General features: G+C 47.3%; 2 protein-coding genes across 2 annotated transcripts; one reads left to right on the top strand and one right to left on the bottom strand.

Moving 5' to 3' along the window:
• Positions 1–9,374: 9,374 nt before the first annotated feature.
• On the bottom strand, positions 9,375–78,594 carry LOC140721097 (NACHT, LRR and PYD domains-containing protein 12-like). The gene is made up of 12 exons (XM_073035962.1): positions 78,486–78,594; positions 62,790–62,877; positions 59,009–59,175; positions 56,219–56,390; positions 56,055–56,120; positions 55,284–55,412; positions 46,995–48,744; positions 16,148–16,229; positions 11,333–11,671; positions 11,007–11,165; positions 10,676–10,857; positions 9,375–9,432 (listed from the first exon to the last, which is right to left on the bottom strand). Exons 2-12 carry the CDS (start codon positions 62,797–62,799, stop codon positions 9,375–9,377), a joined length of 3,114 nt encoding a protein of 1,037 aa, XP_072892063.1. The 5' UTR covers positions 62,800–62,877; positions 78,486–78,594.
• Positions 78,595–90,854: 12,260 nt separating this feature from the next.
• LOC140721072 (NACHT, LRR and PYD domains-containing protein 3-like) lies at positions 90,855–117,095 on the top strand. Its single transcript, XM_073035936.1, has 9 exons — positions 90,855–90,925; positions 101,241–101,333; positions 102,215–102,381; positions 103,258–103,429; positions 103,530–103,580; positions 109,595–111,332; positions 112,438–112,524; positions 116,006–116,173; positions 116,338–117,095. Exons 2-9 carry the CDS (start codon positions 101,273–101,275, stop codon positions 116,423–116,425), a joined length of 2,532 nt encoding a protein of 843 aa, XP_072892037.1. The 5' UTR covers positions 90,855–90,925; positions 101,241–101,272; the 3' UTR covers positions 116,426–117,095.
• The last annotated feature ends 27,084 nt before the right edge of the window (positions 117,096–144,179 follow it).

Below are 144,179 nucleotides of genomic sequence, written 5' to 3' on the forward strand. Positions count from 1 at the left end.
CTCACCTCCCACCCCTGTCACTATTTCCACCTTCCCACCTCCCTCCTCACCTGGATCCACCTCTCACTCCCCAGCTCTTGCCCCATCCCCACCCCTCACCTCTTTTCTCTGACTATTTCCCGTCCACTCTCAGTCCAGAGGGAGGGTCTCAGCCCGAAATGTTGACGGTCCATTTCCCTCCACAGATGCTGCCCGACCCACTGAGTTCCTCCGACAATTTGTCCTTTGGTCTGTATAACCCGTGTTAGTGTGGGGATCGGGATTTTACACCATATTCCAGGTACAATCTCAACAAAGCACAAATAATTGTCACTTTGCCCGGACCATCGGCCCCGCTTGCAGGGCAACAGTCTGCCGGTGTTTGCCCCCCAATGTGGTGAATCCCTCTGCTGGACACCACCGTGGGCTCAGACATTTCCACAGATGAGCCCCTCCTGTCCCCACCGGGACAAACATCCTGTCCGCCCCCTCTCACACCATCTTCATCCTTTCAATAAAATCCCCCCAGGGAACCGGCATCAAACCGACGGGCCGAGCGGTCTCCTCCCACCTCTCAGCGATACATCAGACTCCGGCCGCAGGAGACGCTTCACAAACGTCCCAACTTCCCTCGGAGGGAAATGGAAATAAATCAGAAAGCGGACATTTACTTTGAGGTTTTCTCCGCTCTGAGGAGGCGGTCGGCGCTTGAGCGGGAGACGGACTCAGCGGGGTAACGCCCACTCGGCTTGTCCTCCTCCGCCACTGGTTGTAACCTGTGATTGGCATCGCTTCGCACCAATTAGAATAGCGCAGCTCCCGAATCCTCTGTTGACAGCGGTGCGGGGGGGTGGGGGGGGGGGGCTGGTCGCGTGATTATTAGCCCAGCCGTTAAACCGATAAAGCTCGAGCACAGCAGCGCGTGGGTGACGTAAGACACCGCGCACGTGAGGGCAGATCCCGGTATGGGGAGCCCATGTGTGACGTCAGGCGCGTGGGGGGAGGAGCTGTGTGACGTCACCCGTGAGAGGTGGCATTCAAAAGCACCTTAATGGACCTTTCAGTGGGACAACAACATTAATCACGGGTTTCATCACTGAATCCAGTGTTGTGGGATGTAAAGTCCTCTGTTATGTGTCCGGCTGTGCCGTGTTGTTGGTGGAGTGGGCAGCGTGGTGTTTGTCTCGATTCGGGTCACAACACCAGAATTGCCAGCGGGGGTCCACACACAGTGTATTAGTCAACAGAAAACCTCTCGTCCCTGCAGTTTTTGTCTCCTGGTAAACTCAACACCCTGACAGTGTGGACCATAGATACCCCTTCCTCTCAGAGTCAGGGAATCACTCAGACAGCTGATCGCTGAGAGGAATTATATTTATTGGTCATTAATGTTCGCCCAGATTCGTTTGGACGGATTTGATGTGGAGTTCGGGGTGTCAAAGTGAAAGGGCCGGACGGTCGAACTCTCTCCGTTGTCCAAACATCCTTCCAGGTGAGGCGACACTTCACCTGTGAATCTTCCGGGGTCGCCCGTTGTGTCCGCTGCTCCTGATGCGGCCGCCTCTGCACTGGTGACACCGGCTCCTCCGCAGTTGTGCGGGCTAGGGTTGTCTCGATGTTATTGTTCCCTTTTGTGCGGGAGGGGGGCGCGTTGTGGATTGATGATCGGGATACCGTTCTTTTTTTAAGCTGGGGGTCGGGTTGGAGTTTGATTTTTCTATCTGAACGACTTTCATGCTCTTTCTTTGTTTCTTGGCGAAGAAAAAAACTCAACCGTTCACCTGCTCCGTGTGTGCGAAGAGACTCATTCAGTTAACCCACCTTGTGATGCTCCGGTGAGTTCACAATAAATACAGGCCACATTTCTGTCCGGAGTGAGCAAAGAGTTTTACTCAATCATCCCAGCTGCTGCAACACCAGCAACTTCACATCAGGGAGGAAGTTCAAATCAGCTCTGTGTTAAATGTTTAACCATCACGGTGACTGAAGGCAGCTGCAGGTTCATGAGGGACTGTTACTGTCAGATTCTGCAGTTCTTGCGGCTGCTCATCGCACCCAGGACTGAACCCTGGTCACTGAGCATTGGAGGAGTCTGTTCTGCTGATGTTAGCCTTAAACTAGACTGGTGTTTAATATTGTGGATCTGTGATAGATAAATCACTTCTGTATCAAATTTCGCGTCTCACTGGAGTGGCCACTCGGCCCATCTTGTCCCTGCAACGTTTCTGTTCCATATCAGTATATGAAAATATATCCCTGCCGTTCCCTTCTTGCTCTCCCTGAGATGACATGTTGCAACTAGTCACCACTCTATGGGATAGGAGATTTGTTACGTACCCCGTAACTGGGTGTTTAAACAGCAGAGAAAGAAGAATCCGTTGGAGTCTGTTGGTACCAAACTAAAGGTGGACTTTAGTTATTAATAAAAATAAGCAAAACCATATCAATAAAGCAAATATACATATAAAACAAGTTAGCAGTAATAAACCTAAAAGTGTAGGAATAATAATAAGCAATAATAAACAAGCTCTATTGATGTCTAAGGGTAAATGAATTGTCATAGAAAAATATAAAGTTCAGTTCAGTTCATGAGTGCTGATGTAGTTATGGTTGTTGTATTGAGAGAGAGAGAGAGAGAGAGAGAGAGAGAGAGAGAGAGAGAGAGAGAGAGAGAGAGAGAGAGAGAGAGAGAGAGAGAGAGAGAGAGCGAGCGAGCAAGATGTAACAACTACCGCAGCCAAACCTTCCTTTGCTTTCTTAATCCGTCGTACCGTTGTGGTCATTCAGTTATGACCCCTCTGGTCTTCAGCTAGACCGTTCTTCTGTGGTGGACTCGTCACTCTGGCATGAGTGGACATGCACACAAGCCCCCACCAGCCCTGTTTTTACACTGATGGCCTTAATGACCGACCACCTGGTTCGGTCTTCGAAGCCCCCACCTTTCCTGTGGGTTCCAACACTCAATCAATGTCCACTGGCGTGTCTGGAGGGTGTCTCTCCAGACCTGTCTTTTATCCCTACTCCCGGGGACTCAGCTATCCATCACTCCTGAATGACTGTGTCCATCAAATCAGGCCACTCCTTCAGTCCACTGAGGAATGTTTATGAGCAAAATAGTAGAAGATAAATAACCCTTGCAGAAGTCATAATACAGTAAATCAACAGTCTCTCCCTCCTCTCTTATCTGTAGCGAATGTTCTTGCCTGTTTTTCGTCTCATTCTCATGGTCAGCATAGCAACAGTAATAGTTCGTGTTTCTCGGGGGGGGGGGGGGGTGGATGGTTAACTCTTCACCCCATTGTCCATCAGATCTGTTCAACACTCATAACAGATTTCCCTTGAATTTCATAGAATCATAGAAATCTACAACACATTACAGACGCTTTGGTCCACAGTGTTGTGCCAATCATGTAACTTACTCTAGAAACTGCTTAGAATTACCCTACCGCATCGCCCTCTATTTTCCTAAGCTCCATGTACCTATCTAAGAGTCTCTTAAAAGACCCGATTGTATCCGGCTCTACCACCGTCACTGGCATTCCACACACACACCACTCTTTGCTTAAAAAACTTAGCTCTGCCATCTCCTCTGTACCTACTTCCAAGCAGCTTAAACCTATTCCCCCTCGTGTTAGACATTTCAGCCCTGGGGAAAAGCCTTTGGCTACCCACACGACCAATGCCTCTCATCATCTTATACACCTGCATGAATTTCCTGCATGATTTTCCCCAGGCTGAATAAGACGATGAGCTCACTGTGGTTGTGACGTTCCTCAGGGCTCCGGACGAAGTTGGTTAAACTCCTTCTTCCCCGCTCTTTTCAACGTTTTGGGTCATTTTCACCAATTTTAAAGGACTGTGCCTCAGACAGCTGGGTTGTTGCAATTGTTACGGACCAGCAGCAACAGATCACTAATGGAGTCTGGTTTCGATGTCAAAACCACTAGCTTTATTAGTATTGTGACGGGGTCCTGAATTACCCCTATGAACTGTGTTTTTGAAAAGAGAGAAGGAGTTGTTGTTCAACACCGAACACATTGTTGGAGAGAGGGAGAGGTGGGGGGGGAGGGGAGAGAGAGAGAGAGAGAGAGAGAGAGAGAGAGAGAGAGAGAGAGAGAGAGAGAGAGAGAGAGAGAGAGAGAGAGAGAGAGAGAGAGAGAGAGAGAGAGAGAGAGAGAGAGAGAGAGAGAGAGAGAGAGAGAGAGAGAGAGAGAGAGTTATGGTTTCTCTGCAAGCTTGTTTACATTTTTACAAGGACACTGTCAGCTTCTGTGTTACAGAGAGAGAAGGGAGGAACTGTTTGATGGACAGCTGGGGCTCAGCACGGAGAGATAAGTAGGAGGTCCGCTGATAGACCACCAGACACATGGTTTTGGACACTGAATGAGCTTTGTTGTGTCCACAGAAAAAAGTGGACTTTGGAAGATCGATCAGGAGCATCGATCAGTGGCTCTCGCAGTGTGAAAAGGCTGTGTGGGAGTTATTCGTGTGCCCATCCCTCGCCTGGGTTAATAACTCCACCACAGAAGAACGGTCCCGTTTGTAGTGGTCACAGTCGGTGACTTCCAAAGGATTTCAGAGGACGACGGGACTATCGACGGCGTCAGCTTACCTGAAGACTCAATACTCTCCGTCTCTCTCACTCCATCACTACTCGACTCAATCCCTCGAACCGAACCGTCATTCAATGTCTGTAGTGAGATGCTGAAGATGTTCTATAGGTCAGTTGTGGAGAGCGCCCTCTTCTTTGTGGTGGCGTGTTGGGGAGGAAGCATTAAGAAGAGGGACGCCTCACGTCTTAATAAGCTGGTAAGGAAGGCGGGCTCTGTCGTGGGCAAAGTACTGGAGAGTTTAACATCGGTAGCTGAGCGAAGGGCGCTGAGTAGGCTACGGTCAATTATGGATAACTCTGAACATCCTCTACATAGCACCATCCAGAGACAGAGAAGCAGTTTCAGCGACAGGTTACTATCGATGCAATGCTCCTCAGACAGGATGAAGAGGTCAATACTCCCCAATGCCATTAGGCTTTACAATTCTACCGCCAGGACTTAAGAACTTTTTAAAAGCTATTATTAATGCTTTTTGAGATAGTGATTTAGATGCATATCATATTTTTACTGAGTTAAGTATTGTATGTAATTAGTTTTGCTACAACAAGTGTATGGGACATTGGAAAAAAGTTGAATTTCCCCATGGGGATGAATAAAGTATCTATCTATTGTTAGGGTTAATTTGCGACTGCCAGTTCAGGTCAGCGAGTCCTTTGTCTCTAAACTGCTAGTGTCACGTGATTCAGTAAAACAGGGAACTCGTGAAGAAATGGCATCGGACCAAGGACACAAGTGTCCAGCATTACCAAATATGTGTAGCGAGGGTTGGGCTAAGGGAAAGGGGTATAAATAAGAAAAGAATGTAAGGGGAGGGCAGAAAGCGCCTTCCCAGGGTCTTGTCTCCTCGCTGTGCCAGTTACGCTTCTGCATTAAAGCCAAGTTTTGTAATATTCCGGTGTTGGTTGTCTCTCTTCCTAAACGAACACAGGGCAGAATTTAAAGCATAACAATTGGTGACCCCGACGTGGGGAGGGAAGAGACAACAGGCTGGCGGATCCGACAGCAGACAACTTGCGGCCGCACCCCGACTAAGGTCAGGAAGTGCCTGTTATATCAAAGACTTCAACTAGATAGTTAAATTACTGAGTTAGATCTTGTCTGCCGACGGATCCTCACCAACCCCAAATTACCTCGGGAAAGATTATTCCCGGTGCAGAATCGTGACTGGTAAGTACTAACTTTGTCTTGTTTTGGTAAGTACTAACTTTGTCTTGTTTGTTTGTAGAAGAATCCTCCGCCGCCCACGAGGGGCATAAAAGTCTTCTGAGTGATGGTACCCGCCGCCCAGAGGGGCATAAAAGTCTCAGGAGTGAGGAGGATAAAAGTGTTGCCAGGTACACCACAGTGCACAGAGATACTGACACAGAGAACCTTAGACTGGTTGTTAAGAGGAGAAATCTCCCACGCGAAGGTCAGGTTTTGAAAGGCGACTGTCCCACGTTTGATTTTCTCCGTGCACTGGGGAGCCATGGAACACTTCAACTTTAAGTTACCAAAACTCAGACATTTGTGTGTTGAGTAACAGAGTATATGAGAGTTTTTAGAAATATGGTAAAATTGATAACTGTGCTTGTCTGGAAGCTAAAGATAATGAAAAGAAAAGTATCTCTGATTTCAAATCATTGTTAAAGGAAGCAGAGAAGGAAAATTTCCAGAAAATGATTTATTGAAACAGTTGTGGGAAGCTATTGCTGAGGCAGAAAAGTGTGCCTCTGTTGCTCAGCAACTACTTAATGATAAACGGCGGGAGGGCAGTGGTGGTGCCTCCTGGGATGATGTTTGGTGGGGAACGGGGTGGACCAGACGGAAAGCTGACCAGGAGCCTGATAGAACTCCGGGCGTTGGCCAACGAGCTGAAAGAGCAGTCCGGGGTAAACAACCCAGTGGTAGATTGGCTGAATAAGACCTTTGGTAAGTGGGGAGCGTTCCTGGGACAGTTGGCGTTAGGACTGTCTATTTCAATTGCTATTTTTATCACGTGTGGTTGTTGTTGCATACCCTGTATCAGGACCCTAGTCGTCCGGACTATAGATCGAGCTTTGACTGGAAAGGATGGACCTCCACCGGCGTACCAAACGCCGGTGTTCCCGGTGGAGGGAGAGGACACGGCCCTCCCTGAAAGCGGACACGCTATGGGAGGACACGGACTGGAATGGACCATGGCAAAGGGGGGATTGTGAATTTGTTCTTGAATAAGTTTTCAGAAATGTTGCGTGCTACTTGTAAAAATTGCTGATGCTTAGGGAACCCCTACCCATACTTTGTGACCCTAGGTCGGACAAATCAGGAAATGCAAAAAGGGAGGGCATACCAAAGAGTGCCGGGGGGACGCTCACCTCCCTTCCTGGTCCCGACAGCCGCGGAAAAGCTTGTAAGGGATGTGGCCTCGGGGAGGCCAAGGGAGGGAATGTTAGCGTTAATTTGCGACTGCCAGTTCAGGTCAGCGTGATATTAGCAGACAGAAATACAAGGGAGGGAGCGAAACAAGGGATCCTTTGTCTCTAAACTGCAAGTGTCACGTGATTCAGTAAAAACTGGGAATTCGTGAAAAAATTGATATCAGACCAATTAGAAGGGCAAAAGTGTCCAATATTACCAAATATGTATAACAAAGTTCAGCATTATCAGATATGTGTAGTGGGGGTTGGGCTAAGGGAAAAAGGGGTATAAATAAGAAAAGAATGTAAGGGGAGGGGAGAACGCGCCTTCCCAGCGGGGTCTTGTCTCCTCGCTGTGCCAGTTACGCTTCTGCATTAAAGCCAAGTTTTGTAATATTCCGGTGTTGGTTGTCTCTCTTCCTAAACGAACACAGGGCAGAATTTAAAGCCCAACAGTCTGAACCCGGGTGTGTGTGATGGGACGATGTGGGGGTAGCTTCACTCTGTGACTGTGCCGGGGGAGTGTCTGATGGACGGTGTGGAGGGAGCTTCATTCTATGTCTGACCCCAGGAGTGTGTGCTGGTACAATGCAGAGGGAGATTCACTCTGTGTCTCACCCTGGGAGTGTGTGATGGGACGGTGTTGAGGGAGATTCACTCTGTGTCTGACCCCGGGAGTGTGTGATGGGACAGTGCGGAGGGAGATTCACTCTGTGTCTGACCCCGGGAGTGTGTGTGACGTGACGGTGCGGAGGGAGCTTCACCCTGTGTCTGACCCCGGGAGTGTGTGATGGGACGGTGCGGAGGGAGATTCACTCTGTGTCTGACCCCGGGAGTGTGTGATGGGACGGTGTGGAGGGAGATTCACTCTGTGTCTGGCCCCGGGGGTGTGTGATGGGACGGTGTGGAGGGAGATTGTCTCTGTGTCTGACCCCGGGAGTGTGTGATGGGACGATGTGGAGGGAGATTCACACTGTGTCTGACCCCGGGAGTGTGTGATGGGACAGTGTGGAGGGAGATTCACTCTGTGTCTGACCCCGGGAGTGTGTGTGATGTGACGGTGTGGAGGGAGATTCACTCTGAGTCTGACCCCGGGAGAGTGTGATGGGACGGTGCCGTGGGAGATTCACTGTGTGTCTGACCCCGGGAGAGTGTGATGGGACGGTGCGGACGGAGATTCTATCTGTGCATGACCGGGGAGTGTGTGATCCGACGGTGTGGAGGTAGATTCACTCTGTGTCTGACCCGGGGAGTGTGTGATGGGACGGTGCGGAGGGAGATTCACTCTGTGTCTGACCCCGGGAGTGTGTGATGGGACGGTGCGGAGGGAGATTCACTTTCTGTCTGACCCCGGGAGTGTGTCATGGGACGGTGCTGAGGGAGCTTCACTCTGTGTCTGACCCCGGGAGTGTGTGATGGGACGGTGCTGAGGGAGCTTCACCCTGTGTCTGACCCCGGGAGTGTGTGATGGGACGGTGCGGAGGGAGAATCATTCTGTGTCTAACCCCGGGAGTGTGTGATGGGACGGTGTGGAGGGAGATTCACTCTGTGTCTGACCCCGGGATTGTGTGATGGGACGATGTGGAGGGAGATTCACTCTGTGTCTGTCCCCGGGAGTGTGTGATGGGACAGTGTGGAGGGAGATTCACTCTGTGTCTGACCCCGGGAGTGTGTGATGGGACAGTGTGGAGGGACATTCAGTCTGTGTCTGAACCCGGGTGTGTGTGATGGGACAGGCCATCTTGGCCCTTCTCTTCCGTGCTAAACACTCACTCTCTACCATGTCCCACTGACCTGCACTCACCCCATAACCATCCATTCCTCTCCTGTCCATATACCTATCCAATTTTTTTTTAAATGACAAAATTAAACCCGACTACAGCTACCACTCTCTGAGTAAAGAAGTTCTCCCTCGTGTTACCCCTAAACTTGACTCTCAACTCATGTTCTCTTGTTTGAATCTCCCCTACTTTCAATGGAAAAATCTTTTCTACGTCAACTCTATCTATCCCCCTCATAATTTTAAATACCTCTATTAAACCACCCCCCCTTCAACCTTCTACGCTCAGAAGAATAAAGACCTAACTTGTTCAACCTTTCCCTGTAACTTAGGTGCTGAAACCCAGGTAACATTCTAGTTAATCTTCTCTGTACTCTCTCTGTTTTGGTGACATCTTTCCTATAATTCGGTGACCAGAACTGTACACAATACTCCAAATTCGGCCTGATCAATGCCTTTTCCAATTGTAACATTACATCCCAACTCCTCGACTGAATGCTCTGATTTATAAAGGCCAGCATACCAAAAGGTTTCTTCAGCACCCTATCCACATGAGATTCCACCTTCAGGTAACTATGCACCATTATTCCGAGATCACTCTGTTCTACTGCATTCCTCAATGCCCTACCATTTCAGTTCATCGGGTGCTGGGGGCAGCAGTAACCCCATGTCACTGATTCTCCTATAATGAGACCAAAGTCAGACACCAAGACACTAAGTTACAGCGGTTTATTGATATCATCATGACAAATGTAAATCGACTCACTCACAGTCACACACAATTAACTGACCGGCGACAACGAGTGACAGTTTCAATAATCAGTCCCGTTTCTCACCGTCACTCTGCATCGGGGAACCGATGATTATAAAATCGCACTTCAGGGCCGTGTCCGGGATCGCTGCAGATCCAGGGTCACTGCCGAGGGATTTGTCAATTTCACATCATTATATCGGCCAGACTACCGAATGCACCGTCCTCAGCAAAGGGAGCAAAAGGATTCTCTCCCGGGATAACCCCCCCCCCCCCCCACCCCGGGACACCGGTGTCCCAGACTGAGCCCCGGACCCCCGGGCTCTTCCTGTCTGGGTAATTCCCCGGGGTGTCACGTGGGAGTCTCGAACACGCACATCCGGCGGAAGCTGCCCCGCCGGACAACAGGCGGAAACACGTCACTGCGGACCGCTGCAAGCGACGCACACAGCGCGGGGCCCGAGCCGGTTCCGTTAAAACCGTTGGGAATCAGTCCCGGCGCGCGGCCGTTAAAGGTAAAGGCGGGAGTTAAAGGGGAGGGCGGGGAGTCGGCCAAATGTCGCCATCCCGCGGGCGGGGATGTTCACACATTCAGATGTTCACAGATCCACACTCAGTCCGGGTCTGACTCCCCACAGAGATCTCAGTTCCTTCATCCCGGTCCGACTGAACTCATTCCCGTCCAACCTGAAACAGATGGGAGAATAAAGATGAAATAAACGGATTACACAACAGTGTCAGTGACAGGGGACCGGGGTTAATGTTTCAACAACACTCACAGACAAATATCACCAGAAAACCCGCGGATCCGCTGATATTTTATCACATTGAACATTAACACAAACACTCACCGGATCCACTCCAGACTCGGGAGGGTCAGTATGAGGCGGCGGAGAGCGGGGACAGATCGGTCTGTCAGAGAGTTTAATATCAGGTTCAGCACCGTCAGTGATGGGTTTGTACTGAGAATGGAGACGATATCCTCGGCACCAGAATCTGTGAGACCGACATCCCACAGCCTGGAGATGAGAGAGAGTGAGGGTGAAGGACACAGAGAGACAGGAGACGGTACAAATTCCCAGTGTTTATCAGTAACACAATTACTGATCACATTAATGTTCAGTGTCAGACACCCAGTGACTGTAAACACAATCTCCCACAGTCTGGTACTTACCCCAGTTTCTGTATTTTACACTCTGGGTTCCTCAGAGCCGCAGACACCAGTTTCACTCCTGAATCTCCCAGGTTATTATAACTCAGGTCCAGCTCCATCAGTGATGGGTTTGTACTGAGAGCGGAGGCGAGATCCTCGGCACCAGAATCTGTGAGACCCACCTTGTTCAACCTGGAGATGAGAGAGAGTGAGGGTGAAGGACACAGAGAGACAGGAGATGGTACAAATCCCCAGTGTTTATCAGTAACACAATTACTGATCACATTAATGTTCAGTGTCAGACACCCAGTGACTGTAAACACAATCTCCCACAGTCTGGTACTTACCCCAGTGTCTGTATTTTACACTCCGGGTTCCTCAGAGCCGCAGACACCAGTTTCACTCCTGAATCCCCCAGTTTATTATGACTCAGGTCCAGCTCCGTCAGTGATGGGTTTGTACTGAGAGCGGAGACGAGATCCTCGGCACCAGAATCTGTGAGACCGACATGCCTCAGCCTGGAGATGAGAGAGAGTGAGGGTGAAGGACACAGAGAGACAGGAGACGGTTCAAATCCCCAGTGTTTATCAGTAACACAATTACTGATCACATTCATGTTCAGTGTCAGACACCCAGTGACTGTAAACACAATCTCCCACAGTCTGGTACTTACCCCAGTGTCTGTATTTTACACTCCGGGTTCCTCAGAGCCGCAGACACCAGTTTCACTCCTGAATCCCCCAGTTTATTATGACTCAGGTCCAGCTCCGTCAGTGATGGGTTTGTACTGAGAGCGGAGGCGAGATCCTCGGCACCAGAATCTGTGAGACCGACACTCCTCAGACTGGAGATGAGAGAGAGTGAGGGTGAAGGACACAGAGAGACAGGAGACGGTACAAATCCCCAGTGTTTATCAGTAACACAATTACTGATTTTTTTCTTCAGCACGACTGCGCAAGTCGGCCAGTGAGAACAGTGAGAAGAGTTTAAAAGGAAGACAGATTTACAGAGCGAGCGTCAGAGGAGCGGGAGACAGAGTAGGAAGGCTTTGGCTCGACGGGGCTTCGGCGATAAAGGGTCGAGGCGAGGTAGGTTATCTGTTTACAATACAGACAGAGAGTATGTGTGTGAGGCTGGTTTTCTGTGCTCGGTGTCAGATGTGGGAGATCCTGGAGACTCCCAGCCTCCTGGACGGCAACATCTGCACCCGGTGTGTCGAGCTGTAGCTCCTTAGGGACCGAGTTAGGGAACTGGAGATGCAGCTCGATGACCTTCGTCTGGTCAGGGAGAGCGAGGAGGTGATAGAGAGGAGTTACAGGCAGGTGGTCACACCGGGGCCACGGGAGACTGAAGAAGTGGGTCACAGTCAGGAGAGGGAAGGGCAATAAGCAGATACTAGAGAGTACCCCAGTGGCTGTACTCCTTGACAATAAGGTCTCCTGTTCGAGTACTGCCGGAGGGGGGTGGCCTATGGGGTTGGGGAGCATCAGTGTCAGTGTCTCTGGCACGGAGTCTGGCCCTGTGGCTCAGGAGGGCAGGGAAAGGAAGAGGAAGGCAGCAGAGATAGGGGACTATAGTCAGGGGGTCAGACAGACGATTCTGTGGTGGCAGGAAGGAAATTCGGATGGTAGTTTGCCTCATAGGTGCCAGGGTATGGGATGTTTCTGATCATGTCCAAGATATCCTGTGGTGAGAGAGAGAACAGCCAGAGGTCGTGGTACATCTTGGTACCAGTGACATAGGTAGGAAAAGGGAAGAGGTCCTGAAAGTAGACTACAGGGAGTTAGGAAGGAAGTTGAGAAGCAGGACCTCAGAGGTAGTGATCTTGGAATTACTGCCTGTGCCACGTGACAGTGAGAATAAGATTAGGATGAGGTGGAGGATAAACACATTGACTGAGGGATTGGAGCAGGAGGCAGGGATTCAGATTTCTGGATCATTGGGACCTCTTTTGGGGCAGGAGTGACCTGTACAAAAAGGATGGGTTGCACTTGAATCCCTGGAGGACCAATATCCTGGCAGGAAGGTTTGCTAAGGCTACTGGGGAGAGTTTAAACTAGAATTGCTGGGGGGAGGGAACCAAATTGATGTGATGGAGGAGAGGAAGGTCGGCTCACAAATAGAGAGAATTTGGAGACAGTGTGAAAGGGAGGATACGCGGGTGAAAGAGAAGGAGGCACTCAGTCCGATGGTTTGAGATGTGTCTATTTTAATGCAAGGAGTATGATGAATAAAACGGATGAGCTTAGAGCGTGGATCAGCTCTCGGAGATATGATGTGGTGGCCATTACAGAGACTAGGATGGTGCAGGGGCAGGAATGGCTACTTCACGTGCCAGGATTTAATTGTTTCAGAAAGGACAGGGAGGGAGGCAAAAGAGGTGGGGACGTGGCACTGTTGATCAGAGGTAGTGTCATGGCTACAGAAAAGGAGGACACTACGGCATCTCTGGGTGGAATTTAGGAACAGGAAGGGGTCAATAACACTACTGGGTGTTTTGTATAGACCACCCAACAGTAACAGGGACATCGAGGAGCAGATAGGGAGACAGATTCTGGAAAGGAGTTTTAATAACAGGGTTGTTGAGGTGTGAGATTTTAATTTCCCAAATATTGATTGGTATCTCCCTAGAGTGAGGGGTTTAGATGGAGCGGAGTTTGTTAGGTGTGTTCAGGAAGGTTTTCTGACACAATATGTAGATAAGCCTACAAGAGGAGAGGTTGTACTTGATCTGCTATTGGGAAATGAACCTGGTCAGGTGTCAGGTCTCTCAGTGGGAGAGCATTTTGGAGATAGTGATCACAATTTTGTCTCTTTTACCACACCTTTAGAGAGGTATGGGTCAGTTAAGTTAGGGAAACCTTTAATTGGAGAAAGGGGAACTATGGGGCTATCAGGTTGGAACTTGTAAGCATGAATTGGAAACAGATGTTGTCAGAGAATAGTACCGAAGCAATGTAGAAAATGTTCAAGGGATATTTACATGGGGTTCTGAGAAGGTGCGTTCCAATGAGACATGGAAAGGATGGTAGGGGACAAGATCTGTGATGTACAAAGGCTGTTGTAAATCTAGTCAAGAAGAAAAGAAGAGCTTACAAAAGGTTCAAAAACAAGGTAGTGATATGAATCTGGAAGATTATAAGGCTAGCAGGAAGGAGCTTAAGAATGAAATCAGGAGAGCTGGAAGGGGCCATGAGAAGGCCTTGGCGGACAGGATTAAGGAAAACCCTAAAGCATTCTGCAAGTATGTGAAGAGCAAGAGGATAAGATGTAAGAGGATAGGACGAATCAAGTGTGACAATGGAAAAGAGCGTATTGAACCGGAGGAAATAGCGGAGATATTTAATGAACCATTTGCTTCAGTATTCATGACGGAAAAGGATCTTGGCAATTGTAGGGATGACTTGCAGTGGACTGAAAAGCTTGAGAATGTAGATATTAAGAAATATGTGGTGGAGCTTTTGGAAAGCATCAAGTTGGATAAGTCACCGCGACCGGAAAAGGTGTACACCAGGCGACTGTTGGAAGCGAGGGAAGAGATTGCTGAGCCTCTGGCGATGATCTTTGCATCATCAATGAGGACATGAGAGTTTCCGGAGGATTGGAGGGTTGCGAATCTCGTTCACTTATTCAAGAAAGGGAGTAGGGTTAGCCCAGGAAATTATAGACCAGTGAGTCTTACTTCAGTGGTTGGTAAGTTGATGGAGAAGATCCTGAGAGGTAGGATTTATGAACATCTGGAGAGGCAAAATATGATTAGGAATAGTCAGCATGGCTTTGTCCAAGGCAGGTTGTGCCTTACGAGTCTGAATGATTTTGTTGAGGATGTGACTAAACACATTGATGAAGGAAGGAAGAAGATGCAGTGTATATTGATTTCAGCAAGGCATTTGATAAGGTACACCATGCAAGACTTATTGAGAAAGTAAGGAGGCATGGGATCCAAGGGGACATTGCTTTGTGGATCCAGAACTGGCTTGCCCACAGAAGACAAAGAGTGGTTGTAGACGGGTCATATTCTGCATGGAGGCCGGTGACCAGTGGAGTGCCTCAGAGATCTGTTCTGGGACCCCAAGTCTTTGTGACTTTTATAAATGACCTGGATGAGGAAGTGGAGGGATGGGTTAGTAAATATGATGATGACACAAAGCTTGGGGGTGTTGTGAATAGTGTGGAGGGCTGTCAGAGTTTACAATGGGACATTGATAGGATGCAAAACTGGGCTGAGAAGTGGCAGATGGAGTTCAACCCAAATAAGTGTGAAGTAGTTTACTTTGGTAGGTCAAATATGATGGCAGAATATAGTATTAATGGTAAGACTCTTAGCAGTGTGGAGGATCAGAGGGATCTTGGGGTCCGAGTACATAGGACACTCAAAGATGCTATGCAGGTTGACTCTGTAGTTAAAAGGGCGTACAGTGTATTGGCCTTCATCAGTCGTGGGATTGAGTTTAAGAATCGAGAGGTAATGTTTAACAGTTGAGAGATTATGAGGGGGGATAGATCGAGTTGACGTGGATAGACTTTTTCCATTGAGAGTAGGGGAGATTCAAACAAAAGGACATGATTTGAGAGTTAGGGGGCAAAAGTTTAAGGGTAACACGAGGGGGAATTTCTTTACTCAGAGAGTGGTAGCTGTGTGGAGCGAGCTTCCAGTAGAAGTGGTAGAGGCAGGTTGGGTATTGTCATTTAAAGTAAAATTGGATAGGTATATGGACAGGAAAGGAATGGAGGGTTATGGGCTGAGTGCCGGTCAGTGGGACTAGGTGAGAGTAAGCGTTCGGCACGGACTAGAAGGGCCAAGATGGCCTGTTTCCGTGCTGTAATTGTTATATAGTTATATGTTGCAGCTATACAGGACCCTGGTCAGACCCTACTTGGAATACTGTGCTCAATTCTGGTCGCCTCACTATAGGAAGGACGTGGAAACCATAGAAAGGGTGCAGAGGAGATTTACAAGGATGTTGCCTGGATTGTGGTGCATGCCTTATGAGAATAGGTTGAGTGAACTTGGCCTTTTCTCTTGGAGTGACGGAGAATGAGAGGTGATTTGGTAGAGATGTACATGATAATGAGAGGCATTGATCATGTAGATAGTCAGAGGCTTTTCCCCAGGGCTGAACTGGCTAACATGAGAGGGCATAGTTTTAAGGTGCTTGGAAGTAGGTACAGAGGAGAGGTCAGGGGTAAGTTTTTTTACACAGAGAGTGGTGAGTGCGTGGAATGGGCTGCTGGCGGCGGTGGTGGAGGCGGAAATGATCGGATCTTTAACCTCCAGGAAGGCTACATGGAGCTTAGAAACATGGAGGGCTATGGGTAAAACCGAGGTAATTCTAAAGTAGAAACATGTTCAGCACAGCGTTGTGGGCCGAAGGGCCTGGATTGTGCTGTAGATTTTCTATGTTTCTTTGTTTCTACTGATCACATTAATGTTCAGTGTCAGACACCCAGTGACTGTAAACACAATCTCCCACAGTCTGGTACTTACCCCAGTTTCTGTATTTTACACTCCGGGTTCCTCAGAGCCGCAGACACCAGTTTCACTCCTGAATCTCCCAGGTCATTCCCCCCAAGTCTAAACACAAAGAGACAGATTGATGAACAAAGTGATTCAAACCGTGGGTCTGGGGGAATTTCTCTCACTTGGATATTTCAGGAAACATTAAACCCTTCAGTAAATCACTGATCGGAGTTCCCATCACTATCAGTGTCCCTCACTGACCAGCTCCAGTGTATTCACCGAATGTCGGTAATTTCGTCTGTCGGTGTGACTCTGTAAACTCCACATATTCTGTCCCATTCCCCGATGGCTAAACAAAATGTTCCTGACAGAAAAGCAGAAATGTCAATGGGACACAGTGAAATAGACCCACCCGAGCTAAAGGGATGGGGAAGAGAGATCCCACAAGAAGAGTGGGGGATGGGAACAGAGGCCCCACACGAGAAAGGGAGATGGTGAATAGAGATCCCACAGGAGGAAGGGGGATGGGGGAGAGAGATCCCGCAGGAGGAAGGGGAATGGGGGAGAGGGATCCCATAGGATGAAGGGGGATGGGGGAGAGAGATCCCACAGGAGGAAGGGAGATGGGGAAGAGAGATCCCACAGGAGGAAGGGGGAGGGGAAAGAGAGATCCCACAGGAGTTCGGATGGACGAGAGATCTGAAAGTAGGAAGGGGGATGGGGAAGAGAGATCCCACAGGAGGAAGGGGGATGGGGAAGAGAGATCCCACAGGAGGGGGGATGTGGTAGAGAGATCCCACAGGTGGAAGGGGGAAGGGGAAGTGATAGTTCCCTGAAGAGGAAGGAAGATGTGGAAGGGAGACCCACAAGAAGGGTGGGGTATGACAACAGAAGCCCCACAGAAGAAAGGTGGATGGGGAATAGAGATCCCACAAGAGGAAGGGGGATGGGGAAGGGAGATCCCACAGGTGGAAGGGGGACGGGGAAGACAGATCCCACAGGAGGAGGGGGGATGGGGAAGTGAGATCCCACAGGAGGAAGGGGGATGGGGAAGAGAGATCCCACAGGAGGAAGGGGGATGGGGAAGTGAGATCCCACAGGAGGAAGGGGGATGGGGAAGAGAGATCCCACAGGAGGAAGGGGGACGGGGAAGGGACATTGCACAGGAGGAAGGTTGAAGGGGAAGGGAGATCTCACAGGTAGATTGCTACCCATGCCCCGTGCTAGTGAGGCTAGAAATAGGAAGATAATGCAGCTGAATACGTGGCTGAGGGGATGGTGCATGAGGGTGGGGTTCATGTTTCTGGACAATTGGGCTTTCTTCCAGGAGAGGTGCGACCAGTTCGAATTGGACAGTTTGCACCTGAACTTGAGGGGACTAACATCCTTGCCGGTAGGTTAGGCAAGTTCTGCTCAGGGGGTTTTAAACCAGATTGTAAGCGGAGGGTGCAGTGTGGTAGAGCTGATAGTGATGTGGAGGAGGATACGGGTCATGTGAGGACTGCTTGTATAGACAGATATCAAATGTTTGTACGTGATAGAAATGTTCTCAGGTACATCTATTTCCATACGAGGAGTATTGTAGGTAAGGCAGATGAGTTTAGGTTGTGGATTGGCACATGATGATATCGACATCATTGCTATTAGTAAGACTTGGTTGCAGGAGGGGCAGGACTAATAACTATATAAACATATAACAATTACAGCACGGAAACAGGCCATTTCGGCCCTTCTAGTCTGTGCCGAATGCTTACACTCACCTAGTCCCACTGACCCGTACTCAGCCCATAACCCTCCATTCCTTTCCTGTCCATATACCTATCCAATTTTACTTTAAATGACAATACCGAACCTGCCTCTACCACTTCTACTGGAAGCTCGTTCCACACAGCGACCACTCTCTGAGTAAAGAAATTACCCGTCATATTACCCTTAAACGTTTGCCCCCTAACTCTCAACTGATGTCCTTTTGTTTGAATCTCCACTATTCTCAATGGAAAAAGCCTATCCACGTCAACTCTATCTATCCCCCTCATAAGTTTAAATACCTCTATCGTCCCCCCTCAACCTTCTATGCTCCAAAGAATAAAGACCTAACTTGTTCAATCTTTCTGTGTAACTTAGGTGCTGAAACCCAGGTAACATTCTAGTAAATCTCTGTACTCTCTCTATTTTATTGACATCTTTCCTATAATTCGGTGACCAGAACTGTACACAATACTCCAAATTTGGCCTTACCAATGCCTTGTACAATTTTAGCATTACATCCCAACTCCTATACTCAATGCTCTGATTTATAAAGGCCAACATACCAAAAGCTTTCTTCACCACCCTATCCACATGAGATTCCACCTTCAGGGAACTATGCACCATTATTCCTAGATCACCCTGTTCTACTGCATTCTTCAATGCCCTACAATTTACCATGTATGTCCTATTTGGATTATTCCTACTAAAATGCAGTACCTCACACTTATCAGCATTAAACTCCATCTGCCATTGTTCAGCCCACTCCTCTAACTGTTCTAAATCTCTCTGCAAACTTTTAAAACCTACTTCATTATCCACAACGCCACCTACCTTAGTATCATCTGCATACTTACCAATCCAATTTACCACCCCATCATCCAGATCATTAATGTATATGACAAACAACATTAGACCCAGTACAGATCCCTGAGGCCCACCACTAGTCACCGGCCTCCAACCTGACAGTTATCCACCACTACTCTCTGGCATCTCTCATCCAGACACTGTTGAATCCATTTTACTGCTTCAGTATTAATACCTAACGATCAAATCTTCCTAATTAACCTTCTGTGCGGAACCTTGTCAAGGGCCTTAATGAAGTCCATATAGACAACATCCACTGCTTTACCCTCGTCAACTTTACTTGTAACCTCTGCAAAAAATTCAATAAGGTATGTCAAACATGACCTTCCATGCACAAATCCATGATGACTGTTCCTAATCAGACCCTGTCTATCCAGATAATTATATATACCATCTCTAAGAATACCTTCCATTAATTTACCCACCACTGACGTCAAACTGGCAGGCCTATAATTGCTAGGTTTACTCTGGGAACCCTTTTTAAACAATGGAACCACATGAGCAATACGCCAATCCTTTGGCACCATCTCCGTTTCTAATAACATTTGAAATATTTCTGTCAGAGCCCCTGCTATTTCTACACTAACCTCCCTCATGGTCCTAGGGAATATCCTGTCAGGATCCAGAGATTTATACACTTTTATATTCCTTAAAAGTGCCAGCTTCATGTTCCGGGGTTCTGTTGTTTCAGACGTGATGGGGGTAGGGATGAAAGGAGAAGGAGTGGCATTACTAGTCAGGGAGAATATCACAGCTGTGCGTAGACGGGACAGCCCGGAGGGCTCGTCTACAGAGGCCATATGGGTGGAGAGTGAGGAACGGGGAAAATGTGAGCACACGAATAGGGTTGTATTATAGACCACCCAATAGTCAGAGAGAATTGGAGGAGTAAACCTGTAGAGAGTTAGCAGACCGATGTAAGAAACAGAAAGTTGTAATCGTAGAGGATTTTAAATTTCCACATATTGACGGGGACTCCCACTCTGAGAAAGGGTTAGATGGCGTGGAGTTTGTCAAATGTGTTCAGGAAAGTTTTCTAAATCAATATATTGAGGTACCAACGAGAGAGGGTGCAGTACCTGATCTCCTATTAGGGAACCAGACAGGTCAGGTGACAGAAGTATGTGTAAGCAAACATTTTGGGTCCAGTGACCATAATGTCATTAGTTTCAAGATAATTATGGATAAGGATAGGACTGGTCCACCAGTTAAGGTTCTGAATTGGAGAAGGACCAATTTTGTGGAAAAGAGGGAGGATATGCGAAGTGTGGATTGGGATAAGTTGTTTTCTGGCAAGGATGTGTTCAGTAAGTGGAAGGCCTTCAAGGGTGAAATTTTGAGAGTGCAGAGTTTGCATGTTCCTGCCAGGATTAAAGTCAAAGTTAACAGGCATAGGGAACCTTGGTTTTCAAGGGATATTGGCGATCTGGTTAAGTAGGTGTTTAGCAGGAATAGGCAACAAGGAACAATTGAGGTACTTGAAGAGTATAGAAAATGTAAGCGAATACTAAAGAAGGAAATCAGAAAGGCAAAAAGAAGACATGAGGTTGCTTTGGCAGATAATGTGAAGGTAAACCCAAAGGGTTCCTACAAGTATATTGAGAGTAAAAGGATAGTAAAGGACAAAATTGTTCCCCTAGAAGATCAGAGTGGTCGTCTATGTGTGGAGCCTCACGAGATGGGGGAGATCTTAAACAGGTTTTTTGCATCAGTGTTTACACAGGAAACTGGCATAGCGGATATGGAATTAAGGCAAACAAACAGTGGTGTCATGGAACATATAGAGTTTAAAGAGGACGAGCTGCTTGCTGCCTTACAGTGAGTAAAGGTCGATAAATCCCCCGGGCCTGACATGATATCTCCTCGGACCTTGAGAGAGACTAGTGTAGAAATTGCAGGGGCCCTGGCAGAAATATTTAAAATGTCCTCAGCCACGGGTGCAGTGCCGGAGGATTGGAGGGTAGTTCATGTTGTTCCGTTGTTTGAAAAAGGCTCCAAAAGTACACCAGGTAATTACAGGCCAGTGTGCCTGACATCAGTAGTAGGTAAATTATCAGAAGGTGTTCGGAGAGATCGGATATACAAGGATTTGGACAACCAAGGGCTGATTAAAGATAGTCAACATGGCTTTGTGTGTGGTAGATCATGTTTAATGAATCTTGTAGTGTTTTTCGAGGAGGTTACCAAAAATGCATATGAAGGAAAGGCTGTGGATGTTGTCTGCATGAACTTTAGTAAGGCCTTTGACAAGGTCCCACGTAAGAGGTTAGTTCAGAAAGTTCAGACACTAGGTATCCATGGAGAGGTTGTAAACTGGATTCGAATTGGCTGTGAGGGAGAAGACAGAGAGTGGTAGTGGATGATTGCTTCTCAGACTGGAGACCTGTGACTAGTGCTATGCCTCAGGGATCTGTGCTGGGACCATTGTTGTTTGTTGTCTATATCAATGATGTAGATGATAATTTGATAAATTGGATCAGCAGGTTTGTGGATGACACTAAGATAGAGGCGTTGTGGACAGCGAGGAAGGCTTTCAAAGCTTGCAGAGGGATCTGGACCAACTGGAAAAATGGGCCAGAAAATGGCAGATGGAATTTAATGCAGACAAGTGTGAGGTGTTCCATTTTGGAAGGACAAATCAAGGTAGGACATACACAATAACGGTAGGGCACTGAAGAGTGCGGAGGAACAGAGGGATCTGGGGGTTCAGATACATAAGCCCCTGAAAGTGGCGTCACAGGTGGACAGGGTTGTAAAAAAGGCTTTTGGCATCCTGGCATTCATAAATCAAAGTACTGAGTATAGGAGTTGGAATATTATGGTGAGGTTGTATAAGGCATTGGTGAGGCCAAATTTGGAGTATTGTGTGCAGCTCTGATCACCGAACTGTAGGAAGGATATCAGTAAGTTTGAAAAAGTGCAGAGAAGATTTACTAGGATGTTGCTGGGTGTGCAGGAGTTGAGTTACAAGGAAAGATTGAACAGGTTAGGACTTTATTCCTTGGAGCGTAGAAGAATGAGGGGAGATTTGATAGAGGTTTACAAAATTATGAGGGTATAGACAGGGTAAATGCGAATAGGCATAGATTAGGAGAGATACAAATGAGAAGACATGGCTTCAGTGTGAAAGGGGAAAGGTTTAGGGGGAGCATTAGGAGGAACTTCTTCACTCAGAGGGTGGTGAGAGTGTGGAACGAGCTGTCATCTGATGTAGAAAATATGGACTCACTCTTAAGCTTTAAGAATAAATTGGATAGATACATGGATGGGAGAGGACTGGAGGGTTATGGACTGGGTGCAGGTCAATGGGACTAGCGGAATAAGGTTTTGGTACAGACTAGAAGGACTGAATGGCTTGTTTTCTGTGCTGTAGTGGTCTATGATTTTATGATTCTATGGGGAGGAGAGATCCCACAGGCGAAATGGGGATGGGAAAGAGAGATCACAAAGGAGGAAGGGGATGGGGAAGTGAGATCCCACAGGAGGAAGAGGGATGGGGAAGAGAGAACCCACGGGAGGAAGGGGGATGGGGAAGAGAGACCTCACACGATGAAGGGGGATGGGGAAGAGAGACCCCACAAGAGGAAGGGGGATGGGGAAAAGTGATCCCAACGCAGGAAGGGGGATGGGGAAGAGAGATCCCACAGGAGGAAGGGGGATGGGGAAGAGAGACCCCACAGGAGGAAGGGGGATGGGGAAAAGCGATCCCACCGGAGGAAGGGGGATGGGGAAGAGAGAACCCACGGGAGGAAGGGGGATGGGGAAAAGCGATCCCACCGGAGGAAGGGGGATGGGGAAGAGAGATACCACAGGAGGAAGGGGGATGGGGAAGAGAGACCCCACCGGAGGAAAGGGGATGGGGAAGAGAGACCCCACAGGAGTAAGGGGGATGGGGAAGAGAGATCTCACAGGAGGGAGATGGGGAAGGGATGTCCCACAGGAGGATGTGGGAAGGGGAAGAGAGATCCCACAGGAGGAAGGGGGATGGGGAAGAGAGATCCCACAGGAGGAAGGGGAATGGGGAAGAGAGATCCCACAGGAGGAAGGGGGATGGGGAAGAGAGACCCCACAGGAGGAAGGGGGATGGGGAAAAGAGACCCCACCGGAGGAAAGGGGGTGGGGAAGAGAGACCCCACAGGAGTAAGGGGGATGGGGAAGAGAGATCTCACAGGAGGGAGATGGGGAAGGGATGTCCCACAGGAGGATGTGGGAAGGGGAAGAGAGAACTCGCAGGGTGAAAGGGGATGGGGAAAAGCGATCCCACCGGAGGAAGGGGGATGGGGAAGAGAGATCCCACAGGAGGAAGGGGGATGGGGAAGAGAGATCTCACAGGAGGGAGATGGGGAAGGGATGTCCCACAGGAGGATGTGGGAAGGGGAAGAGAGAACTCGCAGGGTGAAAGGGGATGGGGAAGAGAGATCCCACAGGAGGAAGGGGGATGGGGAAGAGAGACCCCACAGGAGGAACGGGAATGGGGAAAAGCGATCCCACCGGAGGAATGGGGATGGGGAAGAGAGATCTCACAGGAGGGAGATGGGGAAGGGATGTCCCACAGGAGGATGTGGGAAGGGGAAGAGAGATCCCACAGGAGGAAGGGGGATGGCGAAGAGAGATCCCACAGGAAGAAGGGGATGGTGAAGTGAGGTCCCATGGGAGGAAGGGGAGAGAAGAGAGAGGGATTAAACAGGATGAAGGGGGAAGGGGTTGAGAGATCGGCCAGGAGGAGGGATGTGGAAGAGATGTCCCGCAGGAGGAGGGGGGTGTGAAAGAGAGATCCCACAGGATGAAGGGGGATGGGGATTAGGGAAACCACAGGAGGAAGGGGGATGGGGAAGAGAGATCCCACAGGAGGAAGGGGGATGGGGAAGAGAGATCCCACAGGAGGAAGGGGATGGCGAAGAGATATCCCACAGGAGGAAGGGGGACGGGGAAGAGAGATCCCATGGGTGGAAGGGGGAAGGAGAAAGAGGGATTAACCAGGATGAAGGGGGATGGGGTTGAGAGATCGGCCAGGAGGAGGAGGGATGTGGAAGACAGTTCCCACAGGAGGATGTGGGATTGGGAAGAGAAATCTCACAGGAGGAAGGGGGATGGGGAAGAGAAATTACACAGGACAATGGGGCATGCCAAAGAGCGATCCGGCAGGAAGTGGCAGGTATTCGAAACAAGGCCCTACAGGAGTAAGGGGATGGGGAAGAGAGTTCCCAGAGGAGGAAAGGGGATGGCTAAAAGAGATCTCAGAGGAGGAAGGGGGATGAGGAAGGAAGATCCCACAGGTGGATGGGGGATGGGGAAGAGACATTCCTCAGGAGGGAGGGGGTTGGGGAAGAGAGGTCCCACAGGAGGAAGCGGGATGGGGAAGAGAGATCCCTCAGGAGGAAAGGGGATGGGGAAGAGAGATCCCACAGGAGGAAGGGGGATGGGGAAAAGAGATCCCACAGGAGGAAGGGGGATGAGGAAGGAAGATCCCACAGGTGGATGGGGGATGGGGAAGAGAGATCCCACAGCAGGATGTTGATGGGGAGCAGAGAGTGCACAGGTGGAAGGGGATGGGGAATAGAGATCCCACAGAAGTAAGGGGATTGGGGAGAAAGATGGTGGGGAGGAGATATCCCACAGTTGGAAGGAGAATGGGGAAGAGAGATCTGACAGGAGGATGTGGGATGGGGAAGAGAGATACATGTGGAGGGACAAGACAGATCCCACAGGAAGAGGGGGCTTTATGATGACCCACAGGAGGAAATGGGATGGGGAAGAGCAATCCCTCGGAAGGAAGGGGGGTGGTGACAATAGATCCCACAGAAGGAATGGGAATGGGGAATACAGATCCCATAGGATGATCAGGCATGGGGACGAGAGATGAGACAGGAGGAAGTGGGTGGGGAAGCGAGATCATACAGGAGGTTGGGGGATGAGTAGGAGAGATCCCATAGGAGGAAGAGTGATGGGGAAAATAAATGCCACGGGAGAAAGGGGGACGGGGAAGAGAGATCCCATCCGATGTAGGGGATTGGGAAGAGAGATCCCACAGAACGAAGGGGGATGGGGAAGAGAGATCCCATCCGATGTAGGGGATTGGGAAGAGAGATCCCACTGTATGAAATGGGATATTGAAGAGAGATCCCACAGGAAGAAAGGGGTGGGGAGTTTAAATCCCATAGGAAGAAACGAGTTGGGGAAGACAGATCCAACAGATGGAAGTGGGATGGGAACAGAGGCCCCAGAGGGTGAAAGGGGATGCGGAAGAGAGATCCCACAGGAGCATGAGGGGTGGAGAAGAGAGATTCCACTGTAGGAATGGGGATGGGGAAGAGAGATTCATCAGGAGGAAGGGAGTTGGTGATGAGAGATCCCACAGGAGGAAGTTGTATAGGGAACAGAGAGCCCACAGGAGAAAGGGAGATGGGTAGAGAGATCTCACAGCAGGAAGAGGGATGGGGAAGGGAGAGCCCACAGGAGAAAGGGAGATGGGTAGAGAGATCTCACAGCAGGAAGAGGGATGGGGAAGGGAGATCCCACAGGCGGCATGGGAGTGTGGAAGAGAGATCCCACAAGCAGGATGAGGCATGGGGAAGAGAGATCCCACAGGAGGAAGGGGGATGGGGAAGAGAGATCCCACAGGAGGATGTGGGATGGGGAAGAGAGATCCCACAGGAGGAAGGGGGATGGGGTAGAGAGATCCCACAGGAGGAAGGGGGATGGGGAAGAGAGATCCCACAGGAGGAAGGGGATATAGAGAGAGATTAAACAGGATGAAGCGGGAAGGGGTTGAGAGATTGGCTAGGAGGAGGAGGGATGTGGAAGAGAGTTCCCACAGGAGGATGTGGGATTGGGAAGAGAAATCTCACAGGAGGAAGGGGGTTGGGGAAGTGAAATTCCACAGGACAATGGGGCATGCCAAAGAGAGATCTGACAGGAAGAAGTCGGTGGGGGAGAGAGATCCCAGAGGAGGAAGGTGTATGGAGAAGAGACAACCCACAGCAGGAAGGGGGATGGGGATGAGAGATCCCACAGCAGGACGTAATGGGGAAGGGAGATCCCACAGAAGGAAGGGGAATGGGGAAGAGGGATCCCACGGCAGGAAGGGGGATGGGGATGAGAGATCCCACAGAAGGAAGCGGGATGGGGAAGAGAGATCCAACAGGAGGAAGGGGGATGGGTAATAGAGATCCAACAGAAGGAAGGGGGATGGGGAAGAGAGATCCAACAGGAGGAAGGGGGATGGGGAATAGAGATCCAACAGAAGGAAGGGGGATGGGGGAGAGAGATTCCACACGAGGAAGGGGGATGCTGAGGAGAGATCCAACAGCAGGAAGGTGGAGTGGGAACAGAGAGCCCAGAGGATGAAAGGGGGATGGAAACGTGAGATCCCACAGGTGGATTGCTACCCGTGCCACGTGCTAGTGAGGCTAGAAATAGGAAATTAATGCAGCTAAATACGTGGCTGAGGGGATGGTGCATGAGGGTGGGGTTCATGTTTCTGGACAATTGGGCTTTCTTCCAGGGGAGGTGGGACCAGTTCGAATTGGGCAGTTTGCACCTGAACTGGAGGGGACTAACATCCTAGCCGGTAGGTTAGCAAGTTCTGCTCCGGGGGTTTTAAACTAGTTTGCAGGGGGAGGGGGCAGAGTGTTAGAGCAGATAGTGAGGTGGAGGAGGATAAGGGTCATGCGAGGACTGCTTGTATAGACAGATATCAATGGTTTGTACGTGATAGAAATGTTCTCAGGTACATCTATTTTGATGCAAGGAGTATTGTAGGTAAGGCAGATGAGTTTAGGGCGTGGATTGGCACATGATGATATCGACATTATTGCTATTAGTAAGACTTGGTTTGCAGGAGGGGCAGGACTGGCAGCTTCATGTTCTGGGTTTCCGTTGTTTCAGAGGTGATAGGGCGGAGGGATGAAAGGGGGAGAAGTGGCATTACCAGTCAGGGAGAATATCACAGCTGTGTGTAGATGGGACAGCCCGGAGGACTCGTCTACAGAGGCCGTATGGGTGGAGCTGAGGAACGGGAAAGGTGTGACCACACGAATAGGGTTGTATTATAGACCACCCAATAGTCACAGAGAATCGGAGGAGCAAATCTGTAGAGAGTTAGCAGACCAATGTAAGAAACAGAAAGTTGTAATCGTAGGGGATTTTAACTTTCCACATATTGACTGGGACGCCCACTCTGAGAAAGGGTTAGATGGCGTGGAGTTTGTCAAATGTGTTCAGGAAAGTTTTCTAAATCAATATATTGAGGTACCAACGAGAGAGGGTGCAGTACCTGATCCCCTATTAGGGAACCAGACAGGTCAGGTGACAGAAGTATATGTAAGCAAACATTTTGGGTCCAGTGACCATAAAGTCATTAGTTTCAAGATAATTATGGATAAGGATAGGACTGGTCCAACAGTTAAGGTTCTGAATTGGAGAAGGGATTTCCAATTTTGTGGAAATGAGAGAGGATCTGGGAAGAGTGGATTGGGATAAGTTGTTTTCTGGCAAGGATGTGTTCTGTAAGTGGAACGCCTTCAAGGGTGAAATTTTGAGAGTGCAGAGTTTGCATGTTCCTGCCAGGATTAAAGGCAAAGTGAACAGGCATAGGGAACCTTGGTTTACAAGGGATATTGGTGATCTGGTTAAGTAGGTGTTCAGCAGGTATAGGCAACAAGGGACAAATGAGGTACTTGAAGGGTGTAGAAAATGTAAGGGAATACTAAAGAAGGAAATCAGGAAGGCAAAAAGACATAAGGTTGCTTTGGCAGATAATGTGAAGGTAAACCCGAAGGGTTTCTACAAGTATATTGAGAGTAAAAGGATAGTAAAGGACAAAATTGGTCCCCAGGAAGATCAGAGTGGTCGTCTATGTGTGGAGCCTCACGAGATGGGGGAGATCTTAAACAGTTTTTTGCATCAGTGTTAACACAGAAAACTGGCATAGCGGATATGGAATTAAGGCAAACAAACAGTAGTGTCATGGAACATATAGAGATTAAAGAGGAGGTGTTGCCTTACAGTGAATACAGGTAGATAAATCCCCCGGGCCTGACATGATTTTTTCTCGGACCTTGAGAGAGACTAATGTAGAAATTGCAGGGGCCCTGGCAGAAATATTTAAAATGTCCTCAGCCACGGGTGCAGTGCCGGAGGATTGGAGGGTAGCTCATGTTGTTCCGTTGTTTGAAAAAGGCTCCAAAAGTACACCAGGTAATTACAGGCCAGTGAGCCTGACATCAGTAGTAGGTAAATTATCAGAAGGTGTTCTGAGAGATCGGATATACAAGGATTTGGACAACCAAGGGCTGATTAAAGATAGTCAGTATGGCTTTGTGTGTGGTAGAACGTGTTTAATGAATCTTGTAGTGTTTTTCGAGGCGGTTACCAAGAATGCATATGAAGGAAAGTCTGTGGATGTTGTCTACATTGACTTTTGTAAGGCCTTTGACAAGGTCCCACATAAAAGGTTAGTTCTAAAGGTCCAGACACTAGGTATCCATGAAGAGGTTGTAAACTGGATTCGAATTGGCTGGGTGGGAGAAGACAGAGAGTGGTAGTGGATGATTGCTTCTCAGACTGGAGACCTGTGACTAGTGGTATGCCTCAGGGATCTGTGCTGGGACCATTGTTGTTTGTTGTCTATATCAATGATTTAGATGATAATTTGATAAATTGGATCAGCAGGTTTGTGGATGACACTAAGATGGATGCGTTGTGGACAGCGAGGAAGGCTTTCAAAGCTTGCAGAGGGATCTGGACCAACTGGAAAAATGGGCCAGAAAATGGCAGATGGAATTTAATGCAGACAAGTGTGAGGTGTTCCATTTTGGAAGGACAAATCAAGGTACGACATACACAATAACGGTAGGGCACTGAACAGTGTGGAGGAACAGTGGGATCTGGGTTTTAGATATGTAAGTCCCTGAAAGTGGCGTCACAGGTGGACAGGGTTGTAAAAAAGGCTTTTGGCATCCTGGCATTCATAAATCAAAGTACTGAGTATAGGAGTTGGAATATTATGGTGAGGTTGTATAAGGCATTGGTGAGGCCAAATTTGGAGTATTGTGTGCAGCTCTGATCACCGAACTGTAGGAAGGATATCAGTAAGTTTGAAAAAGTGCAGAGAAGACTTACTAGGATGTTGCTGGGTGTTCAGGAGTTGAGTTATAAGGAAAGATTGAACAGGTTAGGACTTTATTCCTTGGAGCGTAGAAGAATGAGGGGAGATTTGATAGAGGTTTACAAAATTATGAGGGTATAGACAGGGTAAATGCGAATAGGCATAGATTAGGAGAGATACAAATGAGAAGACATGGCTTCAGTGTGAAAGGGGAAAGGTTTAGGGGGAGCATTAGGAGGAACTTCTTCACTCAGAGGGTGGTGAGAGTGTGGAACGAGCTGCCATCTGATTTGGAAAATATGGACTCACTCTTAAGCTTTAAGAATAAAGTGGATAGATACATGGATGGGAGAGGACTGGAGGGTTATGGACTGGGTGCAGGTCAATGGGACTAGCGGAATAAGGTTTTGGTACAGACTAGAAGGACTGAATGGCTTGTTTTCTGTGCTGTAGTGGTCTATGATTTTATGATTCTATGGGGAGGAGAGTTCCCATAGGCGAAATGGGGATGGGAAAGAGAGATCACAAAGGAGGAAGGGGATGGGGAAGTGAGATCCCACAGGAGGAAGAGGAATGGGGAAGAGAGAACCCATGGGAGGAAGGGGGATGGGGAAAAGCGATCCCACCGGAGGAAGGGGGATGGGGAAGAGTGATCCCACCGGAGGAAGGGGGATGGGGAAGAGAGATCCCACAGGAGGAAAGGGGATGGGGAAGAGAGATCCCACAGGAGGAAGGGGGATGGGGAAGAGAGACCTCACAGGATGAAGGGGGATGGGGAAGAGAGACCCCACAAGAGGAAGGGGGATGGGGAAAAGTGATCCCACCGCAGGAAGGGGGATGGGGAAGAGAGATCCCACAGGAGAAAGGGGGATGGGGAAGAGAGACCCCACAGGAGGAAGGGGGATGGGGAAAAGCGATCCCACCGGAGGAAGGGGGATCGGGAAGAGAGATCCCACAGGAGGAAGGGGGATGGGGAAGAGAGACCCCACAGGAGGAAGGGGGATGGGGAAAAGCGATCCCACCGGAGGAAGGGGGACGGGGAAGAGAGATTCCACAGGAGGAAGGGGGATGGGGAAGAGAGACCCCACCGGAGGAAAGGGGATGGGGAAGAGAGACCCCACAGGAGAAAGGGGGATGGGGAAGAGAGATCTCACAGGAGGGAGATGGGGAAGGGATGTCCCACAGGACGATGTGGGAAGGGGAAGAGAGAACTCGCAGGGTGAAAGGGGATGGGGAAGAGAGATGCCACAGGAGGAAGGGGTATGGGGAAGAGAGACCCCACAGGAGGAAGTGGGATGGGGGAGAGAGATCCCACAGGAGGAAGGGGGATGGGGAAGAGAGACCCCACAGGAGGAAGGGGGATGGGGAAAAGCGATCCCACCGGAGGAAGGGGGATGGGGAAGAGAGATCCCACAGGAGGAAGGGGGATGGGGAAGAGAGACCTCACCGGAGGAAAGGGGATGGGGAAGAGAGACCCCACAGGAGTAAGGGGGATGAGGAAGCGAGATCTCACAGGAGGGAGATGGGGAAGGTTTGTCCCACAGGAGGATGTGGGAAGGGGAAGAGAGATCCCACAGGAGAAAGGGGGATGGGGAAGAGAGACCCCACAGGAGGAAGGGGGATGGGGAAAAGCGATCCCACCGGAGGAAGGGGTTTGGGGAATAGAGATCCCACAGGAGGAAGGGGGATGGGGAAGAGAGACCTCACCGGAGGAAAGGGGATGGGGAAGAGAGACCCCACAGGAGTAAGGGGGATGAGGAAGAGAGATCCCACAGGAGGAAGGGGGATGGCGAAGAGAGATCCCACAGGAAGAAGGGGATGGTGAAGGGAGGTCCCATGGGAGGAAGGGGAGAGAAGAGAGAGGGATTAAACAGGATGAAGGGGGAAGGGGTTGAGAGATCGGCCAAGGAGGAGGGATGTGGAAGAGATTTCCCGCAGGAGGAGGGGGGTGTGAAAGAGAGATCCCACAAGATGAAGGGGGATGGGGATTGGGGAAACCACAGGAGGAAGGGGGATGGGGAAGAGAGATCCCACAGGAGGAATGGGGATGGGGAAGAGAGATCCCACAGGAGGAATGGGATGGCGAAGAGAGATCCCACAGGAGGAAGGGGGACGGGGAAGAGAGATCCCATGGGAGGAAGGGGGAAGGAGAGAGAGGGATTAACCAGGATGAAGGGGGATGGGGTTGAGAGATCGGCCAGGAGGAGGAGGGATGTGGAAGACAGTTCCCACAGGAGGATGTGGGATTGAGAAGAGAAATCTCACAGGAGGAAGGGGGATGGGGAAGAGAAATTACACAGGACAATGGGGCATGCCAAAGAGCGATCCGACAGGAATTGGCAGGTATTCGAAACAAGGCCCTGCAGGAGTAAGGGGATGGGGAAAAGAGATCCCACAGGAGGAAGGTGGATGGGGCAGAGAAATCCCACAGGAGGAAGGGGGATGGGGAAGAGAGTTCCCAGAGGAGGAAAGGGGATGGGGAAAAGAGATCCCAGAGGAGGAAGGGGGATGGGGAAAAGAGATCCCACAGGAGGAAGGGGGATTAGGAAAAGAGATCTCACAGGAGGAAGGGGGATGAGGAAGGAAGTTCCCTCAGGTGGATGGGGAATGGGGAATAGACATTCCTCAGGAGGGAGGGGGTTGGGGAAGAGAGAACCCACAGGAGGAAGCAGGATGGCGAAGAGAGATCCCTCAGGAGGAAAGGGGATGGGGAAGAGAGATCCCACAGGAGGAAGGGGGATGAGGAAAAGAGATCCCAGAGGAGGAAGGGGGATGGGGAAAAGAGATCCCACAGGAGGAAGGGGGATGAGGAAGGAAGATCCCACAGGTGGATGGGGGATGGGGAAGAGAGAACCCACGGGAGGAAGGGGGATGGGGAAAAGCGATCCCACCGGAGGAAGGGGGATGGGGAAGAGTGATCCCACCGGAGGAAGGGGGATGGGGAAGAGAGATCCCACAGGAGGAAGGGGGATGGGGAAGAGAGATCCCACAGGAGGAAGGGGGATGGGGAAGAGAGACCTCACAGGATGAAGGGGGATGGGGAAGAGAGAACCCACAAGAGGAAGCGGGATGGGGAAAAGTGATCCCACCGCAGGAAGGGGGATCGGGAAGAGAGATCCCACAGGAGGAAGGGGGATGGGGAAGAGAGACCCCACAGGTGGAAGGGGGATGGGGAAAAGCGATCCCACCGGAGGAAGGGGGATGGGGAAGAGAGATTCCACAGGAGGAAGGGGGATGGGGAAGAGAGATCCCACAGGAGGAAGGGGGATGGGGAAGAGAGATCCCACAGGAGGAAGGGGGATGGGGAAGAGAGACCTCACAGGATGAAGGGGGATGGGGAAGAGAGACCCCACAAGAGGAAGGGGGATGGGGAAGAGAGACCCCACAGGAGGAAGGGGGATGGGGAAGAGAGACCCCACAGGAGGAAGGGGGATGGGGAAAAGCGATCCCACCGGAGGATGTGGGAAGGGGAAGAGAGATCCCACAGGAGGAAGGGGGATGGGGAAGAGAGATCCCACAGGAGGAAGGGGGATGGGGAAGAGAGACCCCACCGGAGGAAAGGGGATGGGGAAGAGAGACCCCACAGGAGTAAGCGGGATGAGGAAGCGAGATCTCACAGGAGGGAGATGGGGAAGGTTTGTCCCACAGGAGGATGTGGGAAGGGGAAGAGAGATCCCACAGGAGGAAGGGGGATGGGGAAGAGAGACCCCACAGGAGGAAGGGGGATGGGGAAAAGCGATCCCACCGGAGGAAGGGGTTTGGGGAATAGAGATCCCACAGGAGGAAGGGGGATGGGGAAGAGAGACCTCACCGGAGGAAAGGGGATGGGGAAGAGAGACCCCACAGGAGTAAGGGGGATGAGGAAGAGAGATCCCACAGGAGGAAGGGGGATGGCGAAGAGAGATCCCACAGGAAGAAGGGGATGGTGAAGGGAGGTCCCATGGGAGGAAGGGGAGAGAAGAGAGAGGGATTAAACAGGATGAAGGGGGAAGGGGTTGAGAGATCGGCCAGGAGGAGGGATGTGGAAGAGATTTCCCGCAGGAGGAGGGGGGTGTGAAAGAGAGATCCCACAAGATGAAGGGGGATGGGGATTGGGGAAACCACAGGAGGAAGGGGGATGGGGAAGAGAGATCCCACAGGAGGAATGGGGATGGGGAAGAGAGATCCCACAGGAGGAATGGGATGGCGAAGAGAGATCCCACAGGAGGAAGGGGGACGGGGAAGAGAGATCCCATGGGAGGAAGGGGGAAGGAGAGAGAGGGATTAACCAGGATGAAGGGGGATGGGGTTGAGAGATCGGCCAGGAGGAGGAGGGATGTGGAAGACAGTTCCCACAGGAGGATGTGGGATTGAGAAGAGAAATCTCACAGGAGGAAGGGGGATGGGGAAGAGAAATTACACAGGACAATGGGGCATGCCAAAGAGCGATCCGACAGGAATTGGCAGGTATTCGAAACAAGGCCCTGCAGGAGTAAGGGGATGGGGAAAAGAGATCCCACAGGAGGAAGGTGGATGGGGCAGAGAAATCCCACAGGAGGAAGGGGGATGGGGAAGAGAGTTCCCACAGGAGGAAGGGGGATGGGGTAGAGAGATCCTACAGGAGTAAGGGGATGGGGAAAAGAGATCCCACAGGAGGAAGGTGGATGGGGCAGAGAAATCCCACAGGAGGAAGGGGGATGGGGAAGAGAGTTCCCAGAGGAGGAAAGGGGATGGGGAAAAGAGATCCCAGAGGAGGAAGGGGGATGGGGAAAAGAGATCCCACAGGAGGAAGGGGGATGAGGAAAAGAGATCTCACAGGAGGAAGGGGGATGAGGAAGGAAGTTCCCTCAGGTGGATGGGGAATGGGGAATAGACATTCCTCAGGAGGGAGGGGGTTGGGGAAGAGAGAACCCACAGGAGGAAGCAGGATGGCGAAGAGAGATCCCTCAGGAGGAAAGGGGATGGGGAAGAGAGATCCCACAGGAGGAAGGGGGATGAGGAAAAGAGATCCCACAGGAGGAAGGGGGATGGGAGAGAGGGATCCCACAGGAGGAAGGGGGATGGGGAAAAGAGATCCCACAGGAGGAAGGGGGATGAGGAAGGAAGATCCCACAGGTGGATGGGGGATGGGGAAGAGAGAACCCACGGGAGGAAGGGGGATGGGGAAAAGCGATCCCACCGGAGGAAGGGGGATGGGGAAGAGTGATCCCACCGGAGGAAGGGGGATGGGGAAGAGAGATCCCACAGGAGGAAGGGGGATGGGGAAGAGAGATCCCACAGGAGGAAGGGGGATGGGGAAGAGAGACCTCACAGGATGAAGGGGGATGGGGAAGAGAGAACCCACAAGAGGAAGCGGGATGGGGAAAAGTGATCCCACCGCAGGAAGGGGGATCGGGAAGAGAGATCCCACAGGAGGAAGGGGGATGGGGAAGAGAGACCCCACAGGTGGAAGGGGGATGGGGAAAAGCGATCCCACCGGAGGAAGGGGGATGGGGAAGAGAGATTCCACAGGAGGAAGGGGGATGGGGAAGAGAGATCCCACAGGAGGAAGGGGGATGGGGAAGAGAGATCCCACAGGAGGAAGGGGGATGGGGAAGAGAGACCTCACAGGATGAAGGGGGATGGGGAAGAGAGACCCCACAAGAGGAAGGGGGATGGGGAAAAGTGATCCCACCGCAGGAAGGGGGATCGGGAAGAGAGATCCCACAGGAGGAAGGGGGATGGGGAAGAGAGACCCCACAGGTGGAAGGGGGATGGGGAAAAGCGATCCCACCGGAGGAAGGGGGATGGGGAAGAGAGATTCCACTGGAGGAAGGGGGATGGGGAAGAGAGACCCCACCGGAGGAAAGGGGATGGGGAAGAGAGACCCCACAGGAGAAAGGGGGATGGGGAAGAGAGATCTCACAGGAGGGAGATGGGGAAGGGATGTCCCACAGGAGGATGTGGGAAGGGGAAGAGAGAACTCGCAGGGTGAAAGGGGATGGGGAAGAGAGATGCCACAGGAGGAAGGGGGATGGGGAAGAGAGACCCCACTGGAGGAAGGGGGATGGGGGAGAGAGATCCCACTGGAGGAAGCGGGATGGGGAAGAGAGACCCCACAGGAGGAAGGGGGATGGGGAAGAGAGATCTCACAGGAGGGAGATGGGGAAGGTTTGTCCCACAGGAGGATGTGGGAAGGGGAAGAGAGATCCCACAGGAGGAAGGGGGATGGGGAAAAGAGATCCCACAGGAGGAAGGGGGATGGGGAAGAGAGACCCCACAGGAGGAAGGGTGATGGGGAAAAGCGATCCCACCGGAGGAAGGGGTTTGGGGAATAGAGATCCCACAGGAGGAAGGGGGATGGGGAAGAGAGACCTCACCGGAGGAAAGGGGATGGGGAAGAGAGACCCCACAGGAGTAAGGGGGATGGGGAAGAGAGAACCCACAAGAGGAAGCGGGATGGGGAAAAGTGATCCCACCGCAGGAAGGGGGATCGGGAAGAGAGATCCAACAGGAGGAAGGGGGATGGGGAAGAGAGACCCCACAGGTGGAAGGGGGATGGGGAAAAGCGATCCCACCGGAGGAAGGGGGATGGGGAAGAGAGATCCCACAGGAGGAAGGGGGATGGGGAAGAGAGATCCCACAGGAGGAAGGGGGATGGGGAAGAGAGATCCCACAGGAGGAAGGGGGATGGGGAAGAGAGACCTCACAGGATGAAGGGGGATGGGGAAGAGAGACCCCACAAGAGGAAGGGGGATGGGGAAGAGAGACCCCACAGGAGGAAGGGGGATGGGGAAAAGCGATCCCACCGGAGGAAGGGGGATGGGGAAGAGAGATCCCACAGGAGGAAGGGGGATGGGGAAGAGAGACCTCACAGGATGAAGGGGGATGGGGAAGAGAGACCCCACAGGAGGAAGGGGGATGGGGAAGAGAGATCCCACAGGAGGAAGGGGGATGGGGAAGAGAGACCCCACAGGAGGAAGGGAGATGGGGAAAAGCGATCCCACCGGAGGAAGGGGGATGGGGAAGAGAGATCCCACAGGAGGAAGGGGGATGGGGAAGAGAGACCCCACAGGAGGAAGGGGGATGGGGAAAAGCGATCCCACCAGAGGAAGGGGTTTGGGGAATAGAGATCCCACAGGAGGAAGGGGGATGGGGAAGAGAGACCTCACCGGAGGAAAGGGGATGGGGAAGAGAGACCCCACAGGAGTAAGGGGGATGAGGAAGAGAGATCCCACAGGAGGAAGGGGGATGGCGAAGAGAGATCCCACAGGAAGAAGGGGATGGTGAAGGGAGGTCCCATGGGAGGAAGGGGAGAGAAGAGAGAGGGATTAAACAGGATGAAGGGGGAAGGGGTTGAGAGATCGGCCAGGAGGAGGGATGTGGAAGAGATTTCCCGCAGGAGGAGGGGGGTGTGAAAGAGAGATCCCACAAGATGAAGGGGGATGGGGATTGGGGAAACCACAGGAGGAAGGGGGATGGGGAAGAGAGATCCCACAGGAGGAATGGGGATGGGGAAGAGAGATCCCACAGGAGGAATGGGATGGCGAAGAGAGATCCCACAGGAGGAAGGGGGACGGGGAAGAGAGATCCCATGGGAGGAAGGGGGAAGGAGAGAGAGGGATTAACCAGGATGAAGGGGGATGGGGTTGAGAGATCGGCCAGGAGGAGGAGGGATGTGGAAGACAGTTCCCACAGGAGGATGTGGGATTGAGAAGAGAAATCTCACAGGAGGAAGGGGGATGGGGAAGAGAAATTACACAGGACAATGGGGCATGCCAAAGAGCGATCCGACAGGAATTGGCAGGTATTCGAAACAAGGCCCTGCAGGAGTAAGGGGATGGGGAAAAGAGATCCCACAGGAGGAAGGTGGATGGGGCAGAGAAATCCCACAGGAGGAAGGGGGATGGGGAAGAGAGTTCCCAGAGGAGGAAAGGGGATGGGGAAAAGAGATCCCAGAGGAGGAAGGGGGATGGGGAAAAGAGATCCCACAGGAGGAAGGGGGATGAGGAAAAGAGATCTCACAGGAGGAAGGGGGATGAGGAAGGAAGTTCCCTCAGGTGGATGGGGAATGGGGAATAGACATTCCTCAGGAGGGAGGGGGTTGGGGAAGAGAGAACCCACAGGAGGAAGCAGGATGGCGAAGAGAGATCCCTCAGGAGGAAAGGGGATGGGGAAGAGAGATCCCACAGGAGGAAGGGGGATGAGGAAAAGAGATCCCAGAGGAGGAAGGGGGATGGGGAAAAGAGATCCCACAGGAGGAAGGGGGATGAGGAAGGAAGATCCCACAGGTGGATGGGGGATGGGGAAGAGAGAACCCACGGGAGGAAGGGGGATGGGGAAAAGCGATCCCACCGGAGGAAGGGGGATGGGGAAGAGTGATCCCACCGGAGGAAGGGGGATGGGGAAGAGAGATCCCACAGGAGGAAGGGGGATGGGGAAGAGAGATCCCACAGGAGGAAGGGGGATGGGGAAGAGAGACCTCACAGGATGAAGGGGGATGGGGAAGAGAGAACCCACAAGAGGAAGCGGGATGGGGAAAAGTGATCCCACCGCAGGAAGGGGGATCGGGAAGAGAGATCCCACAGGAGGAAGGGGGATGGGGAAGAGAGACCCCACAGGTGGAAGGGGGATGGGGAAAAGCGATCCCACCGGAGGAAGGGGGATGGGGAAGAGAGATTCCACAGGAGGAAGGGGGATGGGGAAGAGAGATCCCACAGGAGGAAGGAGGATGGGGAAGAGAGATCCCACAGGAGGAAGGGGGATGGGGAAGAGAGACCCCACAAGAGGAAGGGGGATGGGGAAAAGTGATCCCACCGCAGGAAGGGGGATCGGGAAGAGAGATCCCACAGGAGGAAGGGGGATGGGGAAGAGAGACCCCACAGGTGGAAGGGGGATGGGGAAAAGCGATCCCACCGGAGGAAGGGGGATGGGGAAGAGAGATTCCACAGGAGGAAGGGGGATGGGGAAGAGAGACCCCACCGGAGGAAAGGGGATGGGGAAGAGAGACCCCACAGGAGGAAGGGGGATGGGGAAGAGAGACCTCACAGGATGAAGGGGGATGGGGAAGAGAGACCCCACAAGAGGAAGGGGGATGGGGAAGAGAGACCCCACAGGAGGAAGGGGGATGGGGAAAAGCGATCCCACCGGAGGAAGGGGGATGGGGAAGAGAGATCCCACAGGAGAAAGCGGGATGGGGAAGAGAGATCCCACAGGAGGAAGGGGGATGGGGAAGAGAGATCCCACCGGAGGAAGGGGGATGGGGAAGAGAGATCCCACAGGAGGAAGGGGGATGGGGAAGAGAGATCCCACAGGAGGAAGGGGGATGGTGGAGAGGGATCCCACAGGAGGAAGGGGGATGGGGAAGAGAGATCCCACAGGAGGAAGGGGGATGGGGAAGAGAGACCTCACAGGATGAAGGGGGATGGGGAAGAGAGACCCCACAGGAGGAAGGGAGATGGGGAAAAGCGATCCCACCGGAGGAAGGGGGATGGGGAAGAGAGATCCCACAGGAGGAAGGGGGATGGGGAAGAGAGACCCCACAGGAGGAAGGGGGATGGGGAAAAGCGATCCCACCAGAGGAAGGGGTTTGGGGAATAGAGATCCCACAGGAGGAAGGGGGATGGGGAAGAGAGACCTCACCGGAGGAAAGGGGATGGGGAAGAGAGACCCCACAGGAGTAAGGGGGATGAGGAAGAGAGATCCCACAGGAGGAAGGGGGATGGCGAAGAGAGATCCCACAGGAAGAAGGGGATGGTGAAGGGAGGTCCCATGGGAGGAAGGGGAGAGAAGAGAGAGGGATTAAACAGGATGAAGGGGGAAGGGGTTGAGAGATCGGCCAGGAGGAGGGATGTGGAAGAGATTTCCCGCAGGAGGAGGGGGGTGTGAAAGAGAGATCCCACAAGATGAAGGGGGATGGGGATTGGGGAAACCACAGGAGGAAGGGGGATGGGGAAGAGAGATCCCACAGGAGGAATGGGGATGGGGAAGAGAGATCCCACAGGAGGAATGGGATGGCGAAGAGAGATCCCACAGGAGGAAGGGGGACGGGGAAGAGAGATCCCATGGGAGGAAGGGGGAAGGAGAGAGAGGGATTAACCAGGATGAAGGGGGATGGGGTTGAGAGATCGGCCAGGAGGAGGAGGGATGTGGAAGACAGTTCCCACAGGAGGATGTGGGATTGAGAAGAGAAATCTCACAGGAGGAAGGGGGATGGGGAAGAGAAATTACACAGGACAATGGGGCATGCCAAAGAGCGATCCGACAGGAATTGGCAGGTATTCGAAACAAGGCCCTGCAGGAGTAAGGGGATGGGGAAAAGAGATCCCACAGGAGGAAGGTGGATGGGGCAGAGAAATCCCACAGGAGGAAGGGGGATGGGGAAGAGAGTTCCCAGAGGAGGAAAGGGGATGGGGAAAAGAGATCCCAGAGGAGGAAGGGGGATGGGGAAAAGAGATCCCACAGGAGGAAGGGGGATGAGGAAAAGAGATCTCACAGGAGGAAGGGGGATGAGGAAGGAAGTTCCCTCAGGTGGATGGGGAATGGGGAATAGACATTCCTCAGGAGGGAGGGGGTTGGGGAAGAGAGAACCCACAGGAGGAAGCAGGATGGCGAAGAGAGATCCCTCAGGAGGAAAGGGGATGGGGAAGAGAGATCCCACAGGAGGAAGGGGGATGAGGAAAAGAGATCCCAGAGGAGGAAGGGGGATGGGGAAAAGAGATCCCACAGGAGGAAGGGGGATGAGGAAGGAAGATCCCACAGGTGGATGGGGGATGGGGAAGAGAGAACCCACGGGAGGAAGGGGGATGGGGAAAAGCGATCCCACCGGAGGAAGGGGGATGGGGAAGAGTGATCCCACCGGAGGAAGGGGGATGGGGAAGAGAGATCCCACAGGAGGAAGGGGGATGGGGAAGAGAGATCCCACAGGAGGAAGGGGGATGGGGAAGAGAGACCTCACAGGATGAAGGGGGATGGGGAAGAGAGAACCCACAAGAGGAAGCGGGATGGGGAAAAGTGATCCCACCGCAGGAAGGGGGATCGGGAAGAGAGATCCCACAGGAGGAAGGGGGATGGGGAAGAGAGACCCCACAGGTGGAAGGGGGATGGGGAAAAGCGATCCCACCGGAGGAAGGGGGATGGGGAAGAGAGATTCCACAGGAGGAAGGGGGATGGGGAAGAGAGATCCCACAGGAGGAAGGGGGATGGGGAAGAGAGATCCCACAGGAGGAAGGGGGATGGGGAAGAGAGACCCCACAAGAGGAAGGGGGATGGGGAAAAGTGATCCCACCGCAGGAAGGGGGATCGGGAAGAGAGATCCCACAGGAGGAAGGGGGATGGGGAAGAGAGACCCCACAGGTGGAAGGGGGATGGGGAAAAGCGATCCCACCGGAGGAAGGGGGATGGGGAAGAGAGATTCCACAGGAGGAAGGGGGATGGGGAAGAGAGACCCCACCGGAGGAAAGGGGATGGGGAAGAGAGACCCCACAGGAGAAAGGGGGATGGGGAAGAGAGATCTCACAGGAGGGAGATGGGGAAGGGATGTCCCACAGGAGGATGTGGGAAGGGGAAGAGAGAACTCGCAAGGTGAAAGGGGATGGGGAAGAGAGATGCCACAGGAGGAAGGGGGATGGGGAAGAGAGACCCCACTGGAGGAAGGGGGATGGGGGAGAGAGATCCCACTGGAGGAAGCGGGATGGGGAAGAGAGACCCCACAGGAGGAAGGGGGATGGGGAAGAGAGATCTCACAGGAGGGAGATGGGGAAGGTTTGTCCCACAGGAGGATGTGGGAAGGGGAAGAGAGATCCCACAGGAGGAAGGGGGATGGGGAAAAGAGATCCCACAGGAGGAAGGGGGATGGGGAAGAGAGACCCCACAGGAGGAAGGGTGATGGGGAAAAGCGATCCCACCGGAGGAAGGGGTTTGGGGAATAGAGATCCCACAGGAGGAAGGGGGATGGGGAAGAGAGACCTCACCGGAGGAAAGGGGATGGGGAAGAGAGACCCCACAGGAGTAAGGGGGATGAGGAAGAGAGATCTCACAGGAGGGAGATGGGGAAGAGAGATCCCACAGGAGGAAGGGGGATGGCGAAGAGAGATCCCACAGGAAGAAGGGGATGGTGAAGGGAGGTCCCATGGGAGGAAGGGGAGAGAAGAGAGAGGGATTAAACAGGATGAAGGGGGAAGGGGTTGAGAGATCGGCCAGGAGGAGGGATGTGGAAGAGAGACCCCACAGGAGTAAGGGGGATGAGGAAGAGAGATCCCACAGGAGGAATGGGGATGGGGAAGAGAGATCCCACAGGAGGAAGGGGGACGGGGAAGAGAGATCCCATGGGAGGAAGGGGGAAGGAGAGAGAGGGATTAACCAGGATGAAGGGGGATGGGGTTGAGAGATCGGCCAGGAGGAGGAGGGATGTGGAAGACAGTTCCCACAGGAGGATGTGGGATTGGGAAGAGAAATCTCACAGGAGGAAGGGGGATGGGGAAGAGAAATTACACAGGACAATGGGGCATGCCAAATAGCGATCCGACAGGAAGTGGCAGGTATTCGAAACAAGGCCCTACAGGAGTAAGGGGATGGGGAAAAGAGATCCCACAGGAGGAAGGGGGATGGGGAAGAGAGATCCTACAGGAGTAAGGGGATGGGGAAAAGAGATCCCACAGGAGGAAGGGGGATGGGGAAGAGATATCCCACAGGAGGAAGGGGGATGGGGAAGAGCAATCCCTCGGAAGGAAGGGGGGTGGTGACAATAGATCCCACAGAAGGAATGGGAATGGGGAATACAGATCCCATAGGATGATCAGGCATGGGGACGAGAGATGGGACAGGAGGAAGTGGGTGGGGAAGCGATATCATACAGGAGGTTGGGGGATGAGTAGGAGAGATCCCGTAGGAGGAAGAGTGATGGGGAAAATAAATGCCAAGGGAGGAAGGGGGACGGGGAAGAGAGATCCCATCCGATGTAGGGGATTGGGAAGAGAGATTGCACAGAACGAAGGGGGATGGGGAAGAGAGATCCCACAAGAGGATGGGGAATGGGGAAGAGAGATGTATAGGAGGAAGGGAAATGGCGAAGCAAGATCCCGAAAGAAGTGGAGGGATGGAAACAGAGCCCCCACGGGGGTCAGGTGGATGGGGAAGAGAGATCCCACTGTATGAAATGGGATATTGAAGAGAGATCCCACAGGAAGAAAGGGGTGGGGAGTTTAAATCCCACAGGAGGAAGGGAGTTGGGGAAGACAGATCCAACAGATGGAAGAGGGATGGGAACAGAGGCCCCAGAGGGTGAAAGGGGATGCGGAAGAGAGATCCCACAGGAGCATGAGGGGTGGAGAAGAGAGATTCCACTGTAGGAATGGGGATGGGGAAGAGAGATTCATCAGGAGGAAGGGAGCTGGTGATGAGAGATCCCACAGGAGGAAGTTGTATAGGGAACAGAGAGCCCACAGGAGGAAGGGAGATGGGTAGAGAGATCTCACAGCAGGAAGAGGGATGGGGAAGGGATATCCCACAGGAGGAAGGGGGACGGGGAAGAGAGATCCTACAGGAGGAAGGGGGATGGGGAAGAGAGATCCCACAGGAGGAAGGGGGATGGGGTAGAGAGATCCCACAGGAGGAAGGGGGATGGGGAAGAGAGATCCCACAGGAGGAAGGGGATATAGAGAGAGATTAAACAGGATGACGCGGGAAGGGGTTGAGAGATTGGCTAGGAGGAGGAGGGATGTGGAAGAGAGTTCCCACAGGAGGATGTGGGATTGGGAAGAGAAATCCCACAGCAGGAAGGGGGTTGGGGAAGTGAAATTCCACAGCAGGACGGAATGGGGAAGGGAGATCCCACAGAAGGAAGGGGGATGGGGAAGAGGGATCCCACGGCAGGAAGAGGGATGGGGATGAGAGATCCCACAGAAGGAAGTGGGATGGGGAAGAGAGATCCAACAGGAGGAAGGGGGATGGGGAATATAGATCCAACAGAAGGAAGGGGGATGGGGGAGAGAGATCCCACACGAGGAAGGGGGATGCTGAGGAGAGATCCAACAGCAGGAAGGTGGAGTGGGAACAGAGAGCCCAGAGGATGAAAGGGGGATGGAAAAGTGAGATCCCACAGGTGGATTGCTACCCGTGCCTCGTGCTAGTGAGGCTAGAAATAGGAAGATAATGCAGCTAAATACGTGGCTGAGGGGATGGTGCATGAGGGTGGGGTTCATGTTTCTGGACAATTGGGCTTTCTTCCAGGGGAGGTGGGACCAGTTCGAATTGGGCAGTTTGTACCTGAACTGGAGGGGACTAACATCCTAGCCGGTAGGTTAGCAAGTTCTGCTCCGGGGGTTTTAAACTAGTTTGCAGGGGGAGGGGGCAGAGTGTTAGAGCAGATAGTGAGGTGGAGGAGGATAAGGGTCATGCGAGGACTGCTTGTATAGACAGATATCAATGGTTTGTACGTGATAGAAATGTTCTCAGGTGCATCTATTTTGATGCAAGGAGTATTGTAGGTAAGGCAGATGAGTTTAGGGCGTGGATTGGCACGATAATGATATCGACATTATTGCTATTAGTAAGACTTGGTTTGCAGGAGGGGCAGGGCTGGCAGCTTCATGTTCTGGGTTTCCGTTGTTTCAGAGGTGATAGGGCGGAGGGATGAATGGGGGAGAAGTGGCATTACCAGTCAGGGAGAATATCACAGCTGTGCGTAGATGGGACAGCCCGGAGGACTCGTCTACAGAGGCCGTATGGGTGGAGCTGAGGAACGGGAAAGGTGCGACCACACGAATAGGGTTGTATTATAGACCGCCCAATAGTCACAGAGAATCGGAGGAGCAAATCTGTAGAGAGTTAGCAGACCAATGTAAGAAACAGAAAGTTGTAATCGTAGGGTATTTTAACTTTCCACATATTGACGGGGACGCCCACTCTGAGAAAGGGTTAGATGGCGTGGAGTTTGTCAAATGTGTTCAGGAAAGTTTTCTAAATCAATATATTGAGGTACCAACGAGAGAGGGTGCAGTACCTGATCCCCTATTAGGGAACCAGACAGGTCAGGTGACAGAAGTATATGTAAGCAAACATTTTGGGTCCAGTGACCTTAATGTCATTAGTTTCAAGATAATTATGGATAAGGATAGGACTCATCCACCAGTTAAGGTTCTGATTTGGAGAAGGACCAATTTTGTGGAAATGAGAGAGGATATGGGAAGAGTGGATTGGGTTAAGTTGTTTTCTGGCAGGGATGTGTTTAGTAAGTGGAACACCTTCAAGGGTGAAATTTTGAGAGTGCAGAGTTTGCATGTTCCTGCCAGGATTAAAGGCAAAGTTAACAGGCATAGGGAACCTTGGTTTACAAGTGATATTGGTGATCTGGTTAAGTAGGTGTTTAGCAGGTATAGGCAGCAAGGAAGAAATGAGGTACTTGAAGAGTATAGAAAATGTAAGCGAATACTAAAGAAGGAAATCAGGAAGGCAAAAAGGAGACATGAGGTTGCTTTGGCAGATAATGTGAAGGTAAACCCAAAGGGTTTCTACAAGTATATTGAGAGTAAAAGGATAGTAAAGGACAAAATTGGTCCCCTAGAAGATCAGAGTGGTCGTCTATGTGTGGAGCCTCATGAGATGGGGGAGATCTTAAACAGTTTTTTTTTGCGTCAGTGTTTACTCAGGAAACTGGCATAGCGGATATGGAATTAAGGCAAACAAACAGTAGTGTCATGGATCATATAGAGATTAAAGAGGAGGAGCTGCTTGCTGCCTTACAGTGAATAAAGGTAGATAAATCCCCCGGGCCTGACATGATTTTTTCTCGGACCTTGAGAGAGACTAGTGTAGAAATTGCAGGGGCCCTGGCAGAAATATTTAAAATGTCCTCAGCCATGGGTGCGGTGCCGGAGGATTGGAGGGTAGTTCATGTAGTTCCGTTGTTTGAAAAAGGCTCCAAAAGTACACCAGGTAATTACAGGCCAGTGAGCCTGACATCAGTAGTAGGTAAATTATCAGAAGGTGTTCTGAGAGATCGGATATACAAGGATTTGGAAAACCAAGGGCTGATTAAAGATAGTCAACATGGCTTTGTGCGTGGTAGATCATGTTTAATGAATCTTGTAGTGTTTTTCGAGGAGGTTACCAAGAATGCATATGAAGGAAAGGCTGTGGATGTTGTCTGCATGAACTTTAGTAAGGCCTTTGACAAGGTCCCACGTAAGAGGTTAGTTCAGAAAGTTCAGACACTAGGTATCCATGGAGAGGTTGTAAACTGGATTCGAATTGGCTGTGTGGGAGAAGACAGAGAGTGGTAGTGGATGATTGCTTCTCAGACTGGAGACCTGTGACTAATGGTATGCCTCAGGGATCTGTGCTGGGACCATTGTTGTTTGTTGTCTATATCAATGATGTCGATGATAATTTGATAAATTGGATCAGCAGGTTTGTGGATGACACTAAGATGGATGCGTTGTGGACAGCGAGGAAGGCTTTCAAAGCTTGCAGAGGGATCTGGACCAACTGGAAAAATTGGCCAGAAAATGGCAGATGGAATTTAATGCAGACAAGTGTGAGGTGTTCCATTTTGGAAGGACAAATCAAGGTACGACATACACAATAACGGTAGGGCACTGAAGAGTGCGGAGGAACAGAGGGATCTGGGGGTTCAGATACATAAGCCCCTGAAAGTGGCGTCACAGGTGGACAGGGTTGTAAAAAAGGCTTTTGGCATCCTGGCATTCATAAATCAAAGTACTGAGTATAGGAGTTGGAATATTATGGTGAGGTTGTATAAGGCATTGGTGAGGCCAAATTTGGAGTATTGTGTGCAGCTCTGATCACCGAACTGTAGGAAGGATATCAGTAAGTTTGAAAAAGTGCAGAGAAGACTTACTAGGATGTTGCTGGGTGTGCAGGAGTTGAGTTACAAGGAAAGATTGAACAGGTTAGGACTTTATTCCTTGGAGCGTAGAAGAATGAGGGGAGATTTGATAGAGGTTTACAAAATTATGAGGGTATAGACAGGGTAAATACGAATAGGCATAGATTAGGAGAGATACAAATGAGAAGACATGGCTTCAGTGTGAAAGGGGAAAGGTTTAGGGGGAGCATTAGGAGGAACTTCTTCACTCAGAAGGTGGTGAGAGTGTGGAACGAGCTGCCATCTGATTTGGAAAATATGGACTCACTCAAGCTTTAAGAATAAATTGGATAGATACATGGATGGGAGAGGACTGGAGGGTTATGGACTGGGTGCAGGTCAATGGGACTAGCGGAATAAGGTTTTGGTACAGACTAGAAGGACTGAATGGCTTGTTTTCTGTGCTGTAGTGGTCTATGATTTTATGATTCTATGGGGAGGAGAGTTCCCACAGGCGAAATGGGGATGGGAAAGAGAGATCACAAAGGAGGAAGGGGATGGGGAAGTGAGATCCCACAGGAGGAAGGGGGATGGGGAAGAGAGATTCCACAGGATGAAAGGGGGATGGGGAGAAGAGATCTTACAGGAAGGCGGGGGGGTGTGTGGGTTGTGTGGAAAAGACATCCCACAGGAGGATGAGGAAAGAGTAATAGAGAGCCTACAGGAGGAATGGGGGTGTGTGCAAGATTCCAAAGAATGGAAGGGGGATTGGGATGAGAGGTCCCACGGGAGGATTCCAAGGGTAAACGATAATCCTACAAGACGAGAGGATGCAGAAATTTTTTGTATGTGTGTGTTGGGTCTGAACAGAGGCCCAGAGGAGATCCGCCCTCGCTCTTTGCGTATCTGGAAGTGAGCAAAGTCACACACGGGGAAGGGCAGTGGGAGGACAATCTCACAATGGTATTTCTTTCCTTCTCACTGGGACAGTCTGCTGACAGTCTCTTGTCCCTCACCAGGAAGGGGGTGTGATTCTCTGACCCACCTGCTGCAGTCAGTGTCGGTCTGGGTGTCAGTAACAGTGAGAAGGAACATTGTCAATGGACGGGTCACAGGCAGCGAGAAACACGGCCATTCCTGTGATTTACTACCATTAAACCAATGGCCGTTGTTCACTGATCTGATGAAGTCTCCAACATCCCTTCACAAGGAACCAAAGAACCCTCCTGTCCTTGGGGAATTACTGACCGATCCCCTGGGCATTTGTCATATTTCTTCACAATCTGATTTACTACAAATTTACCGAAATTCCTTTCCATTGAAACAACACAATGGAACAGTTTCACAGTTCAGAGTGAGAGATAAATCAAGTTACCTCAACTCCTGGCACTTGTGCAGCCCGGGTCCCAGCCGCTGGATTCCTTCACACTGAATGAGGCAGTTCTCCAGGTCGAGGTGTTTTATTGTATCACAGAGTCCGATGACATGAGACAGGACCGCGCAGTCAATCGGGGTCAGTGTCATTCCACTGAATGAAAGTGTTTCCACAGATCCCAGTGCGGCCTGAGCCAGTCCACGATTCTGAGACTCAAACAGGTAGTGCAATGTGTTCAGGAGGCTCCTTTTACCAGCTTCATTCCTCGTGTTTCCACTCTGGCGTTTAACCTCCTCCTTCACCCAGTCAATCACCCGGCAGGTTGTTTGATGAGGAAATGGACCCAGAAACTCCTCCAGGCCCCGAGCTGTCATTGGGGAGGAGAGACCAGCAACAAAACGGAGAAATACCTCAAATCGCCCATCTGTCGTGTTGTGGGCTTCAGTGAGGAACTTCAGGATATCCCCGGGATGTGGATTCAGGAATTGTGCGACTGCAGCTACAAACTCTTGGATGGTGAGGTGTGGGAATGTGTACACCACACTCTGGGCAGAATCCTCTCTCTCCAAAAGCTCCATCAGGAATCCGGACAGGAACTGGGAAGGCTGCAGATTGTAGTTGATCAAATCTCCATGTGTAAACACAATCTTCTTCTCAGACACTCCTCTGTAGGCCATCTGACCAACCCTGAGTAACACATCACGGGGGCTCTCAATCTCACGGCCGTGGTTTTTCAGGATGTTGTAAATATAGTAGGAGTACAGTTGGGTGATGGTTTTGGGAACTCGCTGTGGGTCCCTGACTCTTTGTGTGAAGAAGGGGCCCAGTGCCAGAGTGAGGATCCAGCAGTAGGAGGGGTTGTAGCTCATGGTGTACAGGATCTCGTTCTCCTTCACGTGTTTGAAAACAGCTTCTGCCACCGTCCGATCTTCAAAATACCTGATGAAATATTCCTTCCGTTCTTCATCAACAAATCCCAGGATTTCAGCCCAGACACTGATGTCTGCCTTTTCCAATAAATGTAACGCAGTGGGACGGGTTGTCACCAGCACTGAACACCCTGGGAGCAGCTTGCCCTGGATTAAACTATACACAATGTCAGACACGTTGCACTTGAATTCAGGATCTGTGTACTGTGATTCTGTGTCTCTCCGACCATCAACAAAGTTAATTTTGTCCTTAAATTCATCCAATCCGTCAAATATGAACAGCAGTCCCTCTGTGTGTTTCCAGACCTTTCCCAGAATATTCCCAAAGTAAGGATACTGATGCAGAATCAGTTCTTTCAGGTTTATTCTGCAGTTAATGGAGTTTAAATCCCGGAATTTGAAACTGAAGACAAACTGGAATTGTTGGTATATCTTCCCCGTGGCCCAGTCATAAACAATCTTTTGTACCATTGTTGTTTTCCCAATCCCCGGGACTCCGGCCACTGCTGCAGACATCCCGGATTTGTTTCTAAAGACAGATCTTTTCAATTTTTGAACAAAGCTCTTCTTGAATAACTGATCAGTCCGGATTTTTTCCAGCTTACCACGGAGATCTTTTTCTCTCCACTCCTCGTGGTCTCTGCCTCTTGCCAGCAGCTCATGTTCCACCAGTCTCCGATCTCGAACAGTAGAAATGACCGTGAGCTCAGCGTAATGATCAACCAGCTGGAAAACCTTCACCTTTTCCCTCATCAGGATCGTGTTCACTCTCAGTTTTTCAGTTTGTGTCCGCAGAGTCTCCATGTGTTTCCTTCGAACATCTTATGACGGACAGAAATAGGTTGTCAGTGCCTGATCTGATGAACATGGAGCTCACAACATATTTTCTTTAATAAAAAAATACCTGTGAAAGACACTGTTTGTGTGAAATCGGGTGATCAGAGATTAGAGTGTCTGAAAGTGAAAGACGGCCCAGAAACATTTCTGATCTGATTCAGATCCGCTGTTAAAGGCTCCACTCTCCCCTCTGTTGGTAGTTTGCAGATTCCCCGGTGTTCCAGCGAGCACCAAGTGCACACGTGATTCTGGAGAGGAGAGTGTTGTGTGGAGCGGGTGGTTTCACTGCTTTCACTGCTCAGCTTCTGCTGAACTGTGCAACCCTGCAGAGGGTAACAGTGGGGGGGGGGGCATTTACTTGCTCTAATAACTGTTACTTCTCTCACAATGGACCCCATGTTCTTGACACTCCTTTAGGATGAAGCTGTCAGTACTGAGCCACAGAAAAGGAACATAATTTCCGATTCCTTTTCCACGCTGAGCCAGTCACGATGTAACACACCCCGCACTGGTCTACAGTCTCTTATTCTCCGAGGAGCCGGTACATGAACTCAGGAAATTCCCCGATGATGTGCGGAAGAGCAGGAAGCCGAAGAGGATGGCAGCGGGAATAGGGAACTCTAAAGTCAGGAGGACAGGTAGGCGATTCTGTGGACACCGATGGTACTTTGCCTCTCAGGTGCCATTGTCCAAAATGTTTCTGGACGCGTTCACAATATCCTGAGAAGGGAGGTTGAGCAGCCAGAAGTCGTGACAAACATTGGTAACAACGACATAGGAAAAGCAAAGGGAGGAGGTCTGGAAAACCGAACACAGGGGGTTAGGAAAAAGCTGAGGAACAGGACCTCAAAAGTAGTGATCTCAGGATTGCTGCCTGTGCCACCCGACAGTGGCAATAGGAATAGAATGAGGTGGCAGAGAAATGTGTGGCAGAGCATTTGGAGCAGGGGGCAGAAATTCAGATTTCTGGATAATTGGGACCACTTCCGGGGTAGGTAGGAGCTGTACAAAAGGCACGGGTTGCGCGTGAATCCGATGAGGACCAATATTCTTGCGGGCAGATTTACTGGAGCTGTTGGGAGTGTTTTGGCCGGGGGACTGGAACTAGGACGATGAGGACCAATATTCTTGCGGGCAGATTTACTGGAGCTGTTGGGAGTGTTTTGGCCGGGGGACTGGAACTAGGACGATGAGGACCAATATTCTTGCGGGCAGTTTTACTGGAGCTGTTGGGAGTGTTTTGGCCGGGGGACTGGAACTAGGACGATGAGGACCAATATTCTTGCGGGCAGATTTACTGGAGCTGTTGGGAGTGTTTTGGCTGGGGGACTGGAACTAGGACGATGAGGACCAATATTCTTGCGGGCAGATTTACTGGAGCTGTTGGGAGTGTTTTGGCCGGGGGACTGGAACTAGGACGATGAGGACCAATATTCTTGCGGGCAGATTTACTGGAGCTGTTGGGAGTGTTTTGGCCGGGGGACTGGAACTAGGACGATGAGGACCAATATTCTTGCGGGCAGATTTACTGGAGCTGTTGGGAGTGTTTTGGCCGGGGGACTGGAACTAGGACGATGAGGACCAATATTCTTGCGGGCAGATTTACTGGAGCTGTTGGGAGTGTTTTGGCCGGGGGACTGGAACTAGGACGATAGAGCTGTGGATGAAACAGCAGTTTTACAAGTAGATGATGGGTTTAACATGAATGTAAGGAAGGACAAGCCAATGACTGGGTTCAAATACAGACGGAGCAAACTGTTCAATTGTACCACATCCACAACATTCAAAAGGGGGGAGATGCAGGTCTAAACACATTGTATTTAAATGCACGCAACATTCAGAATAAGGTGGACGAACTTTTGGCGCAATTAGAGATTGGTTGGTATAATGTTGTGGGCATCACTGAGTCGTGGCTGAAAGAAGACCATAGTTGGAAGCTTAACATTAAAGGATAAACGTCTTATCGAAAGGACAGGCAGGAAGGCATAGGCGGTGGTGGTGTGGCTGTGTTGGTTCAAGATGGAATCACATCTTGATAAAGAGGTTACATAGGGTTATTGAATGTTGAATCTTTGTGGGTGGAGATAAGAAGCTACAGGGGTTAAAAAAAAGCTTTATGGGAATCTTATATCGGCCTGCAAATAGTAGCGAAGGTGTGGGGTTGAGATTGCAAAGGGAGCTGGGAAAGGCGTGTCATCAAGGTGATGACATAATTCAATATGCACGGGGAATTAGAAAATCAAACAAACTTCAGGACTCGGATCGCAAGAGAGGGAATTTATTGAATACCTACTAGAGAGCGTTTTAGAGCAGCTTGTGCTTGAGACTACTCAGGAAAATTCTGTCTTTGATTGGGTGTTATGTAATAGCTCGGATCTTATAAGGGAGCTTAATGCAAAAGATAGATAGATAGATAGATAGATAGATACTTTATTCATCCCCATGGGGAAATTCAACATTTTTTTCCAATGTCCCATACACTTGTTGTAGCAAAAACTCATTACATACAATACTTAACTCAGTAATAATATGATATGCATCTAAATCACTAACTCAAAAAGCATTAATAATAGCTTTAAAAAAGTTCTTAAGTCCTGGCAGTTGAATTGTAAAGCCTAATGGCATTGGGGAGTATTGACCTCTTCATCCTGTCTGAGGAGCATTGCATCGACAGTAACCTGTCGCTGAAACTGCTTCTCTGTCTCTGGATGGTGCTATGTAGAGGATGTTCAGGGTTTTCCATAATTGACCGTAGCCTACTCAGCGCCCTTCGCTCAGCTACCGATATTAAACTCTCCAGTACTTTGCCCACGACAGAGCCCGCCTTCCTTACCAGCTTATTAAGACGTGAGGCGTCCTTCTTCTTAATGCTTCCTCCCCAACACGCCACCACAAAGAAGAGGGCGCTCTCAACAACTGACCTATAGAACACGTTTTTACCGACCCTACACCACGAGGGTTCCGAGGGTGGTAAAACGGAAGGTAGTAAAGTAAAAGGGGGTAAGGGCGAGGAGATAGCTCCCCCCTTAGTGAAGAGAAAGGTCCTAGAGGTAGGAAATAAAGATGAGAAACGGATAAAGCTGTTAAAACGTCCAGAGTTGGACGTGGTTGATCTGTCTGGTTTGGCAGAATTGTTTGGAGAAGTTGAGAGTTCTAAAGATGTTCTCGATGGTCCCGAGAGTGAAATGAGGGCAGTCTTAGAGGAGAAGGGTATCCTTGCTGTGGAGAAGTCAGCTGACATGGCCGAGGAGGTTGTTTCAGCTCGCAGGGTTGCGCCTTCCCCAACAGGGGGCTGCCTGGAGAGTTACTGGAAGGAGGGGGGGACGTTAGAATTTGAAAAAGGTACGGGTGTTGAAAACCTGGAAGAGGCCAATGTCCCGTTTGAGTGTGTTCAAGATGGGGATACACATGGTGCTGAACCTAGTCACGGAACTCAAGGGAAAGGGGGATTTGTAGTTCCCAAATTGAATGAAGAAAATTTAAAGGCTGGACTGATATCAAAAGCAGCAACCAGGCTACAGAGACAATGGCTTGGTACCACAAAGCCTGTGAATCAATTACAGGTTGAGTTGGAAGGTAAAGGGGCCCCACACGCTATTGTTATTCCAGAGTGTGGTGTGAAAAGGCAGAATTTGAAATGCTGTCTGAACAAAGCGAGATCGCTTGCGGATCTTAAATTGGAAACTAATAGCATGACGGGTCCTGAAGAGAAAAACGACAAATTGCCTAAAATTAAGGAATTGGGTGGTCTAAGTTTGGAACACGCTGATAAAATCACTCATATGAAAGGAGCGGGCGAAAGCCTATTTCGCCAGGGTGCCCAAGATCGCCACGACGGAATTAACCGGAAAAAAGGCGAGGGTTAATGGGGACGCGATTTTTAAAATAGCAGAAGCCGGTTTTAAGGGATTTTGACAAAGTATGTGAATAATAAAGACAACACCCATGGAAGCTTGACTGTTAAGTTTGAAAGTAGCATAAAAATTTGTCTTTTGCATGAACCTTTGTAGATGTATGTAAGCTAAGATCACACCTCCTTAGTTATGTTGCTGAAGAAAGCAAATAAATAAGGTGGTTATTGAGCTGAAGTTTGATGCTACCAGGCGTTAGTAGGGCACATGAGGTTAAGGTATTAAAGAAAAGGGGCACTGTACTTGTTACCTGTTTAGATACTGACTTGAATGTATAACAGTAGTACTCTGTGAAGAGAAAAGGTTGTGTAGTATGTAGATTCAAAAAAAAAAAAAAATTCCTGTGTCAACCTGTTTTTAACCGCTGGTTAAAAACCCATTATGGGGGGAGGTGTTATGCCGTTGGCCCCCTCCTTTGTGAAAATCGCAAGAACTCTAGTTAAGGGGGGTCAACTGACCCAAGAGAGAGAGACGTGCGAAAGACCACGTTCTCCCAGGAAGCAGAATAAAAGTGACTTTGACTATTGTCTCATGGAGACCACCTGAAAAGCCTTCGGGCAAAGTGGGCTGGTTGAGAGAGAGATCGCATTACCTGCAACTTGATTGACACCTGCGATCCCGTGAAGAAGTATAAAGGCGGGTCTGAGGGGAGGACCCTCAGATGCACCAAGGAAACACACGAAGGAGAAACGCTAGAAATCCTGCGACAGCGTTTTAATAGCTACAGCCGGTGGTGGGGTTCGTGTGCGTCCTTCCCTTGCCTGGGATTGGCGACTTCACCACGGAAGACGGCCTAGCTACAGGGGAAGCCACAGATGAGAGTCCATTCCCCCAACGAGACTTCCGACTACCTCCTACAAGTTGGAAAACCTGTCGGGTAAATGCTTCATGTTCTCTGTCTTTCTAACCAAAAGTGCACCAACGTGACACTTCCGCCGGCAACTAAGTGAAACTGCCGTGATCTAAAAGACTTTTAGATATTCAGTGAACGATATAAAATCTACATTACCCCTAGACGACGATCGAGCTTGTGTTTTGAATGATTATTATTACACCGATGTTTTAGATTGAGTTTTGATTATCTGAATGTTTTGTATTAACCATACGTTTGTGCCCTTGTTGAATAAAACGGTTGAAAATAGTAGCATCCGACTCAGCTGATCCATCTATCTTTGCTGGTAAGTTACCTGGTTACGGGGTTTTCGTAACAAGAGATCATAATATGAGTGAATTCATACTGCAGTTTGAGAGGGAGAAGCATAACTTATGTTATCAGTATCGCTATGGAATAAAGCGAATTACAGAGGCACGAGAGAGAAGCTTACCCAGGTAGATTGGAGAAGGATACTAGTGGAGATAACGGCACAGCAGAGATGTTTGAAACTTCGGGGAATAGGTCTCAAGTTGCAGGATAGATACGGCCCACGGAGGAAGAAGTTCTCAAGTGTCACGTGCAGGCAACCATGGTTGACAAAGGAAGTTAAGGATTGCATAAAAGCCAAGGAAAGGCCATGCAAGATAACAAAAGTGAGGGAAAGTTGGATGAATAGAGAACTTTTAAAATCCAACAAAACGCAACTAAAAAAGCGATAAGAAGGGAAAAGATGAAATGTGAGGGCAGAAAAGCCAATAATATAAAACAGGATAATAAACACTTTTTTCAGTTATATGAAGAGTAAAAGGGAGGTGAGAGTTGATACTGGAACACTGGAAAATGATGTCGGTGAGATAGTAATGGTGGACAAACAAATGGCAGAATAACTTAATGTGTGCTTTGCATATATCTTCACTGTGGAAGATGCTAGCAGCATGCAGTGGTCTGCGAGTGACAGGCTGTAGGATTGAGTGCCATTGCTATTTCAAAAGAAAAAAGTTCCCGGCATACTGAAAGCTCTTAAGGTGCAAAGTCAGCTGGGCCAGAAAGACTACATCCCAGAGATCTGAGAGAGGTTGCTGAAGGGATGACGGATGGATTGGTCATGATCTTTGAAGAATCACTTGATTCAGGCATGGTCCCGGAGGACTGGAAGATTGCAATTGTCACTCTGCTCTTTAAGAAGGGGGGAAGGCAAAGGAAGGAAAATTATAGGCCAGTTAGCCAAACCTCAGCGACTGGGAAAGAGTTGAAGTCTCTTACTAAGGTTGAGGTTTCGAGGTACTTTGAGACTAATGACAAAATAAGTTAGCAATGGTTCTGTTAGATTTCACGGTGGAAGTAAGAAGCAGGCTGGACAAAGGAGAGTCAGTGGATGCCATTTACTTGGATTTTCAGAAAGCATTTGATGAGGTGCCGCACACGAACCTGATTAACCAGATAAAAATATATGACGTCACAGGAAAGATACTGGCCCGTGTAGTGGAATGGCTGACAGGCAGCAGACAGCGAGTGGGAATAAAAGGGGCCTTTTTCTGATTGATTGCCAGTGACTGCTGGTGTTCCTCAGGGATCATTATTGGGACCGCTGCTTTTCAGATTGTTTGTCAATTATTTAGATGATGGAATAAATGTATTTGTGGCAAAGTTTGCGGATGATACAAAGATAGGTGGAGAGGTAAGTACAGCGATTGCAACAGGACAGAGGCCGACGGGAATGTCTGTTTATCAAACTCACAGAGGCCTCCGGGTACAGATCCCGAGACTGGGAAGGTGCCGGGTGTTGTGACAAATGCAAATTGCTTCCTGTCCTCCAGCCACAGCAACAAAAACCTGTCTCCCAGACTCTGACAGTCTCTAAACAGGCCTATAAAGAGACGTATTCAGACTCTCAGAGTGAAATAACAACAAAAACCTCTCTCCCAGACTCTGACAGTCTCTAAACAGGCCTCTAAAGAGACGTATTCAGACTCTCAGAGTGAAATAACAACAAAAACCTGTCTCCCAGACTCTGACAGTCTCTAAACAGGCCTCTATGGAGACGTATTCAGACTCTCAGAGTGAAATAACAACAAAAACCTGTCTCCCAGACTCTGACAGTCTCTAAACAGGCCTCTATAGAGAAGTAATCAGACCCTCAGTGTAAAATAACAGCAAAAACCTGTCTCCCAGACTCTGACAGTCTCGAAACAGGCCTCTAAAGAGACGTATTCAGACTCTCAGTGTGAAATAACAACAAAAACCTGTCTCCCAGACTCTGACAGTCTCTAAACAGGCCTCTATGGAGACGTATTCAGACTCTCAGTGTGAAATAACAACAAAAACCTGTCTCCCAGACTCTGACAGTCTCTAAACAGGCCTCTAAAGAGACGTATTCAGACTCTCAGTGTAAAATAACAACAAAAACCTGTCTCCCAGACTCTGACAGTCTCGAAACAGGCCTCTAAAGAGATGTATTCAGACTCTCAGAGTCAAATAAAGACTTTAAGGTTTCCGTTCCATCGCTTACCTTCCAGATGCGGGGGCACTTCAGATAAACCCCGCTCGGTGTCCATGTAGGCGAATTGGCCGTCACCTGTTGAAACAGATTAACCTGCATGAAGTCTGTTCTGTGTAATACTGTAAATTCATCAGCATTTACATCTGTAACACACAGTGTATTGTTCACCGTACCTCGTTCCCGTATTTCATTCAATATTCTGCTCAGCTTCGGTAAATGGTGATGTAGTTTCACAAAGGATTCCCACATCACCCTCCGGGCCCCGGAGCCCTTCTCCATCACCAGATCCAGGAAGAGTTTGGAAGCGCCCGCTCGGTTTCCCTTCTCCGCGAGCTCAGTCACGCTCTGTAATGAACAATGGGAAATATATTGAGGAGCGGAGGGATGGGTTCAAATCTACCCTGAACATGGACTGACCCAGCACGTTCTGCTCGTCACAGATCACTGACAGCAATTGTTCGTAGCAGGAAAAATAAATTAAAAGAAGTTAGCATGGCCAGTGATGACTTTCTGAACGCCACAGATTGCGGGGTACTTATCCACTTGGCAAGGTTTAAAAGGAGCAGACATAGTGTGAGTGAGCCAGAGATAGGTAGGTTATTGAGGCTTTGTGTCAGAGAGGGTTCAGTGAGGAGAGGCGGAGGATTTAGGTAGATCTTGGGTAATATTTCCCTTCTCTGTTTCACTGTTAGAACAGTGGGAATGCCAGGCAGCATAGTGGGATGCTCTTCCTACAGGGTGCGGCAAGTCAGGGAGAACTCCAATGTCCCTGACAACTGCACCTTCGGGAATTTCATCCAGCTGCAGCTTCTTACATACTGTGCTGAGGAATTGGAGCTGGAGCTGGATAAACCCGGGATCACTCGGGAGACTGAGAGGTTGACTGACAGACTTTACAGGGAGGGAGCTATACCCAAGGCGCAGAACACAGGAAACTGGGTGACTGTCAGGAGGGGGAAGGGAACAGGCAGCCACTACAGGAAACTCCTTGTAACAGGTATACGGCTTTCTGTTTCGGGGTATGGCCTCGCAGAGGAAAGACATGGTGATTATGCCTCTGGCTCTGAGTTTGGCTTTGTGACTCAGAAGGGATGAGAATTGCTGATCTGCACTGACAGGGGGAATTCAATGGTCAGGAGAACAGACTGGAGATTCTATTTACGAGAACATGATTTTTGGATGGTGTGTTGCCAAGGTCAGTGATATCTCGTATCGACTCTGAAACTTTCTTAAGGGCAGGATGAGCAGGTCTTGGTCCACGTTGGTACCAATGACAAGAGTAGGAAGTGTGATGAGATCCTGCAAAGTGATACAGATCCAAAATTTCTTGAAAGTGTTATCGAAGGTAGATGGCGTTGTAAAGATTTTCGGACATGGGGCTTCATGAAACAAAATATTGAATACAGAAGTTGGGATATTATGTCGAAGTTGATGTTGCAGAGGCTAATTTGAAGCAATGTGTGCACCTACCTCCCGGAAGGATATCAATAAGATTGAACGAATGCAGAATAAAATACAGATTGTTGCCAGGACTTGAGGATCTGAGATATAGAGGAAGTGTGAATAGGCTAGGACATTATTCCATAGAGTGTAGGAGGACCATGAGAGATGTGAAAGAGGTATACACGTTTATAAAAGGTATAGAGAGCGTTAGTGCAAAAATGCATTTATTATTGAAGTTGGGTGGGACTGGATTTAGAGATCATAGGGTAATGATATCAGGTGAAAGGCAATATGAGAGGGAACTTGTTCACTCAGAGGTTGCTGAAGAGCGCGGAACGTGCTGCCATCTTAATTAGTTGATGTACATTCGAGTTGATTATTTAAGATCAGTTTGGATAAGTTCATTCAATGGGGGAGTTATGGACGTCTCCAGTCCGGGTTCAGTTCAATGGGACTAAGCAGATAATAGGTCGGTGTGGACGAGATGGGCAGAAGAGCCTGTTGCTGTACTGTAGTGTTTGATGACTATGACTAGGTGTAACTATGGCCGGGTCAGTGTTGCTTTTTGCCAGGGTAATCCCTGGTGAACCGCAGCAGCTTCACCCTTCACTGCCAGGCTCCATGAGGGGTCCAGTGCCAGCCAACTGGCAGTGAGGAGCAGCCAACAAACTCAGGACTATTGTGCATGTGTGACAGACCAAAGCCGACTGGTGGGAATGTTGAGTAAGAAGTTTGGACTGAAATTGTCAGCTGCCTCACGTGGAATGTCGTGTTCAGTATGGTGTCTGGCTCTTCACTAATATTCATCCTGGGTGGCAATAGGTGAATGCACTCCAGTAGCACGAGGACCAGTTTGTTTCTTTGTAATTCTATGTTAGCTGTAGATGTTTGGAATATTTTCAGTGGCACTAATGTTGCACTTCCCATGTTAACAGTATATGCTGTGGTAATTACAAACTCAAATTGTAAGTCACAAGGAACAGATGGTAACAGAAACATGAGGCATGTTGGGATATTGATAAAGAAAGGGTCAGCAGTTCAAATGAGAGACGGGTCAGTGTTGCCTGAGTTGAAAATAGGGTTGAAGGTAGACTGAGAATGAGCTGAGAAATATGTCACTATATATTTGATTTGTGGGAAACCCGTCGGTCATCAGGAGAACACAGATTGGTGAATGGCCATTAAGGTCGAACATTGGGAACATGATGTGATGTCAGACTGAGTGGTGTAGAGTGGTTCTCTGTCCACTTGCAATGTCCGTCAAGTGTCACATCACTAAATTCACCTCTCAATCATTGCCTGTATCCTAATCTGTCTAAAAATGAATGTGATCAGAAAACTGGAGAGAGGCTTGTATTGGTTAATAAAAGTTCAGGGTTTTCGCAGATGAAAATTCTTTTCTTGATGTTCATCACAAGCATTACAGGATTTTCACTGCCCAGAGGTGCCGTTACACCGGTTCTGTCGGTCTGTGATTGATTCAGTTGAATCTACATTCAGTCTATGTCCCTTCCACTTACGTGATACTCTCGCTCATTGAAATGATGATCATGAGTTAACATGAAACCGACTCCCTCCACACCCTCCTCAATCGCCTGCTCCAGTCGCTCCATGTAGAATCTCGTCAACTGGAACAGTTGGTGTTCGTCACAATTTGACAGGAAGGCGGAGATGGCGGAGTTCAGATCTGTCATAGAACATAAAATAGTAGATGTACCATGCGGATGCAGACACGATGCCAATTTAAACCAATCCCATCTTCAGGAACATGATCAATATCCCTCCGTCCCCGGCCTACTCATGAGCTCAAACGCCTCTCAGACGCTGCAGAGTATCTGTTTCCAGTCCCTCCCTCGGCAGCTCATTCCAGACACCGATCACTCTCTGTGGAAAACATGCATCCTAAATCCCCTTTAAACTTTACCATCTAAACTTAAACCTGTTACCTCAGGTTTTTGTGGTGAAACTCGTCTGCACCCTCTACAGACCCTCCACATCATTCTCGATTTGTGCACAATACTGAAATTGTCTCTTAACCAACGTGTATCCAGTTACAGTCTAACGTTAAAAAATAACTCAACTCATCGTTAGCACACTACCAATTGTGTTGCCACCTTCAGGGAGCTATGCATACCCATCACAAGACCCGACAGTACATCAATCTTATTATCAGATAGATAGATAGATAGATAGATAGATAGATAGATAGATACTTTATTCATCCCCATGGGGAAATTCAACATTTTTTTCCAATGCCCCATACACTTGTAGCAAATCTAATTACATACAATACTTAACTCAGTAAAAATATGATATGCATCTAAATCACTCTCTCAAAAAGCATTAATAATAGCTTTTGAAAAGTTCTTAAGTAGTTTACTTAAATACATTAAATACAATCAACCCCCGGCACTTTAACATATCTTACTCCTGGCGGTTGAATTGTAAAGCCTAATGGCATTGGGGAGTATTGACCTCTTCATCCTGTCTGAGGAGCATTGCATCGATAGCAACCTGTCGCTGAAACTGCTTCTCTGTCTCTGGATGGTGCTATGTAGAGGATGTTCAGGGTTTTCCATAATTGACCGTAGCCTACTCAGCGCCCTTCGCTCAGCTACCGATGTTATACTCTCCAGTACTTTGCCCACGACAGAGCCCGCCTTCCTTACCAGCTTATTAAGACGTGAGGCGTCCCTCTTCTTAATGCTGCCTCCCCAACACGCCACCACAAAGAAGAGGGCGCTCTCCACAACTGACCTATAGAACATCTTCAGCATCTCACTACAGACATTGAATGACGCCAACCTTCTAAGGAAGTACAGTCGACTCTGTGCCTTCCTGCACAAGGCATCTGTGTTGGCAGTCCAGTTTAGCTTCTCGTCTAACTGTACTCCCAGATACCTGTAGGTCTTAACCTGCTCCACACATTCTCCATTAATGATCACTGGCTCCATATGAGGCCTAGATCTCCTAAAGTCCACCACCATCTCCTTGGTCTTGGTGATATTGAGACGCAGGTAGTTTGAGTTGCACCATATCACAAAGTCCTGTATCAGTTTCCTATACTCCTCCTCCTGTCCATTCCTGACACACCCCACTATGGCCGTGTCATCAGCGAACTTCTGCACATGGCAGGACTCCGAGTTATATTGGAAGTCTGATGTGTATAGGGTGAACAGGACCGGAGAGAGCACGGTCCCCTGCGGCGCTCCTGTGCTGCTGACCACCGTGTCAGACCTACAGTCTCCCAACCGCACATACTGAGGTCTATCTGTCAAGTAGTCCACTATCCAATCCACCATGTGAGAGTCTACTCCCATCTCCGCTAGTTTGTGCCTTAAGATCTTGGGCTGGATGGTGTTAAAGGCACTAGAGAAGTCCAGGAATGTAATCCACACAGCACCACTGACCCCATCTAGGTGAGAGAGGGATTCGTGCAGCAAATACGTGATAGCATCCTCCACTCCCACCTTCTCCTTATACGCAAACTGAAGAGGATCCCGGGCGTGCCTGGTTTGTCGCCTCAGATTCTGTATTATCAGCCGCTCCATGGTCTTCATCACGTGCGACGTCAAGGCAACAGGTCTGAAGTCATTCAACTCCTTTGGTTGTGGTTTCTTCGGTACTGGGACAATACAGGATGTTTTCCACTGTCTGGGTACTCTTCTCTGCTCCAGGCTCCTGTTGAAGATGCGCTGTAGTGGTTCTCCCAGCTCAGTCGCACAGACCCTCAGTAATCGTGGGGAAATTCCATCCGGTCCAGCCGCCTTGCTGGTACAGATCTTCCTCAGTTGACCTTCCACCTGTGCAGCCGTAATCCTGGGCGTGGGCAAGGTCTCCTGTGAGTGGCTATTTTCCTGTGAGGGAAGTAAGCCTGGTGTGGAGTTCGGCGGTAAGGATGAGATTGTGCTGTCGAACCTATTGAAGAAGTTGTTCAGCTGGTTCGCTTTCTCCACATCTCCACTTATGTTTGCCCCCCGCTTTGCACCGCATCCGGTGATGATCTTCATCCCATCCCACACCTCCTTCATGCTTTTTTTCTGCAGCTTTTGTTCTAGCTTCCTCCTATACTGCTCCTTTGCCCCCCTTATCTGTACTCTGAGTTCCTTCTGAACTCTTTTAAGCTCCAACCGATCACCATCTTTAAAGGCCCTCTTCTTCTGGTTTAGGAGGCCTTTCATGTGACTAGTGATCCAGGGCTCCCAACATTCACTGTGCACATTGCTCGCGAATTTGATTTCTCAAAATGCAGCTTCTCACATTTACCTGAATTATCTGTACTTGGTGACTCTCTGTTCCTATTTCTAACTGGATGCTGAACACGTTGACAACAGTCCCAAATTTATTCAACTCCTCCAACTCTGTAAATCAACGAATAAGTCCACCCAGTATATCATACGATTAACCTATTTGATTCACACACACGACGCATGGCGAAACAGTGATCCTTGCGAACACTACTGGTCACAGACCTTCAGCCAGAACAACGCTCCTCTAGTGCTGACTCCATTTTATTTACCCAAGACGACTTTGAAATCAATTTGCAGATTCTCAGCCCGAAACGTTGAAGGTTATTTTTTCTCTATAGGTGCTTCCTGACCTGCTGAGTTCCTCCAGCATTTTGTACGGTGCCCTCTCCACTTATCATTTTGTTTTACTTTAATCATATTCGCCAAGAACATTTCATTGCTTCAGTAGCCCCCCCACCCCTCCGATTCCCTGTGTACAATCTCTGTTGTTAACTGTCTCCTGCACCCAGCCCGTCCTCCCTCAATATAACGTTCTTTAACTCGGCCACGGGAAACAGACACCGGGAACTCCCCTCACCTCCATTGTGCAACAACCCGTTAATCTGGGGAGAATTCACCATTGCCCTTCCAAACAGAAAACAACATCTGTTTCTCTCAATGGCTGTCGGAGGCATTTCCCACATCAGGGCGTACCAAATGCTGACGGAAATTCAGTCTGTTCCCTTGACTGTTACATTGCCCGCTGTTGTATTCCTGTCTGAGTGTTACCCACTCCCACCTTATTCAGGGGCTCCTTCTCCTTTCACTCAGGTGAAGATTTGTGTGGTGAGGGGAGTGATTCGACCATTCCCCTTGTTAGGTCCCTGCGCTGGAGCTGGTGAATTGTTCCAATGCTCATGGACGCTTTACCAGTTGGAACAATGACCCCGTTTGATGGTACTTTCTCTCTGCCCCTTTATCGCCCAAGTTTATCCCTCTGAATTATTGACGATTTGACTACACGTGTACCATGATGCCAGAGTTTTAATGAGAAAGAGGCCAGTGAGCATACCTGTGTCCATTCTGACTCTGTCGTTGGTTGATTACCGTCTGCTTGTCTGACGTCCGGGTGGAAGAAAGCCCCTCCTGCTGGCAATGACCTGAATTACACAAATAAAAAAGTATGATTCAGTTACTCTGTCCTTCAAATTTAAAACACTTTTGTAAGGTCACTGCTCACTCTCCGACATTCCAGGGAGTAAATGGAGTTTGGAACAAAGACCTCCAACTGAACACAAATTTCAAGAAGATAGCAAGGAAATATAAGGAAACTTACTTAAAGGAGCAATGCAATGAAGCTGAAGAAGCCAACAGAATTGGAAGAAAAAACACAAGAGATCTTTTGCTAAATGTTAGGGAAATCAAAGGAACATTTCATGTAAAATGAGCATAGGAAAAGACAAAGAAGGGAAGGACCTTACAGAAGCAAAGGACATCAAAGGGAAATGGCAGGAACACACAGAAGAATTGCAGAAAGATCCAACAGCGAAGACACCTGCAATCACTCCCTCATCGATCTAGAGCCAGACATTCTGGAAAGTGAAGTCGAATGGGTGATAGAAAACATTGCCAATAATAAGGCTGCAGGATGTGACAGGATTTCAGTAAAATTGTTAAAAATTCTAAAAGGTGATGCTGTAAAAGTGTTGCATGCAATTTTCCAGCAGATCTGGGAAAATATAAACAACAATGACTTTCAGGCTGGATTAAGATCCGTTTTTGTCCCAATACCCAAGAACGGAAATGTAAAGTATTTTTCAAATTACCGGAAGTTTTCACGTGCTAGAAAGGTAATGCTAAAGATCTTGCAAGCAAGACCCGAGCAATATATGGAACACGAACTGCCAGATAGAAGCTGCTTTTAGAAGATGCAGAAGCACCAGAGACCAAATTGCTAAACTACGCTGGATAATGGAGAAATCGCGAGAATTTCAGAAAAGTATTTATCTATGTTTTATTGACTACTCTAAAGCCTTCAGCAGTGTGGTCCATAATAAACTATGGCAAATCCTTAAAGAAATGGGAATACCTGGACATTTGTTCTGCCTTATGAGAAACTTGTACAAAGATCAAGAAGCAACAGTTAGAACGACACAGAACAACAAACTGGTTCAAGATTTGGAAAGGAGCATGACCAGGCTGCATACTGTCACCCTGTTTGTTTTTTTTCCAATTTATTTATTTATTATTTTTTTTAGAAAATTACAAAGAATAAATGTGATGATAAAATAGTAAAAAAAAGAAAAATAATATTAACCCTCCCCCCCCCTTAACCCTTATCTAAAGAAAGAAAAAAAAGAAGAGAAAGATTGCCTGGATATCGGAGGATCCCCACATGCTCCACGGAGTTCAAAATAATTTTAATATTTATTTTTACTTTCCCCAATTACTTTATAATTTTATCTTCAAAGGACCTATGTATTTAATCCTATCTTTCGTAGGTATGGGAGCCAAATTTTCAAAAATATATCATATTCATTTCTTAGATTATATGTAATCTTTTCAAGTGGAATACAACTATATATTTCATTATGCCAACGATCCATAGTTAAATATAAATCAGATTTCCAAGTAACTGCGATAACTTTTTTGGCTACTGCCAATGCAATTTTTATAAGTTTTCTCTGATACTTATTCAAGTTTCTTTTTGCTAATAAAAATTTCTTTATCTCATCGTCCATATTTACCTTATTCCATAAATCAATCAAGTGTCTTAATATAGGAGATTCTTTTTTTTCCCGTATCCATTTGGATTCCCATTTATATATAAAATCTTCTGGTATATTTTCTCCTATCTTATCTAATTCTATTCTAATCCATGCCGGGTTTTTTTCATCAAAAAAAGACGCAATAAATTAAGTTGATTTGCTTTATAATAATTCTTAAAATTTGGAAGTTGTAACCCTCCTAAATCAAATTTACATGTCAATTTTTCCAATGATATTCTTGACATCTTTCCTTTCCAAAGAAATTTCCTTACATATTTATTCAGTTCTTGAAAAAAACTTCTGAGGTAATTGTATTGGTAAAGTTTGGAATAAATATTGCAATCTAAGAAATATATTCATTTTTACAGCATTAACTCTACCTATTAATGTTATTGGTAACATCATCCATTTATCAAGATCCTCTTTTATTTATTTTTTTAATAATGGCAAATAATTTTGTTTATATAAATTTTTTACATCATTATCAACTCTAATACCGAAATATTTTATCCCATTTATTGACCATCGAAACTGAGTTACTAATCGACATTGATTATAATTTCCTTCGGTAAGGGGTAAAATTTCACTTTTATCCCAATTTACTTTATACCCTGATACTTTCCCATATTCTTCCAATGTAAAAGATAATCTTTGCAAAGATTGCAATGGGTTTGTTAAATAAATCAAAACATCATCAGCAAATAAATTAATCTTATTTTCTTCTTGATTAACTCTAAAGCCCCCAATGTCTGAAGCTGTTCTGATTAATTCAGCTAATGGTTCTGTTGCCAATACAAATAAAGCAGGTGATAATGGGCAGCCTTGTCCAGTTGACCTTGTTAAGCAAAATGGTGTTGAAATCTGACCATTTGTAACTACTTTAGCTTGAGGATTAGTATTTAAGGTTTTAATCCATTGTATAAAAGATTTTCCTAACTCATATTTTTCCAATACCTTAAATAAAAAATCCCATTCCAATCTATCAAATGCTTTTTCTGCATCCAAAGCAACTGCTACACTCATTTCCTCTATTTTTTGTGCCAAATGAATTATACGAAGTAACCGGGTTATATTATCCATTGATTGTCTGTTTTTAATAAAACCTGTTTGATCCATATGTATTAATTTTGGTAAATATTTAGATATTCTATAGATAGAATGTTTGCTATTATTTTATAATCTGTATTCAACAAAGAAATAGGCCTATATGATGTTGGTTTTAAAGGATCTCTTTTTTTGGCAATACACTTATGATCGCTGTTAAAAAAGATTGTGGGAGTTTATGCATTCTTTCCACTTGATATATTAATTCCCTAAAAGAAGGAATTAATAAATCTTTAAATTGTTTATAAAATTCAGGAGGAAAACCATCTTCTCCTGGGGATTTATTACTCTGAAGTGATGCTAAAGCTTCTTCAACCTCTTTTAATGTAAAGGGCATATCTAATCCTTTCTGTTCTTCCAAATTTAATTTTGGAAGGGTTATTTGTGATAAAAATTTATCTATCTCAGCAATCTTATTTTGTGATTCTGATTGATATAGTTCAGTATAATTTTTTTTAAAGTTTCATTAATTTCTAAACGTTTATAAGTAACCTTATTTACACTTGTTCTAATTGCATTTATTGTTTTAGAAGCCTGTTCTGTTTTCAACTGCCAAGCAAGAATCTTATGTGATCTTTCACCTAATTCGTAATATTTCTGTTTAGTTCTCATAATTACTTTTTCTGTACGATATGTCTGGAGTGTATTATATTGTAGTTTTTTATTAACAAGTTGTCTTCGTTTTTCTTCTGTCATATATCTTTGAGATTCTTTTTCTAACTTTGATATCTTTTTCCAATTGATCTATTTCTGCAATGTATTCCTTCTTAATTTTAGATGTATAACTTATAATCTGACCCCTTAAATATGCTTTCATCGCTTCCCATAATAATTTTATCCTCAACTGAATGTAAATTTGTATCAAAAAAAATTGAATCTGTTTTTTCATAAAATCACAAAAATCTTTACGTTTTAATAAAATTGAATTAAATCTCCATCTATAGATTGATTCCTCCTTATCCATCATTATCATTGTCATTATCAAGGGGGAATGATCTGACAGTATTCTTGCTTTATATTCCACACTTTTCACTCTATCCTGAATATTTTTTGATAATAAAATAATCAATCCTTGAGTAAGTTTTATGTCCATTTGAATAAAATGAATAATCTCTTTCTCTTGGATTAATTTTTCTCCATATATCAATCAGGTTTAAATCTTTCATTAATGATAAAGTTAGTTTTATTACTTTTGATTTTGTAGCAACTTTAGTTGACCTATCAAAAACTGGATCTAAACAAAAATTAAAGTCTCCACCTATTAATATTTTATCATGTGCATCAGCCAAGTTCAAAAAACCTTCTTGTATGAATTTTGCATCATTTTCATTTGGTGCATAAACGTTCATAAAAGTCCATAATTCTGAAAAAAATTGACACTGTATAATCACATATCACCCCACAGAATCAATTACTACATTTTGTATTTTAATTGGTAAAGTTTTATTAACCAAAATTGCAACTCCTCTCGATTTTGAATTAAATGAAGCTGCAATGACATTTCCAACCCAATCTCTCTTTAATTTCTTATGTTCTGTTTCTGTTAAATGTGTTTCTTGTAAAAAAGCTGTATCTCCTTTCATTTTCTTAATATATGTTAAAACTCTTTTTCTTTTCTCAGGACCATTAAGTCCATTAACATTAAAACTTTAAAAATTAAGTAAATTAATCATTCATAATACCTTGGGAACTCTTTGAAATTCTCCATGTTGCTATGAGTCTCTCCCCAACCATCCAGGCAAAAAAGAAAAATAGAAAAAAGGTAACTAATATATAAGGAAAAAAAACAAAATACCCCCCCATTAATGTTGCGAATAAAAATAACAGATTACCCACCCCCCCCATTTTACGGGTCATGGCAATCGCCATGATTGTACACGTGAAACTCGCAGCCATCGATCAGGAGCTCCTCCAGCTCCCCCGCAAAAAAAAAATATTAGTGAAGAAAAAAAAGAAAATAATTAATGTCTCTACTCCCAATTAATACTCAACTATTTTTGTTTTCCTTATAAATGCCCGTCAAGTCCAACCTTATCTCTGTCTTCATCATTAGTCCACTTCATTTCTATAATTCTTTAGTCCTCTTCGTGGACATCAGGTAATTCTTGTACAAATTTCTCCGCTTTCCGGTAGTCAACGAAAAATCTTCTTTCTTCGTTATCCAGGACAATTATAAATTTTGCTGGGTAACTCAATAAAAATTTATAGCCCTTTTCCCATAAAGATTTTTTCACTGGATTAAATTCCTTCAGCCTCTTCAGAAGATCGTAACTTATGTCTGGATTTAAAAAAACTCTTTTCCCTTCTATTATCAATGGCCCATTTCTCTTTTTAGCATCTTGAGTAGCTGCCTTCAAGATCATTTCTTTATCTTGGTACCTTAAGCATTTTATCAAAATTGATCTTGGATTTTGATCTTGTTGAGGTCTTGGTCTTAAAGCTCTGTGTGCTCTTTCAATTTCAATTACTTGACTTCCTTCTTTCATTTCCAAAATTTTCGGAATCCATTCTTGAAAGAATTTTATTGGATTTTCACCCTCTGTACCTTCCATAAGACCAACAATTTTAATATTATTTCGTCTACTAGAGTTTTCAAGCAAATCTATTTTTTCCAACATCCGTTTTCTTTCTATTGTCCAGGCAAGTTTATTGTCTTCTATCTTATCTATTCTTTCAGTGTTTTGTTCCATTTTTACTTCCATCTCTTTAACTTTATTATCCATCCTCTTTTGTTTTTCCACCACATTATCGAGTGTAGTCTGCATCCTTCTTATATCTGTTCTTATAGCTTTTAATTCATTCATCATATATATCAGGATATCTCTTATGTCTCCTTTAATCTCCTCCTTCTTTTCCTCTTCTTCATCCTCTGTATTTCCCAAAGAGTCTGATTCCACTTCCGATTGACTTCCAATTTTTCACTTCCAGCCATAGTTGGGATTTGTAGTTTTGTTAATATCTGTTCATGCATGCTTGTTTCTTCGCGCATGCGTTGTTCTTGCCGTTTCTTCTCAGAGACCGCCGACATTGCTGCAACTTCCTGTCCCGCATCATCAGAAGCGCCATGCACTTCGCCGGGAGGAGATCCAACTTGAGTCCGAGGCTTCGCCGAGACGGTTAGGCCTTTTTCCCCGCCGATTTGCGCAGTCTTCGAAATAATAACTTTCTTCTGTTTCGGTTTAGGAGCCATATCCAAAAATAATCCTGAGTTGCTTATAAACAGTTTCTAGTAGGTATTTATTAACTCTTCTTCATTTAAACCCTATTTCATTACTTTTTACGAGGGAGCTGGATTCCCAACGTCTCGACCCTACGTCATCACGTGACGCCCCCTCACCCAGCTGATTTAATCTATGTGCTGAAAATATGAGGAATGCTGGTGTAGAGGACTCAAAATGTTGCAGTGAAAATTACCAGACAGAATATTAATAAATTCAGATATGCATGTGATACTTTTCTAATGGCTGAAAGTGAGGATGATCTGAAGAAGCTTCTAATGAAAGTGAAAGAGGAAAGTGGAAAGCTGGCTTCTTGCTCAATATTAAGAAAACCAGCCAGTCCTGTTAACACTGTGGTAATAAATGGAAAGGAAATGGAAGCGGAGACGGATTTTTTCTTCCCTGGTTCAAAGATTTCTATAGATGGTAAATGTGATGGCCTTTTCAAATTTATTGGGTAGGAGAGCTATTTTGTTGCATTGGAAGGATCCTAATCCACCTACTGCTTTTTTCTGCCTCTCCTCCATTATGATTTGTTTAAACTTGGAGAAAATTAGAAGTCGGACGTTCGATACATCTTTCAAATTTGAACAAACCTGGCCACCTTTTATTCAATATTTTCATACGATCCAATTTCTTTTCTTTTCTTTCTCCCTCCGTGAAGGTTCAGATTTGACCAGAAGGACGTTTTCTTCTTTTTTTGTAATCTTGTCCTCAAATGGACTGCCCAGTCCTTTTTTTTTTGTTTTAGGTTAGTTTAGTGTTTTTTTTCTCTTCTATAAATAGAACATTTCCAGTCTTTTTTTGTATGAATTGTCAAGAGGAGTTGTGGTTCTCTGTTTTTATATTCTTGCTTCCTGCTATAATTCTCAACCTACTTAGCAATCCAGAACATGAATATACCCAACGATAGCCTCCACCACTGTTTGTGGTGACAAATTCCACAGATCAAACAACCTTTAGCTGAAGTAATGTCTCTCATCTCAGTTTTAAAGTGATGTTTCTTTATTCTGAGGCAGCACTCTCAGATCCCACACTCTCCGTCTAATCCAGACACCCTCTCCACTCCCACTGCATCCAGACTTGTTGTTACTGAGTTGGTAAATAATCACCCCCGTCCTAACTACAACCCCCCCCCCCACCAACCCTAGAGTTTGAGGGCGGGGGTTGATTTACTTTTCCGCTGGTTTGGCACACCATTGTGGCTGAAGGGCCTGTCTCTGTGATGTACTGTTCCATGTTCTGTTCTATCTTCAGCATCTTGAGTTTCTCTTTGACTCCCACTGGCAGATAGACATGTGACAGTGAGGGGGAATATCCAAATGTGTATTGAATTCTGAAACCCCGGTATATTTGTACTGGCGCAAACACAAAACAGTGTATTTAATCACAGCCTCTCCCTGTGATGGATGGAATGGGAACTCATTCTCTGCTTTGCCTCCAAAGAGACATCAGAACCAAACATCTGAGCACAGAACAGAAATACTCGCTCAACAACTCATAAACCCGGACAACTTGATTCCCTGAATCATTTTATCTGGGTCAAGACATGTGTGGTAACCCAGGATCCAACCTCAGAGGGTCACAGCCCACATCGAGAGCCTCGCACATCTTTTCCACATCTCACACTGAGAGATTCACACTAGCAATATCCAGCCCCCGGAGACGTCTGCTTCATTGCGGAAGGAGGAACATCCAGCCGCTTCTGTAAAAGCACCAACGTAGAACGAAGCCCAAACTCTGACAGTTCCATATTCCTGGAACCCCCATCCCAAGATTGTATCTCAAGCACCAGCTCTCCCTGGGCTCTTTGCTGCCGGTAATATGCGGCAGTGTCTCAGCCAATCCCAGTTCAAAAACTTACACTCCCACACCAACCCGTGACAGAACTGGAGCCTGATGATCCTTTGTCTGGACGGGGATCAGCTGTAAAACATGGGCCTTGGATCACAAAGAGGGTGCTGATACATTTTAGCTTGTTCCCACAGTTACATTGAACATAGTTCATTATTTTATTGAGTGCGGTATAGCCCAGGTCAATTAACAGCCACTTTCCCCGTCGGGTAACAGGAACAAAATGTTTTAAATATAAAATTAAAAATATAGCACTGGAAACTCAGTGCAGGAGATTTCATTTTGTTTCTTTTGATGCAGAAACGATGACTAACTGCAAGATGTTTGACCCCCAGAACAGAATCGCATAAATACAATCCCTACAATCTTCTTCATTCCATCCCGGACAGGAAATGCTCAAAGCATCCTCGTATCTGAGGACACTCTCTCTCCGCTGAGAGTCAGCAACCAGAGAGCGATAAACGTGTTCAACAGTCTCTGCAGCTCTGGTGAGCTGTTGCCCTGGTGACGGAGGAAGTGCCTCGCAAAGATAACCGAGCGGGGAAATAACAAACTCAGTGTGACACGTTCTCGGTTTCATTGTGACAAAGATGAACTGAACATTCAGCCATTTTGTAATGGTGATACTGAAATTCCAGCGGTTGTTTTTACCCCTTGGAGGTGCATTCAGTAAATCTCAATGTGGTTCCAGCTCTACAGAGCTCTCAGCAGTGCAGCCGCTGGTCCAAAATGAATCGCAGTGTTGGATACGACCTATAAGTTAGGTATAATGTAAATTAGATATGGCCCTAGTGGCTAAAGGGATGGAGAGAAAGCAAATACAGGGTTCTGAGTTGGATGATCAGCCATGATCATACTGAATTGTGGTGCAGGCTGGAAGGGCCGAATGACATACTCCTGCACCGATTTTCTATGTTTTCTATGACCAGTCTGCAATAAATGTCGATTATGTGTAGAAGTTTCAATTGAGATTCACAGAGCCCTTACAGCACAGACACAGGACTGTTAGCCCTTCCAGTCCGTGCCATGTTCGGTGTGGTTCCATCCCCCTGCACCCAGACCATAACCCTCTATACCTCCCTCATCCATGTACCTCCCCACACATCTCTGAAATACCACAATCGGACCTTCATCTCTTACATCTGCTGGGAACTTGTTCCGTATTTGCTCCACCCTCTGAGTGAAGTAGTTCTCCCTCAGATTACCCTTAAATGTGTCACTTTTTTGCCCTAAATCCATGATTTTACCCAACCTGAGGGGGAAATGACTAACTGCATTCACCCTATTTATACCATCATAGATTTCTATATCTCTAGCAGGGCTTCCCCACCTAGGGTCCTGGACCCTTCCTCTAATTGTAGGGGCAAATGGCATAGAAAAGTTGGAATCCTGCTAGGATACTCCATCATTCCCCTGTATTCCAGGTAATCGAGTTCTAACCTGTTCAACCTATCGCTATAATTATTTCCTGAAATACTAGCAATGTCCGTGTAATTTTCCCTGCACTCTTTCACGCTTATCGACATCTTTCCCCCAAGTAGCTGGCCAGAACTGCACTCAATTCTGTTTTTTTGTTTTGGATTCCCGGCGTCCTTTACAACTTTAGCATTAATATCCAGGCCCCTCTTCATAACAGCCTGCGTTATAATGGTCAATATGTCCTAAACTCTCTTTACAACTCTGGTGTTACTTTAAAGGAATTGTGGATCTGTAACACCCACGGCAGAACAATCGGGCTCAAAACAGTTATTTTCACCAAACAGTCAGCCTGATTAACAGCTCTACTCACTAACCCACACTCCGCACCCCACCCACTACTGGTTTAACATTTCCTGACAGTTCTAGGCACTCCTGTGCCTGAAGTGACTTTATGGACAGACAATCAATATCATTCTCCGTAGGTCCAGGCTTTCCTGTGCCTAATGTCACTTTACAGACATAGAATCAATGTCAGTCTCATATGTCCAGACAATCCTGTGCCTAACATCACTTTATGGACATACGATCAATCTCACAGACCAGAGAATTATGCAATATTGCAAAGGAAAAATGGCTGAATCAAAAAATGCAATGAAGTAGAAGGCCGTATTAACAACAGCAAAGAAATGCACCAGAAAATTTAAGGAAATTACTGGCATTAAGAAAACCTCCTCTACAGGATACCTAGAATCAGCAGATGGACCCATCCTAACGGATAAAGTATGTGAGAGGTGGATTCAGTGTGTAGAGCAGCTTTTTGAGATAATAGAGGGAACCCCCATATATAAAACACCCTAATTCTGGCCCTCATTACCGAAGAAGAAATAACTAAAGCAATGAAAAGCATGAAACAAGGTAACGCCACTGGACCTGATGGAATTTCAGTGGAAATGATACAAGCCCTAGAAGATCTGGGAGTAGATATTCTTTTTGAAGAGTTTAATGGCACTTATGAGTCTGGTGTATTGCCTGACGATCTCTTGAAATCAGTATTTATAACTCTGCCTAAAATTCCTCGAACTATTGACTGCGAAAATTATAGAACAATCAGTCTTATGAGTCACATAACAAAGATTTTGTTGAGAATTGTTCTGAGTCAAATTAAAAACAATTTAAGTCCAGAAACATCTGAACTGTAATATGGATTTATTGAGGATAGAGGAACTAGGAATGCAATTTTCATACTACTAATGCTTTCAGAAAGGGCAATTGAATATCAAAATGATGTATTTTTATGTTTTATTGATTTCACTAAAGCATTCGACAAAGTGCAACATGAAAAATTATTTCAAATTCTCATTCAACTAAACATTGACGGAAGGGACAAATAACCGCTTCAAATTTCATATTGTAATCAAACGGTGGCGGTAAAAGATGATGATAATATAAGCAGTTGGACTAAAATTAAAAGGGAAGTTAGACAGAGATGCGTTGCCTCACAAAAAGTATTTAATATCTATACTGAAATGATTCTCAGAGAAACAGAAGACCTAGATGGGATAAAAATTGGAGATGTTTCCATCAACAATATAAGATATGCAGACGATACCACTCTAATAGCAAGTGCTGCAGAACACCTACCAATTCTCCTGGACAAAGTAGTACAAACAAGTGCAGATTTTGGTCTAACCATTAACTGTAAAAAAATAAGTATGTGGTAATATCAAAAGAGCAGGATACTCCCAACTGCAAGTTGCCCGTCAGTAACAAAAGAGATTGAACAAAAGACCAGCGTTAGTTACCTCGGTAGCTTTATATCACAAGATGCTAGAAGTAAAGTAGAAATAAAAAGATTTGCCATTGCCAAAATCAACTTCCAAAAAATGAAACCCATTTTTACCAACAGACACATTTCTATGACAACAAGGCTCAGGCTACTAAAATGTTACATCTGGTCAATCTTGCTGTGTGCTTCCGAAACGTGGACTATAACATCAGAGCTCCAAAGAAACATAGAAGCAACAGAAATGTGTTTTTTAGAAGAATGTTGAAAATATCACATAGAGACAGGGTAGCTAACGACACAGTACTCCAACGTACCCACACCAAAAGTTCTTTAATGAGAACATTAAATGAGAGGGAACTTCAATTCCCGGGGCATGTCATCAGAAAGGGAGAAATAGGATGTCTTACATTGCAAGGCCGTATGCCTGGGAAACGCGGAAGAGGAAGGCAAAGAAGAACATATATAGACAGCGTGAAAGAACTAACAGATCTAAATGTGCGAGATATCATTGACGCTGTGAGGGATCATTGGATGTGGAGAGCCATGATCGCCCAAGCGTGTAACGCGCAAGGCACATACAGAAGAAGTATCAATGTCAGTCTCATATGTCCAGACACTCCTGTGATTAACGTCACTTTATGGACAGACAATCAATCTTTTTAAACTATCATACTTCAGGTATAGTGTTTTGTTTATTATTGTGGTCTCCATCATTTTGGTTTTTTCTTCTGTCCTGAGTAACAATTATTTTGTTCTCCTTTACACTTGTTACTGGATTGACATTAAACAATTTTGAATCTTGAAACCTGGGTAAAATACCACGACCAACCACATTATCTATGTTCCCTTTTGATTTCATGAACTCTTATAATGTCACCCTCATTCTCCTCTGCAATGAAGACCCAGCTCGGCCAAAAGCTTCCTATGACTCGGCCCTCTAGTTCAGGCAACATCTTCAGCAATCTCTTCTGCACCCTCGCCAGCTTGATAATATATTTACTACAGTAGGGTGAACACAACGGGACATAATACTCTGTGTAGCCATGTACATTCACATACAAATCAATGGCATGAATAATAAATTACAGAGGTCTCAACACTGACACTCACATCCTACTCGTCACAGGCCTCCATTCGCTAGAACCATCTACATTCATCCCCCTCTCCTTCTTGTTCTCGAGTCCGGTGTGAATCCACCTCGCCAGGTCCCTGTGAATCCCACGCGACCGAACCTCCCCGATCAGCTGCCATGCGGGAACTTGTTACAGACTTTACCAAAGTTCAGATGAACAACATCACTGCCCAACTTCACCTAACGTCCTAGTTCATTCTTTTTTTAAAAAACTTTTTTTATTGAGTTTTCAAATGATTACAGAAAGAAAAACATATATACCCTTCCCCCCTCCCCTTAGCCCCTCCCCCTAACATCCCTATAGAAAAAAAAAGGAAAAAAAAGAAAGAAAGAAAGAGCGCCTGGATATCGGAAGATCCCCATATGCTCCATGGAGTTCGTAATAACTTTAGTATATATATTTATTTATTTCCCCAAATAACCAATTATTTTATCTTCGGAGCACCTATATATTTAATCCTGTCTTTTGTAAATAAGGGCGCCAAATTTTCAAAAATGTTTCATATTTATCTCTTAAATTATAAGTAATTTTTTCAAGTGGAATACAGCTGGAAATTTCATTCTTCCAACGATCTATACTTAAGTATGAATCCGATTTCCAAGTAACTGCAATAGCCTTTTTGGCTACAGCCAGTGCAATTTTTATGATTTCTTTCTGATATTTATTCAATTTGGGTTTCGATTTTATCCCTTCAATATCGCCTAATAAAAATAATATTGGATTATGTGGAAGCTGTGTTCCAATAATTTGTTCCAATAAAACTCTTAAATTTGTCCAAAAAGTTTGAATTTTAAAACAAAACCAAGTAGAATGTAAAAAAGTACCGATTTCTTGGTTACATCGGAAACACTGATTAGATAAATTTGGGTTTAATTTATTTATTTTTTGTGGTGTAATATATAATTGATGTAAAAATTATATTGCACTAATCTTAACCGGACATTTATTGTATTTGTCACACTATCAAGACATAGTCTTGACCAATTTGTTTCTTCAATTTTAATATTCAAGTCACTTTCCCATTTTTGTCTTGACTTATGGACTCCTTGTTTAAATGCCTGTTTTTGAATCAAGCTATACATTCAAGAAATAATTTTTTTAGTTTTTCCTTTTTGAATTAAAGTTTCTATTTCATTAGATTTCGGCAATAACATTGTTTGACCTAATTTTTCTCTTAGATAAACCCTTAATTGGAAGTAACAAAAAAGTGTGTTGTTTGATACTTTATATTTATTCTTTAATTGATCAAATGACATTAATATACCTCCTTCAAAACAATCTCCTATATATCTAATACCTTTTTGAAACCAATTATATAAAAGTTGATTATCCATTGTAAAAGGAATAAGTCTATTTTGAATTAAAGATCTCTTTGCTAATAAAGATTTCTTTGTCTCATCATCAACATTTATCTTATTCCATAAGTCAATCAAATGTTTTAATATAGGAGATTCTTTCTTTTCCCGTATCCATTTAGATTCCCATTTATATATAAAATCTTCTGGTGTATTTTCTCCTATTTTATCTAGTTCTATTCTAATCCATGCCGGTCTACCTTTCTCAAAAAAAGATGCAATACGCCCTAGTTCATTCTTATCTAATCTCCAAAATACTTGACAGATATGATATCCTATTGGACAGTGTAGACGGTGATTTCCCCATAACCAATGCCCGACCACTCGGGATTTCAGCTTCACTGCAGACTGAGAAAATTCCGATCACAGCTGCAGAATTACCAACCTGGACTGTAGCCCGTATACTGCCAGTTCCATATCATCAGAGTCACCAGCCCAATATTATCACCCATACAAAGACGCCTTGGTGCCGGCAATTTGCCGTGGAGTTCCTGCCAGTTCCGATTCACAAACTAAAGTGGAATTGGAAGCTAATGACCCTCTGCCGAAGCTGGTGCTCAGGCCGTTTCCCCGGTCTGAAAAGAGGATACAATTCAGCCTGACCCCAGCAGCTAAACCGAGCACATTTGATCACAATCTTCCTGCTGTGTGGGATCTTGCCCAGCACAGCTGGCTGCCATGTTTCCTGCAGTGTAGCAGGAACAAAATGTAAAATTATAAAGTAGAAAATGCTGGGAGCTCAGTACATCAGACTACATCTCTGAAAGGACAAATGGTGGAAGACCCAGTTCCAGAACGGAGACCGTTCAAGATGCTGCCGATCTGCTGAACGTCTCCAGTATTTTCACCTCCTTACTTTAAATTTCCTGCAACTGTAGTATTGTCGCCATCTTCATTTTAACGCACAGATAGTAACTGATTGCCACCCTAGACTGTAAATGCCACCCCACCCCAAACAATTTGTTAGTTCTGAGTTCATTCTGACCCTGGTGTAATACATCCCACACAGTCAATGCTCACAGCATCCTTTCCTCCCACTATCACTCTGTTACATTTGCTCCCGAGGCCACTGTCTCCACGCCGAGAGGCGGTGACCACAGAGCGATAAAAACTGCAACACTTGCTGCAGCTCTGACGGGCCGTTACCCTGGAAACAGAGGAAGTGGTTCACAGAAAATAACCGAAAAAGGAAATAACAAACTCAACATCAGATGCTTTGAGTTCCATTATGACAAAGATTAACACTGCAGCCATTTTGTAACGGTGAATCAAAAATTGAAATGGTTGCTTTTACCCTGCCACGTGCTGTGTCCAACTAAACCTTTGGTATTCCTAGCGAACAATAACTAACTAATTAACTAACTAGCTAACTAACTAACTAATTAAATAAATTAATAAGCAAACAAACAAACAAACAAACAAATAAATAAATAGAAAGGTGCAATACAAAACTTCACAAGGAAGACAAAGTTTAGAAGAGAGATTGCTGAAATATATCATTGCGGCATTGGGATACAGGCTGGGCAAACATGAACAAGACTTAACTCTCGCATTAATAGGGCCAGACATCGGGAAACCCTGTCAGCATTTCGGCAAGTCGTAGCAATGGAAAGAAGAAGGAATTTAACTTCCCAGTCCCCCGAGAGGACGTGAGAGATCTGGATCTCACTGTCCTGTCTGAACGGGGAAAGATGAAACTACTCATACACGTGGAGGAGTCTCCCGAGGGTGCGATTACTCTGCTTAACCCTCGAGTCTGCAAGAACACAACGGGCTGAACGGCCGCTTCCAGTGTGCTGGAAATATGTAAAACAATTATCGACCCCAGGCGTCGATCCAGGTGAAGTTTGGATCCGATACCGGGCCGGGTGATGGAGGTAAAGTTCACCAGGTACATCTTAATGGATGGGTTCAGTCTCGGCATCACCACCTCATCCCGCTCCTGGGACCAGAACACCAGGGGTTGAGCGGCGGCTCATCTCAGGCGGTTCGGTGTGAAGGTCCCATAACCCGGACCGACCCCGGCAGGTTGTGTTCAGGAAGCGGGACGAGGCCGCCATTTCGAGGAAGTTAACGGGACTCTCTGCACAACATCAGGTTTCCCTCCCCTGGGATCGGCTTCAGTACTCACCGATGGGAAATCCTCGGTCGCGTTCACCCCGAGTGACCCGCCACAATATTGACCGATGGGAACTTGATCAATTTGCCCCGCAGACAGCGATCGGTCCACCGGCTCCACGCCGACGATCCGCTTCAACAGAGAACGGAAATAAAACCCCGCCCATCCGGACACTGTGAGAGCGGGGGCGGGGCCTCGGAAGCGTAAACAGCGGATGCTGCTGATCTGCGTTTGAAATGGGAGCGAGAAACTTGTCGGGTGGAGGGTCTCCCGTCTGAACCGATGACTCTGCTCTTCGCCCCTCACACACTGCCCGACCCACCGCATTTTAACTATACCGATAACGCATTTTACACGTTATTTCATATTTACACCAGCTACATTTTTTATTTTGCCCTCGGTACCTTTGGCGTCCCCATTGCTCCACCTCTCCGATCTCGGAGTTACGGATTCGATTCCCATCCCGATCCGATACACAAGTCAGACGCGAAAAGGTTTCATTCAAATCACTTCTATCTTTATAAGTAATAATATTATTCACATTCCTCCAGCCTCACTGGACAGGATCACTGAAACATCAAGTGAGAAACAGCAGGAGAAGGCCATTCAGCCCCTCTAACCATCAACAAGATGGCGGCTGCTCTCCCATCTCAGCCACATGTTTCTGCCCGGTCCTCATTTCCTCGATCCCCTCGGTCCCCACACATCTGCCGGCCTGTTTTATGTGAAGACGATCAGTGAGACTTCGTCGTCCTCCAGGAATCAGTGTGGTAAATCTCTAAACCATATACTCTATAACCTTTTTGTTAATCCTTCATTGAATTAAATTCCATTTCTGCAGCCCCTTGTTGCCCCAACCACTCACCTCCCACCCCTGTCACTGTTTCCACCTTCCCACCTCCCCTCTCACCTGGATCCACCTCTCACTCCCCAGTTCTTGCCCCATCCCCACCCTCACCTTTTTTCCCTGACTATTTCCCGTCCACACTCAGTCCAGAGGGAGGGTCTCGGCCTGAAGTGTTGACGGTCCATTTCCCTCCACAGATGCTGCCCGACCCACTGATTTCCTCCGGCAGTTTGTCCTTTAGTCTGTATAACCCGTGTTAGTATGGCGAGCGGGATTTTACACCATATTCCAGGTACAATCTTAACAAAACCCAAATAATTGTTACGGTAATTATCATACTTAAACAGTAGAAAGCTTGCAAAGGCTGGAAGTCCAAAGCAACACACAGAGAATGCTGGAGGAACTCAGCACAACAGGCAGTATCTATGGAGAAGAGTAAATAGTCCACATTTTGGACCACGAGCCTTTTTCATTACTGAGGGATGGGGGGTGGAGAAGTGATCTGAATATAAAGGTCGGGGAAGCGAAAATGGCGAACTGGAAGCTGATAGGTGATAGGTGAAGTCAAGCCATGAGCGGGTCAAGGGCAGGAGATGAAAGAATTGGAGCGTCGTCAATAGGAATAAGGGAAAGAGGAGACCCGGGGGGAAGTAATAGACTGGTGAGCAGAAATGAAAGTTCAGAGTGGGGAATAGAGAAGTGGGTGGGGGGGATTTGATTAGTGGAAGGAGAATTCAATATCCATTCAATCAAGTTGGAGGGTACCCGGATGGAATATAAGGTGTTGCTCCTCCACCCTCTGGGTGGTCTCATCTTGGCACACGAGGAGGCCATTGATCGAGACGTCGGAATGGGAATCAGAATTGAAATGTTTGGCCACTGCGAAGTCCCCCTTGTGGCAGATGATATAGAGATGCTCGACATAACGGTCTCCCAATTGATGGCGGATCTCACCAATGTAAAGGAGGCCGCATCGGGAGCACCGGACACAATAGATGACCTCAGTAGATTCGCAGTGAAGTGTTGCCTCACCTGGAAGGACTGTTTTGTGTCTGAATGGAGCTGAGGGAGGAGGGGTACGGGTAGGTGTAGCACTTAGGCCGTATGCAGGGATAAGTATCTGGAGGAAAATTAGTGAGGATGGGTGAATGAACAAGGGGATTGTGGAGGGAGTGAACCCTGTTGACCCCTGTTTGTGACATCCTGAACAGATGTGTATCAATGCAATCCCTACATTCATTAGTTATCTCTCTATTGCAACTTCAATATCATATATTTCCATACAGTAAATGCTCAAGGCATCCGGGCCTCCACTCCGGCTCCTGAGGCCACTGAGGGGCGGTGACCAGAGAGCGATAAAAATGTTCAACACTCTGTAGCTCTGCTGGGCTGTTACCCTGGTGATGGGGGAAGTGGCTCAGCAGAATTAACTGAAAATAGGAAATAAGGAACAACCTCACATACTTTGAGTTTCATTGTGACAAAGATGAAAGCTGAGCTCTCAGCCATTTTGTAATTGGGAAACTACAATTCTAATGGCTGTTTTAACCCTGTCTCGAGGTGCCTCCATTAAATCTGTTAGTAGTTTAATCTCTACAGAACTTACAGCAGTGCCGAAGCTGTTACAAACTCAAAACACATTGTTGGATTCGAAATGTCTGTTTCAAATGTGAAATATAGGATATTTACAAAGGGCATCACACAATGCATTGTGGTGATAACCATTAAGGGTCCTTATTTATTCAATTAAGTAGTTAAAATGCCATTATATTCTTGTGCCTGCAATTAACCTATAACTACGTTCAACACTAGGTATTCATACAGGTGATATTCAGATCCTGTTACTGGCCAGAAGTATGGAAGATAAAGTCCCTATATACAACTGAATACATTGAGAGTGTGATCTTAGATCCTAGACTCCTCTCCTGTTTAAAACATCTTGTCCTAACACTATATCCAGCACTCAGGATTTCATTGACATTTCTGTTCCCAGAGTCACCACCCCTCCATTGAGAACAGGCCCAGAGACACAAAATGCCCGTCATACATAAAACTTTTCATTCCATAATCACCCTTGTGAAATTTGTAAACAACAACTGTAATGAGCACATTTCCACGAATTGGTGGCAGGATAATTTATTGAGAGAAACTGTGCTTTCCTTACTGCCCTGTTAACGGTCACAAGATATCTCCCGATGTTCAGTGTGCCAATCTATGCATGGAGCCGAAAGAGATGGGAGAGATTTTCAACAAATTCTGTGTGCCTGTGTTTCCTTGGGAGACAGGAAGAGACTGTGGAAATGACGAAAGCCGGCCAGATCATGGATTGTGTACGGATTACACAACAGGTGCTTGCTGTCTTGAAGTAAATTAGGATGGATAAATCCCCATGAATAGGGTAGAGGCTGCAGGAGCCCTGCCGGACACGGATGTTGTTGGTATTTAAGGAGTAGAGTTACAGGGGTCGGTTGAACAGGTTAGAAATTGATTCCCTGAAACACAGGAGAATGAGGGGAGATACTAGCAGGGGTTCCCAAATTTTTTGTTTGTCATGGATCCCTACCATTAACTGGAGGGTTTGTGGGCCCCAGGTTGGGAACCCCGGCTAGAGGTAAAGACAACTATGATGGTAGAAATAGGGTGAATGCTGGAAGGGTTTTGCCCCTCATGTTCAGTGTGGTCATGGGTTTGGGGCAAAAAGTGAAATATTAAACGGGAATCGGAGTAGGAACAATCTCACTCAGAGGGTGACATGAATGCGGATGCAGGTTTCAAATGCAAATAGGAGAAGTCTGTATGGGCGCATGGATGAGGGAGGTGTTCAGGGATATGGTCTGGGTGCATGTGGATGGGTTCAGGCAGAGGAAGGCACAGTCGAGATGGGCCGAAAGCCCTGTTTCGGTGCTGTGAAATGGCGAATTTAAATTGAATGTCCTACACAAGTCTATTTACCAGGAGACTAAATCATTCCAACTTAATGTTCGAGAATCCTGCAAGCTCAAGGAACACTCTACAGATAAAGAATATCAGTGGAGAGGAACAAAGTTAATGCTCCAACCCCCTATGTCGGAATGGTTTCAAACAATTTCTGATTTGATTTCAAATCAAATCAACTTGAATGTTTCTTTAATTTCCAGCTGCTCACAGACAGACGACAGTGAGTGGGGATTTCCAAACACGGAGAGAATACTGAACCCAGGGTAGATAAACAAGAATGCAAACACTGAACAGTTCGTTCCAGACACTCACTCGTTCTGTGTCTTGAGATTACCCCTCAGGCCTCTCTGGCCTCTCCGCTCCATTGTATCTGTGCCCTTTGGGTTTGGACTCCCCAACCCCGAGAAACAATCCTTGATATATATTGACTGGACATCAAAGGCAATACAGACTACGTTAGAAATAAAAGCTTTGACTGTACCAGTGATACCACCTCCCCGGCCCCCCGTGCTTCGAGGCACCCAACACAAACCAGCCACGAAAGCTACTCGCTCCTACGTTTGAATAGATTGCAATAGGTACACTTAATATCAAAGAAGTGTATAAAATATACATCCTGAAATTATCTTTCTTCGCAAACATCCATGAAAACAGAGGAGTGCCCTGAAGAATGAATGACAGTTAAATGTTAGAATCCCAAATCCCACCCCTCAAGCTTCCCCTCCCATGCATAAGCAGCAGCAAAGCAACAACCACTCCCCCCCCCCCGAGCAAAAAAAAAGCATCGGCAACCCCCATGGAACAATCAAGCGCGCAGCAAAGCATCAATAAAGACACAGACTTGCAGAACCCTAAAGACTACTCGTTCACCTGATAATTCGAAATACCACAGTGTGTGTGTCTCTCTCTCACCCTCTCTCTCTCCCTCTCTCTCACCTCTGTCTCACTGACACACTCTCTCTCTCCCTCCCTCTCTCGCTCTCCCTTCCCCTCTCTCCCTCCCACTCTCTTTCTCCCCCTCTCTCTCCCACCTCTCCCCCCTCCAAATAAGGGAAAAAAGGTGTCATAATTTCACAGGTGAGCAGCCACTCTCTGTAACAACAATGAACAGACTCTGCCGAGTTCCAACCCCTGTGAGGCTGCCAGGGCAGAAACATCCCAGGCCGAGTGCTCATCAGTGTGGGCACCAGTTCACTGATGACTTCACGGCCATCGTCAACACTTCACTTAAGCAGGCTTCACATCGGCCAGCATCGTCCCTGCACCAAAGAACTATATACCTTCAGAATGAAACGACTACCGCCGGGTGGAACTGACACCAATCATCACAAAGAGCGTGAAACGGCCGGTAATGACACAAATCAATAACTCCAATCCTGCCGCACTGGTTACTCACCAATATTCTTACTGACAGAACCGCTCTGTAACAAATTCCAACTCTACCATCTAAATACAGCCCTGTGCAACTGGGTGTTGGACTACTGAAACAACCGGCTTCAGGAAGTCAGGATATAGAACACTCCTCTCTCCCAATCATCCTCAACACGGACTGTGTGCTGAGCCCATTGCTGTACACTCTGTTCACACATGACCGCACGGCCAAACACCCGGGGAATCACATTGTCAAGTTCGCCAAAGACACGACAGTTGTGGGGTCGATCACTTATCAATGAGATGACATAGAGAGAGAAGGGCTCAAGGCCGGGTACACCCCAACCCACAAACTCACCCCACCACACCCTCATTACCACGAGTTTAACATTTCCTGGCACCCACCATATGTACAGATACTCCTGTGCCTAACGTCACTTTATGGACATACTACCAATGTTTTAAGCTATGACATGTTTTTATATAATTCTGATATTTATCTCTGCGATTTTTGTTCCTGCATGAGATCCACAGCAACAATGATTTATGTTCCCCTTTACAACAGTTCACTGGATTGACATTAAACAATCCTGTGTATTGAACCCTGGGGAGAATACCACGACCACCCACATTATCTGTACACCCTCCTGATTTTATAAACTCCGATAATGTTACCGCCATTCTCCTGTGGAATAAAGATCCAGCTCGGCCAACCTCTCCCTATAACTCGGCCCTCTAATCCAGGCAGCATCTTAAACAAACTCTTCTGCGCCCTGATAATGGCTTTCCTACGATAGTATGAAAAGAAAACACGTATTTAATTTTCGGTGTAGTCTTACCAACAATTTATATAACTACAATACAATGTCCATAATCGAGAACTCAATGCCTAACTGATGAAGGCCAGCATGATTAAATCCTTCTTTTCCACCCTCGATACTTGCCCATCCACTTTCAGTGAACTGTACTCCTGTACTCCCAGATCGCACTGTTCCACAGCACTCCATGACCTCCCATTCACTATACCAGTCCCACCCTGGTTCGACTGCCAAAAATCACCATCTCTCACTTGTCCAAGTCGAAACCATTTGCCATTTCTCAACCTATCTCTATAACTGACCCAAGGGCCCCTTGAAATTATTTGTAACCTGTTGCAATATGAAAAACAAACTTGCTAACGGTGCCAGGTATTCACGTCAAATCAATGGCATGAATAATGAAATACAGAGGTCCCAATACTGACACGCACATCCCACTCGTCACGGGCATCCCTTCGCTAAATCCAATTTCAGTCATCTCCCTCTGCTTCCTGTCATTGAACCCGGTGTGAAACCACCTCGCAAGCTCCCCGTGAATCTCACGTGACCTAACCTTCCAGATGAGCTGCCACGCAGGATCTTGTTCGAGGCTTTACCAAAGTCCGCTTAGACAAAATCTCTGCCCTACGTCATCTATCTCCATCGTTACCTTTTCGGTCATCTCCAGAATATTTGTGAGGTATGATGTCCCAAAATATCTGAGAGGTATGATGTCCCAAAATATTTGAGAGGTATAATGTCCCACTGGGAATTGCGGTCGGTGATTTCCCCATAACCAATGTCTAACCAGCTTCACTGCAGATTGAGGAAATTCCAATCCGTGCTGTAGAATTACCAGCCCGGATTGAAGTCCATATACTGTGAGTTGCATGTTCTTAGAGACTCCATCCCTACATTATAACCCAGTCACAGATGCTTTGTTGCTGGCCATTTGACGTTGTGTTCCTGCCATTTTCGGTTCACAAACTAAGGGCAGAGGGGACCCTCAGGATCTTCTGCCTGCGTTGTTGTTCAGGCTGGTTTACCGGGCTGTAGATTGTGAGAGGATACGGATACACTTCGGCTTGTCTCCAGCAGCTAAACTATCTTTGATCACTGTCTTCTTGCACTGTGGGATCTTGCTCAGCACAGTTGGCTGCGATGTTTCCCTCAGGGTAGCAGAAACACAATGTAAAATTATAAACAGAAAATGCTGGGAACTCAGTACATCAGGGTACATCCGTGAAGGAGAAATGGTGGAAGACCCAGTTTCAGAACTGGGACTGTCCGAGATACTGCTGATCTGCTGAATGTTTCCAGCATTCAACCATTTTACTTTAAATTTCCTGCAGTAGCAGTTTCTCTTATTTTTAATGTAAAGATATTAACTGATTGGAGGGTTGCGGATGTTGTTCCTTTATTCAATAAAGGCAGTAGAGATCGCCCAGGAAATTATACACCAACGAGCCTTGCTTCAGAGTTTGGTAAATTGATCGGGAAGATCCTGAGAGGCAGGATTTATGGACATTTGGAGTGGCATAATATAATAAGGAATAGTCCGCATGGGTTAGTCAAAGGCAGGTCGTGCCTTACGAGCCTAATTGAATTTTTTGAGGATGTGATGAAACGCATTGATGAAGAAAGAGTAGCAGATGTAATGTATATGCATTTCAGCAAGGCATTTGATAAGGTACACCATGCAAGGCTTATTAAGAAAGTAAGGAGGCACGAGGTCCGAGGGGTCATTGCTTTCTGGATCCAGAACTGGCTTGCCAATAGAAGGCAAAGTGTTGTTGTAGACGGGTCATATTCTGCATAGAGGTCGGTGACCAGTGCTGTACCTCAAGGATCTGTTCTGGCACCATTTCTCTTCGTAATGTTTATAAATGACCTGGATGAGGAAGTGAAGGGATGGGTTAGTAAATTCGATGATGACACAAAGGTCGGGGGTGTTGTGGATAGTGCGGAGGGCTGTCAGAGGTTACAGCGGGACATTGATAGGATTCAAAACTGGGCTGAGAAGTGGCAGACGGAGTTCAACCCAGATAAGTGTGAAGTGGTTGATTTGGTAGGTCAAATATGACGGCAGAATATAGAATTAACGGCGACTCATGGCAGTGTGGAGGATCAGAGGGATCTTGGCATCCGATTCCATAGGACACTCAAAACTGCTGCGCAGGTTGACTCTGTGGTTCAGAAGGCATGTGGTGTGTTGAACTTCATCAATCGTGGGATTGAGTTCAAGGCCCAAGAGGTAATGTTACAGCTATACAGCATCCAGGTCAGACCCCATTTGGAGTACTGTGCTGAGTTCTGGTCACCTCACTACAGAAAGGATGTGGAAAACATAGAAAGGGTGCAAAAGTGATTTACAAGGATTTTTCTGGTTTGGGAGCAACCCTTATGGGAATAGGATGGGTGAACTTGTTCTTTTCTTCTTGAAATGGAGGATGAGAGGTGACCTGATAGAGGTGTATTAGATGATGAGAGGCATTGATCCTGTGGATTGTCAGAGGCTTTTTCCCAGGGCACAGTTTTAAAATGCTTGTAAGTAGGTACAGAGGCGATGTCAGGGCTAAGTTTCTTTTACGCAGACAGTGGTGAGTGCGAGGAATGGGCTGCCGGCGGCGGTGGTGGAGGCGGATACAGTACGGTCTTTTAAGAGACTTTTGGATAGGTATGTGAAGCTTAGAAGAAAAGAGGGCTGGTATCCCTAGGAAATCTCTAAAGTACGTTCATGTTTGGGACAGCACTGTTGGCCGAAGGGTCTGTGCATTGTGCTGTAGGTTCTCTATGTTTCTATGCTTCTGTGTTCTCAGTTCATTCCATACAGCCAATACTCACAGCATCCTTTCCTCACACTATCATGCTGCTGTATTTACTCCCGAGGCCACTCTCCCTACCCTGAGAGGCAGTGAACACAGAGCGATAAAAAAGGTGCAACTCTTCTTGCAGCTCTAGTGGGCCGTTACCCTGGAAACAGAGGAAGTGGCTCACCAAAAATAACCGAAAAGGGGAATAACAAACTCAACATCGTATGCTGTGAGTTTAATTATGATAAAGTTTAACACTGCAGCCATTTTGAAATGAAGAATCTAAAATTGTGAAGTCTGCTTTTGACGTGCAACTTTTAATTAATCGTCTAGTAGCTCTGGCTAACAAAAATGATCAATACTTAGCGATCAATAATATATTAACCACTGCCGTGAATATACCTAGTGACAGCCTCAATAACCATCTGTTGCAACAAACTCCACAAATCGACAAATTAAGGGGAACATAAATCATTGTTGCTGTGGATCACATGCAGGAACAAAAATCACAAAGAGATAAATATCCGAATTATTAAAAAAAAACATGTCATAGCTTAAAACATTGGTGATATGTCCATAAACTGACGTTAGGCACAGGAGTATCTGTACATATGGTGAGTGCCAGGAAATGTTAAACTCGTGGTAATGAGGGTGTGGTGGGGTGAGTTTGTGGGTTGGGGTGTACCCGGCCTTGAGCCCTTCTCTCTCTATGTCATTTCATTGATATGTGATGGACCCCACACTGTCGTGTCGTTGGCGAACTTGACAATGTGATTCCCCGGGTGTTTGCCCGTGCGGTCATGTGTGAACAGAGTGTACAGCAATGGGCTCAGCACACAGCCTGTGTTGAGGATGACTGGGAGTGAGGAGTGTTCTACATCCTAACTTTCTGAAGCCGGTTGTTTCAGTAATCTCACACCCAGTTGCACAGGGGTTTATTTAGATGGTACTGCAAATCTGTGTTTTTATTGATGCATTGCTGCACGCTTGAGTGTTCGGTGGGGGTTCCAGATGTTTTTTGTTTGCAGGTGCGGGGGGGATGTTGCTTTGCTGCTGCTTACGCATGGGAGAGGAGCTTGGGGTGGGATTTTTTGGGTTCTAACATTTAACTGTCATTCATTCTTTAGGGCACTCCTCTGTTTTCATGGATTTTTGCGAAGAAAAATAATTTCAGGATGTATATCGTATACATTTCCCTAATATTAAATGTACCTATTACAATCTATTCAAACGTAGGATGGGGTAGCTTTCGTGGCTGGATTGTGTTGGGTGCCTCGAAGCATTGTTCAGAGTGCGTTACGTACCTAACGTAGTCTGCAATGCCGTTGATGCCCAGTCAAATATACGAAGGCTTGTTCCCCAGGGTTAGGGAGTCCGAAGCCAGAGGACACAGATACAATGGAGCAGAGAGACCAGAGAGACCTGCGATTTAATCTCAATACACAGAGCGAGTGAGTGTCTGGAACGAGCTGCGCAGTATTTGTATCGTTGGTTATCTACCCGGGGATCAGTATTCCCACCGTGTTTGGAAATTCCCGCTGCTGTCACCTATCTCTCAGCAGCTGGAAATTAAAGGAACGATCATATTGTTAGAGACCTGAAATCAGGTCAGAAAATGTTTGAAGCCATTCCGACACAGGGGGTTGGAGCTGAAGCATTAACTTTGTTCCTCTCCATAGATATTCTTTATCTGCAGAGTGGTTCTTGTAGTTGCAGCGTTTTAGAACTTACGTTGAAATGATTTATTCTCCTAGGAAATAGACTTATGTAGGACGTTCAATTTAAATTCGCTCTCTTACAGCACAGAAAAAGGGCTTTCAGCCCATCTAGTCTGTGCCTTCCTCTGCCTGGACCCATCCACTTGCACCCAGACCATATCCCTCAATACCTCCCTCATCCATGTAACCATACAAACTTCTCCTATATACCACATTTGATACCGGCATCCGCATTCGTGTCACCCTCTGAGTGAGATAGTTCCTAGTCCGATTCCCCTTAAATATTCCACTTTTTGCCCTAACCCCATGAGCACACCGAACATTTGGGGCGAAACCTATTCACGCTATTTCTACCATTATAGTTTTGTTTACCTCTAGCAGAGGTTCCCAACCTGAGGTCCACAGTCCCGCCAGTCTGGTAGAGGTCCACGGTCTTAAAAAGTTTGGGAACTCCTGCTAGCTTCTCTCCTCATTCTCCTGTGCTTCGCGGAATCAGCTTCTCACCTTTTCAACCTACCCCTGTAACTCTACTCCTTAAATACCAGCATCATCCGTGTCCGACAGGGCTCCAGCAGTCTCTACCCTGTTCCGGGGGTTTATCCATCCAAATTCACCTCAAGACAGCAAGCACCTGTTGTGTAATCCGTGCACAATCCATGACCTGGCCGGCTTTCGTCATTTCCACAGTCCCTTCCTGTCTCCCAAGGAAACACAGGCACACAGAATTTGATGAAAATCTCTCCCATCTCTTTCGGCTCCATGCATAGATAGGCACACTGAACATCGGGAGATATGTTGTGACTGTTCACAGGGCAGTAAGGAAAGCACAGTTTCTCACAATAAATTATCCTGTCACCAACTTGTCTATTATTCTGGAAATGTGCTCATGACAGTTATTGTTTACAAATTTCACAAGAATTATTCTGGAATGAAATGTTTTATGTATAAAGGGCATTTGGTGTCTCTGGGCCTATTCTCAATGGAGGGGTGGGGACTTGGAACAGAAATGTCAATGAAATCCTGAGGACTGGATAGAGTGATAGGACAAGATGTTTCCAGCAGTAGGAGATCCTAGGATCTGAGATCACAATCTCAATCTATTTAATTATATCTGGGGATCTTCTCTTCCATCCTTCGGTCCAGGAACAGGATCTGAATATCACCTGTATCAGTGCAGGGGTTTGATCGTAGTTATAGTTTATTCGCAGACACAAGAATATAATGGAATTTTTAACCACTTAATTGAACAATGAAGGACACTTAATGGTTATCGCCACAATGTATTGTGTGATATCCTTTGTAAATATCCTACAGTTGACATTTGAAACGGACAGGCCGCATTCAACAATGTGTTTTGATTTTGGAACAGCTTCTGCACTGCTGGAAGTTCTGTAGAGATGAAACTACTAACAGATTTACTGGAGGCACCTCTAGACAGGGTTAAAACAACCATTAGAATTTCAGCTTCCACATTACAAAATGGCTGAGAGCTCAGTATTCATCTTTGTCACAATGAAACTCAAAGTGTGTGAGGTTGTTCCTTATTTCCTATTTTCATTTAGTTCTGCTGAGCCATTTCTCCATCACCAGGTTAACAGCCCAGCAGAGCTATGGAGTGTTGAACATTTTTATCGCTCTCTGATCACCGCCCCTCAGTGGCCTCAGGAGCTGGTGTGGATGCCCGGATGCCATGAGTTTACACTGTATGGAATATATGACGTTCATGTTGCAATAAAGAGATAACTAATGAATGTAGGGATTGCATTAACTCCCCCGTCACGTGATCCACTTCTCGCTCCCATTTCAAACGCAGATCTGCAGCAGCTGCGGCTTTTCGAGGGCCCGCCCCCGCTCACGCGGTCCCCGGATGGGCGGGAGCTTTCTTTCCTTTCTGTGTCGAAACAGATCGTTGGCGGGGAGCCGGGGGTCGGATCACTGTCTGCGGGGGAAATTGATCAAATTCCCATCGGTGAGTAATGAGACCGGTCCTGAGAGGGAACCGGACCGACAATTTCTGGGGGAAGACCTGATGTTGTTCAGTGAGTCCCGTTAACGTCCCCGAACGGGCGGCCGCGTCCCGCTTCCTGGACACAGCCTGCTGAGGTTGGTCCGGGTTGTGGGACCTTCGCACCGAACCACCTGAGAGATGAGCCGCCGCACAGCCTCTGTTGCTCGGGTCACAGGAGCGGGATGAGGTGGTGATGCCCGGACTAAATCCATCCGTTCAGTTGTACCTGGGGAACTTCACCTCCATCACGCGGCCCGGTATCGGATCCAAACTTCACCTGGATCGATGCCTGGGGTCGATAATGGTTTTACAGCACACTTAAAGCGGCCATTCGGCCTTTATGTGTTCTTGCAGACAGAGAGGGTTAAACAGAGTAATCGCACCCTCGGGACACTGCTCCACGTGTATTGGTAGTTTCATCTTTCTTCCGTTCAGTCAGGACTGTGAGATCCAGATCTCTCACTTCCTGCCGGGGAATTGGGAAATTTCTTTCCATCTTCCTTCCATTGCTACGACTTGCCGACATGCAGCCAATGTTTCCTATTATTTGACCGTATTAATGCAAGAATTAAGTCTTTTTCATTTATCTGAGTTTCTCGGAAATGTGTACACTCCCTCCGGAATTTCCAAAGGAGCCACCCAGGCTGTCTAATATTCCCACACGATTAAAATGGGGAATCTGTTTTTTTACATGAACCGAGGCCCAGTGAAAATCCTGTCTTTGCCATCACCCACATAGGTCAAGCATTACAACAGTACATCGAGGTGATAAAAGTTAAAACAATAACAGAGTGTAACAATTCATTATGGTCACAGAGAAAATAGAGTCCAAGTAGATATATGCTGCAAAGTCACATCTAGTTAGACTGTGAGGTCAGCAGTCCATCTCATCACACTGGGGAACATTCATTTCGCTTCTAACAGCAGAACGGAAACTGTCCTTGAGCCTGGCGTTACGTTTCTGTTTTATTTTATTTTCGACCCAATCGGAGACTGAGAAGTGAAGGGGATTTTCCATTATGTTGGCTGTTTTACTGAGGCAGCAGGGCATATAGACAGAGTCGATGGAGGGGAGGCTGGTTTCTATGATGTGCCCACTGTTCTCTGTTATTTCATTCATTTAAACGAAGTGCAATAGCCGTATGAAGATGTGAAGTATCGGGATGGGATACTTTCTGTGGAGCATTGATAAAGCTTGTAGAGTGGAAAAGGACATATATCACAATTTTTATTGTTTCTTCTGGCTTTGTTATATTGGAATCTGTTATCTATCAGTGTACTATTATTACTGCATCTGTGTATTGCTTGAGGACCATCAGACATTGTCCTTGATTCCATCTCACTCCCGGTTTTATCTGTTTATTCCCTGCCCATCTTGTTCAGCATCTGTCCAGCTTGCGTCCCACCACCTTAATGATATATATCAGCAATCTCGCTACTAAACATTGTCTTAATTGTGAAGTTTTGTCTTGCACCTATTCCAGGTTTCTTTTTTATTAGCTAGAACTACCAGAGATTAAATTGAATACAACAGGCGGCAGGGTAAAAACTGCCTTTACGATTTTTGTTTCACGATTACAAAATGGCTGCAGTGTTAATCTTTGTCATGATGAAACACACAACATTTGATGTTGAGTATGTTATTACCTTTTTTGGTTAAATTTAGTGAGCTACTTCCTCCGTTTCCAGGGTAACAAACCACCAGAGCTGCAAGGATTGTTACAGATCTTTATCGCTCCGTGATCACTGCCTCTCAGTGACGCTCCCCCTCAAATTCCCCTTAAATATTTGAATTTTCGGCCCAAATCCATGCCCCCACCCATCCCGATTTATACCATTATAGGTCTTGTATTCTCTAGGAGGGGTTCCCAACTTGGGGTCCACAGGCCCCACAGTTCAGCATAGCAGAAAGTGGTTCAGAACCCCTGCGAGCATCTCTCCTGATTCTCCTGTGCTCCAGGTGAGCAATTTCTAATCTGTTCAACCTGCCCGTGTAACTCAGTTCCTTAAATGACAGCTACATCCGTGTCTGTCAGCCTTCCTGCACCGGCCTGCCACAGGGTCCGAGGGAGACCTTGTCAGGCCCTGGGGATTTATCCATCCTAATTCTCCTCAAGGCAGTAACCTCCTGTTGTGTAATCCGTACACAATCCGTGCCCTGACTGGCTTTCGTCATTTCTATAGTCTCTATCTGTCTCCCAAGTAAACACAGGCACTGAGATGTCATTGAAGTTCTCTCCCATCTCTTACGGCTTCATGCGTAGATGAGCACGCTGAACGCCAGATGTTATTTTGTAACTGTTAGCGGGGCGGGGAGGAAATAACAGGTTTTCCCAATAATTTATCCTGTTACCACATTGTCTGCTATTCGTGAGAATGTGTTCACTACAGTTGTTGTTTACAAAGTTCACAAGGGTGATTCTGGATTGAAATTTTTTATGTATGAGGAATACACAAGGAAATCTGCAGATGCTGGAAATTCAAGCAACACACACAAAATGCTGGTGGAACGCAGCAGGACAGACAGCATCTATAGGGAGAAGAGCTGGCTGCGTTTCGGGCCGAGACCCTTCGTCAGGACTAACTGAAAGGAAAGATAGTAAGAGATTTGAAAGTAGGAGGGGGAGAGGAAAAGCGAAATGATAGGAGAAGACCGGAGGGGGTGGGGTGAAGCTGAGAGCCAGAAAGGTGATTGGCAAAAGGGATACAGAGCTAGAGAAGGGAAAGGATCATGGGACGGGAGGCCTAGGGAGAAAGGAAGCGGTACAGGAGCACCAGGAGGAGGTGAAGAACAGGCAGAGTGATGGGCAGAGACAGAAAGAAAAAAAAAGGGAGGGGTGAAAATCTGTATATCAGGGATGGAGTAAGAAGGGGAGGAGGGGAATTAACGGAAGTTGGATATGTCTCTGCTCCTATTATCGATGGAGGGATGGTGACTATGGGAACAGGAACCTCAGTGAAATCCTATGTTCTGGACAGAGTCGATGGCGACAAGATGTTTTCAGCAGTAGGGGAGTCTGGAACCTGAGGTCACAATCTCAATCCATTCAATTATATCTGAGGAAATTCCCTTTCATCATTCTGTCCAATAGCAGTATCTGAAGTCCACCTGTATCAATGCCTGGGGTTGATCGCAGTTAGAAGATATTTGCAGACACAGGAATACGAGGAAAATTTTAACCACTTAACAAAGAAGGGAACTTCACGGTTATCACAACAATGCATTGTGTGATGCCCTTTGTAAATATCCCACAGTTGACATTTGGAACAGATAGGCCACATCCAACAACGTGTTTGATTTTGGATCAGCTTCTGCACTGCTGGAAGTTCTGTAGAGATGGAACTACCAACAGATTTACTGGATGCACCTCGAGACAGGGTTAAAACAGCCACTGGAATTTTAGCTTCCCCAGTACAAAATGGCTGAGTATTCATCTTTTTCACAATGAAGTTCAGAGCATGTGAGGTTGAGTTCCTTATTTCCTTTTCCAGTTAGTTCTGCTTCCTACATCACCAGGGTAACAGACCACCAGAGCTCCAAGCAGTGCTGAATATTTAGGGTTTGTTGAGATTGTACCTGGAATATGGTGTAAAATCCCGCTCATCATACTAACACGGGTTAGACACACCAAAGAACAAACTGCCGGAGGAACTCAGTGGGTTGGGCAGCATCTGTGGAGGGAAATGGACCGTCAACATTCTGGTCTGAGACCCTCCCTCTGGACTGAGAGCAGACGGGAAAAAGTCAGAGAAAACAAGTGAGGGTTGGGGACGGGGCAAGAACTAGGGAGTGGGAGGTGGATTCAGGTAATGGCGGAGGTGGGAAGTTGCAAATAGTAACGGGGTGGAACATGAGTGGTTTGGGCAACACAGGGCAGCAGAAGATGGAATTTAATTCTATAGAGGATGAACAAAGTGGTTAGAGAGTGTTTATTTCAGAGATTCATCAGCCTGTTTCCTGGAGGGAAACAGAGATCAGCAGAGCGAATGAATTGATGAGAAACATGTGGCTGAGATAGGAGAGCAGCCGTCATCATAAACCGAAAATACTCTGCAGATGCTGGGGTCAGAGCAACACGTACAACACGCTGGAGGAACTCAGCAAGTCGGGTAGCATCCGTGGAAATGAACAGTCAACGATTCGGGCCGAGACCATTTGTCAGGACTGAAGAAGGAGGGGCAGGGGCCCTATCAAGAAGGTGGGGAATGGTGGGAAGGAGAAGGCTGGCAGGTGCCAGGTGTAACAAATCATTCTAGTTACAGAGAAAGTGCAGTGCAGGTAGATATGTGGTGCAAGGTCACATCGATTTAGACTGTGAGGTCAGGAGTCCACTCATCACGCTGTTCGCTTCTAACAGCAGAATGGACACCGTCCTTGAGCCTGGTGGTATGAATCTGTTTTATTTTATCTTCGACCCGATGGGAGTATCAGAAGTGAAACAGTTCTGAGGATCTTTCATTATGTTGGCTACTTTACTGAGGCAGTGGGAAGTGTAGACAAAGTCCATGGAGGGGAGGTTGGTTTCTATGATGTACTCAGCTGTGTCCACAGTTCTCCACTATTTCATTCAGTTAAATGAAGAGCAGTAGCTGTATGAAGATGTGAAGTTTCGGGATGGGATACTTTCTGCGGTGCATTGATAAAGTGTGTAGAGTAGAAAAGGGCACATACCAAAGTTCTTATTGTTTGTTCTGGTTTTGTTATATTGGAATCTGTTATGTACTAGTGCGTATTATTATTTCAGGACCATCAGAGATCGTCCTTCATCCCCTTCTCCCAACTGGCTCCATCTGCTCATCACCTGCCCATCTTGTTCAAACTCTGTCCAGCCTCTGTTCCACCAACTCAGTGATATATATCAACCATCTTGTTCAATCTCTGTCCAGTCTGTATCCCACCAGCTCAATGATATATATCAACCATCTTGTTCAACCTCTGTCCAGTCTGTATCCCACCACCTCAATGATATATATCAACCATCTTGTTCAATCTCTGTCCAGTCTGTATCCCACCACCTCAATGATATATATCAACCATCTTGTTCAACCTCTGTCCAGTCTGTATCCCATCACCTCAATGATATATATCAACCATCTTGTTCAATCTCTGTCCAGTCTGTATCCCACCACCTCAGTGATATATATCAACCATCTTGTTCAACCTCTGTCCAGCCTGTATCCCACCACCTGAATGATATATATCAACCATCTTGTTCAACCTCTGTCCAGCCTGTATCCCACCACCTCACTGATATATTTCAACCTCTGTCCAGTCTGTATCCCATCACCTCAACGATATATATCAACCATCTTGTTCAGCCTCTGTCCAGCCTGTACCCCATTGCTGCAATGATATATTTCAACAATCTCTCTTTCAAACCTTTCCTTCATTGTGAAGTTTTCTTTTGCATCTTTTCCAAAATTGGTTTTTCGCTAGCTAGAAATACCAGAGGTGTAATTGAACACAACACGTGGCCGGGTAAAAGCAGCCATTTCAAATTTAGTTTAACCGTTACGAAATGGCTACAGTGTTAATCTTCATCATAATGGGACTCATAGCATCTGATGTTGAGTTTTTTATTTCCTTTCTCGGTTATTTTCGGTGAGCCACTTCCTCTGTTTCCAGGGTAACGGCCCGTCAGAGCTGCAGCAAGTGTTGCAGTTTTTATCGCTATGTGGTCACCACCTCTCAGCGTAGAGACAGTGGCCTCGGGAGCAAATGTAACAAAATGATAGTGGGAGGAAAGGATGCTGTGAGCATTGACTGTATGGAATGTATTACACCAGGGTCAGAATGAACTGAGAACTAGCAAACTTGTTGGGGTGGGATGGTATTTACAGTCTAGGGTAGCAATCAGTTACTATCTGTGTATTAAAATGAAGAGGGAGAAATACTACAGTTGCAGGAAATTTAAAGTGAAGAGCAGAAAATACTGGAAACGCTTAGCAGCTCGGCAGCATCTTGGACAGTCTCAGTTCTGGAACTGGGTCTTCCACCATTTCTCTTTTCGCAGATGTAGTCTGATTTCGCCCGGTGTGAATCCATGGCACGGTGAGCAAGTTTGAATTGAATTAAGTTGAATTGATTTCTTAAATCCTTCACATACATATGGAGTAAAAATCTTTACGTTACGTCTCGGTCAAAATGTGCAAGGAAAGTAATTCATAATAAATTATAATATATTGAACAGTCCATATAATATAGAGTACACTCAATTGAGCGTGAGTTAACTAGTCTCATGGCCTGGTGGAAGAAGCTGTTCCGGAGCCTGTTGGTCCTGGCTTTTATGCTGCGGTACCGTTTCCCGGATGGTACCAGACTGGAAACTGGAATGGATTGTGGTTGGGGAGACTCTGGTCCCCAATGATCCTTCGGGCCCTTTCTACACACTTGTCCTTGTAAATGTCCTGAATCATGGGAAGTTCACAACTACAGATACGCCGGGCTGTCCGCACCATTCTCTGCAGAGTCCTGCAATTGAAGGAAGTGAAGTTCCCATACCAGATAGTGATGCAGCCTGTCAGGATGCTCTCAGTTGTGCCCCTGTAGAAAGTTCTTAGGATTTGGGGGCCGATACCGAACTTTCTCAACCGTCTGAGGTGAAAGACGTGTTTTTGTGCCTTTTTCACCTCACAGCTGGTGTGTACAGACCACGTGAGATCCTCGGTGATGTGAATGCCGAGCAACTTAAAACTGTTCACCCTCTCAACCCCAGATCCATTGGTGTCAATAGGGGTTAGCCCGTCTCCATTCCTCCTGTAATCCACAACCAGCTCCTTTGTTTTTGCGACATTGAGAGGAAGGTTGTTACTTTGCCACCACTGTCTCAGAGAGATGACCTCTTCCCTGCAGGCCACCTCATTATTGCTTGAGAGGAGGCCAATCTATGTGGTGTCGTCGACAAACTTAATTAGCAGATTTGAGCTGTGGGTGGCGACACAGTCATGTGCATACAGGGAGACTAAATTCGGGAGAATTGCTTATAAGGCAACAGGTGACAATGAATATCAAAGACATCTTGGTCAGTTATGGAGATGGGACTGAGTAATGGCAAATGGTTTTCAACTTGGACAAGTGAGCGATGGTGCATTTTGGACAGTCAAACTAGGTGGGACTGGTGTAGTGAATGGGAGGGCACAGAGTGTTGTGGAACAGAGCGACCTGGGAGTACAAGAGTACAGTCACTGAAAGTGGACGGGCAAGTATAGAGGGTGGAAAAGAAGGCTTTAATCATGCTGGCCTTCATCAGTTAGGGCATTGAGTTCTGGATTATGGGCATTATATTGTTGGTGTGGCTACACAGAGTATTCTGTACAGTTGTGTTGACCCTGCTGTAGGAAAGATACTATCAAGTTGGATAGGGTGCAGACGAGATTGCTGAAGATGTTGCCTGGATTAGAGTGCCGAGTCATAGGAAGAGGTTAGCCGATCTGGATCTTTATTCCAGAGGAGAATGAGGGTGACATTGTTGGAGTTTATGAAATCAAGAGGGAGCATAGGTAATGTGGTTGGTCGTGTTATTATCGCCAGGGTTCAAGATTGTTTACAAGTGTAAAGGAGAACAAAATAGTTGTTATTCTGGATCCAAAGCAAGTCCTTGTAAATCTCCTCTGTGCTTCCTCTATAGCAGCCATATCGTTTCCTGTAGTGAGGAAACCAGAACTGAACACAGTACCCCCAAGCAGGTTCTAATCAAGGTCTTGTATAGCTGTAACATTAACTCATGCTCTTGAATTCAATCCCATGGCTGATAAATGTCAACACACCATATGCTTTCTTATCAACACTGTCTACATGTGCAGCAGCTTTGAGTGTTCTATCGACGCTAACCCCAAGATCTCACTGATCCTCCAGATTGACAAGAGTATTACCATTAATATTATATTATCTTGAAATTTGACCGAAATGAACCGCTTCACACTTATCGGTATTGAACTCCATCTGCCGCTTCTCTGCCCAGTTCCGCACCCTATCGATGTTGCACTGTAACATCTGACAACCCTGCAGACGATCCACAACACTCCCAACTTTTGTGTCTTCAGCAAACTTACTAACCCATCCTTCACCTTCCTCATCCGGGACAGTTGTAAAAATCACAAAGGGAAGGGGTCCCAGAACAGACCCAACGGAACACTATCGGTCATCATCATCCATGCAGAATACGAAACATCTACAACCGCCCTTTGCCTTCTGTGGGCATGCCAATTCTGGATCCACAAAGCAAGGTCTCCTTGGATCCCATCCCTCATTATTTTCTGAATGAGCTTTCCATGGGGAACCTTAGCTAACCTCTTACTGAAATCCATATACAGTACTTCCACTGCTCTACCTTTATCAACGTGTTTTGTTACATCCTCAAAAGAATTCAATCAGGTTCATAAGGCGTGACCTGCCGTCGGCAAAGCCGTGCTGACTATCCCTAATCAGATTACGTCTCTCCAAATGCTTACTGGTCTATAATTTCCTCAGTTATCTACTCTCTTTCTTAAACAAGGGAACAACATTTGCAAACTTCCAATCCTCTGGTACATCTCCCCACCTCATTGATGATGTGAAGATCATCGTCAGGGGATTAGCAATCTCCTCCCTCGATTCATAAAGGAGCATGGGGTATATCTCGTTCAGTCCCGGCGACTTATCTAACTTAAAACCTCTCAAAAGATCCAGCGCATGCTCTTTCTTAAAGTCCATACACTCATATGTTTCAGTCTGCGGTAAGTCATCCCCACAATTGCCAAGGTTCTTTTCACTGGTGAAAACTGAAGCAAAATACTCAGTATCTCAGAATATTCAAATGATCGGCAGGTTGAGACACATCTGTTGAGAATGTAGCGGTGAAATGTAACCAAGCTAATTTGCCACTGCTGGAGACACTCCCCCCACCCCCACCCCCAGGTTTGTTCTACTTACATGACGTGCCCTGAAATCCAATAATGATTGTTACAAATGTCAGTGATAAGTATTCGATCCTTTATTAGCAATCAGTAAACATACAATCTTAAAGCAATGAAACTGATCTGTACCCAAGTTTAAGTTCAACGTATTTGAGTGGATAACAAAATATATGACATCCGTCAGTCCCCAGCTGGGTAGTGTAGTAGGCCTCCGTTAGTATCGATAGACCATTGATTTGCACCTTGGAAAGTTTCCAGGGCGCAAGCCTGGGCAAGTTTTTTTTTAATGGAACACCTGCAGTTGCCCAAGCTGCAAGTCTCCCCTCTCCACGCCACCAATCTTGTCCAAAGGAAGGGCATTAGGGCTGTGCACTGCATGGAACAAAGCACAAATATATAACTGACTCCCTTTGCGCGTACCACACTCCCACTGATGCAACTAGTTACCATAAAAACATCATAAATACACAACGCAGAATACAATCCTGATAGAGAACAGATACATGGCTCCTACACACAGGCTCAGCTCTGATACAGAATCTTCCACCTGAAATATTAACATACTCTCTGTCTTGTTGAATAACTCCAGCATGTTATTTTGTTTATTTTAATGATTTTCCCAACTTGTTCTGGATGTATGGCATGTTGACATTGTGTTTGACATTGTGTCATATAACTAACTATCTGATAATAGCCAGGTGATATACAGAAAGAAATCTTAACTGAGTTTTGGTGCTAATAATGGTCTTAAATTCCTGCTGGTAAAACTATAGTGGTTGAGGACAAGATGTCCCGATGCTACAGGTGACATTGCATTGTTCAGGATGTCAGACTGTCTCTCTATAGACTCAAATCCTATACTGCCATAGGTGTCAAGGCCAGGCAATGATAACCTGAAAGGAGACAGTGAGAATCATGTGTGGCTGAGAAATCTGTATAATCTAGTGACGAGAGGAATAGAAGTCTCATAGTCAGCAGAAATGTTTCACCCCACACTGCTGTAACACTTGTCCATTACTCACTACAGCGCCACCAGTGGTAGGAGGACCAAAGCAGTGGGCGCTGTCTACTCAATCTGCCTCGGCATTCTGTAGACGCAACACTCCTAGTACAGGACACAAGATTGGTTCCAAAAAGGGAATTGCCTGCAATACAGCGAGTAGATACCCTGCAGAATCCTGGCCCAGTGTACAATCCATGGAGAGATCGAAAATGGACATTGTGTGACTGTGGGTGGATGGGCACAGGTGGATCAGGCCATGTCAAGGCTTCAGTGGATCGGCCCAAGATGTTTGGAAGTGCTTGCCTCAGTTTAAAAACAAAACAGTATTCTCCTTTAATTAATGTCTGACCATCCTGTTGTTGTTTGGTTTTGTTTCAGAACAGTAAAAACTGATCACACGTGTCCCCAAAATGGGTCAAGGTTCGAGCAGTGGAGGAGCTCCAGTGACGACAACATTGAGAAAGGACACGGGTATGTTGGCGAATTATTTTAATTTATAAATACTCTGCGGATTCTGCGCCTGAGTTTAATGCAATATAGGCAATTCACAAAGTATTTGTGAGAACTGAGCAGAGAGATGAGAGAGAGAGTTAACATCTCTGGGGAAACACAGTCACACGTGGAAGGAGTACAGTTACCGTCTGCTCCTGCTCCTCTAACAGATTGTGATGCACATTAAAATAGCGAGTTACCCCAGAAGACAAGACATTCTGCAGATGCTGAAAGTTTTGGGCAACATAAAGACACACAAAATATTGGCAGAATTCAGCAGGTCAGGCAGCATCCATGGACAGGAATAAACAGTCGACGTTTTAGATCAGGACCATATGCAATAGAAAGTAATGAGGCAATATCTAGAATGACTGTCCCCTCACTTCCAGTTCGATGAAGGTCCTTGGCCCAAAATATTGATTGTTTATTCTCCTTCATAGATGCTGCCTGACATGCTGAGTACTTGCAGCATTTTGTGAGAAATCCCAGAGATTTGCTGAGGAAGGGGTTGACCAGGTAGGCAGACAGTATCCCAGAGCAAAGCGGTGGTGATCGGCAGTACCAGGAGAGTGATGGTGATGGGTTACTATATTCTCAGGAGTAAGCCGAGTCCTTTCCAAACAGAGAGGTATATTCCTGGGGACACGAAAGAGCAGCCTTCAACAGATGGATCTATAACTCCTCCTACGTGCGCGGCGCCCCACACCCTCCTGCCCAAATCCGTTCTCTCCACCCCCCACCCCCAGCTCCCATATATATATTCCGCAGTGTGTTTTGTTGTGATCTTTAGGTTCCAGAGAAAAGGTTACTGCCCAGTATGGTGTTGTAATTTCTTTAATGCTCCTAATTTCCCTTCACAGGTCCAAGCTCAGTGATCACCGAGCTCCTGGCAAACTGGGACGATTTCCAGCTGCTGCAGTTGACGGACTTCTACCGGGACAGGCTGGAGCAGGCGATGGAAGGAGGGGTGCATGGAGTGAGCCTGGCGTTAACGGCCGAGAATCAGTTCAGCGGAGAGGAACATCGGGTGAGTGGGAGGGAGAATGGGTTTGAATTTTGACACATCACAGGACTGATGGGTGTCGGAATTCTCACTCATCGGATAATAAAGCATAAAACAAATCAGAAATAAATATATATAATTCTTAAAACTGTGAATCTGAAGCAATGATTGAAAGAGGTGTAAATACTCCAGTGGCGGCTCAATGCTCAGAGCGAGGGGAGCAGGTAACATTTAAATATGGTAGGAATTTTCATTTTGAAAAGACCGTGCAGCGTGATGACAGGATGTCAGTGAGAACCGGGGCATTATCAGTGGGTGCCTCAGGAGCTCGAGTGTGTTCTGTTCTGGGTGGAGATCATTCTGTTACAATCTATAACTGCAAACAGTGTGGATCGGGAATACTGCCATGTTGTAATGTGTAATCACTGAATAAACCTCCACTGGAAAAGGCAAAGGAAAGGCATCAGGTGTCAGCCAGTAATCCGCTGTCATGTTGGACACTGGCGGACTGAGGAGATGAATCACATCATCTTTTCTGCAACTTCCCTGTGACTGCTCACTCTGTTATAAAAACCCTCCCGACTTCTTTCTTCATCTGTGATCGTTATTTTCTGATTTCTATTTTACATGGTCAAATCCGGTGAGGGATTATTTATGGCTTTGGAGCCACGTCAATGAAGCGGTCACAGACCAGCCAGGATCTCATTGATTGGTGGACCAGGTTCACGGTGAATGTCCCTCCGTGTGCTCTGCACTCAGAATGTACAGTCCATGTCCAGACAGGATCAGCACCCGTCCGGTTGACTGCTCAGTGTGATCCCGTTACAGAGCACATCATTTACTTCTCATTCTCTGTGTGAATCTGTCAGTCCCCAATATGTTCACTGTTACTCTTCACAGAAAATCTCCGATCTCGCTGATAAGGGAGAGCGGGCGGACAGTTCTAAACTCCTCCTGAGCCTGGTGATGGAGAAAGGCTCCCGCGCCCGGAGGGTGATGTGGGAAACCTTTGTGAAAATGCGGATTGGTGTCCCAAAGTTGGACAAAATACTGAAAGAAATACAGGAACATGGTGAGATAGTATCAGAGATTAATTTAATTTTGGAATACAAACATTACGTACTTATAATTTGTGGAATTGAAACTTGTGAAATTATTTAAACTCTGAACAGGTTGTGTTCCGGTCCATCAACCCATACCGGAGATTCCCAGTGAGCTGAAAGGTAAGTGAAGAAACCACTGCTTCCACCGAAGGTTGATATTATGTAGGGTCATGTCGTTGTTGAGCCACGGGAACTTAATCAAGTAAATGTTCCACCATGACACAGCGCACAGTGATACATGGAAAAAATGTTTGCTGGAGGGAGAGTTTTCACAGGACTGTATGAGGAACCACGCAGAGAGTTGGTGAGTTTGTTGAAAGGGATCACTCCTCTTTGTGTCCCGCAACTACACATCCCTCCACCCGGGTCAGAATGGAGAAGAGGGCAATCTGAGGAGCAAAACAATCGGAAGTGTCTTACTCCGAAAGGTGAAATAATTTCCCTACAATCACCCAACACCCTCTTACTGCAAACACTGCTAAAGTTATCCAGTTTAATTTCCCACTCAATAATTCTGGGAATTCCATTAGGAGACAGTGTTAGTGAGGGTGTGATGGGGGATAAAATCCTCAGCTCACTCCACAGAAGCTGAAATTTATGTGTGTCTGTGTTGTGTGATGGACACTGTGGAAGAGTGGGAGATGGGATTTAGGACAGAGAAATCAAGTTTTGTGAGCTTGCGGCAAAATGGTGTAAAGGACTGAAAATATCTATAAGAAATATTGCAATTAATTACATTGCGATCGTCTGGATAAGAAACTCACTACATCCGTAAGCACACTGTGTCAGTGAAAATGGAGCCCAGGGCAGTGCATGGGCTCAAGAGACTGTAAGGTTCCATCATCGCAGGGTGAGTTGGATCACCCAACTGCACATTTAACAGAGGAGAGGGCGTAGGAATGACAGATATTCGTAAAAATTATTAATCTTACAGTACTCCATGCTTTAACAGATAACTCGAAACCCTTGAACAGAAATATAAGGAATCTTGGCTAACACCCTCAATCAGCCTGTCTCATTTCCAAGAATAAATTCCAAAAGATGTTAATTTTCAAGAGGTACCAAAGGAAGTTTTCAAACTGCTCACGTTTCTGTCACCTGTGTTACTGCTTTTCCAGTCCACATTCCGACAATGAAACCCTTCTTATTCCCTGCACTAAGGATTTGGCAATTCTCAACAATTTCCCTGCAAACTTATTCTTCACTGCTCTTCATGCTGTTTGCCGAGGAAACAGTCACGACAGTAAAATTCCCACATCTATTTCTGAATACAGAACAGACTCTCTCCCTGATTATTGAAGAAAATTGTTTCTTCCACTGTCACATACTCTAAAATAAACATTACAACAATCAATGTTTTCCTACGCTCCCCGTTTCAAACGAATACGTTGTCTGGAGAGCCCACGCATTCCCTGCCAGGTCCTGACACATTGTGAGACCCCTCATAACCCTGGCAAGTTCCTAACACACAGTGAGACCCTCCACACTCCTGATAGCTTCCTGACACACTGTAAGAGCCCACACACACCTGACAGGGTCCTGACACACTGTAAGAGCCCACACACCCCTGACAGGGTCCTGACACACTGAGACCCCACACACCCCTGGCAGGGTCTTTTCACATTGTGAGACCCCACACTCCCCTGACAGGGTCCTGACACACTGTGAGACCCCACACATCCCTGACAGGGTCCTGTCACACTGTGAGACACCACACACCCCTGACAGGGTCCTGTCACACTGTGAGACCCCACACACCCCTGAGAGGATCCTGTCACACTGAGACCCCACACGCCCCTGACAGGGTCCTGACACACCGTGAGACTCCACACATCCCTGACAGGGTCCTGACACACTGTGAGACCTCACACACCCCTGACAGGGTCGAGACACACTGTGAGACACCACACATCCCTGACAGGGTCCTGACACACTGTGAGACCTCACACACCCCTGACAGGGTCCTGTCACACTGAGACCCCACACACCATAGAACATAGAACATAGAACCATAGAACACTACTGCACAGTACAGGCCCTTCAGCCCTCCATGTTGTGCTGACCCATATAATCCTTAAAAAAAGTTCTGAACGCACACTACCCCGTAACCCTCCATGTTTCTTTCATCCATGTGCCTGTCCAAGAGACTCTTAAATACCCCTAATGTTTTAGCCTCCACCACTGACACTGACACACTGTGGGACCCCACACACATCTGACTGACTCCTGACACACTGTGAGATCCCACACAACCCTGACATGGTCGTGACAAACAGTGAGACCCCACACACCAAACACCCCTGACAGGGTCCTGACACACTGTGAAAACCCACACACTCCTGAGAGGCATCTGACATACTGCGAGACACCACACATACCTGACAGTGCCCAGACACACTCTGAGACCCCACACACCCGACAGGTTCTAACACACTGCGAGACCCCACATAACCCGTGCAGGGCCCTGACACTCTGCGAGACCCCACACACTCGCTGACAGTGTCCCAACACACTGTGAGACACCAGACACCCCTGACAGGGTTCTGTAACACAGTGGGACCCCAAACACCCCTGGCAGGGTCCTGACACATTGGGAGGCCCCACACACACCTGAGAGGTTCCCGACACACTGTGAGACCCGACACACCCCTGACAGGGTCCTGACACACTGTGAGACACCACACCCACCCCGGTATAGGTGCTGACACATTGCGATGCCCCACACACGCCTGACAGGGTCCTGATTCACTGGAATTTAGAAGCATGAGAGGGGATTTGATTGAAACATATATCATTATTAAGGGATTCGACACGCTAGAGGCAGGAAAAATGTTCTCAATGTTGGGGGAGCCCAGAACAAGAGGCCACAGCTAACAATAAGGGGTAGGCCATTTAGAACGGAGTTCAGGAACAACTTTTTCACCCAGATAGTTGTGGATCTATGGAATGCTCTGCTTCAGAAGGCAGTGGAGACCAATTCTCTGGATGCTTTCAAGAAAGAGTTCGGTAGAGCTCCTAAGGATAGCAGAGTCAAGGGATATGGGGAAAAGGCAAGAACGGGGTATAGATTGTGGATGATCAGCCATGATCACATTGGATGGCGATGCTGGCTCGAAGGGCCAAATGGCCTACTCCTGCACATACTGTCTATTATCTATTGACACACAGTGAGACCCCACACACCCCTGGCAGTGTCCCGACGAACTGTGAGACCCCACACACCCCTGACAGGGTCCTGACACACTATGAGACCCCACACAACCCTGGCAGGGTCCTGACACACGGTGAGACCCCACACACCCCTGACAGGGTCCTGACACACTGTGAGGCCCACACACCCCTGACAGGGTCCTGACACACTGTGAGACCCCACACACCCCTGACATCGTTCTGACACGCTGTGAGACACTAGACACCCCTGACAGGGTCCTGATACACTGTCAGACGCGACACCCCCATGACAGGTTCCGGATAAACAATGAGATCCCACACACACCTGATAGGGTCCTGATACACTGGAATTTAGAAGGATGGGAGGGGATCTGATTGAAATATATAAGATTTTTAAGGGATTGGACACGCTAGAGACAGGAAACATGTTCCCGAGTCCAGAACAAGAGGCCACAGCTAACAAAAAGGGGTAGGTCATTTAGAACGGAGTTCAGGGAAAAACTTTTTCACCCAGAGAGTTGTGGATCTATGGAATGCTTTGCTTCAGAAGGCAGTGGAGACCAATTCTCTGGATGCTTTAAAGAAGGAGTTAGATAGAACTCTTAAAGATTGCGGAGTCAAGGGATATGGGGAGAAGGCAGGAACGGGGTACTGATTGTGGATGATCAGCAATGATCACATTGAATGACGGTGCTGGCTCAAAAGGCTGAATTGCCTACACCAGCACCTATTGTCTATTTTCAATTGACAAACCGTGAGACCCCATACACTCCTGGCAGGATCCTGACACACTGTGAGACACCACACACGCCTGACAGGGTCCTGAAACACTGAGACCCCACACACACCTGGTATGATCCTGAAACAGTGTGAGAACCCACACAACCCTGGCACGGTCCTGACAGGACTTGAGACCCCACACTCCTAACCGGATTCTGACAAGCGTTGAGACGCCTCACAATCCTAAACAGGTTCCTGACACACTACAAGACTCCACACATTCCTGACAGGGTCCTGACACACTGTGAGAGCTCACAGATGCCTAGCAGGGCGCTGACAATCTGTGAGACCCCGTACGCCCCTGACGGTGTCCTAATACACTGTGGGACCCCACAGAGGCCTGACAACGTCCTGACACACTGTGAGACCATACACACCCCAGACACGGTTCCAACACACTTTTAGACCCCACACACCTTTGCCTGTGTCCCGATACACCGTGAGACCCCACAAACCCGTGGCAGGGTCCTAACACACTGTGAGACCCCACACAACTTTGGCATGGTCCTGACACACTGTGAGACGCCACACAACCCAGGCAGGGTCTTGACACACTGTGAGACCCCACACGTCCCACACAACGTCCCGACACACTGTGAGAAACCACACACCTCTGACATGGTCCCGACACACTGTGAGACACCAGACACCCCTGACAGGGTCCTGAAACACTGTGAGACCTCACACACACCTGACAGTGTCCCGACACACTATGAGACACTGGACACACCTGACAGGTTCCTGATACACCATGAGATCCCACACCCACCTGATAGGGTCCAGATACACTGGAATTTAGAAGGATGCGAGGGGATCTGATTGAAACATATAAGATTTTTAAGGGATTGGACACGCAAGAGACAGGAAACATGTTCCCAAGTCCAGAACAAGAGGCCACAGCTAACAATAAGAGGTAGGTCATTTAGAACGGAGTTCAGGAAAAACTTTTTCACCCAGAGAGTTGTGGATCTATGGAATGTTCTGCTTCAGAAGGCAGTGGAGACCAATTCTCTGGAGTCTTTCAAGAAGGAGTTAGATAGAACTCTTAAAGATTGCGATGTCAAGGGATATGGAGATGACAAGAACGGGGTACTGTTTGTGGATGATCAGCCATGATCACATTGAATGGCGGTGCTGGCTCAAAAGGCTGAATTGCCTAAACCTGCACATATTGTCTATTATCAATTGACAAACCCTGAGACCGCATACACTCCCGGCAGGATCCTGACAAACTGTGAGACACCACACACCCCTGGCACGGTGCTGACAGGATGTGAGATCCCACACTCCTAACCGGATACTGACACACGCTGAGAACCTCACACTCCTAAACAGGTTCCTGACACACTACGAGACTCCACACATTCCTGACAGGGTCCTGACACACTGTGAGACCCCACACACGCCTGACAGGCTCCTGAAACACTGAGACCCCACACACACCTGGTATGATCCTGAAACAGTGTGAGACCCCACACACCACTGGCACGATCCTGACAGGATGTGAGACCCCACGCTCCTAACCGGATACTGACACACACTGAGAACCCTCACACTTCTGACAGGTTACTGACGCACTGCGTGACATGACACACCTGACAGGTTCCTGACACACTGCGCCATCCCCATACATCCCTGGCAGAGGCCGAACACAGTGCAAAGCCCCACAGGTTTTGAACACACTTTGAGATTCCACGCACCACACCCACCCACCCACATTGCATGTTCTGATCAGCAAAGCTGCTTCTTTGCATTTTGATTCAGTGATGGTGAGAGGGGATGGGGAGTTGTGATTCCCCGACCTGTTCCTTTGACAGAATGCCCACTGCCTTCATCTCTATCTCCATATGCCACATCAGCACTGAGGATTCTTCCTCAGGAGCAATGATATCTGTGACTGTAATGAGAGGGTTTGTCCAATACGGGACAGTCAGGGGTCAGTAAACCACCAGGGAAATACTCACCTTCACAGCACAATTAATGTGGAAATGTAATGATCTGGTGTTTATCTGGAACAGGCCTCTCTTCAGTCAACGGTCAGTTAATCGAATTTACTTTACTGTACGAACGTTCATTGGTGAATCCAATCAATGCAATAGCTCTGTGCTAACGCTTGTATGCTTAAATACTGAGTTCAGCGTTGAGGCATCTAACACTTTGTCCACTGTCTGTTCCCATGGAAGATGTTCAACAGAAACACAAGGAGACTCTGTGGGCACAAACTGAAACACTGAGAGTGAACACGATCCTGATGAGGGAGAAGGTGAAGGTTTTCCAGCTGGTTGAACGATACGCTGAGCTCACGGTCATTTCTACTGTTCGAGATCGGAGACTGGTGGAACATGAGCTGCTGGCAAGAGGCAGAGACCACGAGGAGTGGAGACAGAACCATCTCCGTGGAAAGCTGGAAAAAATCCGGACGGATCAGTTATTCCAGAGCTGCTTTTCCCGGAGTAAATCCAAATCTGGGAGTTCGGCAGCAGTGGCCGGAGTCCCGGGGATCGGAAAAACAACAATGGTACAAAAGATTGTTTATGACTGGGCCACGGGAAAAATATACCAACAGTTCCAGTTTGTCTTCAGTTTCAAACTCCGGGATTTAAACTCCATTAACCATAGAATAAACCTGAGGGAACTGATTCTGGATCAGTATCCTTACTTTGGGGATATCCTGAGGGAAGTCTGGAGGAACCCAGAGGGATTGTTGTTTATATTCGATGGTTTGGATGAATTCAATGACATAATTGACTTTGCTGACAGTCGGGGAGACGCAGAACCTCGCTCCACATGCACAGATCCTGAATTCAAGTGCAAGGTGTCTGACATTGTGTACAGTTTAATCCAGCACAAGCTGCTCCCAGGATGTTCAGTGCTGGTGACCACCCGTCCCTCTGCGTTGCATTTATTGGAAAAGGCTGAGATTGGTATCCATGCTGAAATCCTGGGATTTTCTGGTGAGGAACGGAAGAACTATTTCATCAAACATTTTGTAGATCAAACGGTGGCGGAAGCTGTTTTCAAACACGTGAAGGAGAACGAGATCCTGTACACCATGAGCTACAACCCCTCCTACTGCTGGATCCTCGCTCTGGCACTGGGCCCCTTCTTCACACAAAGAGTCAGGGACCCGCAGAGAGTCCCCAAGACTATCACCCAACTGTACTCCTACTATATTTACAACATCCTGAAAAACCACGGCCGTGAGATTGAGAGACCCTGTGATGTGTTACTCAGGGTTGGTCAGATGGCCTTCAGAGGAGTGTCTGAGAGGAAGATTGTGTTTACAGATGGAGATTTGATCAAGTACAATCTGCAGCCTTCCCAGTTCCTGTCCGGGTTCCTGATGGAGCTTTTGGAGAGAGAGGATTCTTCCCGGTGTGTGGTGTACACATTCCCACACCTCACCATCCAAGAGTTTGTAGCTGCAGTCGCACAATTCCTGACTCTCCATCCCGGGGATATCCTGAAATTCCTCACTGAAGTCCACAACACGACAGATGGGCGATTTGAGGTATTTCTCCGTTTTGTTGCTGGTCTCTCCTCCCCAATGACAGCTCGGGGTCTGGAGGAGTTTCTGGGTCCATTTCCTCATCAAACAACCTGCCGGGTGATTGACTGGGTGAAGGAGGAGGTTAAACGCCAGAGTGAAAACACAGAGAGTGAAGCTGGTAGAAGGAGCCTCCTGAACACATTACACTACTTGTTTGAGTCTCAGAATCATGGACTGTCTCAGGCCGCTCTGGGATCTGTGGAAAAACTTTCATTTTGTGAAATGACACTGTCCCCGATTGACTGCGCGGTCCTGTCTCATGTCATCGGACACTGTGATACAATAAAACAGCTCGACATTGGGAACAGCCACATTCAGTGTGAAGGAATCCAGCGGCTGGGACCCGGGCTGCACAAGTGCCAGGAGTTGAGGTAACTTGATTTATCTCTCACTCTGAACTGTGAAACTGTTCCATTGTGCTGTTTCAATGTAAAGGAATTTCGGTAAACTTGTAGTAAATCAGATTGTGAAGAATTGTGACAAATGACCAGGGGATAGGTCAGTAATTCTCCAAGGATGGGAGGGTTCTGTGGTTCCTTGTGAAGGGATGTTGGAGATTTCATCAGATCAGTGAACAACGACCATTGGTTTAATGGTAGTAAATCATAGGAATGGCCGTGTTTCTCGCTGCATGTGACACGTCCATTGACAATGTTCCTTCTCACTGTTACTGACACCCACACCGACACTGACTGCAGCAGGTGGGTCAGAGATTCACACCCCCTTCCCGGTGAGGGAAAAGAGACTGTCAGCAGACTGTCCCAGTGAGAAGACAAGAAATACCATTGTGAGATTTTCCTCCCTTTGCCCTTCCCCATGTGTGACTATCACCATCAGTCCACCTGTGTGACTGTGCTCACTACCAGATACCCAGACCCCATGGGCGCATCTCCCCTCCCGATTGTGGGCCTCAGTTCAGACCCACCCCTCCCGTACAGTCTATTTCTGGATCATCTCATCTTGTGGGGTTATCTTTTCCCATCGGTGTACTGCTATGGGACTGCTCATCCCCATTCCCCTTCCTCCTGTGGTATCTCTCATCATTATCTCTTTCCTCCTGAGGGATTTCTCTTCCCCAACTCCTTCCTATCGCAGGTTCTGTCTTTATATCCATTTTCCTCAGGTGGGGTCTCTTCCACCGTCTCCCATGGACACTTTCACAAATCTTCCTCACTGTGGGTCTTTCTCCCATCCTTCATCCCTGCCCCTCCTGACGCTCTCACATCAGGAACACTTTTATAACCATCGGGGAATGAGACAGAATATGTGCAGTTTACAGAGTCACACCGACAGACTAAAGTACTGACATTCGGTGAATACCCTGGAGCTGGGCAGTGAGGGACATTGACAGTGATGGGAACTCCGATCAGTGATTTACTGAAGGGTTTAATGTTTCCAGAAATATCCGAGTGAGAGAAATTCCCTCAGACCCACGGTTTGAATCACTTTGTTCATCAATCTGTCTGTTTGTCTTAGACTGAGTGATAATAAACTGGGAGATTCAGGAGTGAAACTAGTGTCTGCGGCTCTGAGGAACCCGGAGTGTAAAATACAGAAACTGCGGTAAGTACCGGACTGTGGGAGATTGTGTATACAGTCACTGGGTGTCTGACACTGAACATTAATGTGATCAGTAGAAACAAAGAAACAAAGAAAACATACAGCACAATACAGGTCTTTCAGCCCACAAAGCTGCGCCGAACATGTCCCTGCCTTAGAACTACATTGGCTTTACCCGTAGCCCTCTATTTTTCTGAGCTCCACGTAGCCATCCAGGAGTCTCTTAAGGACCCTATGGTTTCCACCTCCACCACTGCTGCCGACAGCCCATTCCATGCATTCACCACTCTCTGTGTAAAAACTTACCCCTGACATCTCCTCTGTACCTACTGCCAAGCACCTTAAAAATATGCCCTCTCGTGCTAGCTATTTCAACCCTGGGGTAAAGCCTCTGACTATCCGCATGATCAATGCCTTCTGAATCCCATGGTTGATAAAGGCCAATACACCATAAGCCTTCTTAGCATAGCATATGCATAGAATGCATAGCTTTCGATATGCGGAGCAGCTTTGGGTGACCTACGGACTCAGAGCCCAAGATCCCCACAATCCTCCACACTGGCAAGAGTCTTACCATTAATACCATATTTCGTCATCACATTTGACCTACCAAAATGAACCACCTCACACTTATCTGGGTTGAACTCCATCTGCCACTTCTCAGCCCAGTTTTGCATCCGATCAATGTCCCGTTGTAACCTCTGACAGCCCTCCACACTATCCACAACACCTTAGTGTCATCTGCAAATTTACTGACCCATCCCTCCACTTCCTCATCCAGGTCATTTATGGAAATCACAAAGAGCAGGGTCCCAGAACAGATCCCCAAGGCACACCACTGGTCGCCGGCCTCCATGCAGAACATGACCCGTCTACAACTACTCTTTGCCTTCTTTGGGCAAGCCAGTTCTGGTTCCATAAAGCAATGTCCCCTTGGATCCCATGTCTCCTTACTTTCTTAATAAGCCTTGCATGGGGTACCTTATCACATGCCTTGCTGAAATCCATATACACTACATCAACTGTTCAAAGTTCATCAATGTGCTTTGTCACATCCTCGAAAAATTCAATAATGCTCGTACAGCATGACCTGCCTTTGACAAACCCATGCTGACTACTCCTAATCATATTTTGTCTCTCCAGATGTTCATAAACCCTAACTCTCAGGATCTTCTCCACCAACTTACCAACCACTGAAGTAACACTCACTAGCCTAAAATTTCCTTTGCTATCCCTACTCCCTTTCTTGAATAAGGAAACAACATCAGCAACCCTCCAATCCTCCTCTACCTCTCCCATCGTCAGTGATGATGCAAAGATCATTGCCAGAGGCTCAGCAATCTCCTCCTCGCTTCCCACAGTAGCCTGGGGTACATCCCTTCATGGCCCTGTGACTTATCCAACTTGATGCTTTCCAAATGCCGCAGTTTCTTTCTTGCTATCTACATTCTCAAGCTTTTCAGTCCACTGCAAGTCATCCCTACAATCGCCAAGATCCTTTTCCGTCATGAATGCTGAAGCAACTGATTCATTAATTTCCTCCGGTTCCGTACACACTTTTCCATTGTCACACTTGTTTGGTCCTATTATCTGACGGCTTATCCTCTTGCTCTTCACATACTTGCAGAATGCCTTGGGGTTTTCCTTAATCCTGTCCGCCAAGGCCTTCTCATGGCCCTTTCTAGTTCTCCTAATTCCATTCTTTAGCTATTTCCTGCTAGCCTTATAAACTTCCAGATTCATATCATTACCTAGTTTATTAACCTTTCGGAAGCTCTTCCTTTCTTCTTCACTAGATTTACAACAGCCTTTGTGCACCACAGATCTTGTACCCGACCATCCTTTCCATGTCTCATTGGAACGTACCTCCTCAGAACCCCACGCAAATATCCCCTGAACATTTTCTACATTTCCTTGTCCGTTTCCCTGAGGACATCTGTTTCCAATTTATGCTTACAAGTTCCAGCCTGATAGGCTCATAGTTCCCCTTACTCCAATTAAAGGTTTCCCTAACTTGTCTGTTCCTATCCCTTTCTACTGCTGTGGTAAAAGAGATAGAATTGTGATCACTATCTCCAAAATGCTCTCCCTCTAAGAGACCTGACACCTGGCCAGGTTCATTTCCCAATACCAGATCAAGTACAGCCTCTCCTCTTGTAGGCTTATCTACATATTGTGTCAAGAAACCCTCCTGAACACACCTAATAAACTCCACCCTGTCGACACCCTTCACTCTAGGGACATGCCAATCAATATCTGGGAAATTAAAACCTCCCACTTCAACAACCTTTTATTATTACTGCTTTCCAGAATCTGTCTCCCCACCTGCTCCTCGATGTCCCTGTAACTGTAGGGTGGTCTATACAAAACACCCAGTAGAGTTATTGACCCCTTCCTTTTCCTAACTTCCACCCACAGAGACTCCACAGACAATTCCTCCATGATTTCCTCCTTTTCTGCAGCCGTGAAACTATCTCTGATCAACAGTGCCTTAGCCTCACCTCTTTTTTCCTCCCTCCCTGTCCTTTCTGAAACAATTAAAGACTGGCCCTCAAAGTAGCCATTCCTGCCCCCGAAACATCCTAGTCTCTGTATTATAGCTCCAAGTGTTGATCCATTATCTAAGTTCACCCGCTTTATTCATGATACTCCTCGCATTAAAATAGACACATCTCAAACAATCGGACTGAGTGGGTCCCTTCTCTATCACCTTCCTATCCGCCCTCTCGTACTATCTCCAAATTGTCTCCATTTGTGACCCTACCTCCCTTTCCTCCGTCTCATCAGAGTCTGCCTTCCTCTTCCTTTCGCTGCCCTTCTGAGCCAGAAGGCCACTGTTGCCTCCACCAGGTAGGCTGTCCACACCCCCCTCCAGCGGTACTTGAACAGGGGTACTTATCGTCAAGGGGTACAGCCACAGGGGTACTCTCTAGTACCTAATTCTTTCCTTTCCCTCTCCTGACTGTGACTCACTTCTTCAGTCTCCCGTGGCCCCGGTGTGATCAACTGCCTGTAACTCCTCTCTATCACCTACTCGCTCTCCCTGACCAGACGAAGGTCATCGAGCTGCATCTCCAGTTCCCTAACTCGGTCCCTAAGGAGCTGCAGCTCGACACACCGGGTGCAGATGTTGCCGTCCAGGAGGCTGGGAGTCTCCAGGATCTCCCACATCTGACACCGAGCACAGAAAACCAGCCTCACACACATACTCTCTGTCTGTATTGTAAACAGATAACCTACCTCGCCTCGACCCTTTATCGCCGAAGCCCCGTTGAGCCAAAGCCTTCCTACTCTGTCTCCCGTTCCTCTGACGCTCGCTCTGTAAATCTGTCTTCCTTTTAAACTCTTCTCGCTGTTCTCACTGGCCGACTTGCGCAGTCGTGCTGAAGAAAAAAATCAGTAATTGTGTTACTGATAAACACTGGGGATTTGTACCGTCTCCTGTCTCTCTGTGTCCTTCACCCTCACTCTCTCTCATCTCCAGGCTGGACAGTGTCGGTCTCACAGATTCTGGTGTCGAGGATCTCGTCTCCGCTCTCAGTACAAACCCATCACTGACGGGGCTGGACCTGGGATTAAACTCGCTGACAGACCGATCTGTCCCCGGTCTCCGCCGCCTCATACTGACCCTCCCGAGTCTCGAGCTGATCCTGTGAGTGTTTGCGTTGATGTTCAATGTGATAAAATATCAGCGGATCCGCGGGTTTTCTGGTGATATTTGTCTGTGAGTGTTGTTGAAACATTAACCCCGGTCCCCTGTTACTGACACTGTTGTGTAATCTGTTTATTTCATCTTTATTCTCCCATCTGTTTCAGGCTGTACGGGAATCGGTTCAGTGAGACCGGGAGGAAGGAACTGAGATCTCTGCAGGAACCCAGACCCGGACTGACAGTGTATCTGTGAACATCTGAATGTGTGAACATCCCCGCCCGCGGGATGGGGACATCTTGGCCGATTCCCCGCCCTGCCCTGCAACTCCCGACCTTACCTTTAATGGCCGCGCGCCAGTTGTAATTCCCAACGGTTTTAACGGAACTGTCACAGGTCTCGAGCTGCGTGACATGGGAAGCATTCCCGCAGTGACGTATTTCCACCTGTTGTCCGGCGGGTCAGCTTCCGCAGGATGTGCGTATGCGAGACTCCCACGTGACACCCTGGAGAATTACCCAGACAGGAAGAGCCCGGGGTTCGGGGCTCAGTCTGGGATACCAGTGTCCCGGGTGGGTATATCCCGGGAGAGAATCCTTTTCCTCCCTTTGCTGAGGACCGTGCATTCGGCAGCCTGGCCGATATAATGATGTTAAATGGACAAATCCCTCGGCAGTGACCCTGGATCTGCAGCGATCCCGGACACGGCCCTGAAGTGTGATTTTATAATCATCGGTTCCCCGATGCAGAGTGACGGTGAGAAACGGGACTGATTATTCAACCGGTCTCTCGTTGTCGCCGGTCAGTTAATTGTGTGTGACTGTGAGTGAGTCGGGAGCAGCTTATTTATTCCCGCACGTCGGCAGCTCACACATTGTTTAATTTACATTTGTCATGATGAAATCAATAAACCGCTGTAACTTCCTGTCCTGGTGCCGGACTCGAGTTTTATTTGAGGTTTCTGCTGCCCCCCGCACCCTGTGCACTGCAACAGTGGGTCGGAGCTCCTCACACTGACACAGTAGCGTCTCAGCTCCAGGCTGAGGGAGGTCGGACTGGCAGAGTCTGGGTGCCCAGGATCTCATCTCCACCCAACCCCCTTCCTGGCTAACTGACCCCCGCCTGTTCCCCGCAGTTGAAATCGACGTGCATCCACTGAGGTCCCTCCACACCGTTACGTCACACACACTCCCGGGGTCAGACACAGTGGGAATCTCCCTCCACACCGTCCCATCACACACTTCCTGGGTCAGACACAGAGTCAATCTCCCTCCACACCGTCCCATCACACACTCCCGGGGTCAGACACAGTGGGAATCTCCCTCCACACCGCTCCATCACACACTCCCGGGGTCAGACACAGAGTGAATCTCCCTCCACACCGTCCCATCACACACTCCCAGGGTCAGACACAGAGTAAATCTCCATCCACACTGTCCCATCACACATTCCTCGGGGTGAGACACAGAGTGAAGCTCCCTCGTCACCGTCCCATCACACACTCCCGGGGTCAGACACAGAGTGAATCTCCCTCCTCACCGTCCCATCACACCCTCCTGGGGTCAGACACAGTGTGAATCTCCCTACTCACCGTTCCATCACACCCACCCGGGGTCAGACACAGTGTGAAGCTCCCTCCACACTGTCCCATCACACCAACCCGGGGTCAGACACAGACTGAAGCTCCCTCCACACCGTCCCATCACACACTCCCGGGGTCCAGACACAGAGTGAAGCTCCCTCCACACCGTTCCATCACACACTGCCGGGGTCAGACACAGAATGAATCTCCCTCCACACCGTCCCGTCACACACTGCCGGGGTCAGACACAGTGTGAAGCTCCCACCTCACTGTCCCATCACACCAACCCGGGATCAGACACAGAATGAATCTCCCTCCACACCGTCCCGTCACACACTGCCGGGGTCAGACACAGTGTGAAGCTCCCACCTCACTGTCCCATCACACCAACCCGGGATCAGACACAGAATGAATCTCCCTCCACACCGTCCCGTCACACACTGCCGGGGTCAGACACAGTGTGAAGCTCCCTCCTCACCGTCCCATCACACCCACCCGGGGTCAGACACAGAGTGTAGCTCCCTCCACACCGTCGCATCACACACTCGCCGGTGTCAGACACAATGTGAATCTCCCTCCACACCATCCCATCACACACTCCCCGCTGTCAGACACAGAGTGTACCTCCCCCAATGCCGTCTCATCACACACTCCCCGGGGTAAGAGACACAGTGTGAATCTCCCTCCACACCGTCCCATCACACACTCCCGGGGTCAGACACAGAGTGAATCTCCCTCCACACCGTCCCATCACACACTCCCGGGGTCAGTCACAGAGTGAATCTCCCTCCACACCGTCCCATCACACACTCCCGGGGTCAGACACAGAGCGAATCTCCCTCCTCACTGTCCCATCACACACTCCCGGGGTCAGACACAGAGTGAATCTCCCTCCTCACTGTCCCATCACACACTCCCGGGGTCAGACACAGAGTGAAGCTCCCTCGTCACCGTCCCATCACACCCACCCGGTGTCAGACACAGAGTGGAGCTGTTCTGATTGCGCTGGGAGAAATCGGGGAAAGACTGCTTTATGAAGGTCTTGAATTACTTGGAAATTGGTTTGAAACGTCTCTTGAACATCTAAGTGAGCGGCCGGTTTAGAGTGGAAGCTTCGTTTGGAGTTTTTCTGCCAGTTTGGACGGGGTTCGTTGACGGCTTCGAACTGCGTAGCTCCCTGTTGTGGCCGCCGGCAACTCGCCGGGAAGCCGGGTCGATCCAAAAACCGGAGACAAACGCTGTTGTTCCCCCACTGACATCGGGACAACCTCCTTCCATCTCTATCGTCGGGATTCTCGTTCGGTGTAGGAGCCGAAACATCGTTTGAGCCGTCTCGACCTCTCACGGCCTGGAAGTTCTGCAGGACTAACGGAGCCTTTCCTGGCGTTGGAATTTCTGGCACAGAGCCAGCAAGGTACTGCCGAGTACAAACTTTTCCCGCCAGTTACTCAACTCGCTCCAGGACTTTACAACCAGCACCGATTCCGACACAGAAGTAACATGCCGGACCGGTCTACAGGCAGTCGCAGGCCTTCGGGGCGTTATGCAAAGGCGGCTGCCTCTCCAGCCTCGGACAACGCCCTGTTTCGGTCGGTGAAAGTTGAACGCGGGGTGCAATGTATTTTGCGAACTGGAACTAACCTGGAAAAGTGCGCGGAGGCTATGGAGGACTTGTTGGGGAGAGATGGTGTTTTGGCCACTGAGAAAGAGTTCGGGAAGGCAGTGTTTTATCTGAGGATTGATGAGTTGGTGCATCGGGCCCTTAGTAGAGGGATCACGGTGGAGAACATCTTTTTACAGATGGAGCTAGTAACAGCTCCCACACAACGCATCGTCCTCGGTCACGTACAGCCTTTCATCCCCAAAGAGGACCTGCTTCCCGCACTAGCCCGCTTGGGGCAAGTACGGTCAGAAATAACTACCAACAGGCACAAGTTCAGGAGGCGCACCCTCCGGACCGTAATCTCTTTCCGGCGACAGGTATTCATGAAACTGGAAAAGGAGGACGAAGTTGAGGGGCCTGTTTACTGTCCGGCACGAGGGGGTAGATTATCAGGTGTATTGAAGCTCTGAGCGCCCACGGTGCCATGCGTGCGGGGAGGTGGGGCACTTTCGGAGGGACTGTCCTAGGACCCTTAAACCCAGGGAGTCCACTTCGGGAACCAGTGCCCCAGCTAACTCTGCCCCTGATCCCATTCCTGCTCCTACACCTGTGCCGGCCCCTGCTCCTGCCCCTGACCCTGTCTCTAACCCTGTCCCTGTTCACACGTCTGTTCCAGTCTCTGCTCCTACCCCTGTGGTTCAGGCGGGTGATACTGGGGCTACGTGCGGGGAGATTCAGGCGAGGGGCGGGGTGGAGTCTGTGCGGGGCAAGAAAGCGAGGGAGAATTCGAAACACGTGAAGAAGTCGGCCCCCGAGACCGCAGAGCTCACGCCCATTTGCCCTGAGGTGGAGCGGGAGGCTCGGGGAAGCGTTACGGTTGGACTGGGCGATAGAAGCGGAGAGTACCGCTCCATCGGTGAATTCCGCACCTGTGTGCTCCTCCGGCTTGAAGAGGAGATGGGATTGTTCCCCCAAGAGGGCAGAGAATGTAGATGAGGGGGAGTCCCAGAAAGGGGTGGGGATCCGGGTGGAAGTTGTGTCAAACCCTGAATCCCCAGATGTAGCAACAAGTCCTGTGGTAGGTGGTGTGGTTGTGCAGGAAGCTAGTGCTGAGCCTGCTTGCGCACCTAAAACAGACCTGGGGCCCTCCACCCAGGACTTAGCAGTAAGCGCCTCCCTGGAGGGAAATGTATTAAGTAGTACAAGTGGAGAGGAGACCAGGCTCTCTCACAGTCAGCATAAGGCTGCCGGTGAATCCATTGGACCAGAGCTGCTGGGGTCCCCTTCATACCTGTCTCCTGGGGAGGGTGATATACCCTGCATGCCGACCCCATCAACTAATGGCCTGCAGGGAGTCCCTTGGGATTTTCCCTCCATCGTCGCAACTGTGGGTAAGAGTGATGTGACGGTGGAGCGGGAAGGTATGAGGGAGGTACCCGCTGCGCAGTGTGGGTTACAGGGGCAGCCACCTTATACACCACATGAGGAGGAAGATGGGGAATGTGTCTGCAGTGAGGGCTTGGAGGGAGATTCTATTGATAGCGAGACAATGGACATCCTCACCCCTCCTGAGAAATCCCCATTGATACCTGTGAAGGAGATCAGAGAGTTTATTCTCACCTCTGAGGGTGCAAAGCATCGGCTGAAACTAGCCTCGCTTCGCTGGCCTAGCATGCCGAGGCTGGTGAAGTCCCTGCGAGTCATCCTCAGACGGAAGGGGAAGAGGAAGGGGAATGCTGTGTCAGGAACGACAGACGGCAGCTGAAATCCTTCCTGGATGACCTGGTGAGAGACATCAGGGTGAAAAGCAGCCTCGCTCCTTCGGGAGATGGTGGATCACAGGGTAGCGATGGGAGCAGTCGGGCCCGGAAAGCAAAGGATGTTCTTGGTTTTCTTCGGGATAGTGCGGCTGAAGGCGCCACTGCTCTCAGCGGGAAGGGGACTGGTGCTGAGGCCTAGTGTGCTCCCGACATGAAACTTACCATAGCTAGTCTTAATGTAAACGGTACCAGGGGCTCTCTCCGCAGATATAACAATCTCTCAGTCCTCAGGGATGGGAGATACGCGGTGATTTTCCTGCAGGAAACCCATACCAACCCGGGGGACGAGTCCGCTTGGCTCCTGGAGTGGCAGGGCGGGATCTACATGAGTCACCTTTGCTCCAACTCTAGCGGGGTGGCGATCCTGTTGGCCCCAAACTTTCGGCCAGAAATCGTAGGAGTCCAAGATGTTGTGCACGGCCGTCTGCTCCACCTGGCTGTGCGCCTGGATGGAGTACCGCTGCATTTTATCAACGTGTATGCTCCGAGGCGCGGGTTGATGCAGACGCGCCTATTCTGTCAGCTGTCCACCTTGCTGAGTTCCATCGATCCTGGGGACTGCGTCATCCTCGGGGGAGACTTCAACTGTACCCTCGAGGTGGAGGACCGCTCGGGCCTCCAACGCGATCAAGCATCGGAAAAAAGTTAAAGGAGCTAGTCGGCTCCTTTGACTTGGTGGATAGCTGGCGGAATCTTCACCCCGACTCTAGCGCCTTCTCCAGAAGATCTAGAGAGGGGGGTTCCCGGATAGACCGCCTGTATATCTCTCGGGCTTATGTCTCCCGCGTGTCGGCGTCCTCCATGCGGCCGGTGTCGTGCTCGGATCATCACCTTGTGTGGATGGAATTTACTCCTCTGCACCCTCGGGTGGGATCCGGGTATTGGCACTTTAACAACAGGCTGCTGGAGGACAGCCGATTCCGGGATTCATTCCGAGCTTTCTGGGCCACCTGGAGAGAGTGACGGAGAGGGTTCAGCTCCCTACGGCTGTGGTGGGATGTGGGCAAAGCCCACATCCGGTATTTATGTCGGGAGTACACCGGGGTTCGACAAAGAGGCGGGGCTCTGAGATTGAGCGGCTTGAGAGAGTGTTGCTTGACCTAGAGTCCCGTCTTGGTCCGACCTGTGGAGACCAACAAATGTGGCAGGAATACCAGGAGAAGAAGGACGCACTGAGGAATCTGCAGCTTCAGCAGTCCCGAGGTGCATATGTGAGGTCGCGGATCCAAATGCTGCAAGATTTGGACCGCGGTTCATCCTTCTTCTATTCGTTGGAGAAGTGGTGGGGAGTTCAAAAGCAGCCGGTGGAGCTACTGGCTGCTGATGGCTCGTCCATCACGGACCCCGACAAAATTATCAAAGAAGTTCGCACTTTCTATCGATCCTTATTCTCACAGGACCCGTCAAATGCGGGGGCGTGCAGTGAGGTCTGCGAAGATTTGCCAAAGGTCAGCCCAGAGGACGCAGCGCGTCTGGACGCTCCCCTGACTCGGGAGGAGCTGTCTACTGCCCTTCGGAAAATCCGGAGGGGTAAATCCCCTGGCTTAGATGGTCTGAGTGTGGAGTTTTATCAGGCTTTTTGGGATGTCCTGGGGGTTGATCACAGCCTTGTTCTGGCGGAGAGCCTAGCCACCGGGGAAACGCCCCTCTCATGGCGGAGAGCTGTTGTGGTCCTACTGCCCAAGAAGGGAGACCTCCGCCTGCTAAAGAACTGGCGCCCGGTCTCCCTCTTGTGCGCGGACTACAAGATCTTCGTCCGGGCAATGGCCAACCTTCTTGGTTCAGTACTGAGACAGGTTATTCATGCTGACCAATCTTATATGGTCCCGGGCCGCTCCATCCAGGACAATGTCCACCTAGTACGGGACCTGATCCACCTGCAGCAGGAGACTGGGTCCCGGGCAGCGTTTCTTTCTCTTGACCAGGAGAAGGCGTTTGTCCGGGTAGACCACAGTTTCCTGGTGGGCACTCTGCAGGCCTTTGGGCTCGGACCACATTCTGTGGCCCGGGGTCGGCTCCTATACTCTACCGCAGAGTGCCCGGTTAAGATGAATGGATCACTGGCAGCGCCCATTCCCTTCAGGAGAGGAGTACATCAGGGGTGCCCCATGTCCTATCAATTGTACGCGATCTGCGTCGAGCCATTCCTAAGCCTCCTACGGCGAAGGCTGACAGGTCTGGTTCTGCGTGAACCGGACATGGAGGCCGTCCTCTCGGCCTACGCCGATGATGTACTCCTCATGATGACAGATCCCAATGACCTGCGGAGGATGCACGAGTGCCAAAAGGTTTTCTCGGCAGCATCCTCCGCTAGGATCAACTGGGCGAAATGTTCCGGACTCTTAGTGAGTCAGTGGCAGGTGGACTCCCCGCCGGAGGAGATTGGAACTTTTGAGTGGGGCACTAGACGTCTCCTCTATCTGGGAGTCTACCTGAGTCCTTCTGGGGAGACCTGGCTGGCGAACTGCCAGGACCTGGAGACGAAAGTCATGGCCCGGCTGGGGCGTTGGTCAGGCCTTCTCAGGGTGCTTTCCTATCGAGGCAGGGTGGTGGTCATAAACCAGCTGGTGGCCTCCATGTTGTGGTATCGGATGGTCACCTTGGCCCCTCCTGTCCCGTTTGTTGCGAGAATGCAGAGGAAGTTAGTGGACTTCTTCTGGGGCAACAGGAAACACTGGGTCTCTGCAGCGGTCTTGAGTCTCCCAGTGGGAGAGTGTGGACAGTCGCTGGTGTGTGTACGTACTCGACTGGCGGCTCTCTGCCTCAGGACTCTGCAGAGAGTCCTGGACGCCGAACACCCTCCCAGGTGACACGTGTTGGCGACTTCCTTCCTCCGGAGGGCTGCTGTCTTCACGAAGACATGCGGCTACCACCGGCGGGCGTCAGCCGTACTGCTTTGCGGAGTCTGCCCGGCTTTTATCAGGACTTACTGAGAGTCTGGAACATGGTTGCCTCAGGCCGGGAATCCCCTCCTCTGGCACAGGTCAGAGTTCTGGCCGACTCTTGCCCTACCTCAGTGGATGTCGGCGCGGCTCAGATGTGTGAACTGTCCCAGGCTGAGCTGTTTGTCGGGCCCAAGGCCCACAATCTTTTCCGAGAGCCGAGTCCACACAGCTTGAACCGTTTCTCCTCGACATCTACAGTCCCATTCAGGGATGCAAGTAGGAGCTATTTTTATGGGCTGCTGCTCCACACCCTTGCCCTTATCCACTGTCTCTGCATTGCGTTTGCATTTTAGCCCCACCCTGTTTATATACTGTCATCCAGTAAGGAGTGGGGCATAAAGGGACGAGAATGTCCTGATCAACTTTCTTATGTGGCTGGGGAAATCAGCCATCCGTGGGGACTGGTAAAGAGTGGTGGGATGATCTGCCCTGGGAGACTGTGTAGCAATGTTTAGAGGGCATCGTCGTGCCTAGGTAAATATTGTGAAGGAACACGCACAGTGGACGGCTACCATAGCGGCGTTCCGGGACTGTTGGGCTCCGCGGGGGGCTATTGCCATCATTGACACAGATGGAAACATTTTACTTTAATGTGTATTTTGTATTTGTGGTGTAGTGTCTGTGTTTATTCACTGTTTTTTTACATATGGCACTGAATTTGTAATCAAGATATTTTGTATAAAGAGGGGTCAGACACAGCGTGGAGCTGTTCTGAATGAGCTGAGAGAAATCGAGGAAAACTGCTGTATTAAGTTCGTGAGATACTTTGCAGGTGGTTCGAAATGTCTCTTGGACATCTGAGTGAGTGGCTGTTTTAGTGTGGAAGTTTCCTTTGGAGTTATTCTGCCAGCTTGGACTGAGTTTGTTGGCGGCTGCTAACAGTGTAGCTCCCCGCTGCGGCCGTTGGCAGCTCCCCAGTGAGTCGTTCCGCTTCAGCAACCGGAGACAAACGCTGTTCTTCCCCGACTAACATCAGGACAAACCGGTGGCTTCAGAAGCTGATGTGTGTGTGGCTGTTTGCTTTTCTAGTGAGCACTCTGAATCTTCTACCACTTCCGATTGGCACTTGACTCAGTCTCAGAGGTGTACGCCGTACAGCACGAAGCGGTCTCTTAAACACATTTCATATTAACTTGCTATGAAATGGGAAATGGAAGAGTCTGGGAAATGGAAGAGTGAGTGTTGCAGATCTGTGAACGGAGTCTGATGTGATCCCTGTTGGACTTTGTTCCAGCATTTTCATTTACTGCACCTGAAGTGTTCAGACTTTCTCCAAATGTCTTGGGAACTGCATCCGTGGAAATACCGTTTCCAGTGTAAGTAGTGACTGAATGGCCACAACATTCTTTGAAACATTTTATAGTTAAGCTTGAAAATTCCCACAACCTATTGGAATTTATCAAAGGACAGTGAGGTTAAAAGTAGAGGCGATTGCTGGAGCATTGACAATGGTTGTATAGTTCTTCATTCTGGAATGTCTTATGATGTGTTTGCAAAGCGAGACTAGATAGAACATAGAACATAGAATGGTACAGCACACTACAGGCCCTTCGTCCCACAATGTTGTGCCTACCCTCAAACACCGCCTCCCATATAACCCCCCACCTTAAATTCCTCCATATACCTATCTAGTAGTCTCTTAAACTTCACTAGTGTATCTGCCTCCACCAGTGACTCAGGCAGTGCATTCCACGCACCAACCACTCTCTGAGAGAAAAACCTTCCTCTAATATCCCCCTTAAACTTCCCTCCCATTATCTTAAAGCCATGTCCTCCTGTACTGAGCGGTGGTGCCCTGGGGAAGAGGCGCTGGCTTTTTACATTGGACCGGAGTAGACTGAGACGTGACTTTAAAATATGTCTAAAAACCAATCAAATGGGTCCAGCTCCGGAACGTTTCTTGCTCAGCATGAATCGGTTAGGCCGAGGCACTGTTCTGTACTGTGAAAATTCTTTGATTCTTGTGGTGATGGCTAACTTAGTACAGTAGGAACGTTTCTGGTAAAATTGGACTGAGAGTATTTACTTGCAATCAACTCAACTTTCGACAGGTAGGAAACAATAAAGATGTGAAATTATCAGAACTTTTAGAACCGAAGGTGTGAAAAAGGAGGAGAAGATAAAAAAAGGACTTGGATATCAATGTATATGAGGGCCGATAACGGCAAGGAAACGAGGCTTCTTTTCGATAGAAAACTGAGCTCCAGAATTGAAAAGCTGTGGGGAGCAGCGGACATACGAAAACTCTTCGACGTGAAATATAATCATCCAAAATATTGCTTGAGAACAAGATCAACGAACGTCCGTCAGCAATTTTCCAGAACGTTGATTTGCAATCACAATTAAACCCAGGTTTGATATCACTGGTACGCATCTTCACATTTGTTGAGACAGCTCAAGGATAATGGAAGGAATATCGTATGGACTCGATGAGCGACTTATTTAACGATACATACAATCGTCCTCAGAGATAGGGTCGGATTAGCAGCGACATTGCCATTGTGGAAAATGACTGAACTGTAGAGTAGTCATTTCCCAGTGTAGACATCGATGGCTCTGGGTAGACAGTGATGTTATCAGTGTGGCCAGGGCAGGATCTGGGTCAGTGGAATACACACCCAGTGCAGTCACTGGTGTTTCTGGATCAGCAGTGACATTGTCAGTCGATTCAGTGATTAGCTTCTAAAATGGCGACGATTGTATTTATTGCCGCGAAGGGTATGCCTTTGTTAGCCGTCATTTTCCAGAAGTGCAGTCAAGCTGTTGCCGCATGCTTGGTGTCCTTGCCAGCCGACTGTGCAGTACATACTTCTAAACATTTTAACTTTAACTCCCTCCACCAATACCAATCACCTTACTCAGTGGATTCTAAAATCGATCCGACATCGGGTTGAAAATGTTCCTCCTTGGATCCCTTTGCATCTCCTTTCCCCTTACACGACACCATTGAACACATTCACGTCTCGCTGGGTGAGACGGTTATCCCCGTTTGTGTATTTGCACAGGCGGGTGTATTGGAGAAGCTGGAAATTCGGATTTATCCTCCTGGAAGCAAGTTTATGATGTACGTGGAATTTGAAACATTGCAACAGATGCACAATGCTGGAGGAATTCAGCAGGTCAGGCAGCATCTATGGAAGTTAGTAAGCAGCCGGCATTCCGGGCCGAGGCACTTCATTCGGGCTGGAAACGAAGAGGCAAGCCGCCAGATTAACAAGGTGGGGAGGATGAAGAAATGCGGTATAGAAGGTGATTGTTGAAGCCCGGTTGGTGGGGGAGAGAGATGAAGTAAGAAGCTGGGTGGTGATACAATGCAAAAGGCGTAGGACTGTATAAGAAGGATGGCTCCCCCACCTGGTTCCACCTGTCAACTACACGCCTGTCCTTTTTAAGCCCACCGCTACCACCAGCCCCCCCCCCCCCCCCCCACCACCGCTACCATCTTCGTACTCTCCCATCTTCCCCTTCCTATCGTGTCCGAATGAAGGGTCTTCACTCGAAATATTGGCAGTTTATTTATTTCCATGGATGCTGCTTAACCTGTTGAGGTTTTTTCTTCCAGCATTTTGTGTATGACTCTGGATTTTCCGCATCTGGTGAATCTCTTGTCTTTAAGTATGTGAAACGTTGCTTGTGCTGAAGCTGAAGTTGCAATAAGATTATATCATTGCGTTGTTTAATCACTTCTTTCCTTCGTCTGATCTTTCCGAATGCGATATATCTATTTGCGTTCATTCCATATTATTGCCAATCTGCATTTTAGTGACTTATCGACATAGGAACGAGACCTGTTGCATGTTGACAAATTGGGATCTACTGACGTCATGATTACGACTTACCCGCTGTACGTTTCAGATAAAAGCCGATGCATGAGGGAGGCAGTGATTCTGTATTTGAAGGAGGTAACGTCCGGAATAATCCACTGCCTGGGAGCTTATTAGCGCCACTGTTTGGGGAGTAATGCCAATTCCGTCCACACAGACAACAACTGAAGTCAGTATTGTAGAGAAGACGGGACTGCACGTTTTGATATCTTTGATGTAAATCACCTGTGATCGGCTGACTCCAGCGATCTCACAGACAGTCGGATAAATCAGCAGCTGACTTGCTTTTACATGAAGGAGAAATTTAAAATATGTACTCCATCAGAATGCATTTCAGTGAATAGCGATGGTACACTGTGACATCATCAATTTGATCAATTAACTCCACAGGGGACAATAACATTATCACCATGATCAACGACGTCAGCCTGGCCAGAAATTATGTCACCATTTCAGCTCTGCAATGATTCTGGAGAAACAATGATGACATCTGCGTGCTCAGTGATGTGTTCATAAAACTGCAGCGTAGATCATTTTTTATTGAACAGAAGTGCCTTTTGGAACAATAACCCCGGCCCGTAACACTTCCGATGTTCCACCAGTAGAGTCAAACTGCCTGGTCCATATCGGCGACCGTGCAGTCCCAATCTCGGTAGTGGTTGACGAGAGGCGAGTGGACTTAGTGGAGAGTTCGGGCACATTCATCAGGCTGTGTTACACATCACTGCCCATCTGCATGGCGCCGTTATTCCGATCCTTGCAATGGTCTCTGTTATTTGGAGCAATATTTACACATCATTTTAAAATCTTTTAGGAGAAAAAAACATGTCTTATATTTATTGTACACAAACACATAACTGGACGTATTCCACGATTCTGTAAATGCCAAGCTACAAAGGATAAACTACATCTCTGTTTGACTAATTAATCCGATTGGTGATGCATCAGAATTCTATCTTGTACACAGCGTGGTCGAAACTACAAAAAAAAAATTCTCACGCAATGGTTAAGTATAGTAAACGTTTGTTTACTTGTGCACGAGGTATTTTACCCATTACCTTTACTGTGTTTTCCTGGGATGAGACAGCGGAACAAAGATAGTATTTACTGTGTAAATATGTAAGTAATGACGTCTCGATATCCCCGGTGGGTTCCATTATCTACACCCGCCTAATACAAGCCGCACATCTTTTCATAATTTAGCTTTATCTTTATCCTCTGAACAATGTCCTGAATCGTTCTCGTGCGGAACGACTAAATAAAGAAGAGTAAGATGTTTTGCTAGTAAATAATACCGGATTTCATTCAATTGAGCTAAATTTTAAAATAATGTGACGGGAAAGCATTCGCTTTCTGTGTTTCTCTCATAAAGATAAACACGGCCTAATCTGATGTTACACATTCTGTGAGTACTTTTCCTCACCCGCCTGTTCACCCCTAATAATACGACGAAAATAGTAGCAAATGCCCAGGCTCGATGGCTTTATGCTTCGTCATCAGTCGGGTCAGTCGTTGGTCTCTCTCAACTAAACCATAACCAGTAAAATCAAGTCGACAACGAGAAGTTGCAGGAAATTCTGTCCGCGGCACACCCCTCATCTCCTGTTGTGCAGGGAACCGACATGTACATTAATGATTGCGCTTTTCAGGTATTTGTTATGCAGTTCGTAAGTTGTGGCATTATTGGCGGTTTTATTTGCTGGCAAGGGAGCGGCGCTGATAAATACCTGAGCAATGTGTTCTGATATCCAGGGACAGCCGGATCCGTGATGACTCTCGTCCCAGTAACTCTCTCTTCGACCAATTTTGCACGTCCATCGCTCCCAGACTCTCTGACTTTCCCGGTGTTATATTTGATTGCGTGCAGTACACCGAAAAATATAAAGGAATTTTCAGCATAGTTGCGGATTGGCACGTGTTATGTCGGCATCACTGAATCGTAGCAAAAAGAAGATTATAACTGTGAGCTTAGTGTCCAAGGATACACCTGGTATCGAAGGCACATGGGGGATGCAGAGGGCGAGGGGTTCCTCCACTGTCAGTAAAAACAAAGTAAATCAGTCCATTAGAAAGAGTTGACATAGGGCCGGAAAGAGTTGAATCATTGTGGATAGAGCGAGGGAACTGCAAGGTTCAAATGACCCTGATCGGAGCTGTATACGGACCCTGAAACAGCAGTAAGGATGCGGTCTACAAATTACATCGGGAGGCAGAAAATGCATGTCTTCAGGGCAATATTAAAATGGTCACAGGGGCCTTCAATAGGTAGGTAGACTAAGAAAATCAGGTTAATGCTGGATTACAGGAGGGAGCATTTCTAGAGTGTCTATGAGACATTTTTTAGAGCAGCTCGTGGTTGAGAACAACAGGGGATCAGCTAATCTATTATCGGTTGTAGATTCTAGATTACAATGAACCAGAATTGATTAGAAAGTTGAAGGTAAAAGAAGCGTCAGGGGCAAGTAATCATACATTGATGGAATTCACACTAAAATTTGAGAAGTAGAAGCTAAAGTCAAATAGTAGGGAAAAAAAAGTAAAACAGTGGAGTAAAGGGAATTACAGAGGTATGAGAAAGGAGCTGGCCAGGATAGAATGGAAAAGGACACTGGCAGAAATAACAGCACAGCAGCAATGGTACTGAAGTAAAACCTGGAATACACAATCCTAAGCGGCCGGGAACGTGAGTTACCACACTGGCTAAAACAACGATCTGGCGATGAGTGGATGTGGATGTAGAGCCGGTATATTTATAATGCAGGTCTAGATGAGAGACAGGTGTGCCGCAATCAATGGGAATTAGGGAAAATTTGGGGAATTAACGGCCGGGACCGTGACAGAAGTATTCAAGATTTATCAGGAGACTGCCTGCTTTAGAAGGCATGAGCTATCAAGAGATGGTGGACAAATATGGGTTGTTTCCTCTGGAAGCAGCGGAGGCTGAGGGGAGTTCTGATAAGAGTTTGTAAGATTATAAGAGGCATAGATACAGACAGCGAGGATAATTCTTCCAGGAGTATAAACCTCAAGTGCCAGAGGTCATCCTTTGGAGGTGAGAGGGGGTAGTTATTAAGGGGATACGAGGTATACGTTTTCTTTTTTACTGACAGAGTGGTAGATGACTGGAATGCGTTGCCTGGTATGGTGGTAGTGACATATACATTAGAGACGTTTAAGAGATTTTTGGTTAGGTACATTAAAATGAGGATATTGAGAGATATAGAAGATGGGCATTGGGTATGTAGGAGGAATTAGTTTTTTTAAACATTTGCTTTTTGGTGGGTCGTCATAATATTGTGGGCCGAAGTTCTCTGTTCTCTGTTCTAAGAGGGGATATTGCTGACTTGAGGCAAATTATGTCGGATAAATGTCCAGATCCTGACAGGGTGTCATCTTGGCAGTTGTGAGAGGCTGGTGTATAAACTGCAGGTGCCATGGCAGAGGTATTTCAAATGTCCTGAGCCAAGAGTAAGCTGCCAGAGGATATCTAATGTTCTTCCGTTGTTTCGGAAAGTCTCAAAGAATAAACAGTTCAATTGGTGGCAAGTGAACCTGACATCGGTCGTGGTCAAATTATTGGAAGGTGCTCTAAGAGACGGGATATGTACGAAGTTGGATGTCATTGTTCATATGGTATACTGAATTGCAGATGACACCGAGATTTAGAGCGCAGTTGACAGCGAAGTATTTTATCAACATTGCAGCATGAATGAAACAATATTAACATGGGCAGAAACATGGGAGGTGGAATTTTATGCAGACAAGAGTGATGTGTTGTAAGTTGTGTGACCGTAGAGGATAGGATTTACACAGAGAATGGTGGGATATCGAGGTGCGCGAGGAGATCTGAGAAGTCGATTCTATAATTCCTACAGAGGGTTGTAGATAGGGTGATAGGAAAAAGTTGGCACATTGGCCTTCATAAAGTAAAGTTTCGTGTGCAAGAATTTTGATGCTATGTTGAAATTGTATAGCTTCTCAAAAAAAAAACTTGGAGTATCGTGTGCGGTTCTTGTCACCTATCCACAGGAAAAATATCAATAAACTTGAACATCCTGGTTAAGCACTATTTACTTATTTTGTAATCCGGTGTAATGTTGTATCTTTGCCCTACATTGTTATTGTAAAAAAAAACACATAAGAAAGTAATGTTGAACCGATCTCAGAATGTTTAAGGTAGATGTGCGTTTCAGGTTGCTCATAGTGGTGGGTGTCTGGAGTGTATGGCAGGGATGCTGGTTGGTGCAGATACGATGGACGCTATTAGATATCACTTGAATGGAGACAGGTGGACCTTGTGCATGCAGATGGAATTGGATTCGTAAGACATGAAATTGCCAAACCAATTGGTTCAGAAAAACACAGTGAACATGGTAAACGGGTCTATGTAGGTGAGAGGCCACAACTCTGTGCATCTGCGATCGACCGGCTCAGCAAGGGCGTGATTAACCCCGAAAGGCCCAGAAAATATTCACGACTTTTGTTTCCGCGACTGGAGGACTCGAGTCAGAAGGAGACTGTGTAGTGACACCGAACTGATCCCAAAACTGAGGTGATTCAGCAATGATTCTCCTCGTCCCAACCGCAGGCTCCGGTGTTGCGAAGCAATTGTAGAGAATTGTAAAGGGTGACAAATAAGACATATCGTTCATAATAAAACGTTCGACATAATTCACAAGCACGGTCATTAAGTTGCTGCGTTCACTTTAAAAGTAGTGACGTCAGGGCAGGGCGATTGCTTTCGGTTTTGGTCGTAATGGAAGTAAAGGGCTGCGGCCTGTGTAAAACACTTAAAACGACTCGGGTACGTTTTACTCACAAAATCTAACGACCCTACAGTGACTGTGCACTGATCCCAGAAATGGAACCCCGCCACTCCACCATGTACTGATTTGCAAAACTAAGAAGAGGCATGTGAATTCCCTCCCCTCCCACAAACCTTGCAGTTACTGTGGGTAGAACATAGAAACAAGGCTGGTCACTCCAGTGGAGCTCTTTTGTAAACGCCAGTTATAAGCAGGACCTTGAACAGTCACCGTCCTCCTTCTCCGAATTTCTGCTACCTTTAATCGTTTCCATTTGGTTCCTTCTCACTCTTGTAAGTTCCAAGTCATAAACACCCAACCTGGCCAAACTCTCCCTATGACACAGGCCCCCTCGTACTAGCGGCATTCTCGTAAATCCTTTCTACACTCCTTCCAGTTTATCCACATGTCTCTCTCTCTCTCTCTCTCTCTCTCTCTCTCTCTCTCTCTCTCTCTCTCACACACACACACACACACACATTTTATTTCTCTCGTTCTCCCAATCTCACCAACCGCACGCGAGCACTGCTCTCTGTTCACCACCTCACTTAGCCATTCCCTCACGACTACCCTTCGCAACCACATGCCCGTCTCACTCGACCGCGATACCCTCTCCTCCCTCCTCTTGTATTCCATACTAGGGGCTGCTGCCCCTAGTATCCCGGGGCTGCCAGTTGATGCGACAAAGCACCCAGGAATATCACCTGTGAGGTCAAGCGGTGAGCGTAAGGAGCTCGTACCCAGACAGGAGACGCTGCTGTACGCTCTGGTTTGTTCTCAATGCGAGGCTTTATTAATCAACTGACGGACGGTGATGATAGGATACTTCACCGCGCTGATCATCTGCTCCCTGAATTTCGACTGAGTCACGGCGTAAATAAATGTGTTCGTGCAGCAGCTGAAATTCTTCAGCAAGGCTCCGACGTGGTGAAAGATCCATTCAGAAGCAGTGAAGTCGAATCCTTTTCCTGTGATCTCATAATACAGAAAATTCGCAACCAGCGTCAGCCACAGGAGGATGAAGCTACCAGAGATGGTGAAGAGTAAAACCACAGACCTCCTCCGGCTCTCCATCTCCGGGTCCCTGCTGTTCTCCCCCTTGCTCTGACCCCTCAGCCCCTTACGGACACGACTGGCCACTAAAATGTGCCTGACCGTCAGAGCGTTGAGCAGCAGAATCACAGCGAAAGGGATGAACGGATTTAAAACTGTATCGAGCCAATCGTATCCCACCCACCAGGGATCGGTGAAAGTATTGTCCATCAGATTACAGAACCACGGTACATTGTCGATTATCTCCCTGGGTTCCCAGAGGAAGAAGCGGGGAACATTTTTCAGAAAGGACAGCACGCCGGCTGTTATTAGAACTACAGCCGCAGTTTTCCCGGTGCAATATTTTGTTTTCAGCTTCTGGCAGCAAATGGCGACAAACCGATCAAAAGTGAAGGTGACGGTGAACCAGACAGAACAGTATGTGGCTGTGAACCTCAGTACCTCGATAACTCTGCACACAGGGGTAATGCTGAGAAAAGTCCACGGAATGTAATTATATATGATTTGACGCAATATGACCTCGGTGACGACGGTCAGTAGATCCGCCGCTGCCATGGCCACCAGGTAGATAGTGGTGCAGGTAGAAAGGCGGCACTCTCCCCGGGACAGAATCACAAGCGCCACTAAGTTCACTGCGGAGAGAAAAGAGAACAGACACTGTGCATTATTGAACACAGTCTACCGGAATGAACACAGGACCGGGTTTCAGCGAAAGATCAAGAGTGTTCGGGAGGGCCGCTTATCTAAACCCAGACAAGTGTAACCCTGTCTCTCACTTGACCTCTTCAGTGCTGAGATAGAGCTATATGTGGGTAATTGTCAGAGTTAACATCGAGCTGCATACATTACAACGATGGGTGACAATCACTATTCCAGTCGCTGATGGGACCTGTTACACCGATTTAACCATGACGTGTCCAAGCAGCTAGAAACTCAGCATCTGTCCGAGACGAAGAATGTATCCAAAGCGAAGCAACACACCGCAAATGCTGGATGAACTTTGCGACTCAAGCATCATTCATGCAACTGAACAAGCATTCAAAGTATCCCGCCGAGACCTTTCTTCAGGACAAAGCGCAGCCCAGTTTATGACGGGTCTCAGAGGGAAAGCAGAGACAGCAGTGTAACCCAATACTGAGTGGCTCCATTAATGGATTCATTCCACAGCGCATGTCATTTCAAAAACCAACGTAAATAGATCTGTGAACCTAAGTTCAGGGAATCAGGCTCGATTTTTGATGAACAGTCAGTGGAATCTGACTGTGACAGGTTCCAGGGGGAGACGTGAAACACCGGAACAGCAGTTCACTCGGGTCAATAATTCCGAAACAGTGAACTTTGCGGTGTTAACTGCTACCAGTCACATCTTTCCGGAGAGGGCCCGCCCGAAGTCCGGGACAGTTCTGAGACGGTCCTACCGAAGCCATTCTAGTCTTACCTTCCTGGAGAGCTGCCTGCCCCTGGCACTGATATAACTCTGGGTAAATTCCGACTAAATGCCTTCCAGTCACCTCTTCCAGGAGGACTTCCTGTCCAAAACGCTGGGGCAGCTCTGGAGAAGATCCCATCACACCTTTCTGTTAAAGGCACTGCTACAACTCTGGACAAGATGCTACTGAAACTTGCCATTCACACCTTCTCAGAGATCTGCCTCTCCCCAGCACTGGGACATCTCTGGACAAGATGCTATTGCAACTTGCTATTCATACCTTCGCAGAGATCTGCCTCTCCCCAGCACTGGGACAACTCTCGCCAATGTGTCATTAAAGGACGATGTACCTACTCTGTAATAACTCTGTAATAACAGAAGCAATTAACACTACTGTGCATCTCTCCTAGTCGTGCATTTCTCTGATATGCCTATTCCCAGCACCGGGACAACACTGGAGAAAATTCCATTGAAAACAGGTACAGTGTTCAAGTCCATCCCGTGAGTTGGGACAGAGACAGGGTTTTAGTTTTGTTTGTCACTAAATATGAACATTTAGGATGTTGATTTGACAAGATAGATATACCCGACGGATACTTGTGCGACGAGCATCAAGTGCGAGCTGGCGAAATGATCAAAGACAGGTTCTTGCAGGTTAACATACAGAAATACCAGACATGAGTTGCTCCTCTCACTCACCAGGAACTCCAATTACGGCAATGAACACGTTGAATATTTTATACAGTCTCAAGTAACTATCAAATAAAGCAGACATTTTCTTTGTCCAGTGATGTGTCCCCGTGTGCTAAAGGCGATCTCTCGGAATGAACTGTTGAGGCAACGCATGCCTGGGGTTTTTAATAACACTGAGCAACTCCACAGGGACAGAGCGCAACAGATTTAAAAATAAAGATTTTAAAATTGTTTTCCACCCGATTAGTCAGACAAGTGCATTCCCTGCAGTGACGGAATGTGATTAACTGAGTGAATTAATTGTGAAACTGCTAACAATGGAAACTGTGATGGTACTAAGGGGTGTAAATTGCGAGCGTCATTCTTCCAGCAAAGGGGAACATTGTTTCAAACACCATCAGAGTCAGCTCTCCACCTCACGTTTCCTTGGTGCGACTTTTGTCCATCTGTTGAGCAGATCCGTTGAGAGTAAAACGCCGCTCCACTCTGATTCTTCACGTTGTCCTTCTAGATAATATGACTGCATCCTTCCCTCTCACTCTCTATTATCAGTAACAATCCTCAGTTTGTGTGAAGTGTACCAAGCTTCGTTCTGAGTCAAATAAAAAGCACGTGTTCATGTTCATTACCATTGAGATAAATGTATGGTTTGAGAAAAGAAACGCTGCTGTTTTCTATTTGTCTTATTCTTACATAGAACAGAGAATGGTACTGAGAAGGGAAAAGACCCTTCGGCCCACAGTGTCAGTACCAGCCAAACGGACCGCTCCATCCTATGCATAATTGGCTACTCACTTTCCCTGTCTGACCGTTTGTCAATCTTACAACATTTTTTGCGGACTTCTGGGTTTGCTTCCAAGATGCTTTTTGACTGTCTGTGTAAATTAGTTGTACCAGCAAAAGTATGTAAAACTTCAAAGGTATCTTATCAATTACAATGTTCTTCCATTGTAAATGTGTACTTCAAAGGAACCGTTTGTCAGACTCAAAATATTGAAGTAAATTATGTAAACCTAGTTAAAATTGTACTGAGTCACCCTTTTGTCGCCATTGTCTCCAGAAGATTAAACCCTTGATGTAGCATGAGTTTGAGACTCTCCAGGAAAATGTCTATTTGTGGTGATGAATCAACACTTACATGTCCACTAACCTTTCCAATGTTCTCAGTGACTGTGTCACAGTCAGTACATATAAAGGCTCGTCTAGGACACACCCCTAAACCGAACACATGACCATCAAAGCCAGCGGTCCAAGCTTTAGTCTCAGTAGTCTATAGTTCTTTGACGATATGTCAAGGAACGCAATGGAGAGATGGAGAGGAAGATTTTTTTAAAAGTCTAGTCGTGCATGTGTGCGTGTCAGGGCGCGTATGTCTGTGTGCCTCTATCCATACGTGCATGTGCATGTGTTCGTGTGTGTGTGTGTGTGTGTGTGTGTGTGTGTGTGTGTGTGTGTGTGTGTGTGTGCGTGCGTGCGTGTGTGTGTGTGTGTGTGTGCGTGTGTGTGTGTGTCTGTGTCTGTGTGTGTGTGCATGTTGTTGTGCGTATACTTGCGTACGTCTGTGTGTTTCAGTGAATGTCAACTGTGTGTATGTGAGTTTTTGTGTCTGAATGTTTTTCATATGTGTGCGTCCATTTTCCTGGCTGCATGTGATTTGGTATGTTTCTGCTTGTGTGCGTGTGACATATACATGTATGCGTGTGTGCACGTATGTGTGTTTGTGTGTTTGTGTGCGTGTGTGTGTGTGTGTGTGTGTGTGTGTGTGTGTGTGTGTGTGTGTGTGTGTCTGTGTGTGTGTCTGTGTGTGTGTCTGTGTGTGTGTATGTGTGTGTGAGAGAGAGAGAGAGTGTTTGTGCGCCTAACTATGTCTACATTGTGAGTGTGCGCTTATCCGTGTGCATGCGGTTTGTGTGTGTGCATCTCCGGTATGTCTGTATGTGCCGTACCTTTGTGTGTGTTACTGGGTATGTGTTTTTTTTTCTATACATGTCTGTGCCTGATTGTACGTGTCTGTGTCTCTGGTTGAAAGTCTGAGTATGTTGGTATAAGAGACCAGCTAGCGGAAAGCGTTGGGACGGAGTGGCTACTGAGAATACTTGTCGAGTGTGGAAGAAGGCAGTCAGGACAGCAGAGGGATGTGCATATACTAGTTTGCTGAACTATGCAGCATGCATTGTTTGTAAGGGATGCAGAAATGTCATGGACTTAATTTTGAAGAGGGCAGATCAAGTGTACTGAGTTGCACAGACTGACGGGAAAGATAAAGGAATAAATCGCTGGGAATGATGGCGTGGAGTGGTCCGGCATTCGCTTGTTTAGATGGATTCGGTTTTCTACCAACACGAAGATTCAAAGTGGAGCCTGAGAGACGGACGATGGATTGTGCTCGTCATTTGGACGAACCGGAGCTCACGGGTAGGGTATCTGTATGCGGGAGGATGTCCGCTTGATCTGCCGAGTGAGGGGAAGACTAAAGGGAAATCATGTTCAGACTTCAAAGTTCAGAATCAATTCCCCATCAAAGTACGTGTATATCACCGCAATATTAGTCTCCGTTCATTATCTTTCGGCCACGCACAGTAGATACAAATAATTATAATATAATCAATAAGAAAAAAAAAGAACTACACACGGACGAATAAACAGCCGAAGTGGCAAAGACTGGGAACGGCATCCGGAGGCAGGCTTCGGACGGTGAGCCTCTCAGCCGCATCGACTCTGAGGACAGGTGAGGAGCCGGGGCTCGGTTTCCAGCTCTGCAATGAGGTCCGGGTTCAGGGGCATAGGGTCCGGGGAGAAGATATCCACTGGGGTAAATCCAGCCCTGCACCCCTCCACCTCCACTACCCTCCCACGGTCCTGAAGCAAATCCAGACACGTCTGTACCCAGATTAGGCGGTGCTCTGGTCAACGTCTGTTCTCCATGTTCGGGGTGGCTGAAACTAAATCCTGTCTGTCGGTATAAAAGGGAATACCCTTTGGCTTTAGAAATGGAGGGATGTCAATGGAGCAGACTGATACGGCCGCTGCCTGGGGATCGCCGCCAGGGGGTGTCTGGAGCTAGGGCTGGGCATGACAGTCAGCGAACCGCTAGTGCTGCGATGCTGAATAGGCGGCAGGCGCTGGGAAACCGGAAAAAATAAGATCCTGTCAGAATACAAAGTGGCCCATTGAGACCAAAGGCTGCGACTGTTGCCCGTGTTTCTCAGGAGAGCAGTCCACTCACAACGGAGATCACCAAGGCAGTTCAGAGAAGAGAGACACACATGATATGGTCATTAGAAGTAAACACGTTTATAATGCGTGTATACTATTGAGTAATGGAACTTGAGATTCATATAACAGGAGGCAGGGACAAACTTAACATAAGAAACATGAGAAATAGGAGCAGGAGTAGGCCATCCGGCCCATCGAGCCTGTCCCACCACTGAATAAGTTCATGGCTGATCTGTCCGTAAACTCAGCTCGGTCTACTTGCCTTTTCCCCAGAACCCTTAATTCCCTTACTGTGTAAAATCCTATCTCACTATAACTTAAATATATTTAGTGAAGAAGCTTCAACTGTTTCCCTGGGCAGAGAATTCCACAGATTCACCACTCTCTGGGGAAAAAAGCAGTTTCTCCTCGTCTCCGTCCTAAATCTTCTCCCCTGAATCTTGAGGCAATATCCCCTAGTTCTAGTCTCACCTACCAATGGAAACAGCTTTCCTACTTCTACCTTATCTACCCTTTTCATTTTTTTTATAATGTTTCTATAAGATCCCCTCTCATTGTTCTGAATTCCAGAGAGTATAGTCCCAGGCGACTCAATCTCTCCTCTTAGGTTAACACCTCCATCTCTGAAATCAACCTGGTGAACGTCCTCTGCACTTTTTCAAAGCCAGGATATCCTTCCTCGAGTATGGACACCAGAACTGCACACAGTACTCCAGGTGCGGTCTCACCAGTACCCTCTATAGTTTCAGAATGACATCCCTGCTCCTGATTTCAAGCCCTCCAGCAAGAGAGGCCAACATTCCGTTCTGTTCCACCTGCAAGCCAACTTTTTGCGCTTTATGCATAATCATTCCCAAGTCCCTCTGCACAACAGCATCCTGCAATCATTCACAATTTCAATAATAATCTGCTCTTCGATTATTCCTTCCAAAGTGTATGATCTCGCCATTAGCAACGTTGTATTCCATCTGCCAGACATTGGCCCACTTACTTCAACTATCTATATCCCTCTGAAGACACAACATCCTCAATACAAGTTGCTTTTCCACTCAGTTTAATGTCATCAGCAAATTTTGCAAAGCTACACTCAGTCCCGTCTTCCAAATCATCAATGTAAATGGTAAACAGCTGCGGGCCCAGCACCGACCCCTGCGGTACTCCAATCCCCACAGACTGTCAAACGGAGAAAAACTCATTTACACCAACTCTCTGCCTTCTATATGTTAACCAATCCACTATCCATGCCAATGCACTTCCTCCGACTCTATGCATCAGTATCTTATTTATAAGTCTCTTGTGTGGCACCTTATTGAACGCCTTCTGGAAATCCAAGTATACGACATCCACCTGTTCCCCACTACCCACTGCACTCATTATGTCCTCAAAGAAGTCCAGTTAGTTATATCTAGAATAAATATAGGCAGCATGGAGTAAATGAGGTGCTCGAGAAATATAAAGAATGTAAGAAGAATCTTAAGAAAGAAATTAGAAAAGCTAAAAGAAGATATGAGGTTGCTTTGGCAAGTAAGGTGAAGATAAATCCAAAGGGTTTCTACAGTTATATTCATAGCAAAAGGATGCTGAGAGATAAAATTGAACCCTTAGAGAAGCAGAGTGGACAGCTATTTGTGAAGCCGAAAGAGATGGGGGAGATTTTGAAAAATTTATTTTCTTCGGTGTTCACTAAGAAGAAGGATATTGAATTGGGTAAGGTAAGGGAAACAAGTAGGGAAGTTTTGGAAACTATGACGATTAAGGAGGAGGAAGTACTGGCGTTTTTAAGGAATATAGAAGTGGATAAATCTCCGGATCCTGACAGGATATTCCCTAGGACCTTGAGGGAGGTTAGTGTAGAAATAGCAGGGGCTCTGACAGAAATATTTCAAATGTCATTAGAAACCGGGATGGTGCCGGACGATTGGCGTATTGCTCATGTGGTTCCATTGTTTAAGAAGTGTTCTAAGAGTAAACCTAGCAATTATAGGCCTGTCAGTTTGACGTCAGTGTTGGGTGAATTAATGGAAGGTATTCTTAGGATGGTATATATAATTATCTAGATAGACAGGGTTTGATTCGGAACAGTCAACATGGATTTGAGCGTAGAAGGTCATGTTTGACAAATCTTATTGATTTTTTGAAGAGGTTACGAGGAAGGTTACGAGGGTAAATCAGTGGATGTTTTCTATATGGAAACATATAAGGCCTTTACTAAGGTTCCACACGAAATGTTAGTTAGGAAGGTTCAATCGTTAGGTATTAATATTGAGTAGTAAAATGGATTCAACAGTGTTTGGATGGGAGATGCCAGAGAGCAGTGGTGGATAACTGTTTGTCAGGTTGGAGGCCGGTGACTAGTGGTGTGCCTCAGGGATCTGTACTGGGACCAATGTTGTTTGTCATATACATTAATGATCTGGATGATGGGGTGGTAAATTGGATTAGTAAGTTTGCAGAAGATACTAAGGTAGGTGGCGTTGTGGATAATGAAGTAGTTTTCAAAGTTTGCAGAGAGATTTAGGCCAGTTAGAAGAGTGGGCTGAGCGATGGCAGATGGAGTTTAATGATGATAAGTGTGAGGTGCTACATTTTAGTAGGAATAATCAAAACAGGACATACATAGTAACTGGTAGGGCTTTGAAGAATGCAGAACAGAGTGATCTAGGAATAATGGTGCATAGTTCCCTGAAGGTGGAATCTCATGTGGAAAGTGTGTTGAAGAAAGTTTTTGGTATGCTGGCCTTTATAAATCAGAGCATTGAGTAAAGGAGTTTGGATGTAATGTTAAAATTGTACAAGGCATTGTTAAGGCCGAATTTGGAGTATTGTGTTCAGTTGTGGTCACCGAGTTATAGGAAAGATTTCAACAAAATAGAGAGACTACAGCGAAGATTTACTAGAATGTTACCTGGGTTTCAGCACCTAAGTTACAGAGAAGGGTTGAAAAAGTTAGGTCTTTATTCTTTGGAGCGTAGAAGGTTGAGGGGGAACTTGATAGAGGCATTTAAAATTATGAGTGGGATAGATCGAGTTGACGTGGATAGGCTTTTTCCATTGAGAGTAGGGGAGACTCAAACAAGAGGACATGAGTTGAGACAGGGGGCAATAGTTTAAGGGTAACATGAGGGGGAATATCTTTACTCAGGTAGTGGTAACTGTGTGGAATCAGCTTCCAGTAGAAGTGGTAGAGGCAGGTTCGGTATTATCATTTAAAGCAAAATTTGATAGGTATATGGACAGGAAAGGAGTGGAGGGTTATGGGCTGAGTTCGGGTCATTGGGATTAGGTGAGAGTAAGCGTTCGGCACGGACTAGAAGGGCCGAGATGGCCTGTTTCCGTGCTGTAATTGTTATATGGTTATATGGTTATAGTTTGTCAAGCAGGACCTGCCCCTTCTGAATCCATGCTGCGTCTGTCTAATGGAAACACTCCATTTTAAATGTTTCGCTATTTCTCCGTTAATGACAGATTCAAGCATTTTCAGAAGTTAAACTAAGTGGCCCATAGTTGCCCGTCTTTTGCTTTCATCTTTTTAAAAAATGTGGCGTGACATTCTCTGCCTTCTAATCCGCAGGGACCTGCTCAGAGTCTAGAGAATATTGGTAAATGATTACCAACACGTTTGCTATTACTTCCGACAATTCCCTCAGCACCTTGGGATGCATCCCATCAGGATCAGGGGTCTTATCTACCTTTAGGCCCTCTAGTTTGCTCATCACTATCTCTTTAGTGGGTGTGATTTTATCGAGGTCCTCTCCTCCCATTTCGTCCATAACATGATTCTTTGGCATATTACCCGTGTTGTCCACCGTTAAGACGACAGAAAATAGTCGTTCAATGGCTTAACCATTTCCTTATCGCCCAATATCAATATCCCCGTCTCGTCTTCCGCTTTATATATTTATTTTAAAAAATCTGCTTTTCTATATTTTGTGCTAATTAACTTTCATAATCTGTCTTCCCTTTCCTTATTTCTTGTCTTGTTGTTCTTTGTTGCTTTTTAAAAATTTCCCAGTCCTCCAGTCTCCCACTACTCTTTGAGACTTTTTACACACGAGCTTTCGATTTGATGCTATCTTCTATTTCCTTAGTTATCCAAAGCTGGCTCTCCCCACACTTACTGTCCTTACTTTTGACTGGAATATACTTCTGTTGAGCACCGTGAAAAATCTCCTTGGAAGTATTCCACTGTTCCTCAGCTGTGCTCCAAATCCAATCAGCCATCTCCTCCCTCATCCTGTTGTAGTCTCCCTTGTTCCAGCGTAGTACACTAGTCTTAGATCTAATTATTTCATCCTCCATCTGTATGCGAAATTCAATCATTCTGTGATCACTCTTTCCAAGAGGATCCCTGGCTACAAGGTCGTTAATCTTATGTGCCTCACTGCAAAGGACTAGATCTAAGATAACATTTTCCCTTGTAGGTTCACTAACATGCTGCTCAAGAAAACCATCACAGATGCATTCTATGAAGTCCTCCTCAAGACTTCATTGACCAACCTGATTCTCCCAATCTCTGTGGAATTTAAAATCCCCCATGCCAACTGCCGTTCCGTTCGTCCAAGCCTCGGTTATTTCTTGGTTAATCGCCCCTGCCACTGCAATATTTTTATTAGGTCGCCTATAGACAACTCAGACCAGTGATTTTTTTTTCCTTTACTATTCTGAATCTCTACCCTGATGGACTGAACTGTCTTCTCCGTAGATCTTTTATCGTCTCTCACCACCTCCTTGGATGCTGGATCTTGTAGTTGATCTCATCCACCGAGTCCGGGAACCGGCTTCACCTGCTTTGGTGAGCAAATCCCTAAATCACGGGTGTTCAAGTTTCCCGGCTCCCCTCACCTGATTTAGCCCGCCTGTCGAAGCGCTGTATTAGGGGTTGGAACTCTTGGATGCAAACATTTACTTGGAGACAGCAGTATGTGCTGGATGTCAGGCGGGAACTAAAAGTGGACGAGCTGCCTCTGGGTAAGTACGACAGGCCCGCCACCAGAGGTGCAAATAAGTAACTGTGTACAACATTTTATATTGAAGGGTCT

The sequence above is a fragment of the Hemitrygon akajei genome, unplaced genomic scaffold (assembly GCF_048418815.1).
Source record: "Hemitrygon akajei unplaced genomic scaffold, sHemAka1.3 Scf000050, whole genome shotgun sequence".
NCBI classification, from domain to species: Eukaryota; Metazoa; Chordata; class Chondrichthyes; order Myliobatiformes; family Dasyatidae; genus Hemitrygon; species Hemitrygon akajei.

What these genes read in the sequence shown, in the direction of transcription:
- LOC140721097 (XM_073035962.1), bottom strand. An exon ending in CGGAGTGTAAAATACAGACA is followed by an intron (nt 10,858 to 11,006) that starts CTGGGGTAAGTA and finishes CCCTCACTCTCT; the next exon opens with CTCATCTCCAGGTTGAACAA. An exon ending in TGTAAAATACAGAAACTGGG is followed by an intron (nt 9,433 to 10,675) that starts GTAAGTACCAGA and finishes GTCTCATTATAG; the next exon opens with GAGAATCAGTGACATGGGGT.
- LOC140721072 (XM_073035936.1), top strand. Translation starts at nt 101,273, where the DNA reads ATGGGTCAAGGTTCGAGCAGTGGAGGAGCTCCAGTGACGACAACATTG. An exon ending in AACATTGAGAAAGGACACGG is followed by an intron (nt 101,334 to 102,214) that starts GTATGTTGGCGA and finishes TTCCCTTCACAG; the next exon opens with GTCCAAGCTCAGTGATCACC. An exon ending in CCGAGTCTCGAGCTGATCCT is followed by an intron (nt 116,174 to 116,337) that starts GTGAGTGTTTGC and finishes CATCTGTTTCAG; the next exon opens with GCTGTACGGGAATCGGTTCA.